Here is a 117,379-nt window from a genome sequence, read left to right as displayed (position 1 = left end):
TAAACGTTGAATAAAATGGCTGCCATGTCGCTGCCATGTTCTTCGGGAATTTGAGCTGTCTCCCTAGGTCGACCTTCAGCTGCCAGTCCCAAGCTGTTGTCAGCAGCCCCTTGCCTGACCCAGGCGCTGCTGTGGCTTCTCCCCAGCCCTAACAAAGGCGATGGACTGCCTTGTTGGTTGTTGGTGTTTGCTGGTGGAGATCCCTGTGCACCCGCAGCACTTGGTCATGGCGCCAGCGGTAACACCCGTCTCCTAGTGCCCTTGGGCAGCAGCTCAGGATGTGCCCCAGTGATCCTCCTCTCTGGCAGAGAGGGCAGAGTGGAGTCTCGGCCAAGCCCCAGCGGAAGAGGTTGGACGGGCTTGGGAGGATATTGTACAGCGACTGAATGAGGAACTTGATCCGGTGTGGCTCAGATCTCCATAGCTCTGTCCACGATATCTTCCGGTCAGCTAGCTCGTCCCATCGGGTCCACACCCCCTGCTGCCGCATCCCTACCGTCCTACTGCAGCGGGCTTCCTCCACCCCTGCTCGGACCTCCTCCTGGATCAGCTGCCTCCTTTCCTTTCCCTGGGACTTGTTGTAGCAAGGTCTTGGGTTGCTCCCGAGACCTGCCCCTCCGGATGCCACTGTTCCCACCAGCTCGCTGTGTCGCAACCGCGTGTCAGCTTGATCGACTGCCTCGTGAGCCTTCCACTTCCTGCCAGCCTTCTATGCCAGCCGAGGAGACTTTGAGGTGACTGGACAGCAGCACTTCTCTTGCTCGGGTAACCATAAACTCCTCCGTCACACTACTGAAGGGCCCTGATCAGACAAAAACTGGAAATCTTTATAACTTAGATTCTAATTAATTTAGAAAGGTAATTCAAGAGTCTAAGTCGATGTTTGTGTTGTCCATAAATTAATCTATTATTATTACTATGGTGCAGACATGCAACCTTTCCTCATTAGTATACTATGCATATATTTTGCAAAAATAAGAATCAAGAAAGTTCTGCATTTTTGTCTTTTTCAACTTAGTTGTCTATGTTTATTGTTTCCATATCCAGACATTATTATCTTGACATAGTTAAATCATGCATTAATTTGTAATAAGCATAAACAATGTAACAAAATAATACAATAAGGAAATAGATATATTGGATGTTCATACATTCCAATAACTAAGTTATATAACTTTTCCTTATTAGTATAATGGTAGAAAATGGTCCCAGATTAAGTTAATTTTGATAGCAATAAACTGCATAGCTCTCGCTCCCTCTCCCTCCCCCTGTCCCCCTCTCTCTTTCTGTCTTTGGAAAGCAATTGAATGGACTTGCTTGTGTGTGTTTTTTTGAGTGGTGCCAACCACTCCTACATTTGACCGTGTCCGTCCGTCCGTCCGTCCGTCCGTCCGTCCGTCCGTCCGTCCGTAGGTTTGAGCACGGGCTCAACAGCTGCAGCTGATCCCTGTACACCTATGACTGCATGGCTTTGTTCAGCTCCAACCAAGTGGTCAAGTTTGCAGATGACACCACAGTGATAGGATTGATCACGAACAACGATAAAACAGCCTACAGGAGAGAAGTGGAGAACCTGGCACAATGGTGCCAGGAGAACAACCTGGCTCTCAATGTTGCAAATACAAAAGAGATAATCTTCGACTACAGAAGGCCTTCCAGAGATCACTCTCCCATCCAGATCGGGGGTGCTGCGGTGGAGAGGGTCAGAGAGTTCAAATTCCTGGGGGTGCACATGACTGAAGACCTCACCTGGGCAATGCAGACAGAGAGAGTGGTGAAGAAAGCACAACAACGTCTCTACTTTCTCAGGAAACTGAAGAAAGCTGGCATGGGTCAAAAAGTCCTAAGAGCTTTCTACAGAGGCACCACAGAGAACATCACTGCCTGGTACGGCAGCTGCATCGAACTCAACCGCAAGACAATGCAGAGGGTTGTGCGGACAGCCGAAAGCATCAGCGGATGTGATCTTCCGCCCCATCCAAGCCCTGTACGACGAACGCTGTGTCAGCAAAGCACGAGGAATCATCAAAGATCGAAGCCATCCCAACCACAGACTGTTTGAGATGTTGTCACATTGAAAATGCCTACACAGTCTCAAAGCTACTAGCGATAGACTGCAAAAAAAAATCTTTCCACGTACAATCAGGTACATGAATGATCTGACAAGAACCAGAACGAACCAAGGCAAAGGGAAATGCTAAGCTGCCCCCCAAACCAACCACCCCCCCCCCAACCATCCATCCTTTTCCTGCACTACTATCCCTGAACTGCACCTATAATGTACCTAATCTGCTGTATATAGAATATATACATTGTTTACACAAAGTTAGGTGGCAGCTACTGAAGAAAAAAAGCTGGTGGTGTATTATAACATACGAAGTTCTTTCTTTATTTTTATGCACATGTACATTTGATTTGATGATGCTCTTTTCATTCTCTTTTTGTTTTTTCTTTAAATCTTTTTTTAGTTTTCTATCATTATTGTATTGTTACTACTTATGCTGCTGCATTGTCTGAAAGAAGCTGAACCAAAATAAGTGTTACTCTTATGTACCTGTACACAAGATGTAACAATAAAGTACAACTTGAACCTTGAACCTTGATTGCAACACAAATATGCAACCAGTTACTAATAATAATAATTATAAATAAATAATAATTATACACAAACAGAAGTGCAACACACACACACACACACACACGCACGCACGCACGCACGCACGCACGCACACACACACACACACACACACACACACACACACACACACACACAGTTTAACAATTTAGTTATGTCCACACACAGGGAAAGCATACAGGGACACACATATTGTAGGTGTAGCACACACACACACACACACACACACACACACACACACACACACACACACACACACACACACACACACACACACACACACACACACACACACACACACACACAATACCATCTCTCAACAACACACATACATACACACACACACACACACACACACACACACACACACACACACACACACACACACACACACACACACACACACACACACACACACTCTCACACACTCTCACACACTCTCACACACCCATACTCTGTCTGTCTGTCTCTCTCTCACACAGTGAGATGTCTCACATTTGCAACCAAATGAATCTGATTCAATAATCTATGCAGTGGTTCTCAACCTTTTCAGGCGGTGACCCCCCAAAATAATAATAGTTGTACTGGGGACCCCCATTTTGTTTGACTGGTTCCACAGATAAATATTGTGAAAATAGTAGAACCGTTGTATTTTATATCCCGAGAATTCTCGGGATTGGCGGTGAATGTGTTAAGTACAGTACTTGAGTACATGTACTTAGTTACTTTACACCACTGATTGATAAGAATCATATAATACAGCAGTATTTATTATTAGCCAAAAAGGTGTAGTAGTATCTAAAATTTTGCTCATGCCATTAATTATGTCTGTCTTTCACAAATGAATGTCTACTAGGGCAGGGCATATCAAAATGAACTAGTGCGATAACAATATAGTACATGGTATTGTTGGCTTAATTTTTGTTGTAGCACTCCCTGGGGAAAAACCCACCAGCCGCCACTAGTTTGACAGGAACTGTTTTGATGATAAGGCACTTTCCCCAATGGTGTGTCGTCTTTGTTATGGTAAGTATTTGGAGTATTGCCACTCTGGAATCTCTTCCGTGTGGCCTCCTTGGCGAGATAGACAGTCAGCTAATTTTTTATCCTGTTTGACAGGAACTGTTTTGATGATAAGGTACTTTCCCCAATGGTTTGTTGTCTTTCTTATGGTAAGTAGTTGGAGGCTTGCCACTCCACACTTGAATCTCTTCCGTGTGGCCTCCTTGGCGAGATAGACAGTCAGCTAATTTTTTATCCTGTTTGGCAGGAACTGTTTTGCTGGTACTTTCCCCAATGGTGCGTCGTCTTCCACATGGTACTGTAAGTAGATGGAGGCGTGCCACACTGGAATCTCTTCCGCGTGGCCTCCTTCAGTAAAGATGGGAGATTGAAGAACACTACATTGATCCTCTTTGGACTTGCTGTCCAGTGTGGCTGTGAAGTGGTCAGCCTACTGGGCACATGATCCGTGATGGCTCTCCAATTCCCTGTACCACTGCCATTCCATCCATGAGAGTTACCCTCTTAGTTTACAGGGGATAACCATCACTGGTAGTATTTTGTGGTTGCTTATCAGCATTGTCAGAGTCATCAGTAGTCCTCTCCTCTCCTGGCTGGGCAGTTTCTTGACCAATAATTAGCTAATTATGCAAATTACGCGAACTAAACACAACAGTAGAAAATGGAGGTATCTTTATTTGACTTTCTTAGAACCCCAAGAATCAAAATATACCACTTAACAAAGATGAATACGTGACAATTACGGCTGGAGTAATTTTACTAAAAACGAATGGTTGGAATGGATTCAGGACCCCGAAGAAAACCCAGGCCCTCCGGGTCCTCCAACTTTTTGAGAGAGAGAGAGAGAGAGAGAGAGAGAGCGAGAGAGAGAGAGAGAGAGAGAGAGAGAGAGAGCGAGAGAGAGAGAGAGAGCGAGAGAGAGAGAGAGAGAGAGAGAGAGAGAGAGAGAGAGAGAGAGAGAGAGATAGTAGTAGTAGTATACAGAACAGCGCTGCTAGGATCCTGACGAGAGTGCGAAAATACGAGCACATCACCCCCATTCTCAAATCACTGCACTGGCTTCCCATCTCCTCCCGGACAGAATATAAAATCACCCTGCTAACTCACCAATGCATCTATGGAAATGCCCCCCCCTACCTCAAGGAACTGATTGAACCACAAACCGCCACCCGCAGCCTCCGCTCCGGAAACACCAATAAACTCAAAGAACGGCACACCAACCTTCGCACCATGGGAGACCGAGCTTTCCATGCAGCTGCCCCCCGGCTGTGGAACTCACTCCCAGACCATCTCAGGGCTCCACAGTCTGTGAACACTTTTAAGAGAGGACTAAAAACCTACCATTTTAACAAAGCTTTTGGTTAGCTTTTTAAGCCGTTTTTAATAACCCTGTCTCTCTTTTTACGGGGCCAGAGCTCTGCTCTGGACACGTATTGTTATTGGCAGTATTCTGTCACTTCTTCTCCTTCTTCTCCTTCTTCTGCCACTTTTCGCAGTTCTGGCTGAACCGCGCTGTCGCTTTTTACGAAACTCGGCAATATGGTAGATGGTCATGAAAAACGATCAAAAAATAATTCTCACAATCTTTCGTCCAAAGGTGGCGCTATAGCACTCAATTGAAAATGCCAACTTTGACCAGGTACAACTCATGCCCTGTTTTACCTACAGCCATGAAACTTGGATACACATATGCGTCTCCTCATGCTGAACAACTTTCACCCTCTGACTTTTGACCTCTGACCTTTAGATCTCCCACCATTTTGAATTATATGAAAAACAGTCATTGGCTCCTAACTTCTGCATTTTTTCACTTATGGAAAATCCGTTGGAATTTTTTTAGGCAGAGGTGCAAAGTTCAAGTGTTAAACGTTTCGTGCAGATTGCTCAAAAATCCCAGGAGGAGATAGATTTTAACTATTACAGTTTTATGAAAATTATTCATCTGTGCCTAAAACATACATGCAGACTAACATTTCTTTGAAACTTTGCAAAAATGTACAGGGTCATTCCAAATATCACTGAAACCAATCTTACTCCAATTGGCCAAAAGGGGGCGCTATAGCAATTTTTTGAAAAGGCAGACTTTAAACAGGCATAAGTCATGCCTCGTTTGGCCGAAAGTCGTGAAACTTGCTTACACATGTGCCTTGACTCATGAGGAACACACGTATCGATTTGACCATTAAGCTCCGCCCTTAGATTTTCCGCAATTTTGAGCAGTTTGAAAAATACTTGTTTTAGCCAGTTCTGGCTTAACCGTGCATACGCTTTTTACGAAACTCGGCCATATGGTAGATGCTCATGAAAAACTACCAAAAAATAATTCTCACACTCATTCGTCAAAGGGTGGCGCTATAGCACTCAATTGAAAGTGCCAACTTTGAACAGGTACAACTCATGCCCTGTTTGACCTACAACCATGAAAATTCGATACACACATGCGTCTCTTCATGCCCGACAACTTTCGTGGTCTGACTTTTGACCTCTGACCTTTAGATCGCCCACCATTTTGAATTATATGAAAAACAGTCATTGGCTCCTAACTTCTGCATTTTTTCACTTATGGAAAATCCGTTGGAAATTTTTGTAGGCAGTGGTCCAAAGTTCAAGTGTTAAACGTTTCGTGCAGATTGCTCAAAAATCCCAGGAGGAGATAGATTTTAACTATTACAGTTTTATGAAAATTATTCATCTGTGCCTAAAACATACATGCAGACTCACATTTCTTTGAAACATTGCAGAAATGTACAGGGTCATTCCAAATATCACTGAAACCAATCTCACTCCAATTGGCCAAAAGGGGGCGCTATAGCAATTTTTTGAAAAGGCAGACTTTAAACAGGCATAAGTCATGCCTCGTTTGGCCAAAAGTCGTGAAACTTGCTTACACATGTGCCTTGACTCATGAGGAACACATCTATCGCTTTGACCAGTAAGCTCCGCCCGTAGATTGTCCGCAATTTTGAGCAGTTTGAAAAACACTTAAACCCAGGATTTTTCAGCTATTTGCGTGAAACTGTATCATCTGTGTAATCTCCTTTTTCATAGTTCCTTGTCTGTTGGTCCAATGGCGTCTCCCTTAAATGAGTGCCTCACAATCTCAAGGTCGCCAGTTCAATCCTCACTTGATGCAGACTTAATTTAAGTTGAATTGCAAACAACATGACTGTATCAATGAATACATGTGCAAATGGTAAAGATAACCTGAAATGCTTATTTGAGAGTACGATTTCTCAATGTATGACATACTTCATTCTGAAAATAGCCGATCTACAATCTCAAAACTTTTCAGATAGCAACGTGTTTCTGAGCTTGTAGATCGGCTGCTTTCACTGTTTTCGGTAGCGAGGAGACATACAATTTCTCTATTGGTAAATGGTTTGTGAACGAGTGATCTTAGTGTTGGCTTGGTTCATGACAGAAGGCAAGAGTTTATGATCTTCAACAGACAACATCAGCCTGGACAAAGCTATAGCACTATAGGTAGTGTTGCAGCCTATTAGCCTATCATGGGGCGGCCATAGCTGGGTGGTTAGTGAGCACGCCTAGGGAACCAGAGGCCCTGGTTGCCCCAGGTTCGATTCCAGGCCATCCCAGCATATGCGTCGATGAAATGAAATTTGTCCCTGAGCAAGACTCTTAACCCCTAATTGCTCACAGGTTCTCATTGGAAACAAGACCACAAGGACTTTCATGAACGACCTGTTAAAAGGAATTATCCTTATCCTAGTCCGAAGATTGAGAGTTCGATTCCTGTTAATGGCAATAGGTTGAGATGTCCAATCTATCCATTCTGTTTCCATCTCTCTCTCTCTCTCATCAATCTATTCCGTTTCCATGGCTCTCTCTCTCTCTCTCTCTCTCTCTCTCTCTCTCTCTCTCTCTCCAGTTTCCATCTATCTCTCTCTCTCTCTCTCTCTCTCTCTCTCTCTCTCTCTCTCCAGTTTCCATGTCTGTCTGTCTCTCTCTCACTGGCCCCGTATTATCGCTGCTTGCAGCTATATTTACGGGGCCAGAGCTCTGCTCTGGACACGTATTGTTATTCGCATTATTCTGTCACTTCTTCTTCTGCCACTTTTCGCAGTTCTGGCTGAACCGCGCTGTCGCTTTTTACGAAACTCGGCCATATGGTAGATGGTCATGAAAAACGATCAAAAAATAATTCTCACAATCTTTCGTCCAAAGGTGGCGCTATAGCACTCAATTGAAAATGCCAACTTTGACCAGGTACAACTCATGCCCTGTTTGACCTACAGCCATGAAACTTGGATACACATATGCGTCTCCTCATGCTGAACAACTTTCACCCTTTGACTTTTGACCTCTGACCTTTAGATCTCCCACCATTTTGAATTATATGAAAAACAGTCATTGGCTCCTAACTTCTGCATTTTTTCACTTATGGAAAATCCGTTGGAAATTTTTGTAGGCAGTGGTCCAAGGTTCAAGTGCTAAACGTTTCGTGCAGATTGCTCAAAAATCCCAGGAGGAGATAGATTTTAACTATTACAGTTTAAAGAAAATTATTCATCTGTGCCTAAAACATACATGCAGACTCACATTTCTTTGAAACTTTGCAGAAATGTACAGGGTCATTCCAAATATCACTGAAACCAATCTTACTCCAATTGGCCAAAAGGGGGCGCTATAGCAATTTTTTGAAAAGGCAGACTTTAAACAGGCATAAGTCATGCCTCGTTTGGCCGAAAGTCGTGAAACTTGCTTACACATGTGCCTTGACTCATGAGGAACACACGTATCGATTTGACCATTAAGCTCCGCCCTTAGATTTTCCGCAATTTTGAGCAGTTTGAAAAATACTTGTTTTTGCCAGTTCTGGCTTAACCGTGCATACGCTTTTTACGAAACTCGGCCATATGGTAGATGCTCATGAAAAACTACCAAGAAATAATTCTCACACTCATTCATCAAAGGGTGGCGCTATAGCACTCAATTGAAAGTGCCAACTTTGAACAGGTACAATTCATGCCCTGTTTGACCTACAACCATGAAACTTCGATACGCACATGCGTCTCTTCATGCCCGACAACTTTCGTGGTCTGACTTTTGACCTCTGACCTTTAGATCTCCCACCATTTTGAATTATATGAAAAACAGTCATTGGCTCCTAACTTCTGCATTTTTTCACTTATGGAAAATCCGTTGGAAATTTTTGTAGGCAGAGGTCCAAAGTTCAAGTGGTAAACGTTTCGTGCAGATTGCTCAAAAATCCCAGGAGGAGATAGATTTTAACTATTACAGTTTTATGAAAATTATTCATCTGTGCCTAAAACATACATGCAGACTCACATTTCTTTGAAACTTTGCAGAAATGTACAGGGTCATTCCAAATATCACTGAAACCAATCTTACTCCAATTGGCCAAAAGGGGGCGCTATAGCAATTTCTTGAAAATGCAGACTTTAAACAGGCATAAGTCATGCCTCGTTTGGCCGAAAGTCGTGAAACTTGCTTACACATGTGCCTTGACTCATGAGGAACACACGTATCGATTTGACCATTAAGCTCCGCCCTTAGATTGTCCGCAATTTTGAGCAGTTTGAAAAACACTTAAACCCAGGATTTTTCAGCTATTTGCGTGAAACTGTATCATCTGTGTGATCTCCTTTTTCACAGTTACTTGTCTGTTGGGCCAATGGCGTCTCCCTTAAATGAATGCCTCACAATCTCAAGGTCGCCAGTTCAAGCCCCACTTGATGTAGACTTAATTTAAGTTGAATTGCAAACAACATGACTGTATCAATGAATACATTTGCAAATGGTAAAGATAACCTGAAAAGCTTATTTGAGAGTACGTTTTTTACGTATGACATACTTCATTCTGAAAATAGCTGATCTACAATCTCACAACTTTTCATGGTTTGTGAGCTTGTAGATCGGCTACTTTCACTAGTTTTGGTTCTGAGGAGATGTACAATTTCTTCATTGGTAAATGGTTTGTGAACGAGTGATCTTAGTGTTAGTGAAACAGGGGCTTGGTTCATGAAAGAAGGCAAGAGTTTATGATCTTCAACAGACAATATCAGTCTGGACAAAGCTATAGCACTATAGGTAGTGTTGCAGCCTATTAGTCTGAAGGTTGAGAGTTCGAATCCTGTTAATGGCAGTAGGTTGAGATGTCCAATCAAACCATTATGTTTCCATCTCTCTCTCATCAATCTATTGTTTCCATGTCACTCTCTCTCTCTTCAATCTATTCAGTTTCCATGTCTCTCTCTCTCTCTATTCACTGGCCCCGTATTATCGCTGCTTGCAGCTATATTGATAATTGTTTTTCGCTCCCTCTCCCTCCAAGGCTAATCTTAGTTCTGGCTTAACCGTGCTGTCGCTTTTTACGAAACTCGGCCATATGGTAGTTTGTCATGACAAACTGTCGAGAAATTAATCTCACAGTCATGCGTCAAAGGGTGTCGCTATAGCACTCAATTGAAAGTGCCAACTTTGAACAGGTAAAACTCATGCCCTGTTTGACCTACAGCCATGAAACTTCGATACACACATGCGCCTACTCATGATGAACAACTTTCGTGGTCTGACTTTTGACCTCTGACCTATAGATCTCCCACCATTTTGAATTATATGAAAAAACAGTTAAATACTATCTCCTCCTGGAATTTTTTGGAGTAATCTGCACAAAACGTTTTACACATGAACTTTGGACCTATGCCGACAAAACGTTAGCGGCGGATTTTTGAAGTGAAAAAATGAAGCCAAACCAATCTTACTCCAATTGGTCAAAGGGGGTCGCTATAGCAATTTTTTAAAAATGCTAACTTTAAACAAGCAAAAGTCATGCCTCGTTTGGCCCAAAGTCGTGAAACTTGCTTACAGTTGTGCCTTGACTCATGAGGAACACATCTATCGTTTTGTAAGCTCCGCCCTTAGATTGACCGCAATTTTGAGCAGTTTGAAAAACACTTAAACCCAGGATTTGTGAGTAATTCCCCTGAAACTGTATCAACTGTGTGAGTTCCTTTTTCACTGGTTCTGGTCTGTCGGGCCAATGGCTCTCTACAGCATCTGCTTCAAAACCGCAAGGTTGCCGGTTCAAGCCTCACTTCATGCAGACTTCTTTTAAAGAGCATTGCAAACATCATGACTGTATCAATGAATACATGTACAATTGATAAAGATAACATGAAATGCTTATTTGAGAGTGTGTTGAGACTGTATGACATAGCCGATCTACAATCTCACAACTTTTCAGATAGCAATGTTTTGTGAGCTTGTAGATCGACCACTTTCACTAGTTTCTGTTCCGAGGAGACGTACAATTTCTCTATCGGTAGATGGTTAGGGAACCAGTGATCTAGAGTAGTTAGAGTTAGCAAAACAGAGGCTTGGTTCATCAGGGACAGAAAGACTTATATATATATCAACAGACACTGTCAGGGCTACCATATGTCTAGCTCAATGAGAAGAAAGGCAGCCTATGAGTCTGGAAGTCACTGGTTCGATCCCTCTCTCGACGATGTGTCGGGTGATCATGATTTGGCATTCTTAGGTTTACGCATAGTGTTTCTTAAGATTAGGGGAAGGCATAGTTTTACTGAGGTTAGGGTTAGTGAGGGTTTAAAATGCTTTAAGGTTTTAAATCGGGTTCAGTATCTGTTCCCATTGTTCCTTTTAGCACACCTTACATCTCACCCACGCATGCTTTAAGACTCTCTCATCAACACAGAATACCTGTTCACATGAATGGAAACCACAGCTATTAAAGCTACTGTGACAAACACACATCTGGTCAAACCTGATCTCCTCTTGTCCTCAACTAACACTGTCCTCACGCTGTGGCATCCACACACCTGCTTTATTATGATTTATTATTATCCACACACCTGCTTTATTATGATTATTTATTATTATTATTATTATTATTATTATTATTATTATTATTATTATTATTATTATTATTATTATTATTTATTATTATCCACAAACCTACTTTATTATGATTTATTATTATCCACACACCTGCTTTATTATGATTTATTATTATCCACACACCTGCTTTATTATGATTTATTATTATCCACACACCTGCTTTATTATGATTATTATTATTATTACCCTTATTATCCACACACCTGCTTTATTATTATTTATTATTATCCAAACACCTGCCTCATTTCTTTATTTTATTTTATTTCATTTTTGTCATATAAGCCAAGAGCCTAAAATAGCTGATCTACAAGGGCTTGTAGGTCAGCTATTTTTCGGTGCACAACACCAACTTGCAATAAAGTGTAAATGAGTCATAACTCTATCTCTAATCACTAAACCAAACCTCTAAATGTTAACCCTAACCTGAATATTTGCATAATTGTAAACGTGTCTCTAAAAATCTTTCTTAACCATAAAACAAACTATTTATTATATTAACAAACAAAATATTTCTTGTGAGGACACACACACACACACACGCACGCACGCACGCACGCACGCACGCACGCGCGCGCGGTGCAAAACATAGTCTCGGTCACGCCTTCGGCTTGGAGGAGACAATAATACTAATCTGATGGCAGTTAGGAGCCCTGGCATCAAACCACTGCATTCCTTTAAAATGTCTCATGCTTTAAGACTCTCTCATCAACACAGAATACCTGTTCACATGAATGGAAACCACAGCTATTAAAGCTACCGTGACAAACACACATCTGGTCAAACCTGATCTCCTCTTGTCCTCAACTAACACTGTCCTCACGCTGTGCCATCCACACACCTGCTTTATTATGGGGCCAGGCTCTGCAGAGCAAGGCTCCGTTTTGTTATGGCATTATTCACTATTTATGGGGCCAGGCTTCAAGCATGGCTCCATTTTGATATTGGCATTATCCTGTTTCTTCTCCTTCTTCTGCCGTTTTTGGCAATTCTGGCTTAACCGTGCATACGATTTTCAAAAGGTGGCGCTATAGCACTCAATTGAAAGTGCACACTTTAAACAGGTACAACTCATGCCCTTTTTGACCTAGAGCCATAAAACCTCAATAGGGTCATTCCAAATATCACTGAAACCAATCTTACTCCAATTGGTCCAATTGGCGCTATAGATTTTTTTTTAAATGCAAACTTTAAACAAGCAAAAGTCATGCCTCGTTTGGCCGACAGCCATTAAACCTGCTTACACATGTGCCTTGACTCTCTCTCTTTGTCTCAATTTCAATCTATTCCGTTTCCATGTGTTATTGTGCTATTATTGCACTTTGCTTTTTTGTCTGTCTGTCTCTCTGTCTGTCTGTGGGTGGGTCATTCCACTTTTGAATTGCATCGCACAAAACATGACTGTATCAAATAATGCATGAGCAATTTTTAAATATAACATGAAATGCTTATTTGAGAGTATGTTTTTACAATGTGTGACATACTTCATTTTGAAAATAGCCGATCTACAATCACACAACTTATCAGATAGCAACCCTTTGTGAGCTTGTAGATCGGATACTTTCACTAGTTTTCGTTCCGAGGAGACAAAAAAAATGAGGCTTGGTTCATAATGGACGGAAATAATTATAGATGTCAACAGATGCTGTCAGGGAAGCCATATATCTAGCTCAATAAGAAGAGAGGCAGCCTGTGAATTTGTAGGTCGCTAGTTCGATTCCTGTCCTCGACAGTGTATTGAGGTGATCATGATTTGGCTTTCTTAGGACTACACATAGTGTTTCTTGAGGATAGGCTTAGGCGTTGGTTAGTGTTAGTGAGGGTTTAAAATGCTCATTTATTTTTTAATTGCATGGTCTTCTTTCTCTCAAGTTCAGTCTTCTATGTTTCTATGGCTTATTGTGCATATTACTTATCATTGCTTTTTTCTTTCTGCATTCACTGGCCCCGTATTATCGCTGCTTGCAGCTATATTACGAATTGTTTTTTGCTCCCTCTCAATTGAAGGCTAATCTTAGTTCTGGCTTAACCGTGCTGTCGCTTTTTACGAAACTCGGCCATATGGTAGATGGTCATGAAAAACTATCAAGAAATAATTCTCACACTCATACGTCAAAGGGTGGCGCTATAGCACTCAATTGAAAATGCCAACTTTGAACAGGTACAACTCATGCCCTGTTTGACCTACAGCCATGAAACTTGGATACACATATCACTGCAAGAAAAGAGGCATTAATGGGCATTTTTGGGCATTTACAGTTGCTCAGTAAACCTGCAGTTTGCTGGTGTTTTTGTACGTAATTGGAAATTTACAGTTGAAAATGTTTACTGTGAAATACGTCTATATACTTTGGAAATCAGTGATTTACCGTTCCTCTGCCAGACAAAGACCCAGCAGGAGACTGGCCATTTCCTTTGACATCCAAATTCACTCTTTGTTTAAAGAGGGGGTCTCTCTCTCCCTCTCCCCATTACCAAAGCAAAAATGGAACAAAACAAAACTATACTTTTCAATGTTTTTGTTAAGGGCTTAAAAAAGGGCTTCATTTATTAATCTTTTTTTTATATATAATCTAAGTGAATAAGAATATTTCCCATATCTGTTCACCGAATAGGTGACTGACTTAATGGTGTGTGTGTGTGTGTGTGTGTGTGTGTGTGTGTGTGTGTGTGTGTGTGCGTGCGTGCGTGCGTGCGTGCGTGCGTGCGTGCGTGCGTGCGTGCGTGCGTGTGTCCACCTTTGCCTGTGTGTCACGCTTGCCGTGTGTGTGTGAGACAGAGAGAGAGAGAGAGAGAGAGAGAGAGAGAGAGAGAGAGAGAGAGAGAGAGAGAGAGAGAGAGAGAGAGAGAGAGAGAGAGAGACGGGTGTTCATTTACAGCAGCACAGGTTATGTTGATAAAGGCTGGTGATGTTTGCTTTTATGCATTATTGCACATTTACCTTAAGACAGGCAAGCCCATTGTATTTAGTATTCAGTTAGTATTTTATTGTTATTTATTTATTGTTTATTTGGTCAGGCATTTCTCAGGACAGCTAAAGGTCCTTATTTGGGCCCTTCCAGGACCCCATTGAGTCCCTTTGTTCACCAAATTCAAATCAGAAAAGGAGCCAAGCAGAGAGGAGTGAAAACTAAGAAAGTAAGTGGATTTACATGCTGTACAGATCTCTTTAAGTTATAGATTATTGTGTATTCCTTTGTTTGATTTTGATTGAATACTTTATTAGCAGTTTGCTAAAAAAAAAGAGCAAGTAACCTACAGTTCAATACAAGGTCTGCTAAGAGGATTTTAAACCCCAAAAAGCCTATGGCTTGTTTACATCAAGCTAAACACAAGCTAAACTTTATTTTCATGCTGTTTTATGCTGCTCAGTTTGGGTATTCTTCCTGCTTGTCTTGGTTGAATTATTATAGTATGCTAGCTAAGCTATTAGCTGAAACTTTTACATGTGCTACAACATATTTATTGATTTGTTTTATTTTATCTAAGTAGGTAATTGTGTTAGCCTTTCACATACAGTTCAAAAGCTTAAATGCTAGGTTTTGATGGAGGCTTTGAACAGGTCGGGGGTGGGGTGGAGGTGTCTACAGTCTGCAGTCTGCACTCTGAAACTGGCTTCTCTGGAATAAAGTCAACTAACATATACTGCTTTTTAGACTTTTACTGGGGCCAGTTAAACATTGCAGTCACATGTAGGTTCTCTTTTAGAGCAGTGTAGATGTGGAATTGTGTTGTTTGTGTAGATAAACAACTAAATAGATCCTAATTGTGTTTTCCTTGTATTTCAGCGGCTTGCAGGACTCTCTTTGAGTCTCTGAGAAGAAGCCATCGCCTGGACCAACCAGAGAATGCTGACCAGAAGAAAAAGATGAATGCCTCAATGAAGAGCCGACAGAGAAGATTGAGGGTAAGTTATATGGAACTGTTTGTAAGATGTTTTTTTGTTTTACATTCTGTGTTCCTGTAATAATGGTAATGTAATACATAATTTAATTGCTATTCTATGTTTTACAGTTGATGACCACCAGGACTGCATGTCTGGAGTCTGATGGAGAAAGGGCCGTGTGGGCGCACGCAGACCCAGATGAAGAGGACGGCATCGTAGATGGACGGGCGGTGTGGATTGTTTCATCTCCACCCGAGAGAGATGAGGAGCTTTCTGCTTTATGCCAGGTGCTTCAGGAGAGGAAAGACAACCGAAGAGACCCGCGTTCCCTTCATCACCACCGCGTGCGGCGAGACACACTGGCACAGAACAGCTCATTTTTAGCTCTCTTACACAGTAACTAAGTTGTCCAGTTTGGTGGAGGGACTCCAAAGACAAGAGAGGCCGTTCAGCGAGACACTGCCTGAGAGACAGAACTACAATTTCTTTTTGTTATTATTGTCCCCTTTGTGGGAGTTTTGTACAACTTCTGGGGGTCCCTGGAAAAAAACATTTGGAGATGGGGATTTTTTTTTTTACTGTTTTAGAAGATATTTGTAGAATCCCCAGAAACAAAGATTTGAGTAACAAATGTTCGCTTTAAGAAAATATATATATTCAAAGATTTGCACAAATTTTCCACGATTTTGGAGCAGATTTGGTTCCATTTGTACACTCTCAGAGTTACAGACCCGTAAGGGTCCATTTGGTTCCATTTGTACACTCTCAGAGTTACAGACCCATAAGGGTCCATTTGGTTCCTATCCATCATTTAGCTGGGGACCCCCTGGAACCCCCTCAAAGACCCCGGGGGATTTTTTTTTTACTGTTTTAGAAGATATTTGTAGAATCCCCAGAAACAAAGATTTGAGTAACAAATGTTCGCTTTAAGAAAATATATATATATTCATATGTTTTTTTTTTTTATCAATAAACACAATTTACCTGACTGAGATTGTTGCCTATTTGTTTTCAGAATCATGTGTGTGTGTGTGTGTGTGTGTGTGTGTGTGTGTGTGTGTGTATATAACTAAATAAATGCATACATAACATATAAATAAATAAATATATATATATATATATATATATAAATAAATAAAATAAGGGGGGGGGGGCACCCCCCCCCCCCCAAGATCCCTAGGAGGGGGGGTCACCTTGTGAGCCCCCCCCCCCCCCCCCCACACACAATGTGACCCCCAAAATGAGGGCGGGATGCCCACCTACGTCACAGCCAATCATACGTGGCTTATTGCACATGCTCAGTAGCATTACTCGAGATAGGGAGGGGGGATCTCCCCCCTACCAAATTGTGGAAATCTAGGTCAGGGCTGAAGGTGTGATTTTCTGGCAGCAACCCCAGCAGGGGGTCACGCATACTTAATTTGGTACCATACAGGAGTTTACCGACCTACAAAACTTTGAGTTTTCCGAGTGGAAAACTCTTGTAAATTCTTGTAAATTCTCTGAGTTTACATCTCATATTCATCGGTTTTCATAGCCGGAAACCTTGTTTTTTTTTGCTGTGTATGCGTCTCCTCATGCTGAACAACTTTCACACTCTGACTTTTGACCTCTGACCTTTAGATCTCCCACCATTTTGAATTATATGAAAAACAGTCATTGGCTCCTAACTTCTGCATTTTTTCACTTATGGAAAATCCGTTGGAAATTTTTGTAGGCAGTGGTCCAAAGTTCAAGTGTTAAACGTTTCGTGCAGATTGCTCAAAAATCCCAGGAGGAGATAGATTTTAACTATTACAGTTTTATGAAAATTATTCATCTGTGCCTAAAACATACATGCAGACTCACATTTCTTTGAAACTTTGCAGAAATGTAAAGGGTCATTCCAAATATCACTGAAACCAATCTTACTCCAATTGGCCAAAAGGGGGCGCTATAGCAATTTTTTGAAAAGGCTGACTTTAAACAGGCATAAGTCATGCCTCATTTGGCCGAAAGTCGTGAAACTTGCTTACACATGTGCCTTGACTCATGAGGAACACACGTATCGATTTGACCATTAAGCTCCGCCCTTAGATTTTCCGCAATTTTGAGCAGTTTGAAAAATACTTGTTTTTGCCAGTTCTGGCTTAACCGTGCATACGCTTTTTACGAAACTCGGCCATATGGTAGATGCTCATGAAAAACTACCAAGAAATAATTCTCACACTCATTCGTCAAAGGGTGGCGCTATAGCACTCAATTGAAAGTGCCAACTTTGAACACGTACAACTCATGCCCTGTTTGACCTACAGCCATGAAACTTCGATACACACATGCGTCTCTTCATGCCCGACAACTTTCGTGGTCTGACTTTTGACCTCTGACCTTTAGATCGCCCACCATTTTGAATTATATGAAAAACAGCCATTGGCTCATAACTTCTGCATTTTTTCACTTATGGAAAATCCGCCGCTTTTGTTTTGTCGGCAAAGGTCCTAAGTTCATGTGTAAAATGTTTTGTGCAGATTACTCAAAAATCCCAGGAGGAAATAGATTTTAACTATTGCAGTTTTATGAAAATTATTCATCTGCCCCTAACACATACATGCAAGACTCACATTTCTTTGAAACTTTGCAGTAATGTAGAGAGTCATTCCAAATATCACTGAAACCAATCTCACTCCAATTGGCCAAAGGGGGGCGCTATAGCAATTTTTTGAAAATGCAAACTTTAAAAAGTCATGCTTCGTTTGGCCGAAAGTCATGAAACTTGCTTACACTTGTGCCTTGACTCATGAGGAACACATCTATCGCTTTGACCAGTAAGCTCCGCCCTTAGATTGTCCGCAATTTTGAGCAGTTTGAAACACTGAAACCCAGGATTTTTCAGCTATTTGCGTGAAACTGTATCATCTGTGTGATCTCCTTTTTCACAGTTACTTGTCTGTTGGGCCAATGGCGTCTCCCTTAAATGAATGCCTCACAATCTCAAGGTCGCCAGTTCAAGCCTCACTTGATGCAGACTTAATTTAAGTTGAATTGCAAACAACATGACTGTATCAATGAATACATGTGCAAATGGTAAAGATAACCTGAAATGCTTATTTGAGAGTACGTTTTTTCAACGTATGACATACTTCATTCTGAAAATAGCTGATCTACAATCTCACAACTTTTCATGGTTTGTGAGCTTGTAGATCGGCTACTTTCACTAGTTTTGGTTCTGAGGAGATGTACAATTTCTTCATTGGTAAATGGTTTGTGAACGAGTGATCTTAGTGTTAGTGAAACAGGGGCTTGGTTCATGAAAGAAGGCAAGAGTTTATGATCTTCAACAGACAATATCAGCCTCGACAAAGCTATATAGGTAGTGTTGCAGCCTATTAGTCTGAAGGTTGAGAGTTCAAATCTTGTTAATGGCAGTAGGTTGAGATGTCCAATCAAACCATTATGTTTCCATCTCTCTCTCTCATCAATCTATTGTGTCCATGTCACTCTCTCTCTCTTCAATCTATTCCGTTTCCATGTCTCTCTCTCTCTCTCTATTCACTGGCCCCGTATTATCGCTGCTTGCAGCTATATTTTAAACTTGTTTTTAAACATGTTTTAATCCTGCTTTAGACTTTTTGATTATGATGCAAATGGTTCTTCTTTTATCTGTTTATTATGTACTGTAGCACTTTGAGGTTTGTTTCAAATGTAAAGTGCAATACAAATAAAATGTATTATTATTATTATTATTATTATTATTATTATAGTTGTAACTGTTGCAATATTGTTGGCAACAGCAGCCTTGTCAACAACAGGTAAATGTTACAATTTTATTGTTAACTTTTAAAGCTCTTAATGGCCTGGCACCACAATATCTCACTGACCTTCCATGTACTGATGTCTTACTAAATAAAGTACATCAATCAATCAATCAATCAAAAAACCTGCTCGATCCCCATGTGCCTGTCCGCCGCCTAAGATCTTCTGACGCCGCCCTACTAAGATATCCCTACATCTAGGCTGGTGACCAAAGGGTGATCCTTTGCCGTCAGGGCCCCTACACTCTGGAACGGCCTCCCTTTGGACGTTAGGTTTGCAAATTCCATTGCCATTTTTAAAACCAAATTAAAGACCCATTTTTATAGAAAGGCCTTTTTAACCTCTTAACAGCAGAATTTCGGTGCTTCTCATTTTACTCACTGATACTGTTGTGTGTTGTTGTTGTTGTTGTTGTTGTTGCAAAATTGTATTTCATTGTTCACTGTCTGATTTTAAGTTGTTAAGCACTTTGTAACATTGTTTAAAAAGGTGCTATATAAATAAAGTTTATTATTATTATTATTATTATTATTATATGACATGTGGGTGAAAAAATGGTTATCATGCCAAATTGTGAGGTACAAATGTACAGCAAGTAAAAAAAAAACTCATACCTTGAGCCAAAAATTGAGCCAAATTGAGCCATGGTTCTCAAATGGGTGGGCAAAGCTTTGCCCACCCATTTGAGAACCATGGCTCAATTTTAGGGCCCTGGCTCATGTTATCACATTAACATAATAGTGTTTCTGAATGTATCTCTAGAGTTACAACCACATGTTACCACTCAAATTAAAGCTTAGGATGGTGAGCAGTTCTCTATAGCCACGCTAGAAGTTCGGCCCGCTGCGCATGCCTCAAATCTAGCGCCCACGTAGTGCCCACTTGGCAGTGCAGATAACTGGCGTAGTGTCATGAGGGCCAGTGGGGCCATGGCCTGGTCAGTGAAGACCCTGCCCCGTATAGCTTCTCAAACTCCTGGGCAAGATTTGCCAGAAAAAATAATTCGGCTCCGACACCAATAGACACAGCCGCCGGCCGCTGGTCACGTTACTACACTACAGTGATACATTGGCTCGCCCATGCACATCTTTTACAAAGCTAAAGCTGCCTACTCCTGCATATCAATGGTCCAAGTGTGACCTGTAAAGTAGTCTGTCGTAGTCTGTAGGAGACATAATCATGTCTAAGAGGAGTCCAAAAGTGAATGGATCCTGGGATTCATGATGTAAATTACAGAGGTGAGTAAATAAGTACTTGTACTCAAATAGTGCACTTACTTAAATATACAGTATAACAGTATATATATATATATATATATATATATATATATATATATATATATATATATATATATATATATATATATATATATATATATAGATCAGATCTCACATCTAAGCCCGATCCGAGGTTGGTCCAGACAGCACTGGCCTAGTCACTCTGCACACACGTCATGAGAAGTCCGGGCCCTCTGGCCTCTCCTCTCCTCCCTCCCCGCTTTGCTTTGCGGCCCTAACCTCAATTCAAACCTTTATTTATTCTCGAAAGACATTGAGGTTGCCCTCATTTGCAGTGTCGTCGAGATACAGCACAGTACAACATCAATACAACATCAATATTCATATCAATGACAAATTTAACAAAAACAAAATTAAAATGTCACAGACATTTGTGGGTAGATCTGCAATCAAAGATTTAAATTGACCATATGTTATGGGCGAACTGATCTTAAATTTCAGCTGTAGGTCATTCCACGTAGTTGGGGCACTAGCAAAAGGCTGTTTTCCCCAGTTCAGTTTTTACCCTAGGGACTTTTAGCGTCAGCCAGTCATTTGAGCGTGTCCCATGCGCTCCAGGATTCCATTCCATCAAATAATTAATATATAATGGCAAAGTCCCATCAATAGCCTTAAAAATAAATAGGTACCAATGTTTGTTTCGCCTGTCAGCCAAGGATGGCCAACCTACTCTGTCATATTGGATGCAGTGATGGACCTCTAGTCCCAACCTCCCAACCTCGGTCATTAGGCCGCCTGTACTGTGGGCAACCATGGCCATCATGAGGCAGTCAAGTGTTGTCACAGAAGTCTTTAGGGAAGCTGTTATTGACCATGCAGGGGCTGTTAGGGTTGGCTGTCCCACAGGGTCCATGTAGCATGGATTGACGCAGAGTGGCTCCTTCTGTGGGTCAGGTATGTCTGCTAGTACACCGCCACTCTTTGAGTTTGCCGTAATTGTGATAAAGAGGTAAAACTTCCTGTATATGGTTGCTATGGCAACCTGCCATATCAGGCTGAGGGTCTGATCACAGATCGAGGTGGGGTAAGATGCCCAAAACATAGCCATAGCTCTGATCAACAGTCTGTGGCAAGTTTCGGGGCAAATGGAGTGATCCTGTGCTTGCTTACCTCGGACGAACTTTCGGAGCTTTTGTCAATTATATAGTAGTAAGATATATATATATATATATATATATATATAGCGTGACATAGCGCCCACTTTACAGCCACTTAACAACCACCTCACAGTGTGAGAGAGACCATTTCTAAAAGTAGGCCAAAGTTGCTTATAGTCAGCGGACATGGCAACACTGCTTATAATTAGCATACATGGCAACAGTGCTCGTTTCTGTCCGTCTCTCTCCCCCTCCCCCCTCTCGTGTTTTATATAAAAGAAAATTAAAAAAAAGTCAAGGGGACTGTGATGAATGCAATTAGTGTTCATTGAGTACACCCTTGCAGTAGCCTAGTCAGGCAGGGTTGTTATATAAATCTCACCAGCTGTACCTATTTTGCTGGTTAGTGGTTAACACAGTAAATGGCAGAAGGCAATGAGAACTGTGTGAGTTTATGATAGGGACGGCCACTTGACTTCTCATACACAGACAGCTCCGCCGCCAACACAGACTGAGGCACACATTTTAGCTGTTCATAAACGATTTCCTCAGAACTTCTGTTCAATATGAGTGGATGGTAATCCCTCATAATACGGCCTGTGATAGAGAGAAACGTTTTGTCGCGTCTCTCTACATTGCTTCTGCGTGTCATGTCTGCTTCTCTCCGTCCCTCTCTCTCTTTTGAGTTTACCCATGTTCAAAACAATGAAATAACCAATTAAATATAGGCTGCATTTCATATCAGTTATCTATCAGCAATTATATCAGAGAGAGAGAGAGAGAGAGAGAGAGAGAGAGAGAGAGAATGAGAGAGAGAGAGAGAGAGAGAGAGAGAGAGAGAGAGAGAGAGAGAGAGAGAGAGAGAGAGAGAGACTACAACTTTAAAAGGGACATTCAAGAAGTTGACATGCAGCGGGATTTCAATTGAGGCAGCTGTGCATAATTAAATAATCAATAATCATATAAGCAACACATTGAACACACGCTCAGATGATTCCAGGAGGAGAGACGTGAGAGCAGGAGAGAGGGAGTGAGAGCCAAAAAAGGAGAGAGAGAAGGTACCGGATTGCTTTTTCTTTTCTTTTTTTCGTGGGTTGAGCGGTTACTCCGCCTCGCCCACCCCGCGATAATTGCGTGACCCGTCTGCCCGCTCCGCGGGACCTGTGGGCTGCGGGTCGGCCCGCGCATCACTAGTACACATGAACATGCAAATAACATAGGCCTAATAGCTATTTCTGCAATCCTTCTGGACTCATATACTTTGTCATATTGTGGATCATTTATTACTATTTACATCCCTAGTAGAGACAATTCATTGTTTTGTTCATTTGCATATTCTTCATTCAGTCATGGAAGAAAGATCATTCGGAGCCTATATTCAATAGGTGTTATTAACTCACTCATATATACAAGCAGTGAAATGTTGGTGGGACATAAAATAAATAAGTTATACTAGGGTACTGGTTGTAATGAAGTAACACAAAAAAGAAGATATACATAAAGTAGATGTAAATTGTCAGGTATGATACTGTAAACCTCTTATATATCTTAAGCAACAGTTTCAAAAGTACAAGAAGCAGAAGGCACACATACCGTACTGTACATACAATACATTAAAATCACTTTTTTTCTCCCTCACTGTGTGTTCTGATCTGAATCATTCACAGAGTCGGCTTGACTGGTCTGTCCATTGTCCTCTTGTGCCCTCTGCAGGCTGTAAACTGCATGACATGAGTATGTTGTGTGCATTCTCTGTGGTGGAGCAGTGGTTCTGCTCAGTATGTTACAGTAATGTGTATGTGTGGATTTGACTTGTACACTATGTTGAGGTACAGTGGTTGTCATGTGAGCTGCATTTGTTTGTTTATTTGGATGCAGAGAGAAGATGATTGTTAACCATATGAACCTTATAACCTCTCAAGGTTCTACTAACAGCAGAATCTGTCACCACTAACTGCCTATTACACATGTAATGAAACCAGAGTTCCTGTTTCACACAAAAAAGGAGGTGGTGCCCCCAGAGGCAAAAACAAATGATTTTTTATTTATTTTTTTACTGAATGGGTGACTGCATGAACGCAACACCCCAATTCTGGCTATGTTGTAATAGCTGAATATTTTGCCAAAAAAAGGTTAACATTTAGTGAACATAGCAGATCTACAAGCTCATAACACGACACAACGGGACACATTGGTGAGATCTGGTGTAGAGGGAAAAGGGAGGCGACCAAATGTAATAGACCCAGTGAGGACCCCGGTCAGTGAAGTATATATATATATATATATATATATATATATATATATATATATATGGGTTTATGTGGTTAAATATAAAAGTTGCTTGTGGTGTGTTTCCAGGATTGTTCATTGTAGTTTCTGTAACAATAGATTGTTTTATGGGGTGGCATTGTTAGCGCCACGCCCAACCCCCAACCTAGAGGGCCAGTGTCACACACACCACGCATGTGAGGAAAAAGGCTCAGCAGCAACTGTACTGGCTTTGCCGCCTGAATAAGTTCGGAGTAGGACACTGCATCCTCAGGCTGTACAACAACAGCTCAGTTGAAGGTGTTGTATATTTCCATATGTTAGAATTACTATAGGATTACAGGTCTACTTTGGCCAGTACAGACAGAGGAGTGTATTCAGATAGGAGAGGGCCATTTGTTGGAGAGGCTGGCTATAGGTGGGGGGATACAATTAACATTCTCTTTGTTTCACCTGGAAAGCACAGGGAACAACAAAGGAAAGAAAAAAGACCATTACTCCATCAAAAGTACCATCAAACTATAACTGGTCAAACATTTGCCAAATTGTTAAATGATATAAGAAAGAGGCAAACATTGTGAAAATAGCTGATCTACAAGCTCACAACGCCTCGCAATCGTCTATTTTCACAATATTTATCTGTGGAACCGAGTCAAACTAAATGTAATGCCTCAACTGCTACAATTCCAAGTGCTTGTCAGGGTGGGGGGTCCCCAGTTCAAATATTATTATTTTGGGGGGTCTCCAGTTCAAATAAGATTATTTTGTTATTTTGGGGGGTCGTGGCCTGAAAAGGTTGAGAACAACTGGACTAAACTACATAGACTATGGCTTACGATAAACTCCAAACGGACATGAGCCTGTAAAATGATATGTGGAAAAGAAAGACAGTCCCACATGCTATAATGTTTACAACCACTATTGTGCATCATTTGCAGTTAAATTTACCAAACAATTTAAGATAGCCAAAAGCCATGTGGTATGTGTTGTTCTTGGTGTTGTTGTTGTTGTTGTTGTTGTTGATGACAGTAACCTAATCATGCTGCTGAACCCAACACCCCAATTCTGGCTATGTTGTAATAGCTGAATATTTTGCCAAAAAAAGGTTAACATTTAGTGAACATAGCAGATCTACAAGCTCATAACACGACACAACAGGACACATTGGTGAGATCTGGTGTAGAGGGAAAAGGGAGGGGACCAAATGTAATAGACCCAGTGAGGACCCCGGTCAGTGAAGTATATATATATATATATATATATATACATTTGGGTCTATGTGGTTAAATATAAAAGTTGCTTGTGGTGTGTTTCCTCTTCCATAGGCCTACGGATAATAGTGAAAACACTGACACACAAACACTAAAATCAAACACTCCTTCCGACTTTCATCAGGAGTGGTCATGCTGCGACCCAATGAATTAGGGTAGCCGGGGTCTACTATGGACCTGATGTCAATAGGATTGTTCATTGTAGTTTCTGTAACAATAGATTGTTTTTTGGGGTGGCATTGTTAGCGCCACGCCCAACCCCCAACCCCCAACCTAGAGGGCCAGTGTCACACACACCACACATGTGAGGAAAAAGGCTCAGCAGCAACTGTACTGGCTTTGCCGCCTGAAGAAGTTCGGAGTAGGACACCGCATCCTCAGGCTGTACAACAACAGCTCAGTTGAAGGTGTTGTATATTTCCATATGTTAGAATTACTATAGGATTACAGGTCTACTTTGGCCAGTACAGACAGAGGAGTGTATTCAGATAGGAGAGGGCCATTTGTTGGAGAGGCTGGCTATAGGTGGGGGATACAATTAACATTCTCTTTGTTTCACCTGGAAAGCACAGGGAACAACAAAGGAAAGAAAAAAGACCATTACTCCATCAAAAGTACCATCAAACTATAACTGGTCAAACATTTGCCAAATTGTTAAATGATATAAGAAAGAGGCAAACATTGTGAAAATAGCTGATCTACAAGCTCACAACGCCTCGCAATCGTCTATTTTCACAATATTTATCTGTGGAACCGAGTCAAACTAAATGTAATGCCTCAACTGCTACAATTCCAAGTGCTTGTCAGGGTGGGGGGTCCCCAGTTCAAATATTATTATTTTGGGGGGTCTCCAGTTCAAATAAGATTATTTTGTTATTTTGGGGGGTCGTGGCCTGAAAAGGTTGAGAACAACTGGACTAAACTACATAGACTATGGCTTACGATAAACTCCAAACGGACATGAGCCTGTAAAATGATATGTGGAAAAGAAAGACAGTCCCACATGCTATAACGTTTACAACCACTATTGTGCATCATTTGCAGTTAAATTTACCAAACAATTTAAGATAGCCAAAAGCCATGTGGTATGTGTTGTTCTTGGTGTTGTTGTTGTTGTTGTTGTTGATGACAGTAACCTAATCATGCTGCTGAACCCAACACCCCAATTCTGGCTATGTTGTAATAGCTGAATATTTTGCCAAAAAAGGTTAACATTTAGTGAACATAGCAGATCTACAAGCTCATAACACGACACAACAGGACACATTGGTGAGATCTGGTGTAGAGGGAAAAGGGAGGGGACCAAATGTAATAGACCCAGTGAGGACCCCGGTCAGTGAAGTATATATATATATATATACATATGGGTTTATGTGGTTAAATATAAAAGTTGCTTGTGGTGTGTTTCCTCTTCCATAGGCCTACGGATAATAGTGAAAACACTGACACACAAACACTAAAATCAAACACTCCTTCCGACTTTCATCAGGAGTGGTCATGCTGCGACCCAATGAATTAGGGTAGCCGGGGTCTACTATGGACCTGATGTCAATAGGATTGTTCATTGTAGTTTCTGTAACAATAGATTGTTTTATGGGGTGGCATTGTTAGCGCCACGCCCAACCCCCAACCCCCAACCTAGAGGGCCAGTGTCACACACACCACGCATGTGAGGAAAAAGGCTCAGCAGCAACTGTACTGGCTTTGCCGCCTGAATAAGTTTGGAGTAGGACACCGCATCCTCAGGCTGTACAACAACAGCTCAGTTGAAGGTGTTGTATATTTCCATATGTTAGAATTACTATAGGATTACAGGTCTACTTTGGCCAGTACAGACAGAGGAGTGTATTCAGATAGGAGAGGGCCATTTGTTGGAGAGGCTGGCTATAGGTGGGGGATACAATTAACATTCTCTTTGTTTCACCTGGAAAGCACAGGGAACAACAAAGAAAAGAAAAAAGACCATTACTCCATCAAAAGTACCATCAAAATATAACTGGTCAAACATTTGCCAAATTGTTAAATGATATAAGAAAGAGGCAAACATTGTGAAAATAGCTGATCTACAAGCTCACAACGCCTCGCAATCGTCTATTTTCACAATATTTATCTGTGTGTAGCAGGATGGGCGTTGGTTCCCACTCTACCCACGGCCCATCCCCCGCCCACTCATCAGTGGGCTGATTGGCAACAGTATTAAAGCAATGCACCTCCAAACACAGTTGGCTGTCTGTCTCTCCATACTGGTCTACTAGTCATTCCAGGCTGGCCTGTTGGGCTGGCCTGGCTGTCATCGCGCATTAGTGCAGGTATGTCTCTCCATCTTGCTGTTTATGCACTACTGTCTTATGCTGCGTAGAGCATGGTCTTGAACTTGACCATGACCGTCTGTGTCCTCTGTAGCCCCGGTGTGTCTACCCCCCCCTGTTGGCGTTCTGCGCCAAGTGTGCGTGTTGCTTCACGCTGCACAACGGGTATGTTGGTGGTTCTCCCTCTCCGCAGTATAACAAGTTAATTTTATGTCAAGCAGACACTATAATAATTATGGCCTTTATTACTACTACAGTTATTTCTACCGGTGTCCGCCGCTCCAAGCGGGCCATCGTGGCTTCCGCCTTTGCTGCATAGCGGTACGTTACTGTCTGTCTCTCTGCTCCTGTCTTAGTGAATATTAGTATTATAAATTGGTAGAATGACACGGCCGTTTGTCGTTTCAGGCACCGTGATACCTGCTGCTGCTTTGCGGGTTTTGAATTACCCACGCATTAACCTCTCACACTGACGCTCCATTCTGAGGTTCCCCTCCAGCTGAGCTTATGCCCTTATATGGGTCAACGTGCTGTTTTCTGACGCATCGGTCCCTACTATCAGGCTCCCAGCCAGTCTCCTTGTTTATTTTGTTTGTTTAGTTTTAATGCTTATTTTGTTGTTTATTTTGTGTTATTTTGTTGTTGCTTATTTTAGTGTTTATTTCGTTTGGTTTAGTGAGATTATAGGCCTACAGACGGCATTCTATTATAATAGATAATATATATATTTATATATTATCAACTAATGCACGTTAAAGGTTAACTTAACCTATTGGTTCGACGCTGCCTAATACCTTGTTCTCTGTCTTGCAGGCCTGTGGCTGGGGACCATCTTGGTGTGAGGGAGCAGGTGACGGCCGCCCAGTTGGGTTGTGGTAATCCCCCCCTTTTTGCGGTGCTTTTGTGTGATATCATTTTAGTTCTGTTTTGTTGTACCATATGGGGGTGCCCCGCCTCTGGGTCAGCCGGCCTGCTCATCCTCCCCCTTAACCCCCAGCACTGGCCCTATAGGCAAATAGTTTTTATCATTAAGTGCATTGCCTGATTGTTTTTAGCTCATTAAATGTTTTGCTACTTTTATTATTGATGTTATAATACAATAAAGCTTTTTGTACTTTGTATAAACACTGTTTCTGCCTTTAAATTAATTGTACAACAAACTTGTGTGAGGAGTAATATATGTTCAGGCGGTTGGTTTATAGTATACATATTTCCTGGTTTATAGTGTGTATATATATTTCCTGGGGTGCAACTCCCCAGGTGGCGTAGTTGGCTATATAGATATATTAATTCATACCGCCCTGCTACATGTGGAACCGAGTCAAACTAAATGTAATGCCTCAACTGCTACAATTCCAAGTGCTTGTCAGGGTGGGGGGTCCCCAGTTCAAATATTATTATTTTGGGGGGTCTCCAGTTCAAATAAGATTATTTTGTTATTTTGGGGGGTCGTGGCCTGAAAAGTTGAGAACAACTGGACTAAACTACATAGACTATGGCTTACGATAAACTCCAAACGGACATGAGCCTGTAAAATGATATGTGGAAAATAAAGACAGTCCCACATGCTATAACGTTTACAACCACTATTGTGCATCATTTGCAGTTAAATTTACCAAACAATTTAAGATAGCCAAAAGCCATGCGGTATGTGTTGTTCTTGGTGGTGTTGTTGTTGTTGATGACAGTAACCTAATCATGCTGCTGAACCCAACACCCCAATTCTGGCTATGTTGTAATAGCTGAATATTTTGCCAAAAAAAGGTTAACATTTAGTGAACATAGCAGATCTACAAGCTCATAACACGACACAACAGGACACATTGGTGAGATCTGGTGTATGAGGGGAAAAGGGAGGGGACCAAATGTAATAGACCCAGTGAGGACCCCGGTCAGTGAAGTGTGTATATATATATATGGGTTTATGTGGTTAAATATAAAAGTTGCTTGTGGTGTGTTTCCTCTTCCATACGGATAATAGTGAAAACACTGACACACAAACATTAAAATCAAACACTCCTTCCGACTTTCATCAGGAGTGGTCATGCTGCGACCCAATGAAATAGGGTAGCCGGGGTCTACTATGGACCTGATGTCAATAGGATTGTTCATTGTAGTTTCTGTAACAATAGATTGTTTTATGGGGTGGCATTGTTAGCGCCACGCCCAACCCCCAACCCCCAACCTAGAGGGCCAGTGTCACACACACCACACATGTGAGGAAAAAGGCTCAGCAGCAACTGTACTGGCTTTGCCGCCTGAAGAAGTTCGGAGTAGGACACCGCATCCTCAGGCTGTACAACAACAGCTCAGTTGAAGGTGTTGTATATTTCCATATGTTAGAATTACTATAGGATTACAGGTCTACTTTGGCCAGTACAGACAGAGGAGTGTATTCAGATAGGAGAGGGCCATTTGTTGGAGAGGCTGGCTATAGGTGGGGGATACAATTAACATTCTCTTTGTTTCACCTGGAAAGCACAGGGAACAACAAAGCCACAAGACACTGTCTCCATGTCTTCCTTCCTGGCACACCCAGGATTAGCAAGTTGATCAAAGAGTGATGCCATCACCTCTCCAGATAGAGACATTAACATTTCAAGTGTACCTCCTCTTTTTTGTATGTGACCACTACTATAAGATGGGGTGTTTTGTAACTGTGTGGGTATGTGCTAGTCCGAGGCCGAAGGGCCGAGGGGTGGACCTTAGGGTCCATGGAAAGCTGCTGTTTGTGTTATGCAATAAATGGGAACTAAGCCAAGAAACCTCACTGATTGGAGTGATTCCTCAATTAATTCTTCACCATTCATATACACCTCTGGAACATCAAACTAACTATACAATATGGTGTTGTTGGCAACTTCAATAGTGCAGTAAAACCTGTAAGTCTGTGGTTTTAAAGATACCACATAGGTGTTCTATCAGGCTGTGTTAAGGACTGGTATGGGAACTGCACTGCCAGAGAAAAGATCAGCCAACAGCGAGTAGTGCGATTGGCAGAGCGCATAATGAGAGGCGAGCTCCCTGCGCTTCAGGAACGGTACAAAAAGCAGTGTGTAGTCAAAGCCCACGCATCATCAAGGACAGGCACCACCAAAGTCACAAACTGTTCAACCCCCTACAACGACCGCGACCGGGCAAGGGGCCCTACCGCAGTATCAAGAGCAGCACCACCAGGTTCTTGAACAGTTTTCACCCGGCTGCTGTCAGACTGCTGAACTAGGCATGATGCAGCCAGATGACAGGCGGTGTCGTCAGGCTGGTCTCAGACCTTTTCTCTTCATTGGACCTACCTGTGAATTATACCAAGGACAAGTGACTTGGATTGTTTCTTTGCTCTTCCTCATGGACCTACTTGCGGATTATATCAGTGTCAGTCTACCTAGTCCATGGGCCCAGGCCAGAATTTTCACTAATCAGGGACACTCAAGGTGGCAAATTCTAGTTTGGTATTTTGAAAAGGTCTATATCCCTAGATAACATTTCAACATGATAGCCCTTCCCAAGTAGTAGCTTAGTCCCAGTTATCAGCCTTCAATGACACCAACCATAGATACAAAGAATGAAAAAAAATCGTCTAACCTATTTTGACAGTGACATACGCACGGTGTACTTTTGGCTCCGCCCCCTCAGTACTTTTGGCTGAGGGGGCGGAGCCAAAAGTACACCGTGCGTATGTCACTGATCACATGACCTCAATCAATTATCCTTTTCTAGGCAACATATAAGGGGGGGGGGACTTTTTTTCTTATTTCCACACAACAGCTCTAAGGTGTATTAAAGACATAGTTCAATGTTGAAAATGAGTGGTCTTCCCCTTTAAGACAGCTGCTCTCTCAACCAGCAGACTGACAAGAATTAAGTTAATACATACAGGATTCATTATAAAATGTTTACTAGTCTTTTCTAAATTCACAGATAGATATAAGCTTTAGAAAAATATAGTTGAAGACCTTTAGTGGGATAATAGGATCATTCTGTGTTTAAGTCCGTGATTAATGGCAACATTATTGAGAAAAGGGTTTCTGGCGTTCCCTCCAGAGGGGAGGGGCTGAGTTCTCCAAGACGGGGGAACGGTGGGGGAACCCAGGAGGAGAGCGCGTTTCTTTTAAATAACCTTAATCATGTAGATCATTCATACAACGTCGGACATGTTAATGTTCAGCCTTATGATAGTCTTTCCCAAGTGGTAGCTTAGTCACAGTTATCAGTGAAGAAAGCGTGCCACTTTTTTTGAACAGAACAGGTTCTTGGGAGCTGGGAAGGGCGGTCTTCCACACCATTATGTTGCGTCTCGGTTCCCCTAGGCCGGAGCGTAACACTGGCGGAGCCAATAACCTTTTCAATGCAAACCGATCCATGTGAATCCAACAATAGAAAAGGAAATGTTATCCGATCTTTGTGAATAAAATGATAGAGACAGCTAACATTGTGGGAATAATATGTTGACCTAATAAGTTACATAACAATAACAATACGTTGTGATACAATGTGAACAGAATTTTCACTATGCGGGGTCACTCAAGTGCAACATTTTCAAATTCTAGTTTCGTATTTTGAATAGGTCTATATCCCTAGACCTAGATGATATTTGATCATGATAGTTTTCCCACGTGGTAGCGTGCCACTTTTTTTTAACAGAACATGTCATACAGAGGGAAAAAAATGTTTTTTCTCTCTTTCATTCACTTCAATAATAATAATAATAATAGCTTGAATTTTTATAGCGCCTTTCATAAACCCAAGGACGCTTCATCAATAACAATAAACTACTAACAGACAAGCAAACAAAACAACAAACAACTATAAGCCATAAGCCTGAGAGAAGTGTCTTTTCAAGGCAGCCTTAAAAGAGTTCAGTGTTGGAGCATGGCAAATTCCTATTGGGAGAGAGTTCCACAGGGTGGGGGCTGCCACACCGAAGGCTCTGTCCCCGAAGGTTCACTTGTTTGCCTTGGAGAGAGAGAGGAGGTCCAAGTCTGTGGACCGCAGGGTCTGTGACAGAGTCGGGTTTATAGGCCAGGCACAGGACTACTGTGCAGATAATGTGGGGAGATAATGGCAAAAAAATGAATGTCCTAAAAAAGTATTAAAGCTACTCATTTGAAAAGGCTATCATGTTTCAAAGTACTTATATGGACCCTACAAACAAAATGGTGCCAAAGAGATTTTGCCACCTTACGTGTCCCTGACTTCTGGTCTGGCCCATGGACTAACCATATGTGGATTATGCGGTCGACACATTTTGACCTTAATCCCATATAGAATGCACTGACTTGTCTTTAAGTATATCATGCACAGTATGCATCTTCTGCTGCTATACTCACGCACCATTATGTCTTATCTCAGGTACCATGTTTAAATATGTAGATCATTTGTATGTAATATGTATAATAACGGTACAATGGGAACAATGCATGAAGACTAATTTCACACACTTCTTTTTGAACATACTCAGTTCCATTGGGGGGGGGGGGGGGGGGGATATCCCCCCCACTTTTGGGATGAAGAAAAAAAAGAAAAACAAAAAAAAACATGTACACTTCATGGAGTCAATTGTTTGTAGCAAATTATATACATATATATATATATATATATATATATATATATATATATATATATATATATATATATATATATATATATATATATATATATATATATATATATATATATATATATAAATATATACACACACACTTTCCATCTCTTGGTTTAAAAAGACGTTGAATACCAACTGGAAGGCTTTTTCTCTCAGCATGAACAATTATTTCCAAGGTTTTTATGTACATCATAACTACAAATGTTAATGTGCAGGACTGTATGAATAATGGATTTGTCGATTCAAGGTAACTGGCCTTGTTTATTATTCTAATAGCTCTTTTCTGTAATTTGATAATGGGATCTATATTTATTTATATATATATATTCCCCCGCTGGCTGCCAGGAGGAGTGACATGTTCCTGGTCCCTCCCAGAGCACTGTATAAAAGTGAACAGATTGAAGGGTGTCAGTGAGATCTGGAAAAACCTTTCTGAGTCGTTCAAGCCAAGGTAAGACTGCTGCTGAGTGTTAGTCAGTGTTTCTGAAGTGTGTGTGTGTGTGTGTGTGTGTGTGTGTGTGTGTGTGTGTGTGTGTGTGTGTGTGTGTGTGTGTGTGCGTGTGCGTGTGCGTGTGCGTGTGCGTGTGCGCGTGCGCCAAGCCAAGGTAAGACTGCTGCTGAGTGTTAGTCAGTGTTTCTGAAGTGCGTGCGTGCGTGCGTGCGTGTGTGTGTGTGTGTGTGTTAATGACCGGGGAAAATGGTATGGTATCTACAAGCTCATCGCACTGTGTGAGTACACGATATGCTCGGCCTGCACTATCTGTTCGGGTCCTGCGCTTGCGACCGACGTCACACACTATGATTGGCTGTACGTCTGAACGATGACGTGGCACATTGTGATTGGCTTGTGTCTTTTTTTCTTTTCAAAACTTTTACTGTTACTTTATGGTTAAGTCTTGAAGAGGCTTAATGGTGATTATTTAGTGAATTATGGACAATTTGTTTGTTTTAACAGAACGTTTTATTAAATAAGTTTGAAGAGGCTTAATGGTGATTATTTAGTGAATTATGGATAATTTGTTTGTTTTAACAGAACGTTAATAATATGTTTTCGCCATAATATATTTGTGTCTCTATAATATTAATATGCGATAATATATAATAATATATAAAGACGCCTGCCGCCCAAGGCAATCCAAAAAATACAAAGCACCACCAGGTCCCTGCGGAGGGGGGTCTCCTCCACCCAGCCCCGTACCCAGGATCGGAGTGCCTTGGTCTGGGTAGAGAGGGCTTGTCTGCTCATTGTTGTACAATTTTGGGAAGACCGCAAGGCTAATTTGCATACGCGTGATATGCAAATGAGCCATGCGGTCTCTGGTCCCATAAGAATGAAAACAAACACAGAAAACCCCCCAAAATAAGGACTTCCAGCGCGCCTGCTCTCACTTCTGCCAGGGGCAGATCCATGCAAACACTTTTTAAAATATTATGTAGGGTTGGTTGTTTTTGAAAAATACAAAAAATATTCAAAGTACAAAGTACCACCAGGTCCCTGCGGAGGGGGGTCTCCTCCACCCAGCCCCGTACCCAGGATCTGGGTGCCTTGGTCTGGGTAGAGAGGGACCCCCGAAGGGGGTCTCCTGGTTGTGTTTGAAAAATACAAAAATTATTCAAAGTACAAAGTACCACCAGGTCCCTGCGGAGGGGGGTCCCCTCCACCCAGCCCTCTACCCAGGATCGGGGTGCCTTTGGCTGGGTAGAGAGGGACCCCCGAAGGGGTCCTCTGGTTGTTTTTGAAAAATACAAAAATTATTCAAAGTACAAAGTACCCCCTCCGCAGGGACCTGGTGGTACTTAGATTTTTTTTGTATTTTTCAAAAACAACCAGAGGACCCCTTCGGGGGTCCCTCTCTACCCAGCAAAGGCACCCCGATCCTGGGTAGAAGGGGTCCTCTGAAGGGGTCCTCTGGTTGTTTTTGAAAAATACAAAAATTATTCAAAGTACAAAGTACCCCCTCACAGGGACCTCGTGGTACTTAGATTTTTTTTTGTATTTTTCAAAAACAACCAGAGGACCCCTGCGGGGGTCCCTCTCTACCCAGCCAAAGGCACCCCGATCCTGGGTAGAGAGCTGGGTGGAGGGGACCCCCCTCCGCAGGGACCTGGTGGTACTTTGTACTTTGAATATTTTTTGTATTTTTCAAAAACAACCAGAGGACCCCTTCGGGTCAAAGTACCACCAGGTCCCTGGCTGGGTAGAGCCAAAGGCACCCCGATCCTGGGTTGAGGGCTGGGTGGAGGGGACCCCCCTCTCTACTCAGACCAAGGCACCCCGATCCTGGGTAGAGGGCTGGGTGGAGGGACCCCCCCTCCGCAGGGACCTGGTGGTGCTTTGTACTTAGAAGATTTTTTGGATAGCCATGGGCGGCAGGCATCTTTATATATTATTATATATTATCACATGTTAATATTAAAGAGACACACATATATTAACGTTCTGTTAAAACAAACAAATTATCCATAATTCACTAAATAATCACCATTAAGCCTCTTCAAACTTATTTAATAAAACGTTCTGTTAAAACAAACAAATTGTCCATAATTCACTAAATAATCACCATTAAGCCTCTTCAAACGTATTTAATATATCAATGATATACATAGGTTACCACTGGAAAAACACGTTCATTTTAAAATAAGAAACAAGACTTATAAAGTTTTGAAAAGAAAAAAAGCCACAAGCCAATAACATTGATTTGTAACAGTGTTCAATAAAGTTTTGAAAAGAAAAAAAGCCACAAGCCAATCACAATGTGCCACGTCATCATCAAGCGCAGGACCCCGAGCAGATAATGTAGCCGAGCATATCGTGTACCGACACCGGAACAAAGTGACATGCTATGAGTTTGTGTATCTGATATTTTTTAATAGCCAAAGTAGAAAACAATGGTTAAAGTGTTTATACAATTTAAAATGACACAGATGTGTTCCCGGATTGAATGGGTTAATGATAAAACATTGACACCATTGTGTGAACCTGCTGATCTATAAAGTGTTAAACCAAATTGATTCAATAACTTGACAAGCACAACTGTTACTGAATAGAAAGCAATAATAATTTGGCTCATCATTTGCACAACATATTGACATCAAACTCTTATTTGTAATATTATATTCGTCAAAAGGTGGGTTATCATGAAGAATACAAAGTTTGAGAACCACCAAAGTAATCACAAATTATGTCTAAACACTCTAATATTCAGCCACTTTGAAATGTATTTTAATTTCACCTGCACACCAAACTCATTATTAGTTATCACAAAAATACAGTTCATAACTAGAAAAAGTGCTCCTTTTTTTTACAACAGGTAAGTTATTGTGGCCTCCTGGTGGCGCTATAATAGGCCAATGTGAAAAGGTAGCCATTTCTTCTTAGGCCTTGCACGGCAATCGGACACTGCATTCATGATTTGAGGCATTTTGTTCAAAACAATTGTTTTGCTAAATTAGACCTGCTGGTGGCGCTATAACAGGCCAATGTTAAAAGGGTGGCATTTGCTCCTCAACATAGTGTGAATGTGCGTGCAAAGTTTGACCGCAATCGGATGCTGCGTTCATGATTTGCGGCATTTTGTTCAAAACAAGCCATTACTGCAAACTTTAGATGTAAATCTTAGCCAATCAGGATGGAATATGAAAAATCAAACACATCCGTCTTGATCACATGACTATAGAGATCATGTGTGACCGATTTGCGTGAAATGTGGATAAAATCAGAAGGAGCAATATAAAACATTTACATAAGTTGGCCTCCTGGTGGCGCTATAAAAGGCAGATGTGAAAAATGCAGGGCAAGGGTTTTTCCTTGACCTCTAGGGAGTGCGCTTACAAAGTTTTACACAGATCGGTGCAGTTATTGGTAAAAACACGAATCGGCCTGTTATAGCGCCACCATGAGGCTGATTTGAACATTTTGGCATTTTGTTCAAAACGGAGCACTCCTGCAAACTTTGGAAGCCATTTTTAGCCAATCAGGATGGAATATGAAAAATCTGAAAGACCCGTTTCGTTTAATGACTATAGAGATGTGTACCGATTTGTGGGATTTTTGGACAAAATCTGTAGGAGTACTGTCAAAAAATATGTTTTGCACAAATCAGCCTCCTGGTGGCGCTATAAAAGACCCATGTGAAAAAAATTGGCCAGAGGTTCTTCTGTGGCATCCAGGGAGTGTGTGTGCACAGTTTCAGTGCGAGCAAAGATTAGCTGTACACAGACAGAATGACACACGGACACACGGACGGACGGACGGACGGACGGACGGGGGGCAAAACATACTCTCTCGCCATGCCTTTCGGCCTGGCGGAGACAATAAAACAATGTAATGAAATGTTTTACTCTATCTTGATTGCATTAGAATTACAGAGATATTACTGTGTGACCTATAGGTTGTAATCCGTGTGTGTGTGTGTGTGTGTGTGTGTGTGTGTGTGTGTGTGTGTGTGTGTGTGTGTGTGTGTGTGTGTGTGTGTGTGTGTGTGTGTGTGTGTGTGTGTTTGTGTGTGTGTGCGCGTGCATGTGCGCGGGTGAAATGTGGCTGCTCTGAATAGTTCAATGTAAATGTTGCCTTCCATTTCAATATCCAATGAGTATAATACATTGATGAGGTCTTTAGTATTTTTTTTTAGGCCAAGGACACCTTACCTGGGAGAGAGAGATAAAGCAGGGACCCCCACTATATTTTTTGAAAGCCCCCCATTCAATTCAAAAGAGTCTTTCAAAGCCAGCTCACCATATTTACACTGATAGTTTTAAAAATGTTCTGTTTGTTTACTGATTATCTTTGCTAATGATATGTTTTACTCACGTTAATGTGTATTTTAAGACATTAGCAAATTCGGGAGCCCCCTGTAGTTCCCTACCCTCCTAGGAGTCCCAGGACCCCCTGTTGAAGACCCATGGTGGTTTGCTATAATTGGACATTCGATCGGTAATTCTAACGCTCTCCTTCTGCTACCCAGTGTGAAGATGGTGACATACAAAGTGACAGTGTCCACTGGTAGACTCTCTCTGGCGTCCACCTTGGACCGTGTCTACATCAACGTGGTGGGAAGGGAGGCTGAGAGCGGGCGCACCCAGCTCACCAGCATCAAGGGACCTCTTGACTTCCTCAGAGACACTGTAAGTCTGACTTATGTCTGAATTAAACAAGGGAGAATCAACAGGTCATTTTTGAGAAATATTTCTCAATGTGTGTTTTCAGACCTCTACCTTCTCAGTGGATTGTCCTGTGACCCTTGGTGAGCTGGTGCTGATAGAGCTGGATAAGAAGGGCATCGAGGACTGGTTCCCCTCCAAGATTGAAATCACGTCTCCAGAAGGAGTTATTTACCTATTCCCCATCTACCAGTGGATCACCGATGGAAAAACACAAGTGTTCAGAACGGGTAAAGGTCAGTAAGGGTTACTGTTGTGAAAATGATGTATTATTTGTTTAAAGGGATATTTCACTTTCAAACAATGTTTGGGTCATTTTATCGTCTAGGCTTTTGTGAGACCCCAGACAGTTTTTAAGTTTCTTGATTCAGCATTTAGATATTTGATATTCATTTTATCAGACACGCCCCCTTCCTATACAAAAATGTTAGATTCATCAAAAACACCCGTCCTTGGTTCTGGTGTGGCTCATCCTGCCCTCCTAATATGTGAGGGGGGCGTGTTTTTTTGCTTACTTTTTTTGCTTATTTTAAAAAAAAAATTGTATTGTATTTAACAACACATTGGGTGCCAAAACCGTAAATTTACGGTTTCACAAAAAGTGGCGTTGAGTGCCAACCGTAAAAAAAAACGTATACTGTACGTGAAGTGGTCTTTTTGTGGTTTAATAAACAATCGCGCTGTTTTCTGTAAATTCCGACATCGGGTTCCCTTTCCACTCACTTCCCACTCACCTGGATGCAAAATTAGCGGGTTCCGTTTCCGGTTTTAGCAAAAATAGGGCAAAACACGTTTTTTTCACACGGTAAACGGAGAGCTCCGGTGATATTTTCTTTACTCTGGACGACGAACAGTTATCGTCGTTGTGTATACCAACGATTCGAAACCCAATCATAAGCTAAGCTAAGCTAAGATGGCCAGCCGTGAGGCCCGTGAAATAGGAACGCAACAAACGGATATGACGTCTGCAGCCTGTTTGGAGGGGGTAGAGAGAGAGAGCGGAGAGACAGAGAAAAAACGTAACTCTTTGAGTGCTGGTCGATCTGTCGTGTGTGTTTATAAACACAGCCAGACAAATGATTTTAATGGATATAACAATTCTGTGACCGGTTGAAAAGGTTATAAAACACGAAAATCGCTGGCACTGGGTGAGTATACTTTGAATATACTCTGGCACCGAATGTGTTACTTTTTTCATTTTCCCATTAAAAAAAATAAAAAGAATTGAAAAAACACGTATTAGAAGGACAATATCAGTCACCAGAGCCGAGGACTATTGGCCTATTATTATCCATGGAATCTATAATATTAACATTAAATCTCATGACCCCCCCCTCCGCATGATATATAACTATACAGTAGCATTCATTAGTGTCATATGGAGTGATATATAACTAACATCCATTGCATTATTCGTATTTAGCTTCAATACAAATTAATTAAGGTTCTAAACCTGTTATCAACACTAAATATCTGATTTTAATCACTTCTCATCTTTTTTATTTATCTTTCAGCTTTGTTACCCTTTGAGGACAAACTACCTTTAGCCAAAAAATACAGAGAAGAAGAACTGGAGCAGAGAAAGCAGGTCTATCAGTGAGTCTGGTGTTATGTAACATATTGGTTCTCAATGTTGGGTCTGTGGACCTCCAGGGGTCCAATTGGACGCATACAGGTTTGTAACTCTGAGAGTGTACAAATGGAACCAAACGGACCCTTACAGATCCGTAACTTTGAGAGTGTACAAGTTGTACTCTCTCAGAGTTAAATAAACACAGAAAGACGTATCAAATAGTGGTCTGTAGCCTGGCTACACATGTTAAACTGGGGTGTCCTGGAAATGAAAAAAGGTTGAGAATCACTTATATAAGACTATATACAGTATAGCTTCAAGTTTGCCTGGTCAAATTAACCAAGTTCTTCCAAGCCGTTGACTGTTCTATCTTCCTCCATAGGTGGGATATATATATGGAAGGGATTCCTCACTGCATGAAGTGTGATAATCCTCTAGATATGCCTTTAGAAGTCCGTTTCTCGTTCACCAAGAGCACACAGTTGCTCTACACTGCAGCTACGAGGTGAATCATTTACTATTTAATATTGTATGAGGGGACATTGTTAACGTTGCGTTACAATAAGTATTGTATATGAAAATGTTTATGTTAAAGGGATATTTCACTTTCAAACATGTTTGGGGTCATTTTAACATCTACTTCGGCCACCTACTTGCTTGATTCAGTAGGCTATTTAGATAATTGATATTAATGTAATCAGACACGCCGCCTTCCTACACAAACCCATTGTAAACTTCAACCTCTACCTTTTTCATTCATTGTATTTTTTTAATACATTTATAAAAAAAAGAAAAAGATAAATAACCAAAAAGTAAATGACAAAAGTCATTGAAAAAACATGTCCCCTCACGTATTAGGAGGGCAGTATGAGTCACCAAAACCAGAGACGGGTGTTTTCGATGAATCTATTATGGTTAAAATGGAATACTAAATATGAAATATGAATGCAAATAACGGATATAAAAATTGCCAATAACAATATGCTAATTGACACTAGTGTTGAATTGAAGTGTGTAATGTGTCAATGGTATGTGGATCTGACCCCATGTGTGTGTGTGTGTGTGTGTGTGTGTGTGTGTGTGTGTGTGTGTGTGTGTGTGTGTGTGTGTGTGTGTGTGTGTGTGTGTGTGTGTGTGTGTGTCGCACGTGCAGATATATTTTTGGCCACGGTTAATCTCTCAAACCAGGGATCCATTGAAAACTTCACAACTTGACACTTGAAGGCCTAGCCAGTTGAAACAGAAATAGTTATCAGTTTAAAGTTGAATGCATTTGTTATGTTTTTCTTTTATATTTTAGTTTTGTTTAGAAGCAGTCCTCTCCTCTATTTTAAACATTGTGCTCGTTTCACTCCCCAGTCTGGAGGAGCTGAAACTGACAGCTCTGATCGACCACAAGGACAACTGGAACGACATTGATGCCATTGCCAAAGTCAAAACAACAAAAATGTCAGGTTGGCTATTCCAGTGGTTCTCAAATGTGGTCTGGGGACCCCCAGGGGTCCTTGAGGGGGTTCCAGGGGGTCACTAGCAATAGGTAAACCACTATGTGGTTGAGCAGAGTCCCTCATGGCTCTATATCAGTGTATTTTCTGTTTTCTGGTATTGTGGGGAAAGCTTTCACTGAAAATAGCTGATCGACAAGAGCTTGTCGATCAGCTATTTTCAGTGAAAGCTTTCCCCACAATACGGATGCTAGGGTTTAAGTGGTTAATATAGCATCATAATCGGTTTAACCATTTTAACCCTACTAGATTTTCAGGCCATGTAGCGGCCTTCAGACCTAGTCCTTTGTTGTACTGGTCACCGAAGTATGGCCATTTGAAGTGTTAAACACTGCTATAATACTGCTGCCGAGCAGCGATGCACTTGCTGCACCCAGGTCCACTGTCATACCTGTGTGACCTTGTATTCGGGAGGAAGGGGTCTACGACCACTTCCTGGTAAAACTGGAAGTCAACAGATCCACTTCCGGGTTACAACATTGAACTCGATGCCCCTCAGAGAGTGTGTGGGTGAAGCTTCTAGTTTGGGGCATTTAAGGATAAGGATAATACCTTTTAACAGGTTGTTCATGAAAGTCCTTGCGGTCTTATTTCCAATGAGAACCTGTGAGCAATTAGGGATTAAGAGTCTTGCTCAGGGACAAATTTCATTTCATCTACACATATGTTAACCTGGCCTGGAATCGAACCTGGGGCAACCAGGGCCTCTGGCTCACTAGGCGGGCTCACTAACCATTCATCTATGGCCGCCCCCATGCTGAGATCATGCTGGGAACTGGATTATGGCTGTTTAAAGCCCAGTTAATAGGAATACAGAGGTGGTGGGGCTTAAGCAATTAGAGCCTGTCCTTATTGGCCGTCTAAGAGCATAATTATAGTTATGATGGTTAAGTGTAAAACTAATTATATTTATTATGCATGGTTTACATTAATTTAAGTTTATGGTTAGGCTGGTAAAATGGAATAGATACATGCAGCCCTGGAATTTCATCATTTTAGGGGCAAGGCCACTTGGCCATTGGCACATTTTTTGACGGCACAAAGGCCAAATGCCAGGGCAGGAAGGCCATCAAATGAAACAAGATTTTAGTCCATTGAAAAAAAATATTGAATTTAAGGGTTAATGATTTAAATTGAATATGTATAGATGAATCCACAGCGAATGCCTGTAGCTGTGATGTTAGACTCCTGCTGCGGTGTGCATTCTTACCGCAGTTATGATTGCGCGCCAGGGGAGCGCTCTGTGGATTTGTCTATACTATCTGCAGTGAAATAAATCAATTATGGTATTTACAATCAGATCCGTACTCAGCCCTGCACCAATCAAAGTCACTGGATTGGTTTAAGGGTGGGGACTCAGGGGAGTTCAGAATCTCAACACTTGTCGACACTTGTGTTTACATGACAAGAAAGAGACACTGGTGTCAACATATTGACTAGAAAGAGACAGAGGAGAAAGTGGTACAGTCAGCTGGGGCAGTGTGGGGGATTACTGCAGCCTCAGGCCAAGCGATTTTTTTGAGGGGGACAAGGCCAAACTGAGGGGCAACGATGGCCATGGCCTTCATGGCATCCGCGAAATTCCTACCCTGGATACATGCTTAACATTTAAAATGTTGTATTTGCACAGTGATAATGATGCATAGAACACAGTTTATAGACATGGTGAAGAAAACTAAAAAGTCAACTTTAATTTAAACAATGCAAAATGGATGCTGCTTGGCTCAACAGAAACGTAAACAGAAAGCAGCGTAAACAGAGCTCCATCTCTCTTCCAGACTACGTGTTTAGCCAATGGAAAGAGGACACTTTCTTCGGCTACCAGTACCTTAATGGTGTCAACCCCATGTTGATCCGCCGCTGTTCAGCCCTGCCAGACAACTTCCCTGTCACCGATGACATGCTGAGCCTCCAGGGTGGGCGGACCTTAAAAAAGGAAATGAAGGTGCTTTGTTTTTTTTTGGGCCGTCACTGTTAAAAATAACAAACTTGTGTAAAAAATACTTTAAATTACCTATTTAGAGTAAAATACTTGAAAGTAATTAAAGTAAGTAAAACATCGCTAAAAAACGGTAGTGACGCACTCACTTACTTTCAGGACCCCCCCGTAGCCCGCACCGACTTCTGCCTTGAGCAGTTAGCTTGAGCACCATGGTGCTTCCTGAGTCTTGGGACGCTCCGCCTTCCACTCACCCGATTGGACAGGAGGAAAATCAGCTCCAAATGGACAAGTCGTGTAGAGCGGATAAACGCAAGGTCTGCGCGACAAGCGGAAAAATCCACTCTTGCGTGAATCCACGCATTTGCATTGACAAAGCATTGGCAGATTCTGCCCCAGAGGTAAAATAAAAGTGCGGTGGGAGCGCGCCCTAACCAGTTAAAAGTTCATAAAATCATAAAAAATACAAGTAAATAACTAAATAAACCTAAATCGCACACATACTGTATGGGGCACTAAGGCCTCTATTCAGGCGCGAAGTTGCTAAACACACTAATATCGGATTTAGGACTAGGCAAGGGGTGTTCCCCCGCAAAAGTTGGTATTCTGGAGCACCTCCCTTACCCGCTAAACACCTGCGCTACCCGTTACATTATGCATAGGTGTGGTTTGGGCGTTACAATGATAAAACCAATATCCGTGCCAGAAGCCATTGCCTTTAAGAGAAGACTGGGCTAGCCGTGATTCCCAATCCAATATACGTTCTCCTATCTCCCTGTCTGCACTGTTGCCTGGTCTGATTATTATAAGCCACATTGGGCTTGTTTTCCTGCCGGGTCCACTTGGTCACGTATTTGTCGGGCTTTGGGTTGGGCTGGGCTAGGCAACAAAATACAACTTTTTTTGGTTTTTTTTATCCAAATACATTTTTATATTAATTAATTTGTAGCCTATTGTGTTCACAATAAGCAACTTTTCATATTAGTCAGATCTGGAATAGTATATGAAAGCCATTTAAAATATTTATACTATTGGAATCTTACACACCTGCTGCTACCAAATAATTAATTACATCGTGTTGCGCTGTGACCAGCGCGACGAGAGCGCTCCTACAGGCAGCCATGGACCTCCAGCTGGTCGACCACCGGGCCGGGTGGTGGTACACAGTCACATGACATACAGTAGCATATGGCTATAAATTGGCCAGTTTCAGGAAAGGTCTATATGTACTCACGTTGGCTGTTCCATTTCCACCATTCTAAGGGATTCCAGGGGTGTGTAAACATCTCTGAAGTAGCTCCATTTAGTTTCCTCTGAAGTGACGCAGTTACTGTAACTTACATCCAAGTATTGTCCCCGTTCTCTTTCATCAGCCACCTTTGTTCAATAATCCCGAACAGAGCTACACTGTAAGTTTACATCAATCATAGCCTCTCAAACCCAAATACAGTGCTGCGACACGTAATGTCCGTAATCTACCTACCCAAAATAACAGACATACAAGCTATCAACACGCTGCATCATGGCGTGTCGACAGCTTACAGATCTGTTATTTTGGGCAGCATAAACAATGAGGCGCGATTGAGCCGTGCATGAGGCGTGCGGCGCGCCACGGAGTAGCCTATACAACACTTAACCGAATAAGCTCTAACATTACATTACGTGGTCAACAACATAGACTAGACATGTAACTTGCTTGTAGCTTTTAATACAGTGGTTCTCAACCTGTGGGTCGGGACCACCACAACAGAGCTCACAACGCCAGGCAATGCGAGCTTGTAGATCTGTTATTTTCACAATATTTATCTGTGGAACCGAGTCAAACTAAATGGGAGTCCCCCAGTTCAAATATGGTTATTTTGGGGGGTCGATGGCCTGAAAAGATTGAGAACCCCTGCTTTAATGCAGTAAACATGAACGTAGTGTTTACGTGGGGAATATAATAATAATATAATATATATAATATATAATATAATATTCACCCAGCTGGGTTTAACAAGACAGCGGTGCAAAATGAAAATGCGACGTTTCCTACACGTGCTATCACAGATGATCCGATCATCTTATAAAAAATGTAAGCATATGCCAAGATAACTGAGACTATATAGCTGATGCTGAGCTAAACATAATAATAACATCGAAACAAATGAAGGGCAGATGTCGGAGTTTTTTTCTTTTTCTTTTTTTGTGATGAGTTTTTGATGGGTGCTCGTCATTTCTCCTGGGTGCTTTAGCCCCGAGGCACCCACAGTATCGGCGCCCTTGGAACCGAGAGGTGAATCAGGAAACTCTGGTGGTTCTATCAACATATTTTGGCTAAATGCTCCAGTTAACATTACTAATGTGTGCACATTGAACCACCTCCATAGCTTTTATTGATCGTAACGTTTTAGTTCCCGGGGGGGGGGACTATTTTTATTTTTGCCGTACAGAGCTAACAAAAATTGCACAAATAACTTGCGAAGAGATGACTGTCAATGACCGGCACAATTAACAAAATAAATAATATGCAATGGCTAAAACAGGCCATATCCTTAATAGTTAAATTAACGAAAATAGCAAAAAAGCTTGTAGATCAGCTATTTTGGCTATTTCTGGAACATTATGTGAACATTAGAATTGATTTTTAATGGGAACAATTCTAACAATTATGCAAAAATAATTGAAATTAGCTCAACTAATTGCAACCAGGTGATTATGTAATACTTGTGACAGGGCTATATGAGTGCAATGTGAAGCAATACTAACATTGTTAATGTTTCCAACAGAATGGCAACATCTTCCTGTGTGACTATAAGTGTTTGGATGGAGTGGAAGCAAACATCATCAACGATAAACAGCAACACCTGATGGCTCCACTAATGCTGTTGCACTCAACACCTGACCACAAACTGAGGCCCGTCGCCATCCAGGTGAGAACAAGCTTCCAGACTGAAAAATACAACCATATACTTTATACACAGCAGCCGTACTGGAAAGGAGTTGGGCCTCTTCCTTACTTCCGTAATTAGGTGTTATCAATGATACTAATGAAGGCTCTGTTCCAGTGTAGCACAGTGGTTCTATCATTATTTATATATTTTTTCAAGGACCCCCATAACTCTGAGAATGTTACGGGTCCATTTGGTTCCAATTGTACATTCTCAGCGTTACCATGAGGGTCCCTGGACCCCAATTCGAGACCCCCAGAGTGTTTCCAGTGAGCCAACATGCACAATATCAGCACCCTGACTCTGTTTGACCAGAATGGAACAGCGCCTTCATTAGTATCATTGGTTTGGGTGCATTTCGCCTTTCCGACATGTCGCCTTTCCGACGTTAACGAACCCTATACCTAACCCTAACCCTAACCCTAACCGCACGCGGAAGCCACTAGTCGGAGTGGCGAGATGTCGGAATGGAAGGAGCACCCCCATTGGTTTCAATCAAGGTTTCAAAACACTCCACAAACCAATGGGTGACATCATGGGTGACTCGCTCCATATTTTATTTTACAGTCTATCTGTGACTGTGAGACGCGACCGGCCCTTTCCCACCCGATCGCTGTAACATGACTACACCCTAAGTCACTGCGTCACATTCCAGGAGGATAGCGCTGCCCGGCTTTCCTCCGAGGTGGAAAATAGTGCCCGGCGCTGGCATTGCCTGGGGTGGGGCGATAACTTACGATTATTTCGCTATCGGTACATAACTCGAACGGCGGTGCCTCTCGTTGCTCAAATCCGCTTGAAACGGTGCGCCTCTGTCGTTGTAACAGTTTTTGCCTAACTACTTCCTAACTTAATATTAGGGGTTTTAGTCTGTTCTCACCAAGTGGGCCGAGTGGTCCACCTCACTGGGGGGACAAAAACTATGCCTAAACCTAACCTTAATCCTAATAAAATAATTTGCTCAAAAGCGTTGTGGCAAAGCGTTGTTTGCCTGTGAGACTAATGCTTTGTTCACACTTGCAGATACAAAAGATACAAATATTTAGCTTAGTTTATCTAAGTAGCTTTTGTAGCAGCTACAAACGTTGGATGTAGCTTTGTAACTTCATGTCGCTGGCTTCCATTGAAAAATAATGGTAGATTGTTCTGTATGACGGATAAACAATCCAAAAAAAGTGTCAGCAAAAACTGTCACATCAAACTATTTATTTGGTGATGCTTCATTCATACAGGGTGATGCTTGTATTTCTGGTAAAAACAAAACAAAAAAACAGAAGGGCAAAAAAATAAGAAAGAAAGAAAGAAAGAATGAAAGATAAACAGTAACAACCTTGTTTTGACAATAATTGTGTAACTTCATCACCATATAATATTTGTGTTCTGTGTAGAGATACTCACAAACAACAGTTTAAATTAATGTGAATTAATAACACCAAATAAACAGGAGCTTTACTCCTCACATACACAAAGAAGCAGCCCATCATGTCACAGATGCCAGGAAATTGAGTATGGCTTGTGGATTTGAGCCAAATGTAATGTAATGTAATTTCATTTACTGTAGTAGTAAGTTGTGACAGTGCCTCATGTTGTTCCTTACAGTTGAAGCAGAAGCCATCAGAGGACAATCCTATCTTCTTGCCCACTGACTCCCAGCATGACTGGCTGATGGCCAAGATCTATGTAAGAAGTGCCCATTTCAGTGAACACGAGCTCAACGTTCACCTGCTGCGCACTCACCTGCTGGCAGAGACCTTTGCACTGTCACTCCTAAGGAATGTCCCCATGGTCCATCCTCTGTACAAGGTACAGCTATCAGAATTCTGTTTTTCTTGTGCAGCAACACAACCAAGTAATACTATCAAATCCAGTTGAGATTATGAACACATTGACTTATGTCATATTCACATCCTAATATACAATAGAGAGTGCGTGCCACTTTCTATTGTGCGTGGCTGTCTGCCTCACCAGCCTGTTGGTGTGTCTGCGTCTCCAACAAGTTAGGTCTGCGCATGCGTGGCTGTCTGCGTCTCCAAGCTGTTTGTGTGTGTGGGTCTCCAACAATTTAGGTCTGTGCATGCATGGCTGTCTGCGTCTCCAAGCTTTTTGTGTGTGTGGGTTTCCAACAAGTTAGGTCTCGCTTCACTTCCTGTTTGCATGTTGCAGTTTGCTTTCGCTTTCGAATTGCGTGTCGACACAAACACCTGTGTTGCAATGAACGCAGGGTTGGGAGTAGGGATGCACCGAATATTCGGCCACCGAAACATATCGGCCGAAAGAACCGAAACATATCGGCCGATATCACCGAAAGACACCGAAACAATGCTATTTTCAAAAAATCTTTTTAAAAACTGGGATAAAATCCGGGATAATCTTATTATATAAATATATAAATGTTTACATTTTACAATCTTTCAGCAGTCAGTCTGGAATTAATGTATGCATTCAAAAGTGCTTAATAAATGTTTTATGGACCCATAATAGTGATTATTATTTAAGTTAAGTTTTGACATAATCATGTATTTTGCCATAATCAGGTAGCTGATCAACATTGGTAAACAAATAAATTAATTATATATATTTATCATATTCGGCCTTTCGGTTTTTGGTTTTCGGCCAACTGTTTTCTATTTTCGGCATTCGGTTTCGGCCAAGAATTTCCCATTCGGTGCATCCCTAGTTGGGAGGGTTACTTTTAAAAAGGAATCCCCTACAGTTACAAGATACTTGCTAAAAACGTTTTTTTGCTCCCGATCCGATCCCGATCTTTTGATTTTGAGTATTATATTTAAAAATATTTTTAAATTATAATTTATGCATGTAGAATTTATTTTTATCATTTATTGTGTAGCAATAAAAGACAGTATGTCTCAAAACACTGGCTGACAGTTGAATTATTGCCAACAAAATAAACGTTAATTAAAGAAATTAAGACAAATATTGAATCTCTGAACATTGGCTTGCAGTTATCGCACATAACCAAAATACAATAATAATATTAGACTTGTCATTCAGGATGGAAAATAAAGTTGTCCTTTTGGGGAGAAGTGGAACTTAGAAGTCATTTAAGTTTAGCGTGAGGGAGAGGGTCTACTCTGATTACTACAGCAGGGGTCCCCAAGGTTTTTTAGCTAAGGGAGAGATGAAGCAGGGACCCCCACTACATATTGTATAAAATTTGTGTTGCAGATTAAACCTTTTCATAGATTTCATAGATAGCTTCATAGACTTGTTTAACAGCACTGTCATCAGTGTATTTATCAGACATGTCAAACTCTCAGTACTTAGTAAAGTTGAGCCTAGGCTCTGTACTTGGTCTGCTCTTTTCCCCTCTACCTCTTCTTAAGTTCCCCTCAGAATATAGGGATATTAGGGTTCATGTGGTTAATGTAAATACAAGAAAAAGGTCCTATCACGCAAAGATTTGGAGACCCCCCTGTAGTAAATCTGAGAACCCCCTAGGGGTCCCCGACCCCCTGTTGAAGACCCCTGCTCTACAGGGAAAGACTTGATATCTACACTACAGAAAACATTCAGTTGGACATTAAACACACACACACACACACACACACACACACACACACACACACACACACACACACACACACACACACACACACACACACACACACACACACACACACACACACAACTGACATTAATTAGTGCTGTTGATTGCTATGTGGTCAAATGCGCATACAGGCTCAACGAGCCATCGTTAACCAGCTAGTGTTACACAGCTGACTGCCAATATGCGCATTTCTGTTGAAAACGCATCACTGACAGGCTGATGAAGGCTATACATAGACTAGATAAAATAAATAGAATATACCAAGTTACTATCAGAACCTAGTAACAATCAGAACCAAAGAAAGACATTTTAATAGATTATAGTTCCTTTAACCAAACCATCTGATCAGTTTAAGGTTAAGAGTAAAGGCTTTTACGCAGGAACATCACTGCAAAGAGGACGAAAAAGAGAGCCACGAATAACATCTGAAAGAGAGTCAATCAAAAGTAAGCCCTGGGCAGTGCTCAGTGCTGTATTTCCGAACGGGTGCATTTCGCCTTTCCGACATGTCGCCTTTCCGACATTAACGAACCCTATACCTAACCCTAACCCTAACCCTAACCGCACGCGGAAGCCACTAGTCGGAGTGGCGAGATGTCGGAATGGAAGGAGCACCCCTTTCCGAACGCACCCCTAGTATCTGTCTGCAGTGTTGCCTGGTCTGATTATTATAAGCCACATAGGGCTCATTTTTCTGAAGTTGCTTGTAAATAATGGTAGAACGGTTGTGAGCTTGTAGATCGTCTATTGTCAAATAGCCAACATATATAAATATGCACATTGTTTAATGGACGACATATATAGCTTTGAAGTGCTCGTGTGGCCTTTTATAGTCGCTTCTTTTGGGTTTGTTTTCATAGACCTGGTTGCTTATTTCTCTCGCAAAGTCTGGCAACACCGCTCCTGACGCAGCAGCAGCCTCCACTGTGAGGATTTTACACAGAGAGCTGCGCGCTGCGCTCAACTCCAATTAATTGCGGTCTGTGCGGAGTGTGCGTTCTTGCAGGTGGTTGTTTGGTGTTATAATAATTTATAACTTGTTTGTAAAATTAATGAGGGGAAGGGGAGAATGTAATCCTCCTGTAACGCCTGTTACAACACCCCCGTTACTGTAATCCAGATTACACATTTTAAAATGTACTCTAAGACGTTACCGTTACTTTTTTTTTTACTCTGATTACGTAACGGCGTTACATGTAATCCGTTACTTCCCAACCCTACGTCAACACGCTCTGCTGTCTCTGTGTCTACTAGATGGGAGCCCAGCGCAGAGGCTAGACGGAAGGGCCACGCAGCGGCCCGTACCTCTACTAGCAATACAATTATAATGGGTATAACATTGACTAGAGGATACCATTATCATGACTCAATCTCTCCTTTTCCCTCCTCCTCAGCTTCTGATTCCTCACACCCGCTACACTCTGCAGATCAACAGCCTGGCCCGAGGATTCCTGATTTCTGAGACTGGATTTTTTAATCAGGTAAACACTGAAATCAAATACTGAAATACTCTTAACGCCAAAGTCTCTATCCCCCTGGGTCACAGCATTATTTTTTCTCTTGAAAATCCCATAGGGGAATCTTAGGCCTAGGCTACACGTACATGGATCTTTTTCTAAACGCACATTTCTGTGTGCGTTTGGGCCTTTCAGCCACACGCAAACGGTGTTTTTGGCCGCTAAAACGGATATTTTTGTAAACGGATAAATAAGTGAAGGTTTTCCAAAACATGCGTTTCAGTGGATCTGTGTGGACATGTAATCCGGAGATTTTGAGAAACTATGACGTCATCGCACATTCGCACATGATCATTATAATAATAAATAATATAATAATACATAAACACCGGACCGCTCATGGTCATTATAATAATAAATGAAGAGAGAGAGAGAGAGCAACGCTTACAGTCTATGAAACAAGGCACGCTCATTTATGGCAAAATAATGTCATAATTAATAATAAGACAGTGGTGGGAAAAGTAGCTCATTCACTGTGTGAAGAAAACCCTCTTTCTCTGCGCCGAGTAGCGCACACGCACCCGGGTTGACTGCGGGGTCTGTCGTCCTAAAACACAATCGCCCCGGGTCAAAATCCAGCGACCATGGAGCGGCCGCTGGTGGCCCGCTCAAAAGGTGCGTGGGGCGGGGAGTTTTGGGACGAGGACGACCGTTCCGGCTGCTCATGGAATGAATTGATGAAGTAAAACTCATCTGTTTGCGTAGCCCTGAAACATGACTGTCACACCATGACAGTCGTGCCGTGAGTCCCTGGTTTATAGGTGTGTTTTTTACAATGGCAACTCTCACATGTACATAAACGTTCAGATTTCAAATATAAAGTACTTACCCCTGAGCCACGGACGTTACAAGGCGATCCGGACCGCGATAAGTACCCGTATCTCCCGTATTGTTCAATAAAAAGCATTTTAATCCGATCGCCAGCCATTTTCTCCCAATTTTCTCCGATGCTTTCAACCATGCAACACTAATGGTTGGGAGGTGTATTGCACTCTGATACATTACCAAAAAAAAGAAAAGAAAATGGCCAGCGATCGGATTAAAATACTTTTTATTGAACAATATACGGGAGATACGGGTACTTGTCGCGGTCCGGATCGCCTTGTAACATCCGCGGGGGTAAGCACTTTATATTTGAAATCTGAACGTTTATGTACATGTGAGAGTTGGCAATATAAAAAAAAACGAACACCACTATAAACTAGGGACTCGGCACCGGTAATGTGAACGGTACACATGGCTACTGTTTGCGCTGCAGCTGCGCCCTAATAATGTTGTTTTCGTTTATGTTCACGTATGCTGTTCACGTATATGCTATTAAAAATAATGCAGCTATTGCAGTATTGGGCCTTAACATGTGATTACAAATGTATATGTATTTATATATAAAATAAATGTAAATATAAAATCTGATATAACATTGAAACTTGCAGCTGATCAATGCGTTTCTGCCTTTACGTGTGGACAGGGATTTGTATTTATCTTTGTCATGTGGACAGGGATTCTTTTTAAAACGAAGGACTAAAAATGTCCGTTTACAAAAAGATCCATATACGTGTAGCCTAGGCCTTAGATCGCGTCATATAACAACTGTGTTCCAGAAATAAACTAGAAAAAGTGCTCCTCGGAGCACAGGTCTCCGCCAGGTCATGTAGGTTAGTGTGGGCCAGCAATGTTTGGAATTCACCAATCAGGCTGGAATTTGAAAAATTGGAAGGATCAGAAGGATCCGTCTTGATCACTTGAATAAAGAGATAATATGTACCGATTTGCGTGATGTTTGGACATTTGTAGGAGTAATATCAAAAAAGATGTTTTGCAAAAATCGGCCTCCTGTTGACTCTATAATAGGGCAATGTTGAAAGGGTGGCATTTGTTCCTCAACATGCAAATGTGCGTGCAAACGGACGCTACGTTCATGATTTGCGGCATTTTGTTCAAAACGGGCCACTCCTGCAAACTTTAGATGTCAATCTTAGCCAATCAGGATGGAATATGAAAAATCAAACAGATCTGTCTTGATCACATGACAGATGATGTGTACCTATTTACGTGAAATTTGGATAAAATCTGAAGGAGTAATATCAAAAAATATGTTTTACATAAGTCGGCCTCCTGGTGGCACTATAAAAGGCAGATGTGAAAAATGCAGGGCAATGGTTTTTCCTTGGCCTCTAGGGAGTGCACAAAGTTTTACACAGATCGGTGCAGATATACAGTAGGTGAAAACACGCATCAACCTGTTATAGCGCCACCAAGAGGCTGATTTGAGAAATTTTAAGTGGCATTTCTTCCTTGGCCAAGTGGGAATGTACATGCAAAATGTCATGGAAATTGCACGCTGTGTTCATGATTTGAGGCATTTTGTTCAAAACGGAGCATTCCTGCATTTGGAAGCCATTCTTAGCCAATCAGGATGGAATATGAAAAATCTGAAAGACCCGTTGCGTTTAATGACTATAGAGATACTGTGTACCACTTTGCGTGACGTTTGGACAAAATGTGCAGGAGTACTGTCAAAAATGTGTTTTGTAAAAAGTGGCCTCCTGGTGATGTAAACTTTTTATTGAACAATATACGGGAGATACGGGTACTTGTCGCGGTCCGGATCGCCTTGTAACATCCGCGGGGGTAAGCACTTTATATTTGAAATCTGAACGTTTATGTACATGTGAGAGTTGGCAATATAAAAAAAAACGAACACCACTATAAACTAGGGACTCGGCACCGGTAATGTGAACGGTACACATGGCTACTGTTTGCGCTGCAGCTGCGCCCTAATAATGTTGTTTTCGTTTATGTTCACGTATGCTGTTCACGTATATGCTATTAAAAATAATGCAGCTATTGCAGTATTGGGCCTTAACATGTGATTACAAATGTATATGTATTTATATATAAAATAAATGTAAATATAAAATCTGATATAACATTGAAACTTGCAGCTGATCAATGCGTTTCTGCGTTTACGTGTGGACAGGGATTTGTATTTATCTTTGTCATGTGGACAGGGATTCTTTTTAAAACGAAGGACTAAAAATGTCCGTTTACAAAAAGATCCATATACGTGTAGCCTAGGCCTTAGATCGCGTCATATAACAACTGTGTTCCAGAAATAAACTAGAAAAAGTGCTCCTCGGAGCACAGGTCTCCGCCAGGTCATGTAGGTTAGTGTGGGCCAGCAATGTTTGGAATTCACCAATCAGGCTGGAATTTGAAAAATTGGAAGGATCAGAAGGATCCGTCTTGATCACTTGAATAAAGAGATAATATGTACCGATTTGCGTGATGTTTGGACATTTGTAGGAGTAATATCAAAAAAGATGTTTTGCAAAAATCGGCCTCCTGTTGACTCTATAATAGGGCAATGTTGAAAGGGTGGCATTTGTTCCTCAACATGCAAATGTGCGTGCAAACGGACGCTACGTTCATGATTTGCGGCATTTTGTTCAAAACGGGCCACTCCTGCAAACTTTAGATGTCAATCTTAGCCAATCAGGATGGAATATGAAAAATCAAACAGATCTGTCTTGATCACATGACAGATGATGTGTACCTATTTACGTGAAATTTGGATAAAATCTGAAGGAGTAATATCAAAAAATATGTTTTACATAAGTCGGCCTCCTGGTGGCACTATAAAAGGCAGATGTGAAAAATGCAGGGCAATGTTTTTTCCTTGGCCTCTAGGGAGTGCACAAAGTTTTACACAGATCGGTGCAGATATACAGTAGGTGAAAACACGCATCAACCTGTTATAGCGCCACCAAGAGGCTGATTTGAGAAATTTTAAGTGGCATTTCTTCCTTGGCCAAGTGGGAATGTACATGCAAAATGTCATGGAAATTGCACGCTGTGTTCATGATTTGAGGCATTTTGTTCAAAACGGAGCATTCCTGCATTTGGAAGCCATTCTTAGCCAATCAGGATGGAATATGAAAAATCTGAAAGACCCGTTGCGTTTAATGACTATAGAGATACTGTGTACCACTTTGCGTGACGTTTGGACAAAATGTGCAGGAGTACTGTCAAAAATGTGTTTTGTAAAAAGTGGCCTCCTGGTGATGTAAAAAATTTGGGGCAGAGGTTCTGAATTGGCATCCAGGCATGCACAGTTGTTGCGATGAAGCCAACAGTGCCGGAGATTAGCTGGTCACCGGCGGACGGACACACACACACACACGGACGGACGGACGGACGGACAGACAGGGTGCAAAGCATATTCTCTCGACATGCCTTTCGGCCTGGCGGAGACAACAAATAAGCCAGGAAATTTTACTCATACGGACATGAAACATCAACTGATGGTGAAAAAAGTACTACTTTATCCACAGGTTAAGATTTTTTTTTTTTCTCCAAACACAGACGTTATGAAATGTAACTCAAAATCATAAATGACACAGAGCCACATACCTGACAAAATTGCCCGGGTGGTTTGTGTATTTTTTGATTTTTTGACGCGATCTAAGATTTCTCTATGGGATTTGCAAGAGGAAAAATCACAGCGTTACCCAGGGGTAGTGGGAGTGATGTCAGGACTTCACTCCCACTACTTCAGGGCAGGTATAAAACCCTTTAAAACCGGGAAAGCATCTGTGTCATTTTAGATTTTAACCACTTTAACCATTATTTTAGACTTTGCAAAAATAGCAGATATATAAGCTCATATAGCTATGAGCCTGTATGCGCTATGAGCTTGTAGATCTGCTGTTTTTTTAATCTTTGAATTTTATAGATTTTTAAAGCAAACATTTTAAACTCAAATCTTTGCTTCTGGGGGTCCCTGGAACATTTTTTTTTAAAATGGGAGTCTGCGTCCAAATACATATAATGTTGGGGGTCCTTGACATGAAAAAAGTGTGAGAACCACTGATATAGCAAGATACGTTTTTTTTCAGAAAACTGTAAGGATTTAGAAGACATTTGTAGAATCGGCCCGCAGGTCTTATAAACCCTACTATACTTTGGGGGACAGGGGTCCCCCACGGGTCTATACTTGGTCCCATCCTTTTTTCCCTCTACATAAAATCTCTTAGCTGAAAACAGCCTATATACAAGCCTATTGCAGCCCATATACAGTCTATCTACAGCCTATCTACAAGTTGCACAACTTGTAGATCTATCATCAAGTTGTTGGGAACAAATGTTGGAATGCTCTCCTATTTTCCTATTATAAGTGTGATTTTCGTCCAGTTTGCAGCTTCAGGTGGAAAGGCTTTGAAGACAATCCTGCAGAGATCCACGTCCTCATTGACCTACAGCTCTCTGTGTATACCTGATGACATCAAGGAGCGTGGCATGGACTCTGTACCAGGATTCTACTACAGGGATGATGGGCTCAAACTGTGGGCCATCATTCACAAGTAGGAACATCTGATGATTCTGCTTTACTAATGTCCCATGAATATCAAGCCACTCTGGAGAGCCCCCTGAGTGAGAAATTGTCAAATGTTAAAGGTATAGGCTATAAGAGATTTTTATTTGTTAAAATAATGGTTAAATAGCTCTACACAGTATATTAAAATAAAACGCATTCTATAGAGTGTTTGTTCAGCAACAGGAGTCTCCATGTCTCTCCAGCTCTTTATTAAACAGAAAATGCATTTTCAGGTTGGGATACCAATTATGTTCAATTATGAGAGAGATCCCATACAGGATACAGAATAAACAAGAGGGTTTGGAAGTGATGGCACAAAGAAACAAAATTGAAACTGGAAGAAAAATATATATAAGCTTATACATGGGTACTATCTCTCGATTGGCTGAAAAAAATAAATAAATAAGAAAATGGCAACCCACCTGAAAATGTATTTTCTGTTTAGTTTATCACTTACCCTACTAAGGGATATTTCACCTTTAAAAAGAAAATGTGGTAATTTTATCATCTACTCAGGCTTTTGGGAGCACCCCGGACAGCGGACAGTTTCTAAGTTGCTTGATTCTATTTAGATATTTGATATTCATTTTATCAGACACGCCCCCTTCCTATACAAACCCACTGTAACTTCAAACTCCATTTTAACCATGTTAGATTAATCGAAAACACCCGTCCTTGGTTCTGGTGACTGATATTGTCCTTACCCACTGAGCATTTTTTGGTCTATTAGACGTCTAAAATACGTCTAAGGGGTAGGCTAAAACAGGGTTATAATTGGTCTACTGGTGAAAGTTTTTTAGCGGTCTAGGCTTAGCCTAGACGTTGATTAGCTGTTTTTTAAACGTCTATTTATAGACCGTCTATATTATAGACGTTGAAATGACGTCTATAATATAGACGGTCTATAAATAGACGTTTAAAAAACAGCTAATCAACGTCTAGGCTAAGCCTAGACCGCTAAAAAACTTTCACCAGTAGACCAATTATAACCCTGTTTTAGACGGACGTCTAATAGACGACTATTGCTCAGTGGGTATAATTGTCCTTATAATACGTGAGGAGACCATGTTTTTTAATTGTTTTACTTTTTTCATTTATTTTGATATTTTTTGGGGAAAATACAAGTACTGTAGCCTACAAGTGTTTTTTTATGAATCTAACATGTTAAAAATGGAGTTTGAAGTTATAATGGGTTTGTAGGAAGGGGAAGTGTCTGATAAAATTAATATGAAATATCTAAATATTGAATCAAGCAAACTAACTGTCTGGGGGGCTCACAAAAGCCTGAGTAGATGATAAAATGACCCAATAAAAACAAAAAGTGAAATATCCCTTTAACTCCTGGCTAATTGATAACAAGCTATCTATACAGCTTGGAAAACACTAGGCAATTCTTTTTGGTTCCAAATACAAATGAAATACAAATACAAATACTGATTTGAAGGTTAAGCTTGTATTGATTGAATACTTGTTTACAAGAGTATTAAAAGTACAGGCAAAGGTTATGCTTAAAGGATTCCAAAAATGGGTCTCGTTTCCAATGTTGTCCATATATTGTACTCAATGAATCAGTAATACATGCATGCAATACAATACAATCTATACAATGGTAGGGAGTCGAGAAACTTAATGTCTTTTGGTATTTCTCCTGTCACCCAATCAGAATCAAGAATAAAGGAATGGGACTATATAACAGTACTTAAACGATATTAAAAGCCTGATGATGAGGTCTATGTGGTGTTGATGTTGTGTTGCATTCATTTTGTGTTGTGTTGTGTTGTGTTGTGTTGTGTTGTGTTGTGTTGTGTTGTGCAGGTTTGTTGAGGGAATCCTCGGCTGCTATTACAAGACTAAAGCTGACGTCCAAAAAGACAGTGAGCTGCAGATGTGGATTCAGGACATCTTTGAGCAAGGGTTCCTTTCCCAAGCAAGCACAGGTACGCTTAGGGGCCGTGCACACAAAGTGTTTTCTGTCTGCCATGCATTTCTATGGGCGGTGCAGCCTTCCTCTTCCCAGCGCCTGAGCATGCGCTTCAACACTCTCTCCGTCTGCCGTTTTTGACGCCCTGGTCACTGCTATTTTGATCCTCGTGGTTGTGTCTGACAACCCGGTCATTTACGACCCGACGTTGAATCTACTGTATATCACAACCATGAGAAGTCAGCTGAGCTATTAGTGTTAATAACACAGATGACAGGACATTCGTAGTTTCAAACGTTGCAGGTGTCAATAAATGATGCTTGTGAGCATTTTATAGACATGATATCCAAAGTGCCCCCTCCGCTCATAAAACACTTTGGGCCCTATCTTGCGCGCCACTATCCCGAAACTGTCGCCAATTTTTACTTCTTTTGAAAGACATTTTGAAAAACATTGTGAAATAGTTCAAATAGCCGATCTACAAGCTTACAACGTGTCGATGTAGATCGGCTATTTGAACTATTTGAAAATGTTTTTAAAAATAGTAAACCATTGCTAAAAAACATGGCTAACATTGATTGATTGATTTATTGATTGATTGATTGATTGCTTGATAAACAACAATGTACACAGGGAATAGTCAAAAGGATAAACACAAAAAAGCCAGAAGCTTATTTCCATCGTGGTCCTGTTGATCTTGGTGTGGGTGTGGGCGTGCGTGTGAGTATCTGTATGTGTATGCGTGCATGTGTGTGTGCTTATGTGTGTGTATGTGCGTATGCGTGTGCATGTATGTGTGTGTGTTGGGGGGACGGGACGGTGGGGGGCGAGCCCTATTAAACAATGTACCTTTAGGTCGCATTGGTAGTGAGCCATCTCTTAAGGGAGTACTTGAAACCAGTCATGGAGCTAGTGATCTTGATGCCTGTGGGTAGTTCATTCCATGCATCTGTTACAGTGTTGCAGGAATGAACTTTGGCCCATCCCACTGCTAAATAGGTGAGGCACAAAATTTGTGGAGCTTCCTCTGGTTGAGTACTTACAGTATGTACTGTGCTGACCTTGGTAAAATATACCTACAATATTATGTATTGTAGGTACTTAGGTGCAACATTGTGTATGATCCTGTGGACCATACACATTTTTATTTCGACTAATTATGGAGTCGCCAATTATGAATGTGGTTGGAGAAAAAAATGTTTGTTGTGCTTAGGACCCCAGGAATGATACGTATACAACACTTTCAAGATGTTTAAAAAAAAAAAAAAATCAAAATAGCAGATGTATAAGCTTGCAGCGTGGCACGAAGTGACGTGCTGTTAGCTTGTAGATCTGCTATTTTTTAATTGCTAACACTAAAATCTAAAATGACTCAAATGCTTTCCTGGTTTTAACAGATTAAAATGGAAATAAACAGGCTTTCCAAAGGCATGCAGGTTATTTCCAAGAATAATTGTTACAACAGAGAAATATTCTATCGAACCCAAATTTCGGAATGTTTTGTTTGATGTTTATTATGATTCTGGTTTGGATATATGTAGCGATGAACTTCACGTAAGGATACTTTTAGATATAAACATAATGCTTTTGAATAACTACGGCATGTCAACAGTCTATGCGTAGGTATTGTACTTTCATTTGTATTATGTTCCTGTTACCACAATGCTTCTATACCATTATTAGTCTGTAATTACTTGATTCCTTTGACCATCAACTGTTTCCTCTCATGTTTTCTGTCCACACTCAGGAGTGCCTAAACGTTTCAGCTCAGTGAGTAAGTTGGTGAAGTTTGTCACCATGGTGATATTCACTTGCTCCGCCCAGCATGCTGCTGTCAACTCTGGACAGGTGTGTCCTTCTAGATTCCCCAGTCATAGAACCACTGACTGACAATACAGACTGTCATAACCACTAATTGACGGGACAGACTGTCATAGAATCACTTACTGACCAGACAGACTGTCATAGAACCACTGACTGACCAGACAGACTCTCCACAGGAAGTCTGAGTTCTGCATGGAAGCTACATACTGTATTGTTTGTATTGTTTTACAACATGATGGCTTTTGATGACAAAATGGCTGCAGTTACGTACATGGACTTTATTTATTCATTCAGAATGAACTCATTCTGAACAGAGATTCATACCCAACTGTTTACATGAATGAACCTGAATAAAAGTATTCCTTGTTTACATGACCCAAAGCATTCATTCGGAATATCATTTTTGACATGCGCAAAGTGGTTCCTGCCTACGCCCGGGCATGGACCAGTGGCCGCCCGGCTCCACTACCTGGGGCAGAGCTTCCCCTGGTGGGCATGGGGAGGAGGCAATAGCCCCCTTGTACCTCCGCAGCGGAGGCTTGCCGGCCGTAGGCGAGCCAGGAAGCGACGCACCGACTCCTGCCCGGCAGCGTTATATGCGGTGCGAGCCCACGTTCCTTTCTCAACGCCGTTTTAATGCGAAAGTAGCAGATCTACAAGTTCAGACCAGTTTATTTTTTGTATTGGTACCAGACACGGTAAAAGCCAACAACTTGTCACATTTCTCATGTAGGCTACCTTAATTTTATTTAAACAAAAAATGTTTTATCTGACTGAATAGATTATTTTGATTATAAGTTCCCATTTCATGTCAAGGACAGGTAAAGATTGTTTCTCCATCACAGGCTCAGATCCTCAGAGCGTCCGTTCTCCGGGACAAGCCTTATTAAATGACGCTATAGAATATGAATCATTACTTTTTTCCCGCAGGAGCGAGCGCTTCTCAGCACCAACCGTGGCCGACGCATACAGAGACATAAATAGACTTATGGAGTCTTTGAATTATTTTTTTACTACATACAATATTTTAAATAAAATAAAATAATTGGCCAATTCTGACAGCACTACTAAGCACGGGGAGGCATGCGATAATCCGACAGACCTTTTCTCCGACTATGTGGCATCCGCGTGCGGTTAGGGTTAGGGTGCGGGTTCGGTTCGGGTTTAGTATTGAAACGTCGGAGCGCTGCGCTGTCGGAGGAATGCGCTGTCGGACTAACGTACTGCACCCCTAAGCACGGACATGTGCAAAAGAATGCATGTAATCCAAACAGAGAGGAGTGTTTGGGATAAAGTGTTTATATGGTAAATTCCGATTGGTATATACCGATTCAAACGGTATATACCACCCCTCCAAACCCGAATGAAAATGTATTCTGATCAGACCGGAATGGAATATCATTTTCCAATTGAGGTCTTTACATGAGGATCTTTATTCTGAATGAGCAGTCATTCTGAATATAAGTGGAATATTCCTGTCTATGTAACCATATATAGTGAGATACGACCAATATCCCTCACCTCCCTACTTAGCAAAGTAGCAGAGAGTTTCATCACCCAGTGGACCCTCAAAGACATACTGCCCCAGATCGACAGTCAGCAGTTTGGGTGCCTACCTGGACGGTCAACAACCCATAGCCTCCTGGACCTGACAAATGACCTATACAGATCATTGGACAAGCCAGGAAGGATCTGCTCTTTGGTCACCACAGACTACAGCAAGGCATTTGACCATGTGGACCACAGCCTCGCCATCACCACGATGCTGAAGCTCGGCCTCCGACCATCTCTGGCCAGGTGGATAGCAAACTTTTTATCGGACAGATCACAGTCTGTGCGCTACCATGGATCCCTCTCGGACAGTGAGAAAAATAACATGCGGCCTCCCCCAGGGGACGTTGCTAGGACCTTGGATTTTTATAGCTTACATCAACGGTGCAGCTAAAGATGCAACGGCCAAGCGCTGGAAGTTTGTGGATGACCTCAACCTCTTGGAGGTGCTCCCACTGAACGCTCCATCCATCATTCAGCAGGACCTCGCTGATTTGGAGAGGTGGTCCTCCGAGCGAAAAATGGTACTGCACCCAAAGAAGTGCAAAGTATTGCACTTCTTCACAACAAAATCCCCCCCTACATTCCCAAATCTAACAATAAATGACCTCGAACTCCAGAAAGTCTCAACCCTGAAGATCCTGGGAATCTATATCCAGTCCAACCTGAAATGGTCCGAACAGGTGGATCATCTCTGTAAAACAGCCAGCCAGCGGTTGTTTCTCCTCAGACGCCTGAAAAACTCCGCCATCCCACCAGACGATCTCGCCTCCATATTCACAATCTACATCCGACCAACCTTGGAGTATGCTGCTCCAGTCTGGCACTCAGGCCTTACTGGTGTTCAATCAAAGGCCATCGAGAGGGTCCAACGCAGGGCGGTGCGGATTATCTTGGGCAGGGATTTTACATCTTACAGGAATGCCTGTAGCCGCCTAGGACTCCCCTCCCTCAGCTCGCGGCGCGAGGACTTGACCAGGGCGTTTGCAACCTCCCTCCGACAGTCTGACCACTTTAGGAGCTGGCTTCCACCTGAGCGAGGCGACATAAGCCGACGCCAAACCCGCTCCTTAAATGACCTTGACCTGGCCTTCTGCACAACAGAGCGGTACAAAAAAAGTGCCATCCCCTACATGATCAGACTTTTAAATAATTAACTTGACTGCATGTTTGTTGCTTGTTTGCCCTTTTATGCTTTTTTTTTTGTAATGATGTACCCACAATTCAGTCTTTGATCCAATCTATGATTGTATCTATGATTTCTACTTGTACATCTCCTTTTAGTCTCAAATAAAAACTGTTTACTACTACTACCACCACACACACATATATATATATATATATATATATATATGCATACATGCATACGTACACACATGCATATGTGTAATATCTTAATCCATTTCTATTATTATAGTATGACTATGGTGGTTGGATGCCCAACGCTCCCAGCACGTTGCAACGTCCTCCTCCCACCACTAAGGGGAGCTCAAGTGGGAGCAGCATGTTACATACCCTTCCTGATATCCGCACTACGGTCCATGGCATGGCCGCCCTGTGGCTGCTCAGCAAACAGTCCACTGACTTTGTAAGTGTCCCTTCCTTTATTAAAAGCCACCTTATAGATAGTTGCGCACTTGTCGGCTATTTTGGCAGATTGTAGGATAGGGATGCTAGCGTAGGCTATATATTATGACATCACAGTGAAAATAACCCAGCCAATGCAGCTTTTAAGTTCTAATCTTCTGAGGTAAAATGTATTTATTGTAGCTATTGTGAATACACACACTGAAAATGTGTTTATGTACCTGTATATAATACCTTATAATATATGTTTCTATTTCCTAAGGTTCCTCTTGGCGATTATCCAGATCAGCAATTCAGTGAGGAGACTCCATTGAGGCTCATGGCCCAATTCAAAGAAAACCTTAAAGAGTTCAGTGCAGCTGTCCATGCTAGAAACCAGCCTCTGAAAGTCCCATACACATACCTGGACCCACAGCTGATAGAGAATAGTGTTGCCATTTGAATTTGATTGACTTTATTCTCAGGAAGTCGTTCACTATGGAATAACCCCCCAGGTAGATGTGCATTAGGCCACACCCCATTTGATACATATGTTTTCCTTTCTTTATGTCTGGGAACCCAATCTACACTGTGAAATCCTCAGTGATAATTTAACTTCCATTTGTGCTCTATTGGAATTACAGACCTCTCCTCCCAACAAGTGGCACTACAGGACACACACACACACACACACACACACACACACACACACACACACACACACACACACACACACACACACACACGTTGACACGTTTAAACACTGTTAACTACTTAAGCCCTGTTTTAATAGCTGATCGACAAGTTCACAACAAGTCACATAGCAATATGTTGTGAGCTTGTAAATATTCTATTTTTGATGAATGTTTGGACATTTTAGCTTGTAATGACACAGCAGAGTTAACACTTCTCATGCTATTACTAATTTCATGGAGATGCAAGTAGTGTCATTAGTTGGTTAGAGATCATTGATTGCGTAAAGTTCTTTAACATTATTAATTTAATCACCACCTACCTGTAGATGGATTGTAGGCATTGCCGATGTTAGTGTGGACTCTCTGGTAAACCAGAGTGGTTCTAGTGTCAAATGGTCCAACATATCCATCACCGAACCCAGCAGAGAAGCCCACCTTTGGTTGGTCTGTCAAAACAGAAGCATTATCATATTATTTATATTATTATAAAAGCTTAATATTATTCTACAAATCATCAAATTAATGAAGCATCGCGTTCATGCAGGGCACAGGAGTTAAACACGCCTCAGCTGTAATCGGCTGTCAGCTGATTGTTTACAATCAGTCTTGCATTCTACTATCCAATCACAGCTCCAATCAGAGCTCACAATCTTAACAGAGCGGCACTATGTCCTTTTTGTTTTTATTATTAATACAATATAATGTTGTACTATCTGTATGGTAGAGTATGTTATAACATTGGGGTGGTTGTATTTTGTCTCCCTGCTCTCCTATTGAGACATTTAGATTGTGTCAAATGTCAAAGGTCTTAGACACAGGATCTGACACGAACAACATAAAATGTATCCCCTGAGCAAGCAGGCAAGCTCTATTAGCTCAATGGTAAAAATGTCAGCACTTGCACAGGAAACCAGGCTCAAATCCGGGGTAGAAGAGACAGTTACATAGTGCAGCTTTAAATACGGCTTCTCCATTCATTAGATCTCTGCTTCTCTTTCTGCTTGCCACACGTCTGCTGCTGCTCCAGCTTCCTCCTCCACCCCAGCCTCCACCTTTTGATCAGAGTCTGGCATAGGCTCAAATACTATTGTGATTTTATGTCGGCTGACTTAAGTCAATCTGTCAATGTATTGCTTAGGCCCGCTCTTGTATACCTGCGCTTGCTTAGTGTTCCCTGGTTTTGCTTAGCATGCTGCATAGCAATATTTAGGGAACATCTTAAGAGCGGAGCCATTAACGCCACGTTTAACTGTATGTGTATTCCATTTGTTGCAATAAATCGACTTGTTCTTGAATCTAGTGTTCCTGAATGAATTTATATTATTATAAAAGCAAATTATATACTATTAATTATCAAACTATTTATATTATTATCAAGTTGCAGTTAGGCAGAGAAACCTTCCATATCTCAACTTTGTTTTGTTAATAAACTAGAGGGTCGGGGCGCTGCACGCCCCTATCCGCTACACGGTGCTTTGTGTTCGTTGGTCTCTGTAATATATAAAGCCATAGTAGGAGATGTTCCCAATGGAGCTATGCCCAAATATGGAGTGTGTTGTCTGACCTCAGCACTTCCTCTCCAGGGGGGTTTGTATATATATAGATAGGGGTGACTTCAGCGGGGGACAGGAAGTGCTGACTTTTCTCAATTGTATATATACTAGAGGGTCGGGGCGCTGCGCGCCCCTCCCCCCTAGCCGCTGCGCGGTGCTTTGTGTTTGTTGGTCTCTATAATATATAAAGCCATAATAGGAGATGTTCCCAATGGAGCTATGCCCAAATATGGAGTGTGTTGTCTGACCTCACTTGGGTCTCGTTGGGCGGTTATATAAAGCCATAATAGGAGATGTTCCCAATGGAGCTATGCCCAAATATGGAGTGTGTTGTCTGACCTCACTTGGGTCTCGTTGGGCGGTGGTCGGCGATGACGCTAAGGAACAACATGGCCGACTGTAATGTTGTGAGTTTGTTTTGGCCGCAATTAATTATGCTGCGAGGGGGCAGATGTGTGCTGAGCAGTATGAAGTGGCCTACAGACTGCGCGTAGTAATTCTGCACGTTGTGGCGTGTCTTGTTAGTGACATTGATATGTTGTTTTTGTGTTTAGTCCCACACAGTGGCAGGTTTTTTTTGGGGGTTTTGGGTTTAGAAATGTATATATAGATAGATGCCCTACTTCATCATACAAGAGTGTCGCACACAAACAGTGAAAATAGCTGATCTAAAAATATAAGGTTTCGACCATGACAGCGACGATATATGATCCTACTATGATAAATGCAAGAACCGTCCGACCAACCCAAGTGCCGTACCCGGTGTTGAGTTGGTTGGATATGCGGTTGTCCAGTAACTGCAGATGAGGCCGACATGCCCATATATAGGCATATAATGGAGATCCGGATGTCCAGAACCATCATCTGACCGATATGACCATATATGGGCAGGGCATTCCCATATATGGGCATATACTATATTGATGACATCAGGGATTTCCATATATGGGCATAAAGGGACACAGGGAGACAGATGCGTACAACCGGTACTCTGACAACCGGTACAACAGGTATTATATAACGGGGTGAGGCTTGCATTTACGACTTGCATATTTGATAAACATATACCTACTGGGGTTAGGGTTGGTTACACACTCCCTCAATGGCAGTCAGCCCCGTTTCAACAGCGGACAGGTGAGCACCATGAGCTGAAATCAATGGAACATATTAAATCAATCAATAATCAATAGTAATATTTAAATCAATACAGCACTCATATTCAGTGAAATGTTCCTGCAGTGTAATTTCCCATGTGGATTATATGGATCAACCATACAGCAAATAACGTTATGAAAACACGATCTGATCTCTGAGCTCAATTGACAGACTTATATAGCCTGGTTCCAGACCATAGACCCTGCCCACTCTCTGAGTGAGCTCCTCTTGGTCTGGTGTCATAATGTGAGCCTATGGCTTTTCACGGCCGAAGAAAAACCTGTCAAATCAGAGTCGGAGGTGGGGGTGGTCTAACAACAAGCCAATCAGCGAATATCTGCTAAAACAAGCTGTGCAATGACGTCAGACGTAAGCGGATCCGTGGATCTCTTGTGATTGGTTTAGCGAAATTTGAATCCCTCCCCCCTGGTAATCGCGGACACTGCAGCCAATGTCAGACTGAAGCTTCACGCAGCTTCAGGCTGATAATCAGGCTAAGACTTATAAGTAAAACACCAAAGTAGTTCATCCACAAACAGGCGGAGTTGAATATTGTGTTATGAGCTTGTAGATACAGTAGGTGCCGGTGGCCAGTGACTTTGACCAGTTTCACTTTCAAAGCCTTTGCATCATGCATGTCAAACAAACAGAATGCGGCACACAACACCAACGGTTTTGATAATGTGGATTGTGGCAGTTAAATGGTGGATTTGTGGATAGGACTCTATGAACAAACTTGTTATATCAACAAAACACATCACATTCTGTTTGTGTGACATGCATGATGCAAAGGTTTTGAAAGTGAAACTGGTCAAAGTCACTGGCCACCTATTGTATGCTATTTTCACTAAAACCTTTTTTGGCAGAATATTTAGCTATTACAACATAGACAGAATTGGGACACTAGTAAAAAAGAAAATTAAAAACCTTTGTTTTTGCCTCTGGGGGCACACCTTTTTTGTGTGAAACAGGAACTCGGGTTTCATAACATGTTTTATAGGCAGTTAGTGGTGACAGATTTTGCTGTTAGTAGAACCTGTCTTGAGAGATTATAGGGTTCATGTGGTTAGCAATCATCTTCTCTGTGCATTAAAATAAACCTGCAGCTCACATGACAACCACTGTACCTCAACATAGTGTACAAGTCAGATCCACACATACACATTACTGTAACACACTGAGTTGAAGAACCACAGCTCCACCACAGTGAATGCACACAACATGCTCATGTCATACAGTTTACAACCTGCAGAGGGCACAAGAGGACTTTGGATGACTCAGATCAGACCGTGAGGAAGGAAAAAAGGTGATTTGAATGTATGGATGTACATAATGTGTGCCTTCTGCTTCTTGTACTTTTGAAACTGTTGCTTAAGATATATAAGAGGTTAACAGTATCATACCTGCCATACCTAACCCTATCCACTTTATGTATATCTTCTTTTTTTTGTTACTTCATTACAACCAGTAACCACACACACACACACACACACACACACACACACACACACACACACACACACACACACACACACACACACACACACACACACACACACACACACACATGAATAGATATTATTATTATTATTAAGTATGGCAGATTACAATAAGTGTTTTGCGGGCAGTGTATGGCAGGAACACTTAATAAATATTATTATTTGTCGTATCTGGCCATAACAACCGGCAGAAAATAGGGCCCTTCTAAACAGTCACAGTTCAGAGTCCGGAGTAGTTATTCTCAACAATCACTTTATTGTCAGAATCTTTAGCCATCAATACAATGGGATCAGATCGGTATAGAGCATTTTGTTCATATGTCCATTATATTCCATATGAACGTGGCGTCTGCGTGTAGCCAAATTTGCAGAGCGCCCCATTTCTCACAAAAACAAGTCAATATATACCAAAGTACACATAGGACACATTCTTTGTCTTTCAATCAATCACCAGCTAGCTTTGTCAGAACAAAAGACTTGGGCCAGCCCTGAACACACACAATGGAAAACACATCTGTCTGCTTACAGAAGATTTTTAACACATGAAATTATTCTCTTATCTCCTTATCTATTAAACTATAGTTCTTCATAAACTCAGGTTATGACATTATTATATAACATTTTATTAGCTTCGAAAGAAGCTCAAACATTATATATTCGGCGTTCTATGAATGATCTGAATAATTTAAGGTTATCGGAGGAAACACACACAAAATTTGCATCTGCATAAACTACAGCCTACCCCCGCATAAAGACAACAGTACTGTAGTCAGGCTTCCTGTGAACAAAAGGTTCAGCTCTGGGAACTGTTTGAATTCCCACTTAAACATGGACTCTATCGCTCTAGGACAAAAGGCAGGCTCTTGTCAGGGTGAGACCTGATTACCTTATCTACTGAGGGCTGAAGCCTTATTGACAAACCAGTCTAGTGAATAGTGAATGCTTTCTCAGCCCCTTGCCTCCAATCGGTCACAGTCTCACCTAAAAATCCCTACAAGTGTATTAACTAATAATACATGTTAATAGTAGTTTATACTTCATAATCCCTCTTTCATATTTCATATTTAGTACAGGACCTGCGATACGACATATTTATTTAGTATGGCAGATTACAATAAGTGTTTTGCCATTGGCATGGCAGGCACACTTAATTAGTCTAAGTACTGTATACATGGGGCTGAATTGGTTAATATGTTTTGTAATAATAAAGTACATCTACAAAGTAACTAGTAATGTAAGTGTTCCAGTAAAGTAAAAAATCCTCAAATCTGCAAAGTAGGCCTACAGTACTTGAGTAAATGTACTTAGTTACTCTCCAGCACTGGCTGCCAGGAGGAGTGACACGTTCCTGCATGGTCACTCCCAGAGCATAAAATGCAATAGATGTATAAAAGTGAACTTGTACTCACGTCACTTGCGTGTTTGCAGATACATGCACCCAACTGATAATTACAGCTTGTTACGTTAGCGCTGCGCCCTTTTCCAGCTCTTTATCACTCATACAATCTGTTCCTGTTTTTATATAACTAAATAATATCTATCTACTCTATCATGCAGAAGGGTGTCAGTGAGATCTGGGAAAAAATGCCGTTCAAATCAAGGTAAGATGATTGTTAGTGTGTGTGTGTGTGTGTGTGTGTGTGTGTGTGTGTGTGTGTGTGTGTGTGTGTGTGTGTGTGTGTGTGTGTGTGTGTGTGTGTGTGTGTGTGTGTGTGTGTGTCAATGTGAGTGTGAGTGTGAGCGTGTGCGTGTGCGTGTGTGTGTGTGTGTTAAAACTGTCTATATGGCAGTTTTCTGACAGTTTTCCAGACCCCCAAAAGATCTCAAAATATGTTGTTATGAGTTAAAAGTTGTTGTTTTTAAAAATATATATATTCAAAGATGTGTACACTTTTTTAAGATTTTTCAAAAATAGCAGATCTACAAGCTCATATCATGGCACGAAGTGTCATGCTATGTGCTTGTGTATCTGCTATTTTTGAATAGCCAAAGTATGACATAATGGTTAAAGTGCTTAAAATTTAAAATGACACAGATGTGTTCCCGGATTGAATGGGTTATGACGAAACATTGACACCATTATGTGAACCTGGCGAACTATTGAAATCAAATGAAATCAAAAACTTGACAAGCACAACTGTTACTGAATAGAAAGCAATAATAATTTGGCACATTATTTGCACAACATGTTGACATCAAACTCTTTTTTTGTAGTGTTATATTTGTCAAAAGGTTGGTTATCATGACGAATACAAAGTTTGAGAACCACTAAAGTATATGAATACGCGTGCGTGCGTGCGTGAAGACCCGTGGTGGTTTGATATAATTGGTGTGACATTAGATTGGTAATTGTAACGCTCTCCTTCTGCTCCCCAGTGTGAACATGTTGGCATACAAAGTGAAAGTGTACACTTCTCGCCTCTCTATGGCGTCCACCATGAACAGTGTTTACATCAAACTGGTGGGAAGGGAGGGTGAGAGCGGGCGCACCCAGCTCACCAGCATCAGGGGACCTCTCGACTTCCTCCAAGGCACTGTAAGTCTGACTTATGTCTGAATGAAACAAGGGAGAATCAACTCTCATGTTTGAGAAAACATTTCTCAATGTGTGTTTTCAGAGCTCTAGCTTCTCAGTGAAATGTCCCGTGACCCTTGGTGAGCTGGTGCTGATAGAGCTGGATAAGAAGGGCCTCTTAGGGGTTGGCTGGTTCCCCTCCAAGATTGAAATCACATCTCCAGAAGGAGACATTTACCACTTCCCCATCTACCAGTGGCTCACCGATGGAAAGGCACACCTGTTCAGAGAGGGCAAAGGTTAGTGAGGGTTACCTTTCTGAAAATGTCTTCACAGGTTTAAATGTGTAAAAGAGTGGGTGAAATTATTGTTTGCACAAACTCCATCATTTATAGTTTTCAGGAAAGGGAGGAATAATAGAAATGGAAGAGAGAACAAGAAAACCGGTCAAATATTCCTAATATGAGTGCAATGAGGCAGTTAAAATATATATATAAATAAATATATATATCTATTAAAAAATCTGGTTAAAATAGCAGCAGATATTATAAGGTGCAGCAATAGAGGCATTGAAGCAGTTGAAATAGCAGCTAAATAGTATACATGCAGCACATAATTTTCACACACACAGCAGCAATAGAACAGTAACACATATAAAACATAGATCTTTTAGCAACAGCCACTCCACTTTTAGCTGGCTCTACCTACAGTAGCTCTTGCCACGGTGGGCAAGACAGTGGTTGCTCCTCTCCATAGACAATAGGGCTTTGGTGGCCATTTTGTGCCAACAAAATATTTGAAAACTGCAAAAAAAAAGGGTATTTATTAAATATATATAATTAAATATTCAAATATTTGTTGACATTAGAAGGACAATATCAGTCACCAGAACCAGGGATGGTTCCTGCATGAGGAGCTCAGGCTGTGCCATAGGGAGCAGTTTTTTACCTGGAGGCTGAAACCTTGAGGGTCAAACGTGCCAATAGAAAAATAGCCCTTTAGTGACATAGTAAAAATATACCCTCCCCCTCATTGTCATAACCCATTCCCATTCAACCCATTCAAACCGGGAAAGCATCTGTGTCCTCTTAGATTTTAGCTATATATAGCACATCGGTTGGCTATTCAAAAATAGTACAAGCTCATAGCATGTCACTTTGTGCCGCGCCATGAGCTTGAAGATCTGTTATTTTTTTAAACAAGAGGATGTACAAAAATGTGTGCAAGTCTTTGAATATATCTACTGTATACACTTTTCTTCTGGGGGTCCTTGGAACAAAATGTTTTGAGATGGGGGCCGGCGGCCAAATACATATAATTTGGGCGGTCCTTGACAATGAAAAGGTTGAGAACCACTGACATAGCAATGTAAGTTTTTCATAAAACTGGATTTAGGAGACAGTTTTAGAATCGGCCTCAGGTCTTGGGTTAAGGTTCTAAACCTGTTATCAACACTAAAATTCTGATTTTAATCTCCACATAACTTTTTTTCTTTCAGCTTTAAGATGCTTTGAGGACGAACTACCTTTGGCCAAAAAATGCAGAGAAGAAGAACTGAAGCAGAGAGAGCAGAACTATCAGTGAGTCTGATGTTATGCAATCTGGGAACCCATCGACAAATAAAAAGGAAAAACAGCGCCCCCAGCGTTTTTCACTTTTGCATTTGACTCTGGGGGGAGTGATTAAATGGACCTACGCATACTGGAAACCAGGGTTTGGTCCATGCCCTCAGCCCTCCACTTCCGGTGGTGCACCTATGTTTTCATTCCCACTAGGTAACATTTCTTCCACCACGGAACACTATGGATTCCGTGACACTATGCCGTTAGGGCCGCACATTGGCAACCAAAAAAAATGACTCTTTTATGCTAGGGCTGAGGCACACAAACTGATTTAGCTCTGTTCATAAACAATTTACTTAGGAATTGTGTTCAATAGCGGGTGGCTTGTTTTTTGGCTGTTTTTGTTAGTCCGAGAGAGAGAGGGTACAGGACCACGGATCCATTTGGTTCCATCTGTACCCTCGCAGAGTTAAATTTAGATTGCAATGTAACGTAACCGTGCGGACGGTGCGGAGACGCCGGTGAGATCATTCTCACAGACAGACAACCACACCAGTTGCCAAAGGTTGCCGCGATGGAGAAAAACGCCACCGTCGGTGCGGTGGCAATAGATAAAATATGTTCACTGTTAACTGTTCCAGAGAGAGGGGCTCAAGTCGCAAAGCGAGTGTGGTTCATTCAACCAAAATATGTCACTTGCGTCTCAAATCGTATTATTTGATCGGCTGGTGACATAATAACTTAACTGACACAGTATTTATAAACATACTTGTGTGGATTACGTAGACATTTTAATGAAATCTTGACGCGGACCATATGTTTCGCCTCGCAGACCTAGAAAATCCGTGGAGACTGGAGCGGCTTTGATTGGTTAAAGCACAGCTTACTTCCTGATCTAAGGCCCGCCCACTTGTAGGCCACTAGTAGGACAATGTGCACAGGTTCGGGGGACAGATTCAAGCGTACAGTAGCTCTGAATCTGTTCTTGAGAGATTAAATGTTATGTGACATACTTGTTCTCAACGTTGGTTCTGTGGACCCCCAGGGGTCCAAATGGAACCAAATGGACTCTTAAAGGTCCATAACTCTGAGAGTGTACAAATGGAACCAAATGGACGCTTACAGGTCCATAACTCTGAGAGTGTACAAATGGAACCAAATGGACCCTTACAGGTCCGTAACTCTCAGAGTTAAACGAACACAGATTAAAAAGACATCAAATAGCGGTCCGTGGCCTGGATGTCAATCTGGGGTGCCCTGGAAATGAAAAAAGGTTGAGAATAACTGATATAAGACTATATATATACTAGCTTCAAGTTTGTCAAATTACCCAAGTTCTTCCAAGCCAGTTGACTGTTCTGTCTCCCTCCATAGGTGGGATATATATTTGGAAGGAATTCCTCACTGCATGAAGAGTGATAATCCTCTAGATATGCCTTTAGAAGTCCGTTTCTCCTTCACCAAGAGCACACAGTTTATCTTCACTGCAGCTAAGAGGTGAATCATGTAGGCCTACTATTGACTATAGGGGACATTGTTAATGTTGCGTTACAATAAGTATTGTATATGAAAAGTATAATGTTAAAAGGATATTTCACTTTCAAACATGTTTTGGGTCATTTTAACACCTACTTTGGCTTATTCAGTAGATTATTTAGATAATTGATATTCATTTTTCAGACACGCCCCCTTCCTATACAAACTCCATTTTAACCATGATAGATTCATAGAAAACCCATCCTTGGTTCTGGTGACTCACACCACCCTCTTAATACGTGAGGGGCCATGTTTTTTTCGATTACTTTTATTGTATTTTTTTCTATTTTTTCATTTTCCCAAACAAAGGATAACAAATAAATGAAAAAAATAATTGAAAAAACACAGCCCCCTCACGTATTAGGAGGGCAGTATGAGTCACCAGAATCAAGCATGGGTGTTTATGATTAATTTATCATGGTTAAAATGGAGTTTGAAGCTACATAGGAAGGGGGTGTGTCTGATAAAATGAATATCAAATATCTAAAAACAAAAAATACAACAAAACTGTCCGAGTTCTCACAAAAGCCTGAATAGACGTTTCAATGACCCCAAACGTGTTTGAAAGTCAAACATCCCTTTAATATAAAGTAAATATTGAAACAACATCTAAATGGTGAATGCCAGTTAAATCTAAATATTAAATATAAATGCAAATGACGGATAAAATAATAACCTATAACAATATGCTAATTGACACTAGTGTTGAATTGAAGTGTGTAGTGTGGTATGGTATGTGGATTTGACCCCATAATATCCGACGTGTGTGTGTGTGTATGTGTGTGTGTGTGTGTGTGTGTGTGTGTGTGTGTGTGTGTGTGTGTGTGTGTGTGCGTGCGTGCGTGCGTGCGTGCGTGTGTGCGTGCCGCGTGTGCACACATATGTTTGGCCATGGTTAGTCTCACAAACCAGGGACCCATTGAAAACTTCACAACTTGACACTAGCCAGTTGAAACAGAAGTAGTTATCAGTGTAAAGTTGAATGCATTTGTTATGTTTTTCTTTTATGTTTTAGTCTGTCGGAGCTGAAACTGAAAGGTCATATCGGCTCCAAGGACAACTGGAAAAACCTTGACGCCATTGTCAAAGTCAAAACAACTTACATTTCAGGTTGGCTATTCCAGTGGTTCTCAAAGTGTGGTCTGGGGACCCCAGGGGTCCTTGAGGGGGTTCCAGGGGGTCACTAACAATAGGTTAACCACAATCCTCCCGTCGGGCTAGTTTTGGTAGCTAGTAGGACGCAACACGTGGAGTCAGGGCTAGCGTAGGCTAACCGAGCTACAGTGTGAGCTAGCCGTCCGTCGAGCTAGCTCACACTGTAGCTTGGTAGCAATTGAAGCAGGACGCAACACGGGGACTCAGGTCTAGCCTATTGCTAGTTAGGGCTAGCCTAGGTCTTAACCGATGACTATATAGGCGGAGGGCGGGACCTCTGGTCAGGGGAGCGAATCAGAATCCAGCCAAAATGGACTTTGTTTGGAAGTGTATCAATATATTTCTTCTGTCTTCGCGCATTAGGGGGCGCTCTCTCATAGCGAGACCTCAAAGCTGAAGTATTGAAATAGAACCAAGTGTGTCATTCTGGAGTATGAAGTTAGACATTCAGAAACACATCAATTATGTGTAAGACAACTAGAGATTCTCAGTGGGAACACAAATAATAAAAATTCACACCATTATGGTTGTATTGATTACTTAGAAAGCATGAAGTGCTATGAAGATAAAGTTACATGTATTAATAATGCAGATAGCATGTACTGAATGATCATAATCATAGTTGTGATGTTTCAGTGTAAAACAAATTAAATGTATTATGCATGGTTTACATTAATTTAAGATTATAGTTAGGCTGGTAAAATGAAATATTTACATGACTTGTTTAACATTAAAAATGTTGTATTTGCACAGTGATAATGACGCATAGAACATAGTTTATAGACATGGTGAAGAAAACTAAAAAGTCAACTTTGTTCTAAACAATACAAAATGGATTCTTCTTGGCTGAACAGTAACATAAACAGAAAGCAGAGTAAACAGAGCTCCATCTGTCTTCCAGACTACGTGCAGAGCCAATGGAAAGAGGATGCTTTCTTCGGCTACCAGTACCTTAATGGTGTCAACCCCATGTTGATCCGCCGCTGTTCAGCCCTGCCAGACAACTTCCCTGTCACCAATGATATGCTGAGCCTCCATGGTGGGCGGAGCTTAGAAACGGAAATGGAGGTGCTTTGTTTTTTGTTTTATTCACCTGTTTCCTAGGCTGTGTGTTTTCCACTTCCTGTCGATTTCATTGGATATCATTGGTCATCTGACCAGTTTCATTGGATTTCATTGAATGAATCAAATTGACAGGAAGTGGAAAACACACAGCCTAGGAAACAAGTGAATATAGTGAAGTGATACTTTATTCTTTGAGACACAAATACAGGTATTTGGGGGTGCGGCCGAATCCACCGTTGTCTTTTAGGTGCAAACAACCCAGATAACAGCATTGAGTTAGTAAGATGGATGGTATACAGGGATATATTTTGGTGACCTAGTGTAATACTATGGTTACATAGTAGTGTAGGGTTCTGCTACAACCACGTCTTTGAATACAGGCTGTCCAACTATTTGTTTTTCAAAATCCCAAATCCATGTAAGAAGTACCTTTGTTTGCACCTCCAACACAATCAAGTGTTGTTGTTTCCCTTCCCTTATGCACATACTGTATGTGTGACGTCACTGCCTGTGGTTAATACATGATGCATTGATGAATTTCAACATAGTGTTTGCACATTCTCTCTTTTTGGTCCGTACATCTAAACATAAACTTTCAGATTTCAAATGTAAATTGCTCCTCAGAAGTACCCGTATTATCCTTATTGTTCAATAAAAAGCATTTTAATCCGATTGGTGGCCATTCTCTCCGTATTTTCATACAACTACGCGACCCTATCTGTTGGGAAGTGTATTGCCCTCTGATACATAACTCTATGAGAAAATGTCCACCAATCGGATTAATGCTTTTTATTGAACAAAACGGAAGATGCGGGTACTTCTGAGGGCCCGTACATAACATCCGTGGCTATGGGGTAAGCACTTTATATTTGAAATGTGAACGTGGGAGAAAGTGCAAATATGCACTATGTTGAAGTTCATCCATGACGGTCATGACAGATGACCGTCTTGGATCCATGGCTGTGGCTGTGGTATATCATGGATACTGTCACAACATCCCTTAGCACTGTAATGCACAGTGTCAGCTGCATAGGTCTGTCACCATCATAAAATTATAGTTGGCGATTAATTGTCACACAAATCATGTTGAAAAATACGTTTAGTTTTGCCTTACAGAGAAAAATTGCACAGGGAAGAACATATGACAAAATGACTGTCAATTAACAGTACCAATGATCAAAATAAATAATATATACTATGGCTAAAACAGACCATATCCTTGATCATTTTAAACTTAAAAAAAATACACGAACATAGCAAGAAATTGACAATCTACAAGCTCACAACGCTGTGTATGGCAACACGGAAGCTTGGAGATGACGTATTTTGGCTATTTCTGGAAAACAATTTGTGAACATTCTTTGACATATTTGAATTTCCTTTTAATGGAAACAATTCCAACGATTATGCAAAAATAATTACAATTAGCTCAACTAATTGCAATCAGGTGATTATGTAATACTTGTGACAGGGCTATATGAATGCAACATGAAGCAATACTAACATTGTTAATGTTTCCAACAGAATGGCAACATCTTCCTGTGTGACTATAAGCGTTTGGATGGAGTGGAAGCAAACAACGTCAACAATAAGCAGCAACACCTGATGGCTCCACTGGTGCTGCTGCACTCAACACCTGACCACAAACTGATGCCCATCGCCATTCAGGTGAGAACAAGCTTCCAGACTGAAACATTCAACCAAAAGACTCTATGAACAGCAACCGTACTGGAAAGAAATTGGGCCTCTTCCTTACTTCCTTAATAATTATTAGGTGTTACCAATGATACTAATGAAGGCTCTGTTCCAGTGTAGCACAGTGGTTCTATTTTTTTTATTTTATTTTTTCAAGGACCCCCATAACTCTGAGACCCTTACGGGTTTATTTGGTTCCATTTGTACATTCTCAGAGTTACCATGAGGGTCCCTGGACCCCAATTCGCAAAGATGTGCATTTTAGATAGGATAGATTAACAGCACCGGGAGATTAATTGTTCCCGAGATGTTGGAATTTGAAGTCTTATGCTTATTTGCCATTGAGCTAACTGGTATTGTAGGGTTTGGGGAGTTATTTAAGGCGGTCCGCTCATGTGAGAGGCAGTCTGTGCGTCACATAAGGGGTCGTTGCCAAGTTACAGCGATCGGGTGGGAAAGCGCCGTTTGCCTGTGAGACTATGCTGTGTTTACACTGCCAGATACAAAAGATACAAAGATAAAAATATTTGTAGCAAGTGTCGAATGTAGCTTTGTATCTTCATGTCGCTGACTTCCATTGAAAAATAATGGTACGCCTAGATTGTTCTGTATGACGAATAAACAATCCAAAAAAATGTCAGCAAAAACTGTCACATCAAACTATTAATTTGGGGATGCCTCAGTCATCCAGGGTGATGCTTGTATTTGTGGTTAAAAAAAAAAAAAAAGATGAAAGAAAGAAAGAATGAAAGAAAAACAGTAGCAACCTTGTTTTGACAATAATTATGTAACTTCATCACCACATGTTATTTGTGTTCTGAGTTACTCACAAACAGCAGTTTAAATGAATGTGAATTAATAACACCAAATAAACAGGAGCTTTACTCCTCACATACACAAAGTAGCAGCCCTACATGTCACAGATGACTGTAAATTGAGTATATATGGCTTGTGTATCAAGGATTTGAGCCAAATGTAATTTAATTCAATTGAATTGAATCTCATTTAATTTAGTAGTAAATTGTGACAGTGCCTCGTGTTGTTCCTTACAGTTGAGGCAGACGCCATCAGAAGTGTACAATCCTATCTTCTTGCCCACTGACTCCCAGCATGACTGGCTGATGGCCAAGATCTATGTAAGAAGTGCCGATTTCAGTGAACACCAGCTCAACGCCCACCTGCTGCGCACTCACCTGATGGCAGAGACCTTTGCATTGTCACTGCTAAGGAATGTCCCCATGGTTCATCCTCTGTACAAGGTACAGCTATAAGAATTCAATCAAATGTTTTTCTTGTGCAGCGTCACAACCAGGTAATACTATCAAACCCAGTTGAGATTATGAACACCTTGACTTATGTCATATTCTCATATTAGCAATACAATAGGCTCTATGCACAGCAGCCATATTATTGGAAAGAAATTGGGCCTCATATTTCTTCCTTCACAGGTGTTACCAATGATACTAATGGAGGCTTTGTTCCATTCTGGTCAGGGTGCTGATATTGTGCATGTTGGCTCACTAGAAACACTCCATTTTGGTTCCCAAATGGCCCCTTATGGTGGTGTGTAACTCTGAGAGTGTACAAATGGAACCAAATGGACCCGTAAGGGTCCATTTGGTTCCATTTGTACACTCTCAGAGTTATGGGGGTCCTTGAAAATAAGACAACCACTATGCCACACTAAATGGAACACCTTAATTAGTATTATATTGGTAACACCTGTAAAGGAAGTAAGGAAGGGGCCCAATACATCCCCAATATGGGTGCTGTGCATAGATTATAATGGGTATAACATTGACTAGAGGATACCATTATAAAGACTTTTAAGAACTTATTCTCAATACTGTCAATCTCTCTTTTTTCCTCCTCCTCCTCAGCTCCTGATTCCTCACACCCGCTACACTCTGCAGATCAACAACCTGGCCCGTGGATTCCTGATCTCTGAGAATGGATTTTTTAATAAGGTAGGAAACACTGATTAACAGTTTGTCAAATACTAAAAAAATACATTCAATCTCTTTCACTCTTAACACATTCCATGCCAGTGTTTAATCTCATAATGTACTCACCAGTGCCAGCGTTTTATTGTTGTTTTTTTGTTTTTTTCATGTCGCCACAAACCTCGTTAAATTCCTTAAGATCGATCATTAAAGTGTTTGTAAACACAGCCGCGATCCGACTGCGTCAACCAGTGAAAACCCCTTCATAAACCGAGCCGCCATCTTGTAGTTACAACGGTTTATGTTAAACAGCGATCAGCGACGAGAAAGACTACAAGCGAGAAAATGGCGTTTTAGTGTCCGTTTTAGAATGGAGGCCGATGGGATCGGCAAAACCGGATCCCGGCTGGCAGTCAATGTGTTAACAGAGCACCAACGTCTCCATCCCCCTGGGTCACTGCGTTATTTTTTCTCTTGAAAATCCCATAGGGTAATCTTAGATCGCGTCATGTAACAACTGTGTTCTGTGTACTCATGGATATGAAGGATCACTGACGGTGAAAAAGATGGTGAAATATATATATATACATACTTTCTCCCCAAAGTTCTCTCACAGGCACATCTCAATCAGGTTATTGTCTCCGCCAGGAGACTATGTTTTCACTTTCCGTCCCCCCCCCCCTCGGCCAAGCTAACATTGGTCAAGCCTCACGTGACACGTGACAATACGTTGAAAGAGTGTGCTCTGATTGGCTAGTGAGACGCATGACGTATAGCGGCCTATAAATAGATGTGTCACTTTGAAAGAGTCTCTGTCTCTTTCAAAGTGAGGTAAGACAGGAATAATCACGAAATGGCTGAGAAATGGCGGAGCAATACATTATGTAGACACACTGGTGTCATCACAATATCCTACTATCCTATAATTCTAGTAACCTCTGTGCGTTTGTAGTGGTGGTGAAGCTACCCGGTTCTCCCCACTGGCTGGACCAATTGCTCTGATTTTGCACACAGCCATTGACCATTACCATCTGAACTTAACTGTGAAGCCCGTTTTTCGATTTCATCAAATCTCAGCTTCTTATTAGCGTTTTTGTGTCAAACACTGTCGCCATGGTTACGGGGCTGCCCAGCTATGGGACGAACTGCCTCCCGGGTTGCCAGATCATGTGTGCATATCCCCCCAAGCATGCGTCGACCGGGTATGGTCTAGTCCTACTATAATTCTAGTAACCGCTGTAGTGGTGAAGCTACCCGGTTCTCCTCAGTGGCTGGACCAATTGCTCTGATTTTGCACACAGCCATTGACCATTACCATCTGAACTTAACTGTGAAGCCCGTTTTTCAATTTCATCAAATCTCAGCTTCTTATTAGCGTTTTTGTGTAAAACACTGTCGCCATGGTTACGGGGCTGCCCAGCTATGGGACGAACTGCCTCCCGGGTTGCCAGATCATGTGCGCATATCCCCCCACGGATGCGTCGACCGGGTATGGTCTAGTGTAATATAAATAGCTTAGACAGGATTAATCAAATATTGGAATAAATTCCAATATTTGCTGGCGGAGACTTGTGCTCCGAGGAGCACATTTTCTAGTTGAGCTCTGTCCTCTCTTTGACATGCAGACAGATGGAGTACAGAGACAGAGTTGGTCCCCATTCTGCCCTGTTAGAGCATTAGAGTCGGAAATCAGGGCCACACGGGCCCAGAGAGTAACAGACCAGCTCTTCAGGAGTGCTTAGACCACTGTCGAAGGCTAGACGGTCCCGAAAAAAGACATACAAGCAGGCAGGAGTACCAGTGCAGTTGGAGTGTGCGGGCACACTCCACCCGTGGGATGGCGGCCTCCTGGGCGCTGAGGAATGGTGCGTCTCTGATAGAGATCTGCACAGCAGTGACATGGTCGACTCCGTCTACATTCACCCGGTTCTACCGACTGAACGTGGCTGCATCCTGCACCAGTCTTGTGTGCTACTCAGCGGTAGGGGTCACCGCCACCTTCAACAGTCAAGTCGGCCTTGTGTCTGGCGGGCTGGCTTGAGCGGCCGATCTCCCCTGTGGTCACTGGCCTTGGCGGCTTGCAGGGCCAGGCTCTGGGTAGCGTCTTGCGCCCGGGGGGTTGTAAATATTTTACATTTAATATAATGGTAAATATTTTTATCGAACATACTTGTAAATATTTCAATTTACAGTATGTGCTGGGTCAGAGCCCACTGGTGTTGGCTCTGGGGGTCTGGGACTGCTTCGCTTCCTCACGAGGTGTCTTACAGAGTTCCCCATACATATAAATATGTTGGGAGGAGAGATAGTTAACGTTCGGTTAGGTTGTAACCTTTGTTCTTTGAGTGAAGAGACTATCTCTCACCTCGATGTCGCTGGCAGCGGTGTCGTACAAAGTAAAACCAGTGTAATCACACACACCTGGGCCTTATATAGCTGTGCGTGCCAGTAGGACTGGTGTGTCTTAAATAAATATCCACGTTTTAAGTGAGGTGGGGTCATTCCCCATACATATGAAATACGTTTGGTGGAGAGAGTCTCTTCACTCAGAGAACAAAGATTACAATGTAACCAAATGGTATTAATGGGCTAAACCCTACTATACTTTGCTGACAGGGGTCCCCCAGGGGGTCTATACTTGGTCCCATCCTTGTTTTCCCTCTTCCCTCTACAGCCTATCTACAGCCTATCTTGTTGCACAAGTTGTAGATCTATCATCAAGTTGTTGGGAACTTGTAGATCTGCTATTTTTGCCAAATGTTTCAATGCTGTCCTATTGCTATATTATAAGTGTGATTTTCTTTTAGTTTGTAGCTTCAGGTGGAAAGGCTTTGAAGACAATCCTGCAGAGAGCCACGTCCTCATTGACCTACAGCTCTCTGTGTCTACCTGATGACATCAAGGAGCGTGGCATGGACTCTGTACCAGGATTCTACTACAGGGATGATGGACTCAAACTGTGGGCCATCATTCACAGGTAGGAACATCTGATGATTCTGCTTTACTAATGTCCCATGAATATTAAGCCACTCTGGAGATCTCCCTGAGTGATAAATTGTCAAATGTTAAAGGTAAAGTCTAAGTGATTTGTATTTGTATTTGTTAAAGGGTTAAATAGCTTCGGATATAACTCATTCTCTAAAGTGTTCAGTAACAGGAGTCTCAATGTCTCTCCAGGTCCTTAGTAAACAGAAAATGCATTTTCAGGTCGGGATACTAATTTTATTCAATAATGAGAAAGCTCTCATACACGATACAGAATAAACAAGTGGATTTGGAAGTGACGGCACAAAGAAATGAACAGACAAAATAAAACTGGAACACAAAACAATTGAGGCTGATAAATGGGTACTATCTCTTGATTGGCTGAAAATGGCAACCAAACTGTAACTTTGTTTTCTGTTTAGTTTATCACTTACCCTACCTTTAACTCCTGGCTTATTGATAACAAGCTATCTATACATCTTGGAAAACGAGAGGCAATTCTTATTGGCTCCAAATACAAATAGGCAAGACCTCTGATTTGAAGGTTGAGCTTTAGATTGACTGAATACTTTATTAACAAGATTATTAACAGTACAGTCAAAGGTTACAAAAAAGGTTCTTCTTTCCAATGTGGTCCATTGTACTCAATTCATCAGTAATACATAATAAACACAATACAATACAATACAATACAATACAATACAATACAATACAATACAATACAATACAATACAATACAATACAAATGCAATGCAAAACATATTAGGATGAAGCTCAGTAGCATCAACAGGTATATCACAGAGAAAGGAGGGGTGGGGGGCAGAGGATGCTACTACCAAGGTGTTCAAGGCGTTAAACTATGTTCGCTTGTATTTTAAGGTCAGCCATTCTTTAAGGTTAGTTTTGAGTTTTGGTTGGGAGTCGAGAACCTTGATGTTGTTCGGTATTTCTCCTGTATTGGGACTCACCAAGGAATGGGACTAGATAATAGTACTTTTGTGTTGTGTTAAAAGATGAAAAGATATTAAAAGACAGATGATGAGGTCATTGTGTTGTTGTGCTGTGTTGTGTTGTGTTGTGTTGTGTGGTTCAGGTTTGTCGAGGGGATCCTTGGCTACTATTACAAGACTGATGGTGAGGTCCAAAAAGACAGTGAACTGCAGAAGTGGATCCAGGACATCTTTAAGCATGGGTTCCTTTCCCAAGCAAGCACAGGTACGCTTAGGGGCCGTGCACACAGAGGACCCTAATTCAGTGCCGAAGTGGCTAAAGCCACTAATATGGGATTTAGGACTACTTGCTTTACCCGCAAAACACATGCACTACTCGTTACATTATGCATAGGTGTGGTTTGGGTGTTACAATGATAAAACCAATCACCATGACAGATGCCATTACCTTTAACTCATTCACTGCCAGGAATTAATTAATTAATGAATCCGTCTACTGTACCCTTGGCCAGCGAAAACGAAAAGCAATTTTACTGTACTTTTGAAAAATCAGGGAATATTCTCTATGAACCTGATCCTCACAGACAGGGGCTTGTTGCACGCACAGGAGTCCTGTAACGTTGAGAAAAAAATTGGCCCGCCGCAATCCTCCATTCCAGAGCTATGGCCGTTTCAATGTGGCTTGTTTTTTTGAAAAACTTGTAGAAAACAACATAAATACGGTGCATGACTCAATGCACGGACTACTATAAATGACTGTGACTATAACATACGTACAGTACTTATATGAACAACATAAGAACAAATAAGACAATGCCATTTTACATGTAAATGGCCCTCCTCCTCATTATACTTAAGCTAACTGGCCACATCATTACACTATACTTTAGCTAACTTACCCAGGGGGCAAAGGGGGGTATGCTGCATTTGCTCTGCTATAAAAGGTTGGCCACCAGAAATAATATCTATGACCCCGTAGGATCACAACCTATATGGACAACCCGGTCAATTTTTTGCTGGAAATCCAATATGGCCGCCTCAATATTGGCCCCTATCAGTACCCAGGGGCAAAGGGGGGTATGCTGCATTTGCCCTGCCATAAAAGGTTGGCCACCAGAAATAATATCTATGACCCAGTAGGATCACAACCTATATGGACAACCCGGTCAACTTGCTGCTGGAAATCCAATATGGCCGCCTCAATATTGGCCCCTATCAGAAAATAGCTTTGGCAATAACTTTTGAACTAGATGGGCTAGAAATAAAAACTTGGTGTCTATTTCATGGTTTCAGAGCATGAGAAACTCAATGGAATACTTATATTTATGATTGGGTGTGTCTGGACCTTTAATTTGCATTTTTCCAAGATGGACGCCACTCGAAAATGAGTTTTACTATGACTTTTACAGTGACAGCTTACTGTTATGGCAAAAAGTCTGCTTTTTAAGCAATATGAACAAATTTGGTCAGTTTGAGCTTTCATTTCTATTTTGTCAATATGGCTGCAGTCATAAATAATGTATGGTATTACATTTCCCCCCAGATTTATTGATTTATAGATCTATAGTTGTGGGGATGATTGCAGAGAAAAATCGGAGAAAAAGCCCACAATGTATCTTATGTATAATTTTAATAAACTAAATACAATATAAACATACACATGCACACTCCAAGACTTGCCAAAAACTTCAACTTTAGGGCTATACAAATTAACATAGTGGTATGCATTCAAGTAACATAACAAAATATAGACTACTTAGTGACATAGAGTAGAGTAGAGTAATAGAGTAAAGGCGGAGTTGAGGTTGCCTACAAAAGGTTAATTTTGACCTCTATGGTGCTGTCTTGCCTGCTTCTAAAACCAATCATACTATGGTACAATGCTATTCACTGTCACTGTTGCACTCATGTGTTGCACTGATCCTGCTGTCTCCAGTCCCTGGCAACGGCATCCTAAGTAGCATGGAATTGCCTTCTTTGCACAGGAACAGAGGCATGATATTGCCTTGTTCATTGACAAAGGCAAGGCTGGCTCTGTAGATGCAAGGGGGACTGCATTGCTAGCACTGAGAGACCATCCATACTCTGTGAAAGAAGGAATATCCGGCTTGGCGATATGTGCACATTTATCTATTATGGTTGCTAGAGCAGCTCTTCTCAGGTGCAGGTCAAAGGCATTCTCTGTCGGGGGCAGCAGCTTTAAGAGGGTTGATCTATTATTGAGGAACTTGTACACTCTAAGCTTACTCAGGTCAAAATCCTCCGGGTGGTCCGCTTTGGATGTATATACAGCAATTGTGAGGTCTCGTGCCTGATTGATGACGTCATATGAGAGGGAATCAGAAGAGTTTTCACCAAACTCCTCAAGTGCAGGGAGATCCAGACGCATGCTGGCCTTGAACCATGCCTTCTTCCCAGTGAAGAAGGGATAGCTGGTGGTATCTCTGCCACTTAAACTATGGATAAAGGGCAGGGCACGACACTGTGCAAGCCCCAGTGCTGATACCATTTGATGGATAGGAAGGTATGAATTTTGCTCTGTTCTCACCCACAGCTCTGGAAGGCATCTGAGATGGGTTGCTGCATAGTAAAGGCACATGATGATGATGTCTGTGTCATTGGCATGGATGACAACTCTGTCAAATTTGTCATTCTGGACACTGTACAGGGTGTGGAGTATTATTCTTGTATCAGCTTCCTGTTGTGTGGATTCTAGTGCAGGGACATCTTCAATAGACCCCTCCTTGATCACCACACTCCTTGTCTCTTCTTTAAACCACCCACCCAGGTAAAGATGTGTTGGACCAAGGGCCGACTTAAGTTTCTCATTTTCACAACATTCGTCACAGAGGAAACTCAATAGGTTTGCCTTGTTAGCTGTCACAGCAAAAAACTCCTGAGGATCTGGAGCTGTGTAACGCATACTGACGTCATATTCTTTGGTAGGTTTTGGTCGAGCATATCTGTGTTCTTGCTCAGCTGTCTTAAGACTAGGTCCACTGTACCGGTCACAACAGAAGTGAATGATCTCTGTGCCAGCAGGCACATCATTCAACAGCAGACGTTGGTATCGTTCAGCGATTGTTCCAAATGCTTCACCTTTCAGGAACGACCAATGGCTTATGGCATACATGGCATCAATAACTACTGCTGTTTTTCTGTCTTCTGTAGGCAGGTCAGGGATGCATGCAACTTTGGTCTCCTCTTTCAGGACCTTCACAAGGCTTGCCTTGGTACCTGTTCTCATCCTGCCATCTTCCTGGAAGAGGGAACGGGGGGAAGCCACTGCAATCGTGGTTGCCTATAAAGTCAACAAGGTTGAGTTCTCCACCACTGGCTATGATTTGGGTCATGCGCAGGAGGGCAGTAATTTCATTGCTCTTGCCAGGTGCTGAGGTTTTCCCCTTAGATTTTTTAGATTTTGTGTTTTGAGTGTGGGAAGTGTTAAGCTTCATTATGCTTGTCTTCTTCTGTTCACTGGACAATGACTCACACAGTGCCTTCAGACCCAGTTCTTTCACACTCATCAAGTGGTCCTTGACTGTGGAATCAGCACACTGTCCTGTAGATATGTTGATCGTGGATGATGTGCTCACTGTAAATGGGTTAGTCTCCACTGCTGCCATGACCTTGACTACCATCTCTGCATCCCGGATTACACGACTCTGACCACACTCATGGTGTGGGTTGGAGGAGTGGAGGTGGAGCATAGACTTGAGCTCTGCAGAGACAGCTGCAGTGAGTGGTTTTGTGTAGACCCATTTTGTCCTGGCAGCAGGGCTGAGTGTAATGCCATCCAGACTGCTTGCTTCCTTGGCATCGGCATTATAGGTCTGCTCCAGTAGCATGTCAACAGAAACACTGTTGTGGCTGCCATCTGCTCGTCTGCCAACAAATACACCTGCCATCAGTGCTTCATGTACCTCTGAAGCTGTTTCTGGTAGTTTCTTCATCTCAGCCAAATACAGAGGTAAAGATTGCTGCCCGTACTTGTAGTGGCCTGCTGCAGTGAGGTAGGGTAGCATTCTTGCTGATTCACAGAGATGTCCTGTCCAGTCACCTTCCCGATCGTAGTAGATAAACCTTTGGAGAATATCTGACATCTCCAGGAAGGTTGCCCAGAGGACTGCAGTTGGTTGCCCATTCAATGATTCCTGAAAAATCAGCAGCTGCTCTCTTAGGACTGCCATCTCTGGACTGCCATCTCTGTTGCCATAACAGTCAGCTGTCACTGTAAAAGTCATAGTAAAACTCATTTTTGCGTGGCGTCCATCTTGGAAATATGCAAATTAAAGGTCCAGACACACCCAATCATAAAGATAAGTATTCCATTGAGTTTCTCATACTCTGAAACCATGAAATAGACACCACGTTTTTATTTCTAGCCCATCTGGTTCAAAAGTTATTGCCAAAGCTATTTTCTGATAGGGGCCAATATTGAGGCGGCCTTATTGGATTTCCAGCAGCAGTGACCGGGTTGTCCATATAGGTTGTGATCCTACTGGGTCATAAATATTATTTCTGGTGGCCAACCTTTGAGGGCAGGGCAAATGCAGCATACCCCCATTTGCCCCTGGGTACTGATAGGGGCCAATATTGAGGCGGCCATATTGGATTTCCAGCAAAAAATTGACCGGGTTGTCCATATAGGTTGTGATCCTACGGGGTCATAGATATTATTTCTGGTGGCCAACCTTTTATATCCTCCTTAAGAGCAACACACTCCCTGTGTTAACACTCTACCCGCCGGGCCCGTAGCTTACGGGCCGATAAATCCAACTGTAAAGCGTCAATCCCGTAGCCTACGGGCCGTGGTGCTTTTTCCTTTTTTTCAAAAAAAAAACGATTTTTTTCAATTTTCTACACGGACCATTTAATTGTAACACCACCAGAAACAGAATCATTCGGGATTCCGGTTTTGCCGATGCCGTCAGCCCTCGTTCTAATGACGAAACTGAAACTCAATGTTCTCCTTGTTGTTTTCTTCTCCTCGGCGATCACTGTTTAACATGAACCGTTCTAACTACAACATGGAGGCACCGTTTGACACGCGTTCTTCAGTGGTAGAAGCAGGCAGATGTCTGCGATGTTTACAAACAGTGCACGGCTCAATTTTAAGGATTTTAACAAGGTCTATGGCGACGTGAAAAAAAACAAAAAACAACAATAAAACGTTGGCACTGGTGAGTACATTATGAGATTAACCTCTGGCGGTCAATGTGTTAATGAGTACTGTACACTAACTATCGTATAATTGGTCGTGTAGTTGTGTATGTTAGTTAGTACTGTCATCTGACTATTATATTTTTGGGTTGTGTAGTTGTGTATGGGTTGTGTCATTTATTTTATTCAAGACTCCAGAACATAGAGGGACGTGTTTCAGTAAAAGTGGTGGTATAAAGGGCTTGTGTGTTTGTATGTGCCTCGATGTAGAGCACTGCATCGGGAGCGGGATCCCATGGTACCCGCAGGACCCAACGCAAATCTTGCGGGCGTGGGCGGTATTTAAATACCCGCGGTCAGGAATAGGCGGTCAAAATAAAACCTACGCGGCCCGCAAAATCCCGCATCCTCCTGCAATAAACCAGATATAGAGCTTGTATATATACTTTAGCAAGATATACATTTACATGCAGAGGAGAACGTAAGTTCCCCTACTGTGCTGCGGACAAGTTACAACGCAAACGGAGTCTCTCTCTCTCTCTTTCTCTCTCTCCTCTCTAACTGCGGGCGGACAGAAATGAAATCATTGCGGGAGCAGGCGGGAATGGTCAGAAATCCAACGGGAGCAGGAGCGGGATTAAGAAAATACTCCCGCACAGGGCTCTACCTCGATGGGGCGGGCGGTAGAGTATCTGTGCACTGGCTGTGGTGGCCCGGTCTGGGCCAAAATGTCTAGGACCTAAGTTTTTGTCCCAGTCTAGCTCTAGATTTACCTGTAGCAGCAGTCATTCTGATAATGACAGGACGACCAGGCAACCCTGGCTACGACCAGGCAAGTGTTTCCAATTGGACTGAACTGTCCATCAGATCCAAAGTAGACTAGGTCAGTTTTTTTTGCAACCAATAGACCATGTATTATGCAAGTAGCCTACATACTGTAATGAAGTTGACCAAAGTTTCTCAGTGGCATTTAACATACATTTCCGTTATTATATTAAGCCTTTAAATGTCTTAATGGCCTCATATAAATGTGCACAGTTGTGGCTGTTTTCTGAGTGTTTCCTTTTTTATACTAGTACTAATTTTATAATAGTAAAAAAACGGCCTCCCAGTGGTGCTATGATAGGGCAATATTATATATACATTTGTTCCTCAACGTAGTGCAAATGTGCGTGCAAAGTTTCACCGCAATCGGATGCTGCATTCCTGATTTGTGGCATTTTGTTCAAAACGGGCCACTCCTGCAAACTTTAGATATCAATCTTAGCCAATCAGGATGGAATATGAAAAGTCAAACAGATCGGTCTTGATCACATGACTATAGAGATCATGTGTACCGATTTGCGTGAAATTTGGATAAAATCTGAAGGCTCAATATTAAAAAAAATGTTTTACATAAGTTGACCTCCTGGTGGTGCTATAAAAGGCAGATGTGAAAAATCCAGGGCAAAGGTTTTTCCATGGCCTCTAGGGAGTGTCCATACAAAGTTTTACAGAGATCGGTGCAGTTATAGGTAAAAGCACAAATTGGCTGTTATAGCGCCACCATGAGGCTCATTTGAGAATATTCATGTGGCATTTCTTCCTCGGCCTAGTGGGAATGTGCGTGCAAAATTTCACCAAAATTGCATGCTGTGTTCATGATTTGAGGCAGTTTGTTCAAAACGGAGCAATACTGCAAACTTTGGAAGCTAATGTCATGTCAACAGTCATATGCATAGGGATTGTTTTCATTTTTATTATGTTCCTGTTGCCACCCTTCCTTTGACCAACAACTGTTTTGTTTCATGTTTTCTGTCCACACTCAGGAGTGCCCAACTGTTTCAGCTCAGTGAGTGAGTTGGTGAAGTTTGTCACCATGGTGATATTCACTTGCTCCGCCCAGCATTCTGCCGTCAACTCTGGACAGGTGTGTCCTTTTAGATTACCCGTCATAGAAACACTGACTGACCAGACAGACTGTTATAAAACCACTGACTGGCCAGACAGACTGTTATAAAACCACTGACTGACCAGACAGACTGTTATAGAACCACTGACTGACTAGCTGTAGAATACAACTCTCGTAGACGTACTGTATTTATGATTCTGACGTTTTCAATCTACGAGAGTTGTAGGGTTCATCCCCCATGGGCACAGGGACTTTCAGCACTATACCCCGTAGACACTCCAAACATGTACAAATTGAAAAAAACGGTGCTTACCGCCACGCCCCAAATGTTAACTCTCTCAACGGGGTAGTAGTTTAATGTAATAATCCATATATTTCAATAAATAAGTGTTTTAATGCCGTCTGTGGCCGATTCTGTCGGAAGTTCCCACTGGGCGGCAGTGGCGCCCATCTGGTGAAACCAGATTTACACTCAATGTAAACAGGAAGTAAACAAGGGTGAAAAAATGGCGTTCGGCCACAGACGGCATTAAAACACTTATTTATTGAAACATATGGATTATTACATTAAACTACTACCCCGTAGAGAGAGTTAACATTCGGGGTGTGGCGGTAAGCACCGTTTTTTTCAATGTGTACATGTTTGGAGTGTCTACGGGGTATAGTGCTGAAAGTCCCTGTGTCCATGGGGGATGAACCCTACAACTCTCGTAGATTGAAAACGTCAGAATCATAAATACGTCTACGAGAGATGTATTCTACAGCTACTGACTGACCAGACAGACTGTCATAGAACCACTGACTGAGGTGACAGACTGTCATAGAACCACTGACTGAGGTGTAACATATTAATCTATTTCTATTATCATAGTTTGACTATGGTGGTTGGATGCCCAACGCTCCCGTCACGTTGCAATGTCCTCCTCCCACCACCACCACTAAGGGGAGCATGAGAGCAGCATGTGAGAGCAGCATGTTACAAACCCTTCCTGATATCGGCACTACGGTCGAAGGCATGGCCACCCTGTGGCTGCTCAGCAAACAGTCCAGTGACTTTGTAAGTGTCCCTTCCTTTATTAAACAAGGAAAAAATGACATCAAGAATGATGTCATGGTGGGCAGAGAGAATCAGAATCAGGTTTATTGTCACATCACAGGTTTACAAGGTAAAAAAGTGGGTGAAATTCGTTTTTGTACATCATTCCCATCGCAACGTTAATTTCCATAGAAAGAAGAGTGGGGAGAGAGAAGAAGAAGAGGGGTGGGGGGCAAGTGGGAAGGAGATCAAACAGGAAAACAATAGAAGGCCAAACAAGTTTTGGCCTTCTATTCTAACAAGAGTTGGCAGCAGCTGGTTACTTGTAGGATGCGGGTTTGTGAGGGTGTGTGATTTCTGCTATGTAGGTGATTGATGTGTTTGGCATTGGTAGTTATAACATAGTATATTATGCATACGTTATATATTATATATAAATTTATTATATTGTCGCTGTCCAGCAGGAACCAGCTAACTAAAAAGATGAGTGTTTTGGAGGTAGCTGGTTCCTGTTGGACAGCAGAGATATATTAAATTAATTATTGTAATAAAATGTTAGATTATAATTTGATATATTATAATAATATGTAGTATAATGTATATGATATATTATAATATAATAAATATTGTATTAATGATGTAATCTATTATATTGTTATATATTTTTAAATATAATAATATATTATTATAATGTTTTATGATATTGTATATATATGATATAACAACAATTAGATCATATGCATATAATATAAATAATGTTATGAGATATAAATATAAAAATATGTATATATTTATATACATTTATATATGTTTTTTAAATATATAAATATACAAATGAGCCATAAATGAGCCAGTCTTTTGAACGGCTCTGTAAAAGGAACGAATTCCTTAAAAGAGCCATACATCCCATCTCTATTGTGCTGGTGATGTACGTGGAATGTGAATACTGATTAAGTGTAACATATCTATTGGTAAACATACGTGTGAACTACTGCGAAACTTGCATATGCTGTGATTAGCACCACTTCAATAGCACAGAAAGGCATCACCTTGAAGCACCATTATTACCTGAAAAGCTGTTTGAACAGCAATTATAGGTTACTAAATTATGTATAGGCGATATGTTTTGGCAGTGGTGGAAAAAGTACTCAAAGTGGTAACTTAAGTTAAGTACCAATATTGCAATATAGAAATACTCTGTTACAAGTTTAAATCCATACAACTTAGCAAGACACATTTTTGGAACAAAATGCCTCAAATCATGAATGAAGTGTCCGTTTGCCGTAAAAGGCCTAAGAAGAAATGCCACCCTTTTCACATTGGCCTATTATAGCGCCACCAGGAGGCCATAATAACCTACCTGACCTGGTGGAGACCTGTGCTCCGAGGAGCACTTTTTCTTGTTCTTAATATTATTACTAGTGGTGGTGGTAGTAGAAAATAGCAGATCTACAAGCTATCAACATAAATATGAAATGAGCCATAAATGATATGCCAAATATCAACAACGTTTTAGAGACAGGGGCAAAGCCCAACCACCAGTCTTTAAAAGTACCTTCACAGAAAAACATGGGAGAGGTCTATATCAAAGAAATCTGTCATTTACTCCTAAATGTATTCAAATATTCTGTATTGGGCCCTAAATGTACTGTAATTGAGGGGGGGGGGGTATTATATGTATTTAGCCCCTCATTTGTAATGGAAATGTATGCTGTTAGGGACTGTTTGTTATTTAGTTGGGGGGGGGGGGGGGTTTCCAGATGTAATGTATTTCTTTTTATTTCCTTGCCCCCTCCCCCCCGACCTCCAAATACTTGTCTGTACCCCCCGCCCCGAGTGACTGGAGGAAAATGCATGCCCCCCCCCCCCCCCCCCCCCCCACCCAATAAACCATATTTTTTTATATTGACACCAACAATAGGAGTAGAACATAAAATGAATGCTGATCTTTTCTGAAGTTATTATAGGCGAATTTAGCGCCCTATTTCACGTCGGGGTCCATTTGGTTCCATATGTGTCCTCTTGAGGTTACAGAAACAGCGTAAACGAAAGAAAGTCTGCAACACAGTTTTATACAAGCCTATGTAGTCTACTGGGGGTCCCTGCTTGATCTCTCTCTCAGCTAAGGGGTCCTTGACCTGAAAAACGTTGAAGACCCTGGACCTGGGTCCTGGATTGTATCATTATATACATTTAATCCAGTATGCTATTTTTATGTATTTATTATGTTTTAAAAACATAGCAGACCTACAAGCTCACAATGCGTCGCATCCACGACGCGTTGTCAGCTTGTAGGTCTGCTATTTTAACTGCGGTCACGCTGGCCGCTCTTCAGAGAGACCGCAGTCTATTTTAGGAATCAAGTAAGCTATAGCCCTTCTGTCGGCAGCAGACAAATAGCTGCATTAACAGTGAAAAGTTGTGAAGCAGAATTTGTTTTAAACGCAAGCAGTACACCCAGAAACGCCATTGTGGTATGTGTGTGTGTGTGTGTGTGTGTGTGTGTGTGTGTGTGTGTGTGTGTGTGTGTGTGTGTGTGTGTGTGTGTGTGTGTGTGTGTGTGTGTGTGTGTGAGGGGGGGGGATCTCAATCGCGAGGGAGAGCGGTCCGAACGGAACCGACAAAACATTCTAAAATACTGGACCCGGCCCGAAACGGGACCGAGGAAAACTGGACCCGTTCCGAAACGATCCGAGGTTAATCCAAATGTACTACACCCGGTCTGACCGGGTCTCGTACCCAACTGGAGTAACCCACCATCAATCTAGTGGTTACCATTTGCGCCTGGCAATCTCTGCTTCTCACCCATTGACTTGCATGTTAAATGATGGCTGTTTCCCTTAAAAATAATCGATCATTTCAGGAGCAAGAGCTTCAAAATCTCTTCTAAATCTAGTCAACAAGGCCTGTAGTAGGCTATGCACTGGACAAATGTGCATGACATTATTTCAATAAACTAAAAACATGGGAAATGTTAAGAGGGAGTAATGGATACACAACGGTCGACTGTCACGACCGTCATGGATGAACTTCAACCTGGTGTTTACACTTTCTCCATTTATGGCCCGTACATCTACATAAACGTTCATATTTCAAATATAAAGTGCTTATCCCATGGCGACGGATGTTACATGTATACGGACTCTCAAGTACCTGTATCATTCGTATTGTTCAATAAAAAGCATTTTAATCTGATCGGTGGCCATTTTCTCCACATGCTTTCAGCTGAGTGACCCTTTCGGTTGGTAGGTGTATTGCCCTCCGATACATTATGAAAAAATGGCCACTGATCGGATTAAAATGATTTTCATTGAACAATACAGAATATACGGGTACTTTTGAGAGTCCCGTGCATAATTGTAACATCCGTGGCCATGGGATAAGCACTTTATATTTGAAATCTGAACGTTTATATAGATGTACGGACCGTAAATGGAGAAAGTGCAAACACCAGGTTGAAGGTGATCCTTGACTGTAACAGGAGTTTTCATGTACCACAGGCTACAGACTGCACTGCAGTAGCAGACGCAGTTAGTAAATAGACGAACAAATTAATTCATTAATTAAACGTGCGGAATCCGAAACAGGCAGCGCTGTGATTCTGAATTGTGTTACGATTACGGTGATTAGTAGCCTATTATTAACACCACCTGGGCGAGTAAGTCGACTCGTGTAACTTTCCTGACGACAGAAACACACACACGCTGTTAAGAGAGAGAGAAAGAAAGAGCGAGCGAGAGAGAGAGCTTCCAAAGCCGAGCACAGCGCGTCTCCGCAACACAGACTGGTGTTAAGTCAGTGTTGTGTTCTAGTTTTTTTGCGGAAGGTATACGCTACGATACGATGAGTACATTTACTCGAGTACTGTACTTAAGTACAATTCACAGTCACTTTTCGCCTCGCTGTATATATACATACTATATAAAAAATACCGGAGTAACGCACCATGTAATAACGGTAACTGAGTTACTGAATTAAAAAAAGAATGTGTTAGAGTACTAGTTACTGAAAAAAATTACGGCGTTACAGTAACGCGTTCAACACTGAGCACAACATACTTAATTGCACAATGGTGTTGCGTGCTGTAAATAGCAGATCTACAAGCTCACAACGCCTCCTATTCATGACAAGTTGTGAGCTTGTAGATCTGCTATTTACTGCGCACGACACCGACACACTCCTAAGTCCAGCTGAGCCCAGCACTTGGGTGTCGGGTTAAGATCTTGATATGATTTAACTGGGGATGGATGCTTTGTAGTTTGGAGATCGTTGTGTGTGTGTGTGTGTGTGTGTGTGTGGGTGGTGTGTGTGTGTGTGTGTGTGTGTGTGTGTGTGTGTGCGTGTGTGTGGAAAGGGGTGGGGCTAGGCCGTAGCTGTTACACAGAGCTCTGCTGAGGAGCTCTGCTTCTATCAGTGTCTGCAAGACTGCAACTCAAATGGCCATTCTGTGTGTGTGGAATGTCTGACGTTGAATTGGGGGCGTGCACTCGGCAGAATGCTTTATAGGTGGGCGGAGCTAAGAGGAAATTCCTGGCATAACTTGCCGCACGATCCATTAGGTCAGAGATGTTCCATCTCTGCCCAAAAACACCTTACACACACAGTTGCATGCCGGTGTTGCGGTTCAGAAATATCAGATCTACAAGCCCATGACGCATCATGTTGCAACACATTGTGAGCTTGTAGCACTGATATGTTTGGTGCGTGCCGGTGTCATACAACCAAGCATAAATGACGCCTGATTGACTACCTCATCTTTGAGTTCCATTTCTGTAATGGAACTCAAGGGCCTGGTGTGACTATTGACATGGCAGACCCCTGAACAGTGTTTGTACCACGTTTGGGGCGGGTCGGAGCAATGGTGCGCCTGGCAAGTTATGTTTGTGACGTCCACTTACCGTCGACCATTAGGACATTTTATTATAGGATGAACCACTTAAAACCTAGACTTAATTGAACGGATAATACTAGGCCCCCTCCTGTTTTCACTCTACATTAAATATCTTCACCAAACATAGCTAATGTACAAGCCCACAGCACGTCGCTTGTGAGCTATTTTGCTATCGGCTTTGATTGTTAGCCCCAGAATAGGGATGCTAGTGTAGGATATACGTCACGGTTAAAATAACCCTGCCAATGCAGCTTTTAAGTTCTTCTGAGGCAAAACTAAAAAATGTAACTATTGTGAATACACAGACTGAAAATGTGTTGATGTACCTGTATTATAATATATGTTTCCATTTCCTCAGGTTCCTCTTGGCCATCGCAAAGAAGAGCATTTCAGTGAGGAGACTCCATGCACGCTCATTGGCCATTTCAAAGATAAGCTTGCAGAGTTCAGTGCAGCTGTAAACGCTAGAAACCAGACTCTGGAAGTCCCATACACATACATGGACCCAAAGCTGATGGAGAATAGTGTTGCCATTTGACATTGGTTTGATTCACTTTATTCTGAGGAAGTCCTTTACTATGGAATAACCTTTTTCTTTTTTTCCCCCTTTTTTACATTTAAAGTAGCCAATTATTTTTTTACCCCTTTTTTCTCCCCAATTTAGTCATTATGCCAATTGATTCCTCCCCATACACATTTCTTTGTCGTCACTGCTTTTGTATCCTGACTCACCTGCCAGTGAGGAGCCCCCACCAGGAGGACGTAGAGCCTTCGTCCTACTCCTCCCGCCCAACACTCCCCGCTGACAGGTGCCACCCCAGCCCGTAGGAGAACGTGCAATGACCGTTATCACCCTCCCCGTCCGGCTTCCCTCCCCCGAACACGGGCCAATTGTGTTCGTGTAGACGCTCGACAAAGCCGGTTGCACCACGGTGGATTCAAACCCAAAGCCTCCGTGATGGTGGCCAGAGACTTTACCACTGCGCCACCTGACCGCCTGAATAACATTTTTTATTCCAAGGATGAACCCCCAGGTATATGTGCATTAGGGCACAGACCCCCATTTGATACCTATGTTATACTTTATGTCTGGGACCCCAATCTACACTGTGAAATCCTCAGTGATATTTTAACTTCCATTCATGCTCTCTTGGAATTACAGACCTGTAATGGTCAATTTGGACCCCTGCTTGTCCTAAATAGAGTCTTCTGCTGTATTTATCCCTCCTGTGGCACTGCAGGTCACATGTTGCGTGCACGCACGCGCACACACACACACACACACACACACACACACACACACACACACACACACACACACACACACACACACACACACACACACACACACACACACACACACACACACACACACACTCCAACCTAAAACGTCCTCAAGCCTTTTTTGGGATTCATTGCACTTCAATTTTGACAGATGTCTTCAAATAACTTATGTTCATATATTGTAGATGCAGTTTATTGTCAATAAAAATGCCAATCCATCAATCCATCTTTGAATAGAGCTGATGTTACTCATACAGTGACAAAAGACACATAAGGAATCAAGTTACTAAGTTGTTGGAATGGAAACATTCTTATGTTTCTGTTGAGAGCGAGCCCCTCAATCGCAATATGGCCCCTAAATCTCTAGCTCCCACGAAACTCCAGACACCTTCCACTTCCTCCTCATCTCACAACAAGAAGACAAGGGAGAAGAAGAAGGCCTGTGCTGCTAGGCCATCTTCCTTCTACAGGGGAAAAGGCCAGTCCAGTGGGGTGCGATGCTGCACCCCCCCACCCATACGCACCGGGGGGTCCTCAGGGACCCTACCCCCCTCAGTGTCCTGATCTAGGATACTACGGAGACCCACAGGGTCAACACCATCCCGCTCAAAGGAGACAAGGGCCCAGTTATTAGCCCTTCAGAGAAAATGCTTACTGTAACACACTATGACTCAGCCATATATAAAAAGTGTTTACTGCTTGAAACGTTTCTCATGCACTGTCTACGTAAAAGCTGATAAGATACTAGACGCCCACGCTTAAGGTCACGCACCGGCTGCAGCTATGATGTGTCACTGTGGGAACATGTGTACGTGCTCTCAGGGATGGGAGTTGACTTTGGTGGGTGGGAGGTGCAACTACATGTCTTGTAATATGACGCGACGGACTGTTCTTTTTAATCCCCTGCTGCCCTGCGGTGGGTGGATTTTTCTTGGACTTTGCATTTTATATAAACGTTATTACAGGCTCATGGCCCACAGGGGTAGAACAAATACATCACAATTAAAAAGAGAGGAACAAAAAGATAGAACATACAGATATATTACCCATCCCCACAGGTCATAGTCTTTGAATACAGTTCATTCAATAAAACTATTTTCTACCGATGAAATCAACACAAAAAAATAAGAAACTAAGAGAGGCACTCATGCCAGTGTCCTCTTATCGTAGAAGTGTACCTGACAGAACTACCTCCAGGGTCCGTCAACAGGACCTATTATTCCATTCAAGGAGCAATCCAGTCTGCACATGGATTTGTAGGTCAGGTTCCTCAGCAGAGCCAAGAAGGTGGTTAAACCCAGAGTACAAAAGAGCTCACTGGCTCTAGTGCTCCTGGGCTTCTTTAACATAATTCGTAGACAGTCATTATAGGCTACTTGCAGTTTGCCTAAGCTCTCCTTCTTATATTTCACCCACATATAGAGACATCTGATTCTCACATATACAGCTAACAGCCACTTTGGTGGGCTTTTCTCTCTTCAATACTTTATCCTCTATTTTTGTAACTCACTTCTTAATAAATATTTTTTATTGAACTTATATCCAGTTTTTTGTCCTTGTCCTGTATTTTAGTGGTAAGATTGGTAATACAAATTGCTGCATTAATAGGAGCCAGCCTGTGTCTGAGAGTTTCTCTCTAACAGACGCAGGTTGGGACAGGCCCTGTCCAGGCCTTAAAGGGTAAGACCGCTTTGGTAGAGGTTTGGGTTGTGTAGTTACCTTGCCATGATGTAACTGCAAAGGTGGGCAAGAAATCAAAAAGAATTGCTCCATCGATTAGAAATTGATAATTCAAAATATGCTCCTCATTGACTTACATTGTACGGTAAAACAGCTCTCAAAGTCACTCTTTTAGCACATAAATGAACCCAAACATAGCTGATTCAGGCAATATAGAACATCACCAAACCCAGTACTGTTTTTTTTTTAATAAAAATGTCAACTTCCTGTTGATTTTACTATTTGAAGATCTGGATCCGGATCCGCGGATCCAGTCCAGGTTTTCTCCTTATTAAAAATATCTAAATCAACCGGAAGTTGACATTTTTTTTTTTTTTAAAAGCAGTACTGGGTTTGGTGATGTTCTGTATTGTCTGAATAAACTTTGTTTGCGTTCGTTTATGTGCTAAAAGAGTGACTTTGAGAGCTGCTTTACCGTACAATGTAAGTCAATGAGGAGCATATTTTGAATTATCAATTTCTAATCAATGGAGCGATTATTTTGGAGTTACATCATGGCAAGGTAACTACACAACCCAAACCTCTACCAAAGTGGTCTTGCCCTTTAAGTTTCATTCTCAAGATATTTTGCCAGTGAAGATATCTATCTGTTGTTTATTACTGAGAAAGGTGGTTTGGGGCAAAGTTCATTTCTCTCTCAGGCTCTCTTTTATATCCTCATAAAAGCAGGATACAGAGCGCTGCTCACGAGAGGTGGTTTGGCCCTGGCTGCTTGGTGATAACACAGAGCATGCCGAGTGAAATTAGGCCGGTCACAGTTAATGTTGAAGCACACACAGATAAGACAATAGTACTGGTCTCAAGTCACTGAGTGTTATTGATACACTGTGTGTGTGTGTGTGTGTGTGTGTGTGTGTGTGTGTGTGTGTGTGTGTGTGTGTGTGTGTGTGTGTGTGTGTGTGTGTGTGTGTGTGTGTGTGTGTGTGTGCGCGCGCGAGCGAGCGCACACACACACATTGAGCACACAATTTACTAAATTGCCCTATTAGTGCGTTCGAATTGCACAATGCATGCACTCACTTTAACTCGAATCGCTCAATTCAATGAGTGGTTCTCAAGCTTTTTTTTATTTCATGGAACACAGTTTGATATGCATTAGTAATGTCAAGGACCCCCAAAATGAATATGTATTTATCTGAAAATATGTTGTGCCAGGAACATTAATTCATTTTCTGTAAGGGTCAATGAGGTTTCCATTTCACTCCCATAGTTAAAGACCCGTAAGGGTCCATTTGGTTCCCAACTATCAACCATTTAGCTGGGGACCCCCCCCCCCTCAAGGGCCCCCTCAAGGGTCCCTGGACACCACTTTGAGAACCAGTGATTTGAACTATTTGCTAATAAGCATCATGGGTTACATCATCACTGATATAATTTAACACACCTTCTATGCAAATGAGCACATAGAGAAATATTGAATGACCATACTTAAAACTTGACTTTAAAGATAAATGAGGGGCAAAACTATTTGTTAGGACATGTTTTAGTAAACATAATCTAAACGTTTGATGGGAAACATCTTCCTACTCTTCCACTGAGACATTTAGACCCTGGTCAGGTAGGACACCTACTGGCTGAAAAGTGGTACTGCCTGAAGCACAACTATTTAATTTGGTCTCCTCTCCTTGGGGTGTTTTGTATATTTGCACATAATAGTGGAATTTGTCCCCTACATTTTACCCATCCTATAACCACTAGGAGCAGTGAGGTGTCTTGCTCAGAGACACTAAGACACACATTGCTGAGGGCTGAGGCCTGGAATCAGACTTATAATATAATAATAATATAATATCTTGCATTAGTGGTACGGTAGTATAGCTACACATTTGGTGTCTCATGACTCCAAATGTCATGAGACATTTGATTTCAGCTTTAAAACACCCAAGTCATTGGAGCCCAATTTGCTTCCTCACATCTCCCGGTTACAAGCTATGGTTTCTAAATAATACTGTTGTTTTCAATTACATTGTATAGACCTAATTTGTACTTTTAGCTTATTGTATTTAATATGTTATAATAATAATACTAAATAATTCATATATACACACACACACACACACACACACACACACACACACACACACACACACACACACACACACACACACATACTGTGTGTATATATATATATATATATATATATATATATATATATATTAGGGGTGTGCCGATACACTAATTTCACCAAACGATACGATACGATATTTGGCTCACAACTTCGATACGATTTCGATACGATACGATACGCACTTTTTTTATTATGAAAATATATGGGGGAGGAAAAAAGTAAATGCAAACAATTAATTCTGTTTTTGCATTATTCAGACATGCAAACTTGTAGCTTTTCAGCTACAATAGCCGTTTTCAATCCAAATAGGGCAATAGTGTGACACCTGACCCCCCCAAAAAAAAACATGTTGTCACCCTTTTCACCTCGGGGCTGTTTGCATGCCTGATTATAATGATTGTAAAAAAAAAAATGTAAAAAAAAAAAAAAAAAAAAAATTCAAAACGATATTTTTTTCCCCCAAAACGATACATATCGTCACGAAAACGTATCGCGATATATCGTGGGACGATATATCGGCACACCCCTAATATATATATATATATATATATATATATATATATATATATATATATATATATATATATATATTTTTTTTTTTATATATATGTGTACGTACGTACATACATACATACACACATACATACATACATACATACATACATACATACATACATACATACATACATACAGGGAAATTGGTATTCCAGGGAAATTGAAAAAGGAGCGCTTGTTTTTACCACCCACCCAGGCAATTCTGTATAACCAACACTAGAGGGCAATGAATGCACACTGAATCCACGCTGAATCCACACGCATGCACATGCGTGTGTGTGTGTGTGTGCATGTGTGTGCACGCGTGTGCGTGTGTGCATGCACACACATGCACACGCACACACGCACACATGTGTGTCGTCGTAGACACTGGATAGTAACCATAGACTGTAACCCATGAAAAGATCTATTCTCCCCCTATCGGTTCACAACTCGGACGGCGCTGATTCGACTAGCAGACCTTCGGCCGGTCGGCGTGGCGCCTCCTCGGCCTCAAGCTCTGCTGAGTCGGCGCACCTCCGTCATGGACAATAACTATTATCACGTGTGCGTGTTCAGCGTTCCCCTAGCGTAGCTTCATGGTTGCTATGTGGGGGGGAACAACAAAAGCCAGGTCGGCCTCGCGCCTCCTCCTCCTCCTCGCGCCGCCTCGTAGCCTATCAAAGCCCCGCTTCGTGCCTCCTCCTCCTCCTCGTGCCGCCTCGTATGAAAGCCCCGCCTCCTCCTCCTCCTCCTCCTCGCGAGCCTTGCGTAAAAAACCCTGTCTCGAAAAGCCCCGCCTCGCGCCGAAGCCACGCTCTGGACCAGGGCTAGGTCCACTCCAGGCCCATTGCTCCTAACATTATCAGAATGGCAGCTGCTAAATCCTTTGATCTCTGACGACCGTAACATTCTCTGTGTCCTCCTCTTCAATACCTTCGGTTTTGGTCAAACTACCCCCCAACTTGGAAGCACCAGGAGGTTGTTTGTTTATAATTATTCACAACAAATCTTTGGATTTGATGATAACTCCCGTGGTGGCTAGTTTGAGTCTTGAAAAATAGGGGCGAGTGTGTTTTGGGGCTGCATTTCTCGTCAATGAGTATTGTGGAAATAATTTGAATACTACTATTATGGGGATATGATATAATCCTATAGCCTATGCTAATATATTGGAAATGACAAAATAAATATAATAGCAGATGCCTTTACTGTAACTTTTTTTTTTCTCTCTCGAATCTTTGATTCGCGGGACATTGTTCCGTTTGTGCGGGACGCGGGACAGACGGTCCAATTTCGGGACTGTCCCGCGAGATTCGGGACGGGTGGTCACCCTAATGTACCTTAAACTGTCACAGTTTGTCCTGCTGCTCAGGGTAGGGTTGCCAACTCCCAGAAATTAAAATAAGGGACACCTATTCTGGCAAAAAAAATTGGGGGGTCAAACCCCCCAAACCCCCCGAAATGCATAGAAAACTATGCATTATACCTGTAACACAATACAAACACAATGGTATTTCACCTGCATTACATCACACTTACTGTAACATGGTTGTAACAAGTTCTATTCAGACCGTAATCACAAGGAAATTAAATGCAATGCTTCAGCCATACACCAGATAGTATTGTGTATGTATGTATATTTTGCAGTTTGACATTGGCAGTTTGCAAAATGTGAAAAAGTTAATAATAAAAGTATGCGTTGGAAAAGGGTATGAAATAATGTTAAGTAGGCTTTACATGATTTGAACCTCCAAAATGTACCCTTCAACTTATTGTTTTTACATCCACAGGTTTTATAACAATTGTTGAAATGAGGCTTTAAATGTGAAATGTTCAAGCATGTTCAAATCGGATACACGATAGGTGGGCACTAGGGACATCTAGGCACCTTGATGTACAATTGGCTATTAAAAATGTAATATAAGAGAAATGGTATTAAGTCATGTAAGTATACATGATGTGAAAATGCACGGTACATCATTATCAGACTTAATTTTCCTCAAAATTTTAAACAAATTAGACCCTTCCTGACAGTTGGTGCTGCCAGATCGTATCTTCACTGTATGATTCAATCACACATTGAATACTGTTTTACAAACTGGTCTTGCACAGACGTGACGATTCTCAAACCCATATAACAGCTCTACAAGAGTACGCTCAAAGCGTTTGACAGGAAGCCTCACTCATATCATCATTGTAACATTGTAACATTTTTTTTAGCTTTGATAACTTTAAAGTTTTCAAACAAGTTGGGGTCATATACAAGACCCTCCATGGTCTGTGCCCGCCCCCCTAAATTAATTAATTAAAAGGAAGCCTGATAGGGGAATCAGTACCAGAGCAACCACTCAAGGAGATTGCGAAGTGCCGCACCGGCAAACAGCATTCGGTCAAAATGTTCTCTCAGTACAGGGTTGTGTAGCATGGACTGGCCTTCCTCTGCGTATAATGGATTGTGCTACATTTCCATCTTTTAAATTCAATGTGAAAAGATGGTTACTTGAAAATCAAAGCTGGAACCATTTGTGATCTTGTTTTAGGTTTATTTGTATGCTGTGTTCCCTATGTAATGTTATGTAAATGTATTCCACTGTTTGTCTGTCTGTCTGTTTTCGGATTTTATTGTTTTTTGTGAGGACTGTGGATGAAAACTAGCATCTTTGCTACACTAAATCCGGTGTATTTACGTCCATGTGACGTCCATTAATATGCATTGTCCTGTCCAAATAAACAAATAAAGTAAAAAGTAAAGGGCTCAGTGCTCCCACGTCCAGTTTATCTGTTGCTGCTGCCATCATTTTTCAACAACAGCAATGACACATCAATGTATTCTTATTGCAGGTTGATTTAGTGTTGAATTAGGCTACATGAAGGTGTCATGTGGCTTTAAACGACATGAAAAGCACAGAACATTTCATATCACCTGTTGTTGACAATACCGTTGTAGCTACGTCAACAATTGCAACAGTTCTAGTTAGTGGCGGCCATATAGCTGAGTGGTTAGTGGCAATAGTGGGGAGCCAGAGCCCCTGGTACGATTCCAGACCAGTCCAGCAATGTGTCGATGTGTGTCCCTAAGCAAGACTCTTAAAACATAATTGATCACAGAGCTTCGCACTGTGGCTGATCACTGTTCCTAATGATGATAGGATGGGTAAAATGCAGAGGAGAAATTTCACGTATGTGCACATATACAGTGACAAATAATGAATTACATTACATTCCAGCTTTGTCCAGCTGGTGGCAGTACAATACCATAATGTGACATTACTGAAGTCTGTCTCTCTCTCTCTCTCTCTCTCTCTCTCTCTCTCTCTCTCTCTCTCTCTCTCTCTCTCACTCTCTCTCTCTTCAGATTAGATTAGATGAGTATGGGGGTCCTCACAGGGTCTATTACATTTGGTCCCCTTTTTTCCCTCTACACCAAATCTATATAAGCCATGTGTCACATTGTGGTGTGTTATGAGCTTGTAGATCTGCTATTTTCACTAAATGTTCTGTTGGCAGAATATTTGGCTATTACAATAGAGCGTCGCAGTTCCCGCCCACTTCCAGTTGCCGGAAGTAAATACTCAATGCATTTTTCCCATTGACTTTTCCGAAAATATTTATATAAATTAATTTAAGCCAAGAATCAAGCTATCCAGGATGCTGGTGAATCATGACCATAAAACGTTTGATTCTGTGAAAAAACTTTTTTGAAAACGGCAAAACAAAGGGTATTTATTGTATATCATATCATTAAATATAAAATTTTAAAAAATCACAGAAAAAAAGGTTTTATGGTCATGATTCACCAGCATCCTGGATGGCTTGATTCTAGGCTTAAATTCATTGATATAAATATTTTTGGAAAAGTCAATGGGAAAAATGCATTGAGTATTTACTTCCGGCACCCGGATTCTGTGCAACTGCGATGCTCTATAGGGCCATATTGGGACGCTAGGGTTCATGCAATCTGGAAACCCATTTGGTAAACAAAAAAAGCCTTAGTTCTTTGTTTTGCCTCTGGGGGCACCACCTCCTTTTTTGAGTGAAACAGGAACTTGGGTTTCATTACATGTTTAATATGCAGTTAGTTCTGTAAGATTTATTTAGGTTATAGGGTTCATGTGGTTAACACATGTCTTCTCAATGCATCCAAATACACCTGCGGCTACACAACCACTGTACCTCATCACAGTGTACAGGTTAGATCCACACATAGGCTACATGTTACTGTGGAACACTGAACAGAACCACAGATCCACCACAGAGATGGTGATGAAGGGGGAAAAAGTGATTTACGGTACATGTATGTCTTCTGCTGCTTGCACTTTGACACTGCTGCTGAATATATACCTGTCTTAAGAGGTTTACAGTATCACACCTGGCATTATATGTACTTTAATGGTAGGGTAAGGGATATGTTTTGGTTAAAACAATAGTTTTGGTTACAAATAGGTAATACATACAGACACGTTGCTAGGTCTCTACTAGGTCGGGGGCTTAGCCCCGCAGTCAACGGGCACAATCCGGATTTCGCGGATTTGGGTGCTTTTTTCCCCGTTTTTTGTTACTTTATTTCGGTTTTAGGGTTAGAGGTAGGGTTAGGTTAGGGTGATAGATATATAATAAAAAAAAAATAAAAAAACTTTTAATTTTTTTTATTGGTGGCTTTGGATAAAACATTGGTGGCTATAGCCACCGAAGCCCACCCCTAACGACGCCACTGAATACATACCTAAAATAAAAAAAATAAAACAACAAAGTCAACAGGACAGAAATGTATCTAGGTCAGTTGAGGACACAGCCACGGCCAAGTATAAAGACACGTTGTTGCGTAATACAGAGTGTGAGCGCGCCCACACACACCTCATATCACTGTCTCTGTGACATTTTGCATGTGTGTACTCCCCCCCCCCTCTGGTCTCTGGTAGTTACTTGAGCTATTGTATTGAAAGCATAGTTCTGTGGGTTATGTCAGCATGGGGGGGGGGGGGGGGGGGGTACTTGATTGCAAGTGCGAGCATGTCTCACAGGCCTGACTGTGAAACACATCCTCTGTGTGTGTGTGTGTGTGTGTGTGTGTGTGTGTGTGTGTGTGTGTGTGTGTGTGTGTGTGTGTGTTTGTGGCTTAATTTGCATCTGCACTGGTGCATATTGAGTATTATTGAGAAATAACATCGTCTATTGTTACTTTATTGTGTTAATAATTATTCACCAAGCCTTCCTCGGATCTTGTGTCTCCAGATTATCAAAATGATTAAAGGGACTACACCATGAATTTAAAAAATAATAATAATATTTAATATCATATTGTTTATGTCTCTCAAACGTTTTTCAAAAGGTTTGAGCCTAAATCAAGCCTCAGATATACTCATTCCAACTAACTTCTCTCTGGCTTATAAAGCACTTTCAGCTGCAATACCAAAACGTCCTGTTGGGCAGAGGGGTGCTACTGAGCAATTCTGTCTGTCAAAATACATGGGCAGAAATGCAAGTGATGTAAGCAACATTGCCATTCTGAGATGGCCTGTTCAGACACGCCCATTCTGAAAATCTCTGAAATGAGAATGAATGACTGAATGTTAAAAAAAAAAAATTGTTGGGTAAGAGACACCCGGGGAGCCCAAAAAATACCCCCCCTCCCGAAAAAAAAAAAAATTCATGGTGTACCCCCTTAAATAGACATTAAATAACTGCATTTGAATCTATTATTTAAAGGGACCACAACATAATTATGGACTAGGTCAGTTGTTCTGCTAAAAAGCTAAATGCCAGGGCAGAAAAGCCATCAAATAAAACAAAGATTTTTATGAATTGAATTTGAGGGTTGAGAATGATTTCATTTAAAATGCACAGTATTAGCTAAAGAAAGAAAGAAAGAAAGAAAGAAAGAAAGAAAGAAAGAAAGAAAGCTTTTCATTATTTCAGAATTCAAAATCTCAACAAGACACTGGTGTCTATTGAGAGAAAAGAAGCAAAGGAGAAATCGTGAAATCAGCTGGCACACTGGACAGGGCATCAAGGTCACTGTGTCCTTTGGGTGTATAACTTTATTTAAAAAAAATAAGGGCATAAGGCCAACATTTCTGCCCTGGTTGTAGATGCTGGATTTTGGTTCAGTGACGACTGTGCATTTTATGTCTCCACTTAACCATAAAGACCCAAACAAACTTAACAGTTGATGTTGAAGAAAATAATCCGGTATTAATCTATTAATATGTTAAATGCATAAAGAAATGTGGATGACAATCTGCATAGTTGTATTGATTTATTGGATTTATACAGTGATTTAGGCAAATACATATAATACAACAATACACTGTTGTTCACTCTGCTAAATCGATCACGTGTCACTTGGACTTCGTACTAAGAGCGTGACAGAGTTTTGTGGGTTTGGCCGCAGGTACTGTGCGTATGTTCAAGTGTGTGTGTGTGTGTGTGTGTGTGTGTGTGTGTGTGTGTGTGTGTGTGTGTGTGTGTGTGTGTGTGTGTGTGTGTGTGTGTGTGTGTGCGTGCGTGCGTGCGAGCGAGCGAGCGAGCGAGAGAGAGAGAGAGAGAGAGAGAGAGAGAGAGAGAGAGAGAGAGAGAGAGACAGGAAGAGCCGGTTTGCAATGGGAGACTTTGGAGGCGGACTGTAAACCGCCCAACCAATCACAAGTTAGAAATGCTACATTTCTTTTGTTTGTTCAACATGCATGTTATTGTGGGCTGACCCCTCCTCCCTGGGCCACAAGAATGCAGTGACTAGTCACACACAGCAACCCTGATTCTGACATATTATTAAACTGAGAATATAGGACTTGGGGCCTGTTCCTCAAAAGGTGAATAAACTAAGCCTGGACTTAAGCCAAATCCAGACTTCACAAAGTCGGGTCCATATAAGCCTCGTTTATTCCGTTCCTCAAAGCAAAGCCAGGCTGAAAAGGAGCGACTTTGTCAAGCTAGGCCTTGTCAAGCCAGGCTGTGTCGAGCCAGGATAATGAAGCCAAGCTTCACGTATTTCTATAAAAGACCATGAAAGTCGATAGCAGAATCCTTGAACTTGACCAATCATGGAGTCCAAAACCAGAGTGGCGTTCCTCTCTGTGGCTGAGCAGCAGCATTGCAGCAGCTCATGGAATCATACAAGGAAGTGAAATGTATTATAAGCGAGGAAACGCGACCGCAATAAATAGATCCAGGGAGAAAGCGTGGCAAAGTATTGCAAGCACACACAGTGTGTGTGTGTGTGTGTGTGTGTGTGTGTGTGTGTGTGTGTGTGTGTGTGTGTGTGTGTGTGTGTGTGTGTGTGTGCGTGTGTGTATATGTGTGTATATGTGCGTGTGCGCGCGACGGGACGGCATCGGGACGCACGGGACGGGACGGGGGGTGTACCGCGACTGGCGGCCGCGACGGGATGAGCGGGGAACGGGGGGACGGGGGTACGGGGGGGGGACGGGGGACACGCAATAACCCCACATTTGCAAGACCACTTTGGTAGAGGTTTGGGTTGTGTAGTTCATGATGTAACTCCAAAGGTGGACAAGAAATAAAAAATAATTTCTCCATTGACTAGAAATTGATAATTTAAAATATGCTCCTCATTGACTTACATTCAGTGAAGAGGCTCTTTTAAACCCGTAAAAAAAAAAATATATAAAAATATATAGACATTTTTTTTTATACTATTAAAAAAAAATCTGTAATATATTATCAAACATCTAACAACAATATGAACTATAGTGTTAACAGAGTGACAATGACATATCACGAGTCATTGTGAAACAATTATGATTCATGGTCACACTATTTCAGTAATATAATTAATTTGATTATATCTTATTGTATTTATTTCATTTTATTTGAATGCAAGGTCATTAAAATGAGTCCATATTCAAACACATGTGTTGAATTAACTGTGGAAAAACTTGAAGAACAAGGCACTGGATTAAGTAAGCTTGGCTGTTAGCCTGCTCCTGACCAGGCTAACTTCACAGCTAAATTGCCATGGTAACTAAGGTAGGATTGCTTCAATTCTCTTTTGAGGAATCGGGTCATGGCTAAACTTAGCCAGGGTGAACTGGCTAAACTAATCTTCAAGCTAATTCAGCTTTTGAGGAACCGATTCAGCCCTAATCCTGGCTAAATTAAGCCAGGATAGGTGTTAAAGCCAGGCTTAAGCTCTAATTCCCTTTTGAGGAACAGGCCCTTGGTTGATGTCTGCTACATGAAGTTTAGCTGGTTGAGTATTAGATCAGATAAGATTAGATTAGATTAGATTAGTATAAACACAAATAAAATTAAGCACAAATTGAAAAGGAGTGTTTGTACTCTATATAGCATCGCCTTAATAAACTAATGGCCTATGTCATTGTTTTACGTTTTTCAGGAAAAATAAAAAACTGATCAAAAATAAAAACTATATGATATTTCTTAATCATTTCACCCAAAATGTTTATAACAAATTATGACTATTTAAATAGAAATAACACTTAGGTTTATTAAAAGAAATGAGAACGTAATGAGGTCAGATTCACTGGCAAATAAGCTACAAAAGCATAATGTGAATGATTTCTGGAAGGAAATTAAAATGATAAATAATTGTAAAACATCTCTTCCATCAAATATAGATGGAGTGAGTGGTTCTGATGAAATTTCACAGCTATGGCAGAAACAATATTCTGAGCTGTTCAACTGTGTAAAAAGTAATCTGGTTGTAGTGGAAAAAGTAGATTTTAATGATGAGGTGATTGTTACTCCTGCCGAAATTCATGAAGCAGTTTTGAAGCTAGGAGATAATAAGGCCTGTGGTCTGGATGAGATAACAGCTGAACATCTAAAACTAGCCAGTAAGAAACTGTGCCCTTTGGTTGCTATGTGTTTTAGAGTTTTTTTTGTTCATGGGTTTTTACCTGTTTCCATGCTCTCTGTCGTGTTTGTACCGGCCATTAAAGACAAAGTGGGTAAACTAAACAGCTCAGATAACTATAGGCCAATAGCATTGGCCAGCGTTTTGTCCAAAGTGCTAGAGACAATTCTGCTCAGTAGACTTGAGAGGTTGATCCTGTCAGCTGATAACCAATTTGGATTCAAACGAAAACATGGCACTGATTTGTGTATATTTGCACTTGAAGAGATTTTAGAGAAATATAGTAGGCAGAATTCTACTATGTTTGTTTCTTTTATTGATGCCTCTAGGGCTTTTGACCGCATTAATCATGAAAAGTTATTCTTAAAACTGACACAAAGAGGGGTCCCTAGTTTCCTAGTCAGAATCTTGGTGTTCTGGTATGCTCACCAGACAATGAGGGTAAAATGGGGGAAGTCAATATCTGCTCCTTTTCATGTTTATATGAATGATTTATCATTGATGTTAAATGCATGTGGGACAGGGTGTAGAGTTGGTGACTCGTTAATTAATCACCTGATGTATGCAGATGATTTGGTCATCTTTAGTCCATATAGTGCTGGGCTACAACAGCTACTGAGGATATGCTCACAGTATGGCTTTGATTTTAATATAAAATACAACGCTAAAAAGAGTAAGGTCATGATTGTCCGAAGTAGGGAAGACAGACTATCTACCTTTCCTGACTTCTACCTGGCTGGCACTGCCCTTAGTGTGTGCAGTGAGATTACTTATTTGGGACATATTATCTCCAATGACAACAGATGACAAGGACATCTATAGGCAGCAGCGTAAGCTGTATGCCCAAGCAAACATGCTGTGTCGCAAATTTAGCATGTGCTCAGTACCTGTGAAGATCTCTCTGTTTAGATCCTTTTGTACACCACTGTATACTGCCCACCTTTGGAGTCGCTACAGGCAAGGCAGCATCAGACGCCTTACAGTGGCCTATAATGACTGCATGAGGCTGCTGCTGAGAGCTCCAAGAAGCTCCAGTGCAAGCCAGATGTTTGTTAGTGTTGGGGTACCCACCTGTGCTGCTGTGCAACGCAACCTTATGTATAGGTTTATGTGTAGAGCATCTGAGTCAGTAAATGACATAATCGCTGTCATAACGGACCCAACACAAAGTTCTGTCAGGTTCACCTCTAGACTGTGGAACCATTGGCGCACATGTCTGTATGTCAGAAACTGAACAATGTGAGCTATTTGCATCATTTTATTTATTGTCTCCGCCAGGAGAGTTTGTTTTCACTTTCTGAAACTGGGACTAACATTGGTCAAGCCTCACGTGACACGTGACAATAGGCTACGGTGAAATAGATCTGATTGGCTAGTGACGTATAGCGGCCTATAAATACATGTGTCACTTTGAAAGAGTCTGTGCCTCTTTCAAAGTGAGGTAAGACAGGAATAATCACGAAATGGCTGAGAAATGGCGGATACTGTAACAATTGGATAGGACACTTACACAGACAGGACGGATAGGACACTTACATAGACAGGACGGATAGGACACTTATACAGACAGGACGGATAGGACACTTTTACAGACAGGACGGATAGGACAGTTATACAGACGGATAGGACACTTGTGTCATGTTACTATGACACAGTAACATGTTCTATTTTTTGTAAGAATTAGAACATAAGAATTAGAACATTCCCAACATTCCCAACACAAGTCTGCTGGCGGAGACTTGTGCTCCGAGGAGCACTTTTTCTAGTTTTATTTTATTTTCTGTTTTTATTGTGTGGTGTTGTTCTCTTGTGATATGGATCCTCCTGGGTCTGAAATAAAGATTGAATTGAATTGAATTAACACTGTCTGTCAGTTATGTAACAAACGAGATTTAAATAGGTTTTAATAGGATCAAATCTGACTTAGGCCAATATTTTTTTTAAATGGCCTAAATCAGTAAATAATTTGGCCTAAGTCACAAAACCATGTGACTTAGGCCAAACAAATTGCCTATTTTGGCCTAAGTCACACTAGGGAGTTATAGGCCATTATACTAAAAGGGGAGTGAACAGCATGATCCTTTTCAATTAGGAGATGGGCGATTTTACCAGAGGTGGCCAGTGTCATGAAGAGCTGACTTAGGCAAAAATATCATTTTCCTCAAAAAATGACTTTGGCCATTAGTTTAGCAAGGTGACGATAGGCTACTTCACTGAACAGGGTCCCCACAGGATATATTACATTTGGTCCTCTCCTTTTTTCCCTCTGTACCACATCTCTATAAGCTATGTGTCGTGTTGTGGTGTGTTATGAGCTTGTAGATCTGCTATTTTCACTAAATGTTAACTTATTTTTTTCAGAATATTTTGCTATTACAACAGGGCCAGATTGGGACGCTAGGGTTCATGCAATCTGCGAACCATTTTGGTTTTTGCCTCTGGGGGCACCATCTCCTTTTTTGTTTGAAACAGTCACTCTGGTTTCATTACATGTTTAATATGCAGTTATAGTGCTGACAGATTCTGCTATTAGTAGAACCTGTCTGTTGAGGTTATAGGGTTCATGTGGTTAACATGTGTCTTCTCAATGCATCCAAATAAACCTGCAGCTATACACAACCACTGTACCTCATCACAGTGTACAGGTTAGATCCACACATGTTACTGTGGCACACTGAACAGAACCACAGCTCCACCACAGAGATGGTGATGAAGGGGGAAAAAGTGATTTATGGTACATGTATGTCTTCTGCTGCTTGCACTTTGACACTGCTGCTGAATATATACCTGTCTTAAGAGGTTTAAAGTATCACACATGCCATTATATGTACTTTAATGGTAGGGTAAGGGATATGTTTTGGTTAAAACAATAGTTTTGGTTACAAATAGGTAATACATACCTAAAATAAAAACATAAAACAACAAAGTCAACAGGACAGAAATGTATCTAGGTCAGTTGAGGACACAGCCACTGCCAAGTTGAAAGACACGTTATTGCGTAATACAGAGTGTGAGCGCGCCCACGCACACACCTCATATCACTGTCTCCGTGACATCTTGCATGTGTGTTTAAAAAAAAAATAAGGGCATAAGGCCAACATTCCTGCCCTGGTTGTAGATGCTGGTTTTCGATTGAGTGACAACTGTGCATTTTATGTCTCCATTAACCACAAAGATCCAAACAAACTTAACAGTTGATGTTGAAGAACATAATCCGGAATTCATCTATGAATAATGTTAAATGTATAAAGAACTGTGGATGACAATCTGCATGATAGTTTTATTGATTTATTGGATTTATACAGTGATTTAGGCAAATACATATAATACAATACATTGTTGTTCATTCAGACATGGTTGTGTGTTTAAGCACATTCAGAGGTGTTGCATCTGCTGCTTTTTTTCCCTCTGGTAGCTCTGCTAAATCAATCATGTGTCACTTGGACTTCGTACTTACAGCGTGACAGAGTTTGATGTGTGTGTGTGTGTGTGTGTGTGTGTGTGTGTGTGTGTGTGTGTGTGTGTGTGTGTGTGTGTGTGTGTGTGTGTGTGTGTGTGTGTGTGTGTGTGTGTTGAGTTACACAACACAAACCACGACAGCACACATTATGTGCCGTTGTGGTTTTGTTCATCAAAGCATCCCGTCATGCCTTCCTGTCTGAGTAAGAGTACAGGTGCTTTCAGTTCTACTCCAAATTATATATATATATATATATATACACATTATGTGCCGTTGTGGTTTTGTTCATCAAAGCATCCCGTCATGCCTTCCTGTCTGAGTAAGAGTACAGGTGCTTTCAGTTCTACTCCAACATATATATATATATATATATATATATATATATATATATATATATATATATATATATATGTACAGTATATGTATATATATATATATATATATATATATATATATATATATATATATATATATATATATATATACAGTATATATATATATATATACGTAATGCACAGACTAGAAAAATAAAGATTGCTCATAATGATTAATAATGATGAGGAGTGAAAATAGTAGAAAATATTTTAACTTAAGTATACATTTCACAAAACTTGATTTTATTTATTTATTTTATCCCACGATTTTGTAACTCATTTTTGCACCCAGTGCCAATTACCTATGTAATCCTAGGTGCTACTCTCCATCTACCAGCCTAGGGAGAGCCCAGAACTGAGCTCATGTCTCCTTCAATAGTAGCTGGCAAGTCGCTTCTTATCACCTGACAGGGAGGAGTTTCCCCGGTCAGACGTAGAGCGTGGAAGGACCACGTTATTCTAACCAGTTCCTTTCCCCTCCATCAGGCGCCCCGGCTGGCCAGGGGGAGGCAGTATAGAGACCAGGATTATTGCATGCTTTTTGTGAGGGTACCTCAAGCCCCCAGAGCCGCTGAGAAATCTTGAAGCCGCCACCCCAGTGGCCAAAGCTGGAACTGCAGGCGGGGAGAAATACATGCGCGAGCAAAACATACTGATATATATTTATATATATAGATATAAATATGTAAACATATTATACATAAATACATATGCATTTACATATACATAGGCATCTCCAGTGAATTTCATAAATATCTCGCGTTCAATCCTTGACACACGGGCTGCCGTAGAACGCAAAAATGACACTAGTGCGCATGCTCATAACTTTACGCTAACCCAAAATCGACTCAATAATTCTACTTCCGGCAGGCTTCCGGGTGCTTCAAAACGCCACTGAGCACATTCATTGAAATGATAGCTGGGGGCGGGGCAATCCTCCCTCTAGTTATATTATACCTCTATGGGGTACCTACCCTAGGAGAACATGCAAACTCCACACAGAAAGGCCCTTTCGCCAACCCCACCTAGAGTATGGGCACTAATGACGCGGACGAGAGAACACGCACCCAGTGCCCACAGCGTCCCCGGCAGGAATCGAACCCAGGACCTTCTAGCTGCGAGGCGACAGCGATACCGACTGCGCCATCCTTTCACAAATATTTTCTAACAGGGGCCCTTTTAAACATACAGCCACATAGGAGGGGACGTGTACGGTTTAGGCTGAGAGGCCCTCATATTTAACACATTGGGTGCCTGGATTTTTTAATAATTTACCGTGGGTGCCAGCATTCTCCCCATTGACTGCGCTTTGCTGTTTAAAGCTCTAGACTCCACGACGAGCAAATCCACGTAAAAAAAAGCATGCATTCATGTAGCGCGATGACCCTGGCTACATCCTGGAACAATAACATTACACTCGCGAGTTACAACGGGGGGGGGGATCGCGCATCGCGCATGACCGGTTTTCCCCACCGGAAACAGATTCGGAGATACAGATGTTTTAAAGAAGGAAATAGACAGGAAGCGGATGGGGAGCCATGTTTTTCTTTCCGGTGATCCATCTGGCCTATCCTTCTCAGGATCACAATGGGTACTCCCAGAGCTGCTCTAGCCCCTCCTGTGTGGAAAAAAACGTAAAAAAACAAAAGAGGTTTTGGCACTCCGAGTAACTTTTGCACCTTTTGCAAAACCTTTTATATACGGTTTTGGCACCCCATGTGTTAAGCATAACAGTATATACATTTTAGAAAGCAGTAGCTATTGCCTTCAACACTTCTGATTGTCTACACGGCCTCCATGATGACATCATTGATGTCTCTTCTCTTCCTCACATTGGCTGCAGGAGAGAGAGAGAGAGAGAGAGACAGAGAGAGAGAGAGAGAGAGAGAGAGAGAGAGAGAGAGAGAGAGAGAGAGAGAGAGAGAGATTTAGCGCTGGGCTCTCAACCGTAGGACCCAGATCGACATTATGATGGACATAATATGTTAAGGTGTGTGTTTGTATAACATGTTCCTCTCACCTCTAGCTCTGGCTCTCATTATGGATATGCAGAGGATGGTTGACACCACAAAAGGAATGAACATCAGGAGATGAATGATCAGATGGGGCAGAGACAAGAGGGGGGGAGCAGATGATGTTGAAGCTGTAAAGAAAACAATGGCTTTCATTATCCATACAATAATCTCTTAAGACAGATGTACTAGCGAAATGTGTCGGCATACTGCCCTAAACATGTAATGTTGTTAGTAGGAATAAACACACTAGTGCCCTAAACAT

The 117,379-nt window shown here is 41.5% G+C and overlaps 3 protein-coding genes across 4 annotated transcripts; all 3 read left to right on the top strand.

Moving 5' to 3' along the window:
- Positions 1-27,296: 27,296 nt before the first annotated feature.
- Positions 27,297-42,542, top strand: LOC311041947 (polyunsaturated fatty acid lipoxygenase ALOX15B-like; the record flags this gene model as incomplete). Its single annotated transcript, XM_084052438.1, has 10 exons — positions 27,297-27,347; positions 27,576-27,646; positions 28,295-28,356; positions 30,407-30,521; positions 38,048-38,207; positions 38,290-38,479; positions 39,758-39,839; positions 40,199-40,321; positions 41,176-41,248; positions 42,537-42,542. The coding sequence occupies 10 exons, from the start codon at positions 27,297-27,299 to the stop codon at positions 42,540-42,542; spliced, it is 933 nt and encodes a 310-aa protein (XP_083908564.1).
- A 487-nt stretch (positions 42,543-43,029) lies between these two features.
- Positions 43,030-63,977, top strand: LOC311041946 (polyunsaturated fatty acid lipoxygenase ALOX15B-like; the record flags this gene model as incomplete). The annotated part of the gene is made up of 9 exons (XM_084052437.1): positions 43,030-43,266; positions 46,029-46,172; positions 47,790-47,993; positions 51,153-51,239; positions 56,469-56,638; positions 58,468-58,589; positions 60,321-60,421; positions 63,366-63,536; positions 63,798-63,977. 9 exons carry the CDS (start codon positions 43,030-43,032, stop codon positions 63,975-63,977), a joined length of 1,416 nt encoding a protein of 471 aa, XP_083908563.1.
- Positions 63,978-69,887: 5,910 nt separating this feature from the next.
- LOC311042462 (polyunsaturated fatty acid lipoxygenase ALOX15B-like) lies at positions 69,888-97,391 on the top strand. Of its 2 annotated transcripts, XM_084053204.1 has the most exons (15): positions 69,888-70,017; positions 70,793-70,952; positions 71,035-71,230; positions 72,430-72,511; positions 73,868-73,990; positions 75,045-75,139; positions 76,086-76,252; positions 77,774-77,917; positions 78,997-79,203; positions 79,825-79,911; positions 82,695-82,864; positions 83,966-84,087; positions 90,794-90,894; positions 91,748-91,933; positions 97,162-97,391. In XM_084053204.1, the coding sequence occupies exons 1-15, from the start codon at positions 69,968-69,970 to the stop codon at positions 97,339-97,341; spliced, it is 2,070 nt and encodes a 689-aa protein (XP_083909330.1). In that variant the 5' UTR covers positions 69,888-69,967; the 3' UTR covers positions 97,342-97,391. The 2 variants fall into 2 exon arrangements, with proteins under 2 accessions (XP_083909330.1, XP_083909331.1); XM_084053205.1 differs by lacking the exon at positions 73,868-73,990.
- Positions 97,392-117,379: the final 19,988 nt, after the last annotated feature.

This window comes from Gymnoscopelus microlampas (assembly GCF_963454915.1).
Source record: "Gymnoscopelus microlampas genome assembly, chromosome: 3".
NCBI classification, from domain to species: domain Eukaryota; kingdom Metazoa; phylum Chordata; class Actinopteri; order Myctophiformes; family Myctophidae; genus Gymnoscopelus; species Gymnoscopelus microlampas.
The sequence above is the reverse complement of the archived record's forward strand: the minus strand, read 5'-3'. Positions and strand labels throughout refer to the sequence as shown.

Coding starts and splice junctions, on each gene's coding strand:
- LOC311042462 (XM_084053204.1), top strand. CDS start 69,968: ATGCAGAAGGGTGTCAGTGAGATCTGGGAAAAAATGCCGTTCAAATCA. Junction 79,204..79,824: donor TGGTTCATCCTCTGTACAAG/GTACAGCTATAA, acceptor CCTCCTCCTCAG/CTCCTGATTCCTCACACCCG. Junction 79,912..82,694: donor AGAATGGATTTTTTAATAAG/GTAGGAAACACT, acceptor ATTTTCTTTTAG/TTTGTAGCTTCAGGTGGAAA.